This window comes from Melozone crissalis, unplaced genomic scaffold (assembly GCF_028551555.1).
Source record: "Melozone crissalis strain CALT ecotype California unplaced genomic scaffold, PUWL_Pcris_2 ptg000005l_1, whole genome shotgun sequence".
Taxonomy (NCBI): Eukaryota; Metazoa; Chordata; class Aves; order Passeriformes; family Passerellidae; genus Melozone; species Melozone crissalis.
Window position 1 is genome coordinate 35,884,080 of NW_026535783.1, and position 144,179 is coordinate 36,028,258.

General features: G+C 39.3%; 1 protein-coding gene across 1 annotated transcript; it reads right to left on the reverse strand.

Moving 5' to 3' along the window:
• Positions 1-1,849: 1,849 nt before the first annotated feature.
• Positions 1,850-85,517, reverse strand: DAPK1 (death associated protein kinase 1). The gene is made up of 25 exons (XM_054282731.1): positions 85,389-85,517; positions 46,128-46,349; positions 35,453-35,591; positions 33,485-33,614; positions 33,152-33,200; positions 32,984-33,010; positions 32,407-32,559; positions 32,208-32,253; positions 30,962-31,051; positions 30,455-30,547; positions 28,693-28,812; positions 27,497-27,595; positions 26,608-26,706; positions 25,331-25,429; positions 23,747-23,944; positions 22,562-22,759; positions 19,537-19,635; positions 16,649-16,726; positions 14,641-14,863; positions 12,131-12,319; positions 10,166-10,363; positions 7,764-7,902; positions 6,350-6,470; positions 4,800-4,988; positions 1,850-4,227 (listed from the first exon to the last, which is right to left on the reverse strand). Exons 1-25 carry the CDS (start codon positions 85,448-85,450, stop codon positions 2,995-2,997), a joined length of 4,293 nt encoding a protein of 1,430 aa, XP_054138706.1. The 5' UTR covers positions 85,451-85,517; the 3' UTR covers positions 1,850-2,994.
• Between the last annotated feature and the right edge of the window lie 58,662 nt (positions 85,518-144,179).

The following is a 144,179-nucleotide window of genomic DNA, read 5'->3' on the forward strand; positions in this document are numbered from 1 at the left end:
GCACCGAAGTGTTTGTTTCTTCCCTATCTTCTTCAGAAAATTTCTTCAAGATTTGAATCTGAGTGCCAGTAGAATACTTTTCTAAACTGCAAGATAATCTGTAATGCCTCTTGGCCTTGAGCAGCAAACTTCAGAGTTTGTATATATTATGGATTTTGAAGACAAAATGAAAATTGTCATTCATTGATTTATCCTCAAAATTATGTTTCAGCAGCTTTTCTCTGAAGCTACAAAGATGGTTACTGTCCAGCTTCAGTTATTTCACTGTCAGGAGCTAAGCTCATCATGTTCCTTGCATGTACTAGACATTCTGTACACTTATCACTAAACTCTTTTGACTTTGCAAAGGCCTGCATTTTCTCAATTTCTGGAGTGAGTCAGGGCAGGATCTTTTAACTCAGTTCTAAAAACTGCAGAATGAAGCTCTGCTCCTAGCTGCATTCATAAAATGAAACAATTAATAAAAGCGCGAAGCAACAGAAGGGATGCTCATTTGTAACATCTGGCTAGCATTTTTTTATCCCCAAATTGTCATCTAGGAAACAAATTTTTCAGTTTTTTGATCAGTAGCACAGGATTTATAAGAAAGGAATCCAAAGCTATCCTGTGACTGTGATTCACTTTCCTGAGTCTATTACCATGAAAACTGTAAATGATGCAATAGGCTGTGACTGCTAGTCAAAGGCTCATTATAGAGTCCACTAAGTAATTTATACTCCCAGGTCTACATTTTACAGTAAATGGAAGCAAGGAACTATGAGAAACATGCTGTTGGGAGGGGAAAAACAAAAATAAAGTAAAAGGAGTAGTTTAATCAGTGTTGGTAAGTTGACCACACATCTCAAGTGTGCATAAAGCATCTGGGTGGGTGGGCAGGTGAGCAAACCTTTTCTGGTAGAAACCTGGGAAGTTTTATGACATGAAAAACACCCCTCCACTTACCAGCATCTGACAGAAGTAGTGAACATGTCCGCAGCTGGAAGCTGAAATATGGTAGTGGCCATTAATTGACAGAGGTAAATACAGGCTGTGTAGGGCTGGGCTCTGCAGTGGGCCACTTAGAGCAGCAGTGGGAGATGCTGAATGCAGTTTGTCAGAAGCAGAACATCAAAACACAGACAGCTCAGGGTAAGACTGCTCATAAACCATACTTCTTATTGAGGACTAGACTTAAAAGGAATGGTTAACTGTGGAGTCCAGCAATAGCTGGGACCTCGGGAAAGATTTAATTAAGCAAGGGTAAAATAGGCAAAGAAAGGCAGGGGGAAACAAGCATTAGCATTTTAAGAAGATCTCGCTTAAATCCTTTGCAGCATACATAGGGCAGAGGTATTGTGCAAAGCTGCCTGCAGAGTGTGCCACACCAAGACTCTGCAGCTATCAGGGAATAATGCTGAGATTTAAATAAGCAGCACCAGCAGAGTCCCTTGTGTGATGAGGGGATATTTAATGTAAAGGACAATTATTGCAGCCCAAATTCTAATGCAGTGCCCTCTCTCTCTGCATCACAGCATTATCTGGAGAATTCCTGATGACAGACTCACATTTGCTGTTTTGGTTTCCATTATGAAAAACCACAAAGGAAAAGCTATGTAACAAACTGCTTTGGCTTGCCATTTGTTAAAACGAATGCAGATTATTCTGCTGTACAAGGACCACCTCTGCAATTAAAAAAACCCCATAAATATTCCTGCAGCATACTAAGAAATTCCCCTGAAGTCAAACAGGAGGTTCCAAAAACTTCAGAAGGCAGGCATTGCCTCTCCTCAATTCTGACTGTAAAGAAAAGAAGTTTTGATACCCTTCAGCAAAAGAATATGATCAACAAGGATGCAACAAGCAACAGTTTATTTGTAGAAAAATCCTTTAAAATTTACTACAATGTAAGATTAAGGAAAAAATAGTCTTAATATATATACATACAATATATATAAACAAACACATATCGCACCATGAAAATTACATGCTTTTTAGAACAGAGAATGGGTCATATTCCCTCATATCAATTTAAAAGTTATCACTGCAAGAAACCTTGCTTCCTTTTTTTTTTTATCCCCATCAAAGTTTTCAAGTACAGGAAGTAAGTAATGCAGGATCTAATAGTAGAAAACCTTTGTTATACACAAATTACAACTGACAGCTAGACAATATTATTCTGCAGTATCCAACACTTGTATTTTTTGAACTCTATTATAATGATATGAACTTTTACCTGAGGTGCATGGAAATAACAAAGCATGATAATTGGCAAGTTTAAGAGATTTTCACATTATGATTTGACTGTAATTGAAGTTGATTAGGTATCACACCTATACCTATAGTACTGGCACAAGAATGCTCTGCGTGAGTCATCACCAATGACTTAGAAGTGCAGGAAAAATTAATAGGCAAGCACCACTTGCAATGATAAGCATGCAGACAATTTAAGTGAAACAGAGGTAGCATGTTCTCGTAACTCCAGCAGGGTCATTCAAATCAACTGCACCCTCCCTCCTGCAAAAGGCACTCACTTTTTCAGCTAAAAACGATGCACTTAAGTTTGGTCAGATTGACCACAAATGGTGGATTTCTCTCCTTACAAATATAAAAAGAAGTTAAGCAGAGGACACAGTGAAAAGGAAAAAAAAAAGAATGTAAGAAACAGACACATAAGGTACTATGTGCTATTCCTCTCCCCCTACCTTTTATGGGGAGAATTATATAAAACAGTTGCAGTACGTAATCTAAAAGTTAAGACTTTTCCAGTTGAAATGGCAGTATTAAGCAGCACATTCTCAATCAGAAATAGTTCTAAACCACCAAAAGTACACCAGTCTTTTTAATAAAGAGCAACAACTCACAGTTAGGAGTAGAAAGTTTACGCACAAAAAAAGGTGGTGCCAGAGAAGGATCCTCTGATGCAAAAGCTCATAAATTAGTATGCACTGTAACTTTTATACTGTATTTTTTATCCTTTCTGCACTTTGAAAGGATATCCATGCAAAACACCTCCTCTTACCGTGACACTACGGAACTAATTGAGTTGTAAGATGTGCCACTGTTGCAACTGGAGGCATAAGCCTCTTGACCATTAGCATCTAAATTAATTTTGAATACTGAAGATGCCTTCAGTAAGAAATCTGCTGCATCTCTGCGACCTAATTCCCTCAGCTTAGACATTAGTATCCCTACAGTGCTGTCAGGTGCATTACTCCATTCCTGCAGAAGGGCATGAACTGGGCTTGAAAGAAAGTAATTTTGTGTTCCATTATTTGTATTGTACTTTGCAACAAGATCAGGGAGGCCCAGGTTCATGGCAAGAAGGCACCAGTCTTTGCCCATTGGATCAGGTGGATCCAAAAGTCGACTTAGTTTTCTCCTGGTAAGTAGATTCAGATCAGAAACATGAATATCCATTCCTAGGCTTCCCTGGGAGTAAACATCAAGACACCCAAAACACAGTATACTGCTAAAGCTCTCTTTATATCCCCCCATAGTGTTAGTTAGTGATGTCTCCTTTTGACTCTGTGCACGGAAAAAGTCTCTGGGCTGGTAGACCATTACTGGTTCATGATGTTCCCTCAGCTGCTGAGGACTAAGGTAATATTTCCCAGTCAGAAGACCTGGTAAGGTTGTTGCTATTAAGTTATCAATGGTGCTGCACACAGAATCCAGAAGTAAACAGCACTTGATCTTCTCTGTTTCCAGTCCTCTAACTTGAACCTCTATACCCTGCCCATGGTTGACCAGCAGCACTAAAAGCTCAGCTCCACGATTCATAATTTTTGATCCATTTACCCACAGACGTATATCAGCATCTCCCTCTGCGCTCTGCTGATGAATCCACCTGCAGAGATTCACCTGAACTTTATGAAAAATTCCACAAGGAAATGGGGTAAGATGTTCCACAGGAACGATTCTAACACCACCATAAATCAGCACTTCATCCTCCTCATCTGTCCAAGACCTGTGAAGATTGTCAGTCTTTATGAGAGCAGGAATATCCACCATTGCTCCACTGCTAAGGTCCCTTGCACAAATATCCATGGCATCCAGGATCTGTATCAGCTCTTCCACGTCACTATCTGCCACCAGACGCTGGATGTCCTCCATGGTGTACCGACCTCTGTAGTGATGGAGGGCTTTTGGGTTCTCCACTGACAAGATTTTTCCAAGGACATTAGAACAGAGCCAGCGAGGATCCAGAAGGACAACATCTTGGACAGTTTCGCTCTGCATAATGTTAATCTGTTTATAAATATGAAAGTTACTGTTTACATCTTGTGAAGTACAAGATGATAGCCCACATTCTCACCTTTCTAACAGACTGACCGGACAATTTGATTAAAACTGCTCACAAGAAAAAAAAACAACAGTGCATTTAAATATATGGCAAGTACTCAGAACAAAAAACAGATCTTGTTATTTTCCACTGCTAATGAGATGGTTAGAGCCCAACAGCTGGAAAGCCTAGTCATGCCCTGCAAGCTGTTTATGCAAAGGAGTTATCCTACTACTCAGTTTCTAGTGGACACAAATAGCAGTGAACATTGCATTGAAGGTGATAACATAGTGATCCTTTCTGAGTATTTTATATTACAACTATAGCAATAAACTGTAATTCTTCCTGTCTCAAAGAGATTATGGTAACAAAATAGAAGCTACAAGACATAATGATAACAGAAAGCATTCTCTACTTCTTATGATGTCTTGAGAGGAAGAGAAAAAAACAAACAACTTTAGACATTTGCTTAAACTCATGAAGAAATATTCTACCACAACAGTAAATAAAGAACTGGAATTTAGATAAAAATACTTACTTCTCCTATGCTATGCAACTGCTGTGCAATATGCCGTAGGTCGTTTTCGCTGGCTAAGGGATTGAGATGTTCCTGTACATCATACACAAATTGCTGCAAGGACATCAGCTGGTTGGGCCCATTTATTTTTCTCCAGGAAGGCAGTGTGGAGATTATTTTTTCACATAGGTGAGTCATAGGTGGGCAAGTCTTAGAAAAGCACAGAAAATATCCACTTGAGAATAGGGGTACTATTTTTTTTTATATGGAGGTTTAATGCATTTATAATGAATATTCAGACTTAAAGAGCTCCCTTTGTGCTGGACCCTTACTCTTTCACCTGGCATTCGCTTGCCATAAGATCTATCTACCTTTTCTTAAAAAGAAACTTGCAGAAACTAGTTTTTCACTGAAATAAGCAAATTTTCCAAATACCACCATGAGTTGACATCATGCATCTGTAAGTTAATGCTTATTTCTGAAATGATGAGAATTTATTTAGAATCTGTACTCATCAATATCTTTACAGGACCAATTTACTTCAAAAGGTGAGACAGCAGGGTGCTAAATAAGAAGCAAAAATGGTACTTTGATGTATTGATTGCCTTAGTCTTCACTGATGCCTTCTTGCTATCCTCAAGCCACAGCCTCCACTTCTTATGCAGTAAACCCCTTCAGATTTCAAGCTAGTGACTATAGCTATAATAAAGCTTTCTTAAAGAAGAAAAGCTTATTAAAAAAAAAATCAAGAGACAAAATCAGAAATGTAAAATAGGCTGAATTTTGCATGAATCTAAATATTTTCCTCAGCCCACAGAATTAACTCTGTATTACATCTACTTTTAATCAATTACAAAAAATACGTTTCAAAAGTAGCTACAGAAAATCTTGTTGGTGTGTAATCCATTTAGCACAGGCTACAAAAAATTTGACTTAGTCACCCTTATTATGAAAGTCTCCATGGATTCATGGTGATAACATCAAACCATGGCTACACTTTACCTTTAGTCTCATATGCATATACCTACACATACAGATACAACTGCAAGCAATATTTTTCAATTAAAAATGCAGTCAAAAGTTAATACATATTCAGTTTACATATCCATATTTTGAATTATCTTTCTAAGAATTGAGAAAACTGTTCTACTCTGGTGATTTTAAGTGAAAAAACCTGTTTTCCTGAAATATATTTATAATATATTTCCGTTTTTTTATAATACTTTGCTGAGTAAAAAAAAACCAACAAAAAGGGGGGACCAATCCTGGAATCCAGTCACTGCCAATCAAAAAACAAAATTATGACTTTGAACTGATATCTCAAATTGTTTCCTTTCAACAGAGAGTATTTTGGTTATCTGCTTGGAACAACTGCTATTTTCAAAATGCTGACTACATCTTTGATGTCAAGGCTTTGTTTATGACAAGACCTGTCAAGCGTGCTGTTAGAACATTGGAACAACAGTGGTTTCTGAATGCTTCATTATTCTACGTTTGAAATTTACAGTAGGTCATTACACAAGACGTTCACATTTTGGCTCATCCAACCCAGACTATTAGACACTACTTACAGAAATTATCTGGCTTCTTATTTCCTGCAAGTGATTTCGGAGAAGCTTCATATCTTTAGACCCAGATGCTCCAGCATCCAGGACAAACAACTTTTCTGAAATTTGCAAATCATTTCCAAATCTAGAAAAAATAATTATTGTTAACTTAGCCCCAAATCCAGTTTATTTTCTTAATACAATTGTACTTCAGTCTTAAATTACTGTAGAGTTGGAATGATGAAGTTTAAGTAATGATTATACTGAGATATTTTATAAGCACAGACACTATAGTTGCTGTGTAATTTTCTTGAAAATAGGCAGAGGTATTGAGAGAAAAACTGTTTTCTCTCAGGATGAAGAGTGAAAATGTGTAAGAAAATTGTAGCTGCATCACATGACCTGTAATTACAAGCCAAAACATTTTACTAGAGAAAAGACTACAGGAATTTATTTATTTTAAGGTCTTAATGTCTGTTGCTTGCTTTCTTCTCACTTTAAATAGCTCAGTAGTCATTGCTGTTGACTGCTCTCTTTCCACCTCCTTTTGAGTTTCCAACCACACAAACCTGTTTGCCTAGCTCTGGGGAGATTTGCATTTAAAACGACTCCAGCACCAAAGATGACACAAGGGTTTTTTCTGTTGGTTTATTTCAATTTATTAAAATACTGCCACCCCCCCCACTATTGTGCTGGAATTCCTATATCTGTTTCTTGTACAGCCCAGACAAGCGTCCATACTTGCAGGTACGGATGATTTCTCATACCCAGTGTTTCCTGCTTACGTGCTCACTCTGAATAGAAGGTGTTGTTGCTTTAAACAATAGTATGTTTATGGAAAATTCCCCATTTCCATCTGCCATTAGCATGTGCTCCAGACATTTGCTGAAGAATTCTAGAAGTTTCACTAACTTCTGTGTACCTCTTGGATGACCTTGTCACTTGTGTGACTCCACAATGTCCAGCTTTTTAGAAAGTGTGGGGAGTAAGGCCTCATTTAAGTTTTTTTTCATAGGTGTCCTAAATCAGTAAACAGCTAAGGGTAGTTGTCAGGTAAATTTTCCTCTTTTGCATCCAAGGTTTTTAGCTGCAAATGGCCTACTTTTCTGAGATTGGTGCAAAACCTGAGAACCAAGATGTTAGACAGAAATTTGGAATGGGTCTTTGGATGTAGCCCAGTGTTTACAGGGTGACACTGCCAACAACACAATTAATTTTGACACTACTTGGCTCATTTTAGCTCACTCAGGGCAGCTTACTCACTGTAATATTGGTAAATGTTTCAATTTTAGCACAACATATGCTTCCTAAACATATTCAAAATATCATAATATCATATAAGCCACGTAAAACCCTGTTACCTATTCCAATGCATTTTAGTATTTTTGTTTCCAATTAGCATGTTTAAACACTGTGTATAAGTATACTTTCCACTTACCTGTTCCTGATTTCTTTCAACAAAGAGATGTCTTTGTCATACCAGAACTCTCCCCCGACTGGTCGAGGCAGATTCACTATGTCAGCATGCGTGGCAACCAGAACAACACGCAGGGGACTTTTCAGCTTTCCACCAAATGCTAGAAGAGAAACAAGAGGACTCCCTCACTACAAGGCATGCCTATGGAGATGGCTGATACTGACCCAGAAAAGCAGAAATACATTTTACATTCTTCATACCAACCACTTTTGTAGTTGTTTACCAACTCTAGGCACAGCCATTAACAGTGTAACTGTTGATGCTCTGGCAATTATCTCCTTATAGGACTGTGTGCTATATATTATCTGCTTATAGGACTGTAAAGGCCCAATTTTAATAGTTAGACAATTTGAATAACATCAGATACATTTATATTGTGTTACTTTATTGGTTTAACAAAAACAGTAATCAGAAGCACTAAGATATAGCTACTAACTACAAACTATGACAGCATGAGGGGAAAAAAAATTAGAAATAGCAGCTTCATAAAAGGATTTTTGCATAATGTTCGCATAGTCCTTAATATTGCTGGTGCAGAATAGAAGATTGTAAGAACACAAAATGTTTACAACATTCATATGTTGATATGAATGCTATTTTGCAGTACTTACACAAACAATGACCTCTCACTTAGGTGAGAGTTAAGTAGGAAAGCCTGGCAGAAGCCATGAAAAAGAATGAGAAAGAAAGAAAGATACAAATGGCATGAATGAGGCGACAGTACAGAACACAGAGTTTTCACTCTTTTCTCATATTCATATTCCAGAAAATAGAAGACATCATTAAACTATTTTTAAATGAGACAGTACACCGTATCATGCTCTTTTAGCCTTAAAAAAGGTCACATGCTTACATCATTGCTCAGTTCTCATCAACTAAGAGCTACATAATCTTCATTAAATCATAAAAAGTCCCATTTCCCCAAATCTCTGCATAACACTTCCAGGCAAGTATTTTGCAATTATCTTCTTTTTGTTTTTCTTTTTAATTGGCAGCTAAGGACTTAGACAAAAATAACTGGAAAGTAATTCCAAGAGTTTTAACTTTTCTGCACACATCAGTTACTAGATATTACTTGAGAGATTTGTAACAGTACAGAGATGGATGGGTAGCCAGACTGAGCTGGTCGGTATAAACACAGATTTAAGTGAAGTACCTAAATAATGCTGATAATCAGATAAGCAAGAAGAAAAAATCAGCTGAGACTGAGGAGCAGTGAAAAGCTTTCAGCAGTTGCAAATTAGCTGTATTTGCAGCTTTGTCACCTTTTTGCAAATTTCTGAGCTTTAACTTTCACAGGTCATTTATTGTTGGTTAGATCCAAATGATGATATTATTAGCACTGTGATTTTATCTAAAACAGAAAATAAAAAAATGCAGATGCCTGAACTGAAAACCAAGGGTTGGCCTTGGCTTGTTGTCTGGCTGAGATAATGCATACAGAAAGAGAGAGAAAATAACTCGTTGCACATTGTTAAGTACTTAGCACATTTGTCTGGTGAATCCCTAGCGTTGCTAAAAATGTCCTTTAGTGCTGAGTTAGATCCACTGGCTGGAATAATCTTTCAGATCACAGAACCAAGACACATGACAGAGCTTGCTTAGTCCAAGAGACTGTAACAGTCTGCAGACCAGTAATCAACTACAAACATAAACATGTTTAAATAAGTTACTGTATATACACCTGGACTACCAGACCTTTTGAGAAAAATGTTATTTAAGTTAATTTAAGTTTGCCCACCAAGTAACTTTCAGTAAGCCTGAATATAAAAACAAATAAAATTACTTAAAACCTGTGCAAAATTGGAGCATATGTGAAATTTACAAGAAATACTGATATCTGTGCATCAGCACCAAAACGTTACCATATTTGAAGTCCAAACAGAACTTTAAACACATGAAAGTTGCACATATTGAGGGATAACACTGTTCCATAATACTTGTTCATAATAATGTTCTGTCCTGTTGTCACTGACAAGACTAATTTATGCTGAAAATATTGTTTATTTGGGCTAGATATAAGAGGAATTCAAGAAAAGTGTCTAAGCTTGGTTCTGAATGGTTCCAACCCTCTGAAACACTATTGATTGCGTATCTGACATAAAACTTCATCTGCCATGTACAGATGTAAATCCCAGTGCTACAAGATACTACACTGTACTTCATGACATTTTAAATTGAGCTAAGTGGTGTGTGAAATGCTTCTGGCTTCTTCCACAGATAAAATTCCCTTTTGCCAAGAAACCTAATGTCAATTTTGTTTGCATACATGGGAATGAAGACACCAAACACGGATGACGTACAGAATTGCAGAGAAATACAAGAAGCTTTATATCTCTAATACTTCATTTACAAGAACATACCTATTGGCTCCTCAACTGGGACCAATGATTTCAGGAAATTGAGCCAAAAGGTCACTTGGTTTAACTGGATTTCATAAGGCTCCTCAAGGCTAAAAAGCACTATGTGAATTGCAGTGTGATCATTAGCAGCAAAATAATCATAACAGCAGAAGTACACAGGATTCCCAGAGAATTCCCAAATGCTGAAATCCCCAACTCCTGAAAAACAGACAAACATATGAACAGATCATCAGTAAGCATGAAATATCTTCTGGCCACGGAAATACAAGCAAAACATTTAATCTAATTTAAACTGTCATAAACTGTATGCATGTGAGAAAGCAAGGCTGAAAATGCAATCATGGACAAAGGGAACAAGTTTCAGTCAGTTTTAGAGGCTTAGCAGCTGGGCCCTCAAAGTCCGTTCCTCTCTCAAGCTCCTTCTCTAAGACATTTAGCCTGATTTCATATGTAAGCACCTGTGTTAAATGCATACAGTCTTATGCAATTAAATTGAGTTTTGCCTTGAACAACAGCAGCAGATCTTGTAATTGTCTTGAAAACCAAGAATAATGGCTCCCATTCTTTTCCCTGTTCACCTCAAAAAAACCTAATATTTTTATTAATTATTCTTCTTAACAAGCCACCACTGATTTCAAAAACCACTGAATCACATTCTAAAAAGAAGCCACTTTGCTTTACAGAACTGGACTATTCACATTGTGCTGGTAAATTAGGGATGAAGAATCACCATGTAAAGGGTTCCAAGAGCTCCCTGCTTCTTTTTGCCATCTCTAGCTTCGAGTAAGAAAAGTGTTAGTATGTTGCACTTCCCAGATGCAGCATCTGATTAGGGTGATATCTGCCTCACCTGTTCTGCTTCTAATTAAATACATGGTGATTAAGACGCACCTCAGACTTCTAGAAGGAGAGAAGTCAGAACACTCCAGCCTGTTGTTATGAGTAAAGCTACTCAGAGTTCACCTGTGTGTACACTTTGTTCTGTATAGTACAGAACACAGAAAGAAAAAAAGTCCTTCGGACAGTCCATGGCACAACTCTGTTTCCTTCCCAGAATTTGACTGGACTTCAAATTATCCTGAAGGAAGAAATTACCCTACAGAAAGAACAAGTTTTAGCTACTTGGCAAAGTCTTCAGCATCTAGGATAAAAGCTTTGTCACTGCATTCATTATTATGCACTGATAAGCAGGTTTCTGTTTCCAAGGTAAACTCTTAATTAATACTAATTCAGCTTCAAAATTGCAGCTGCTAAGGCTTGCAATTTCCTTATGAAGAAGAGATCTGACCACCGATATAAATCACAATTAATATGGCTGGTGGAGACAATTTGTGTGGTCTCAGAGCCAAAAGCCATGTGTACTTACGACACCTTCTGTGATTGACCCCTCTTACTGCTAACTGGCTTCAAGTGCAGAGGAGTTAGTTTCCTTGCAAAAAAAGAAATTAAATCAGAAGCTCCACTCACAATGACTGATGAGCTCCAGGACTTAGCGAAAATGCTCCAGTCCTGACACAAAGTGAGAACAGTATGTCCTTTGCATAGCTGGGAATGGGACTAAATGGGACTAAATGGGACCAGGCTAAATCTAATAAAATCCCTGGATGACCTCTAGTATAGGTGAAGAAGCCTTCATACTAGTAGCTACATTGCTGACCTGCTCCTGTCAGACCAAATCCCTCTTTTCTACTCTCCCACTTACTCACCTCAGAAATGAATTTCAGTGTTTCTACGTAATACTGTAAAGATCTGATATGAGTGATTGAACTGTATATTACAACAGCTACAGCACTTCAGGCAGATTTACTTTCTCAAACAAATTAAATCCCACCAGTGCTGGATTGTCAAACACAGTCACTACTATGCCAAGTCACTACTTTCCCCCCATTTTTCTTTTAAAAAACAAGTTAAATGGCATTAACTGCTTTACAGCATTGAGGCATCCCAGCCCAGGGCTCTTCTTACCATGTAAGCAGGCATTCTGGATGTCAATGGCCTTGGTGGACTGGTCATCAGAAGAGAAGTGAGAGTGATGGGCAGGTGATACGAAAGTTTCTAATACCCCTTTGGTCAGGCCTGGCTCAAACATCATACTGCGGCTTCTCACACTGACATTTTCACAGCCAGGATAAAGATTCGTAATACTTACTGAAACTGGGTCAGGGAAAGGAAAATGAGATTACAAACCATGTGAGAATCACAACAAGATCACTTCAAAACAAGTATGCAAGCCATAAAAGCAGATTAAAAAGCCCAAAGTGCTCTTCAAAGAAAGGAGATGTCTAGGAAGCTGTGGGTGTACACAACTACATTCTTATTCTGAATTATTAAAAGGAGAATATTAGAATGATCCTATAAAGCACTTATGTCCTATGTTCTATTTTGCAAACTATGTCCTAAGTTCTATGTTGCAAAATATGCTGCCTTTTAAATTTTTTAATTTTATTTTATTTTAGCTAAAGTCTACAGTTTCATTGCATGACTTTTTATTGGCATGGAAATGTCACATATTCATACTATTGCTTCCTGTAAGTAATGATAAAAAATATATCACTCTGTAACAAGTGTCACTGGGGTGGTGGATGAGAAAAGCAGGCCCTTAACCAAAATGATTTTACTAATAAGCAAATTTTAAATTCCTTGTTTATTCAGCTTCCCAGAGTGCAAATGAGGAACAAAAGGGCTTTTTAACTGACGTGCACCATCTAGTGGATAAAGATTTCTTTCCTCCACTAGTTGGCAATTTCTAATATCTGGGTTTTACAATTGAAAGAGGTTACCAGTTAGCTGTCAAACTACACTATCATGTTTGATCTCCTAGGATAATACTTTAGATCTTTAAATTTATCTCTAGGATAATACTTTAGATCTTTGTAAATAAATACTTAGTGAATTCACACACTTATTTTTACAGAATTTAAACAAACACATAAACAAACCAATCTTATATCACCAATATAGATCAAGTTGTGCTGATTTAAATATTTACCTGATTATGTCACTCAGCCTAGAATATAATTTGCATGCTATATAATGATTTACGTCCCAAAAGAATGTATACCGAAAGAAGCAAAACCCAAACTTCCAAATGCAAAACAACCCCATAGTAGCTTTGTATGTATACAACAGCATGTCTTTCTGGCATTTGTATAGGTAAGCTCTTTTGAAGGGCTTCAAATTCACCTTTATTTTTACATTGATTTGCCACTGTGACTGGCAGTCTTTCTGATTTTATGATGGTGTGAGCAACATAAAACCTCTTCTTTGGTTCTGTTACCAACCAACACAAAAAAATCTAACTTCAATGAAAACCTTCCTGTACTGCCTCCAGGAACTGATATTCCTTGAGTAATTTATCACCCTTTGTATGACACAGTAAATTAAGATAAATAAATCAAGAACTTTTGATTGATTAATTTAATCAAGTTCTTTTTTCTGTTGTCACAGGTGTGAGGCCCTTGTGTTAAGTAATCATCAAATGCAGTAACAGTCTCTGTGGTATGGGTCTTGCCTTTTTAAGCCACTTTGTGATTGCCCTATAGCTTCCTCAGGTGAAGAAAACTACTACTAGCACTGTTCTAATATTACTTAAAAATCATGAACAAAATCCAAACCTGCAAGTATTATCCAAAGGGTTTTTTTTTTTAAAGGCAACCCTGGCCTCATCTAAAACTTACACAGTAAGACCACTTCTAAACCTCAATTTAAACTTCAGCTCCTCAACATGCTTAACTTGCTAGTGTAAGCTCCCAGCGTTAGAAAAGGGATCTGGACATGGTCTACCCACTGTCCCCCTGTGGGTTCTTCAAAAACTGGGCACAGGCTTAAGTGTAAACCTAACCAGTTCCTCTACACCTTCTAGCTCTTCCCACTTTGCACAGGCCAGCTGGTGCTACATGAGCAATCTATTCCCTAATATTGGTAAACATTTACTTCAGTTTGGAAAACTTCAATTTCCAGCTTGTTTGAAGATGATTTTAGACAGCACTAACTGGTCTAATTCAAACCTGTATCTTAGGGAAAAGCACTCCAAGGCATCAGAGGCAGTTCTGAAACCTTTTACTACTTAAAAATCACATAGAGATGTTCCAATTTTGCAGTGTTTATTCAAGTTCCTCCAGCAGAAAGGAAGCTATTAGTGATGCTTGCAGCCTAGGACTTTTTGTGACAAATAAATAGCAGTGTTTGCAAGCTCTGTCCTCTGCTGTACAAGTTCACTTAATGCAGCATGTAAGAAAAAAACCCAAACCTTTAACTAGTCATGCATCCTTCACACTTGCTGGTCCTCTTCCTCTTACTTTAGGTACAAACCTGTGCACAGAGAAGTCAGTCCCTTCTCTTCTCCCTTCTCCTTTTGTTTCTTACATGATTAGGCTGTCCTGTCTTCTGCAGTGCAGCCAACAGCTTCTTCTTAGGAGTTTAGAGAATAAGAGGAAACTGTTTTCTCATACAGGCATTATAGCTCAAAACCATACCTGAAGGTTTGGAAGACAAAGGTGATGGGGGGAATCTGCTTGAGTTTGTGGAGGAGAGCCTAGGCCTACGTCTTCGGAAAAAGCTTCGTATCAGGCCGCATTTGAGGGACTCCACCAGAGTGGTTTTCCCAGTGCCAGAGTATCCAAACAACTTCAGTTTGATCCGGGGTTGTGGGTTCTGTGTGTGCCTCAGCTGCTGGATAAAAATCCCCCGGTGGGCATCCTAAAATTCAACACAAAGAAGAAATCAGAACGTGTGGCAGGGAACTTCTGCCTCCCAACAAACTCAGCGTGGGGTTTAGATACACTTTCTTGCCAGACTGCTGTTCACCTGGTTCATCATGCAAGCTGCGAGCTACTGGACAGGCAGACAGGAGAGCTTCATGCTCACTCTCAAGAGCCACCTTGACGTTTCATGAAAATCCCCTGTCTTCAGGCTCAAATCAGTGAATGGAATTATTTTGATCTCCAACGGAGAGGGCAAAGGTGTCAAAACTAGCTCTTTCAGTGCCCATTCTCCTAACCCACTAGTCTCAGAAAGTTAACCAATATGCATATTCTTATGGAATACACATGCAGCACCCAAGAACTTTGCTGTGACAGCTATCACCTGAACCATCCAACAACTCAATGTGCATTTCTTCTTTTCTTCACATCAACTTTTTCAGTGCTTCTCATGTTTGGGTGAATTTCAAGGAAACAGGGAGGAAGCAGGAAAGTGTGAGGGCAAAGGAACTAGCTTAATCTTTCCTTTCTTCATTCCCCCATTTGGAGCTGAGAGAGGGGCTCTGTTGTTCTGCATTTGCACCTAATTTACATGTAGGATGAGGTCCCCTTAATTATAAGCATGCAGCAACTGAGCTGAGAAATTTGACAGAAACAGTAGTCATGCAAGTTTGTTCCTTCCTCACCAGCATTTCTTTACAAGTTAGTAATTTTCCCCATATATAGAGACAGGCCTTCAGTGATGTTATGTTCCACAATCAAGAAGAGAGTTACAGCTGACTAATATTTCTTTCAAAAGAGATCCATCTGACCTTCTTCCTTTGTTCTAGATCAATTTGTATTATTTGCATATTTACATTATGAATAAATCATTAATTTATCTGCCATTTATCTGCCTGCATGCAGACACTAATAAGAGTTTGGTGTGGGGATGTAACAATGCAAAATGGAGCCTATTATGACAACTTTACCAATGCTGTCGTTGCAAAGGAAGTCTGAACTTTGCACCTTCTCACATCTTCACACACATACAGTTTACATTCCTAGGAAGTATAGATTTGCTGGCAGGCCTAAAGGACATGATTCTACTTCTACCTTGGCAATACATTTTGGATACCATCTTCTATTAGCAATAGAAATGGTCATTTATTTCAGTTTCTTCAATCACAGACTCATCTTTGTACTTAGAACAGGATTATTTTAATTGGCCTGGCTCTTGCCTGCAATCTCCAGGCAAATAGGCTCTGGAACCTTCCCAGCATGAGTGATGCTGCCTATCTGACTAATCAATGTGTATCAGATGTGTCAGACATGCTGCCTTACAACAAGCCCAGATCATCTTTTTGTTCTAGTTAGCAAGACATTTGGATATTCAGAAACTGCAGAATTAAAAGATGACATTGAGAACTTATGCAACTATTTCACATGGTATTGGTATTTTCGTAAGGGACACAAACCTCCCATTCTTCATAACCTTTATCTAAGTGAAATGGTGATGGTGAGGAGATAAGTCATCCAGGGGATGTGATAATCTTAATAGCTTATTTTCTACTAAATACCTTAGATGCTTTGCCAGGCACTGTCAGACCCTGACAGATATAAATCAGTGGTGCATACTTGCTTCTTGAATATGTACATGTTTGCTTTAATTGAGGGCATAATTTCTAATTAAAAATATAAAAAGGAAAAAGAAAAAAAAATACAGCATTGCAGCAAGAAATTTTGCAACAGTTTTTAGAGTGGCTTTGATGAAAACCTCACTTAAAATTCATGTATTCCCAACCTTTTTAAGTCTTGCAAGCAGACTGGCTACATGTTCATGCTGCTCTGCTCTGGCGAGATCTTCTGCTGTTTTCCCATCCTGTTAAAACACAAATTATTAGCAGTAGTTCCTTCATTTTCTTTTACAAATGGGCATCTGGATGCCACTGTAACAAGATACTTTGAGTTCAGAATCTGAGAGCAAAGTCAACACTCCTCCCCCTGAATTCCATCTCTCTTCTTAGCAATTAGAGACTGATAGTGATTTCTAGATATTGCCCACTGAATAGATTTAAAAGGTGACAAAGAAGGGACACATCAGCATATTGACTCACATGAATAGCAGGTGAATGTTTGTTTAACAATGGATAAAGACTGACAGTGGCATATCAGCCACTGGAGGATTCCAGAAAGCAAGAAACTTGTAAGGGATGTAGTTTAAATTGCATCAGCAAGTCTAAAAGGAGAAGCAAAGTTGCCTTCAGTATTCTGGTCTTGCCATTTAGTTACCTATGTTTCACGGATCAGCAGTTTAATATTAAAAAGACTAAAAGAAAAATTGCCCACTACTTTGATTCTTTCAGCTATTTTATGCTATTCTATTGTTTTAAATTTTGGTAAGAGGTAATTTAGGAGTACTTTGCTTATTTCACTATCTCAGATAAGAGAATTAGAAAATACATCCACAAGCAAAATAGCAAGTTATTTTCCTATTCAAGCTTTCCTGAAAAGTACAGAGCTTCTACACAATGGTGTAGCAATAGGTAAAATATAAAAAAAAATATAAAAAGGGCTCGGTTACAGGATCCATGAAAGTGTATTTTGCACCTACTGGTAAATTTCATTACAATTGCTGACTGGCTTCCTATATTGCAAATCAGAAAGCCTGAAAGAGCTGATCCTGAGTTCAAATCACATTTGCAAGCATCTGTACGTACCAAAACTTTTAATCACTGACAATTTCAAAGTTGGTTTAGCAACTTCCATGAGGAGAATCCAACAACATAGTGCCAGTTAACATGTGATCACAACAGATGTTTTGGGGCACTTTTCAAGCATTTGAAATTGTTGTATACTCCAGGAGGGGGAGATTTTCTAAGATCACTTAACACCATCCAAGAAATCAAATTAAAAATAGACTAGTTCCAAAATGGGCTTCAACCCAGGAAGAAGGCAAGGAATTCATAATACAGCCCAGTTACTTAATGGTGTTGGAAAAGTTAGCTCCTTTTCCTACAGGAATGGCATACTGAGAGGAAAAAAAGGCCATTAATTCTACTGTACTGGCTCAGAAAGAACTGTTAATAAACTTTTCAGAACAGTTTAACAGCCTTCTAGCAAACCAATGGAAAACTGAAATATTAATATTACAACATGCAAGCTCCTTTAGTCGTCTCTTCCTTTTTCCTTTTCTCTGCCACCACACTGCTGGAATAATGGATGGTTACGTATATTCAGTGTACTGCTCCTGACAGATTTAGTATCAGCACTATTTATTTTGTTATGTCCTTCAAACTAACCTAAACTGAAGAGACAAAATGTACTTTTACCAGGGAAGGACAGTGTCCACACAGGCAATTATACCAACACAGCTCTCATGACATAAATGAAGTGCGACAGTTCAAGAATTCCCCCATCACCCTTTTATTTTTATCTCATCTCTACACTACATAGTAGTGTAAATACATATACACAATGGGATGTAACACACAAACAAACAAAAAAGACAAAAACAGATGACAAAGGAAATCTGCAGAGCATCCTACCAAGTCCACTGCATGCACATTTCACTATTTATTAATAGGGGACATGGCAATATAAAATCCAATAGTTATCAGAAAGTAATTATTATGTTGTAAACTTGGTTAAGCCACAATTCCAGGTTTATTGGCATTCTCCTCCTACATAAGATCTGTGCTTAAAAGAAAAAACTGCAGTGCTAAATCTAGAGGAAAAAAACACAAAAATTAGTATTTTCTACCAAATGGTATAGCAAATGATATAAGAAGTTTTCTTTTTTTCCCCTCTCCATTTCAGCCATCTCAGAAAAAATTGTTAGGAAAAGAACTCTGAAAAATGTGGACTCAACTAAAATCTAATGACATGTCTTTCTCATATGTACCGGTAGTTATTTCTAAGCAGACTACACTGGTTACAGTGAGTAGCAATGTAAAATGATCTGCTGCATCTTAGTACAAAACATGATTAGTTTGTTCAAAACACACGTAGTGGTGTGCGTGATGTCTATAGTTTATCATGCATATGACAAAGGACACTTCACTCCTGCTGTGGATATCATTAGGAGGATGTTTCTCACCCTACTGAGAATGAAAAATGAAAAATGCCCTCTGTGTTACTAATGGGAAGCAGGGGTGCTGGCTGATCTGACATGGATGATTTCCTTTACAAGGATACTCTCACGCCAGTTCCCTCGTCCATGCAACCACACATCTCCCACCATAAAACTAGAACTTTGCAACTCCCTTAAGGCAAGAAAAATATTTAAGATACATACAATGCATTTGTACGTTTCTCAAATGTGAAATGGCGTCCATCTTAAGTGTACTCAGAACTTATAGAAAGAGACTCAAAACTTATAGAAAATGCAATGATACAAGTAATTCTTAGATGAAGAAATTATTAGGGGTAGACAAAGTGGTAGCTGTACTGTACCATAATCCAGTTCAACTAATACAGTTTGGAACTGTACTGTTCCAAATTCAGTTGCAAGAAGCGAACAAGTAGACAAGAGATAGAACAATTCCCAAAGATAGAAGAAAACTCATGTTGTATAAAATATAACAGGCCTTTTTAAAAAAATTTCAATGTCCTTTTCCTACACCTGTCTCTTCCATGAGTTCTCTTTCAACTATCATGCACAAAAGAAGAACAGCATCTCTCAATACTTACAGAGGTTAATGCTTCTACATTGGCACCGGTCAGGCAAAGGAACCGGACAATATCAAGGATGCCATTGTTTGCTGCCAGGTGTAAAGGTGTTCTTCCATACTAACATGAGGAAAGAAGTGTCACTACATTAGTCAAAGAACTTCACTTCAAATTTTATGCGTAATAATCAGGCACATTATACAATTATACATACTGATACACAGGACTGGTTTTGCAAAAACTGAAAGAAAAAGTACTTGTGATTGCAGCCTAAGCACAACTGCCAAAAGTGCAATTAAAAACAAAGGCTGGAAGACTATTTAAAAAATGGGGAAGCAATTTTCTAGCTAAATCCCCCACAACTGTGGAGTAATCCTTTAGAGGTTTTTTGGCTATATTTGATAATGTTTTTTAATTCCAGAAAATTTAATTGCCTTTTCACTTAATTAAATATGAACCACTTAAACAACACTAATTTCATAACCTTTAGAACTCTGGGTTCTACTTCATCCCAAGAGCTACTGAAGATTAAATATCTCCCCCTTTCACCCAAAGAAGTAAAAAGAATGAATGAAAGAAGTCAGCATGAAATAATATATTTTTTTCAGTGAAGAGGGAAAGTGCTGTAAAGTATTGCTTATCCAATTTTTTCTTTTTTCCATGAATCCCTTCACTGACAACAGGTCCTCATGACACCCCACTTCTGGTTTTGCATGTTCAGAGCTACTGTTACAAAAACTACCATATATTCTCTGCTGGTAGCCTACTATTACTTCGCATTTTTATGCTTTCAATACTGTTCTTCCTGTCTACAATCAGCAACAAACCCATAACATTTACTGAAAGAAGTATTGGAGAGCAAAGCCAGCTTTCTGACAACTGGAATCTGAAAAGATGCTCAGGTTCCTCCAGACCCTACCCCTCAACTCAAGTAGCATCCTTTTACAAACAGTGTGTCCTGCGAGACCAGGGCAGTGATTGTCCCCCTGTGCTCGGCACTGGGCAGGCCACATCCCAAATCCTGTACTAAGTTTTTGGCTCCTCATAACAAGAAGGACATTGAGGCGCTGGGCCGTGGCTGGAAAAGGGGAATGAAGCTGGTGAAAGGTCTGGAGCACAAGTCCTGTGAGGAGCTGCTGATGTAGATGGCATTGTTTAGCCTTGAGAAAAGGATGTGCGAGGGAGGCCTTGTCACTCTCTACAACAGCCTAAAAGCAGGGTGTAGTGAGCTGGGTGTTGGTTTTCTTGTGCCGTGAAACGAATGACAGGAGTACAGGAAATAGCCTCAAGTTGTGCCAGAGGATATTTAGATTGGCTGTCAGGAAAAATTTCTTCACTATAAGGATCGTCAAGCACCAGAATAGGCTGGTCAGGGAAGTGGTGGAGTCACCATTCCTGGAGGTATTTAAGTAATATTGATGTGGGGACTTGGGAGAGTTTAGTGGTTGGGTTGGCAGTGCTGGGTTAATGGTTAGACTCTGATATTACAGTTATTTTTCAGCCTAAATGCTTCTGTGATTCTATGATTCTAAAGGCATGTGATGGTCTGCTGTACTGAATTTCTGAAAGAAAAAACAATGCCTTCAATCAGTATTACATACATGTAGGACAAAGCCAAATGTTTGGACCAAGGACAGGAGTTCATTTTGTTAATGCCCTGTTAATACAGGGTTTGCTCCTGAAGAGGGGAAGTAGAAATTAATATTCTATATTTAATAACATTCAAACTCCCCATTTCAAATAAAGGGCACTTTAAAAAAAATCTGTCCAGAATACATTACTCTTAAAAGAATAACAGCAGAATAACTATAACCACAGCTTCTGTAGCCAGGATCTCACTGAACATTTTAGGGCTAATTATTTTTTCCACAGCATGTCAGGGGTGATCCTAGCTCAGCACTCTCCATTAGCAAACAGGACAAGAGCCTCGTGATCCATTAACACAACTTCTCTAAAATGCGCTCTTATCTGTGAATCTGGATTTAATTGCCTAGTCAATCAGATTTGAGCTGCGAGACTGGGGAGTTCATTATTTTAACTTTTTTCATTAGACAGCTGATGAGTTTAATTGTTGAAACCAGAAGTGATTGCATGGACAATCCTCAAAAAACCTGCTAATTTTCTTTGGCTTTTATCTGTTCAATGCAATGTAAATGCTTTTGTAATCAATGGAAGGGTTAATTAGGAAAAAACACAAAGAAGCTAAACTACCTGAATCAAAGAAATTGCAGATAGCAACATAAAGATTCCTATAAGTAACTTTTAAACTTTGTAGCACATATAAAATTTAAATAGGGCAGAGAAAGACATTCAGAGCTACATATCAAGCCATAAGCATCACAGCCTGTCAGCAGAGTTCAGTGGCTGACCTTGACCTATTCAAACATACAAACTATGTAAAGAAAGTATCCTGAAACAGCCCACTTTTGCCTTAAAGACCCCCAGGATAAAAGATATAATATAAACCTGCAAAGCATTATGTTTAGTCATCCCATACACTGCAGCATGAGCACAACAGAAGCAACATAAAAGGCACTAGGGACTTGAAATTAAGGGGCATGTAATGAAATATTCTTTTTGGAACCAACTACAGATTGTTTGCATTTTTAGCTGGCATTAATCTACCAATAACCACTGCAATCACCATTTTTAGAGTTACAATATTGTAGCAGAAAACATACCAGTCTTCAATTCAGTGTATAACTCAATGTTACATACGAAATCAAAGCCAGCTGCAATGTATTTTGTCTGTTCTTTTGCACTAGATGTAATCTGCATAATGCAAAGCTAAATGGCTAGAGAAGAAGGTTGGCAAAATAATAATAATTCACCTGGGTTTTTTCTTTAGTGATGTTTAATGATCTCTTCCACTGAAATGGATTTTGGTAAATTTGTGAGGTGAGTCATTTAATATTTTGCATTTGGCCACTTTCAGAGACAGAAAAATCTAGGAAAAGACTTTTTCATATCAGAGAACTTGAAAAGGTCATCTAATGCAACAGGTGAGCTAATAAACAATGTAATTCAGCATCCATATTCCATTTACCTTGTTAGTGACATCCAAACTACAATTTGCTTCACAGAGTGCCGTCACAATAGGCACATTCCCATCTTTGCAGGCCACATGTAAGGGAGTGTTGCCATGTCTGTCTTGGAAATCTACAAAACATCCTTGACTAATGAGAGTTTTAACTACTTCTATTTGGCATCTTCTTACAGCAAGATGCAGGGCTATATGACCATCCTGAAATAAAGAGACAGCTAGTAAGTGAGATCTAATAATACTAAAAATCAAAACATTTAGTAAAGTTCACAACCATCTCAAGTAACAGGGTGCATTTCCTTGCCTCAAGAATCACAGTGGTTTTTAATTTGAAGGTGGAGGCAGGGAGATGCACCATATCTGTCTGAATAAATAAGCCATGAGATGAAAGCAAATTTCTGTTAGGCCACTGGTCTTTGCAGTGGAATGGATGAAATACAAATGCACATTTTCTTCTAACAGCTTTCCTTGGAGGGAGGAGAGTGATCAATAGTAACAACCAGCTGACTGTTATAAACTCTAGTGTTTACTAGAGAGAAATTAGTGATGCAAAAGTCATGCAATCTGCCTTCTGATCAGTCACTTTAAAGACAGAGCTTTCTCTATGTGGAACAACTTAAAGAGACCAGAAGAAACAATTTAATTATTTTAGAAGCTTTAGAAACTTTCTGCTGAACCTGCTTTAATAACTCTTTAATTAACATTACTAATAAAGGTACCTAAAAGGCCCGCCATACCAAAAATACAAGCAAATAAATTCCAAATTTATTCATTTGGATTACATCATGAAAGACAAAAATTTATTCTGAAACAAATACAGTCAAATTTTTAAATAGTTCTTATTGGAAATGGATTTGATTTATCCAACCCAGAGTAATCAAAGGCCAACAGCAAATCCATCTTTTTCTCTGAAGTTGACAGTTTGTTGGCAATTACAGAACCTAATGTTCCTGTAATTTTTCAAAAAGTGTTACTCATGCGGTGATAAATGATAAGGAGATGATAGATCAGCAAAAACCCAACCTTGGAATAATAATGATCAATGGACAACCCTAAAGACTGCTTCAGCCATCAATAGGCCCTGTGTGAACTGCTATGAAAATTCACATAGTGGAAACAATGCTGACTTGCAGCACTCAAACGAAGCAATTGAGAGACACAGCCCTGCGATCTCCAGACATAACTGACCTTGTCTGTTGCGTGAAGGTCAGCCCTGTGCTCTGCCAAGCACTCCACAATATCATGGTAACCCCTAGCAGATGCTGTCAGGAGTGGGGTCTCCCCTTCTTTGTTTTTGATGTTGACATTGCACCCTGCTTCACAGAGTGCTTTGGCCACAGAGTAGTAGCCGTGCCAAGCAGCGCAGTGCAGGGGGGTTTCTTCTTCCTATCAACAGTGAAAATCAAAACACAGTACTGAACCAAACTTCAGGAAGAACAACTCCCCAGCTTAAAAATACAAAAAGACAGTATGAAAAAGAAAAGACAGTCTACTAAGTTAGTCCTATGAAAAGATATTGTAATTTCTAATACTTACATTCTAAAACCAAGAATAACTTCAGCTGACATACAAGTGATCATGGTGCCTTGTCAGCAATACTAGTTTAAATCTATCCTTGCTCCTGAGGCTAACTGTCTTGGTTCTCTCACTTGTAAACAGACCCTTGTTCACAAACAACTTCTATATCTTGTGTGCTGTGACTAATCCAGTGTCTACAACAGATTGATCAGAACGAAGATGCAAATCCCACTAGACCTGCAGTCTGAGGCAGGTCACTCTGCTTACCATGTTGAGAAAGCACATCCCAATGTTCTAGGAGTGAAGATACTTAAAAACCCAAGTCCTTTAGAGAACACATCACAACATGCCTTTGAAACTGTCTGCATTTGGAGTTCACTTCTGACTGAAGTACTGATTTGCTTTTTGCTTGAACCCATGAAACTTCAAAGCATTAAACTTCAATTCACTGTACTTCAGAGCAGGTACATGGAACACCATTAAAAACCTCAAATGTTTGACAAAAATATACTGAAAGCAGCCTACTGAAAAAGCAGGGAGAATTAAAATCCACTAAAAGCTCTATCAAATTCTAAGAAATGGGTTAGCCTTTCTGTACCTGGCAAATATCAAAAAAGAGACAATTGAGACTGATAATAGCAGAGGACTTGGACTGTATTCAAGGTTTCTGTAAAAATCTGAGTGTGAAGAAACAGACAAAGACCATGTTCTGTCCTCCCTCAGCCTAGGGCTCCTTAAACAATGAAAAGGAAGTCCTAGAAAATGCAGCACTTGGAGAGGCTTGCGGAACTCACACACACAGAGTCAAATCTGGGTCAAATGGATTTTCTTTTTCTGTTATGTCTTTTCTTCCTTGTTTTCTTGCAAGAGTTCAGACCTCTAAAGAAACTCTCCTCTCACTTTCAAAAATGAGTCCTTGACACTGTAGAAAAATCCTAGAACTGCTAAAACCAAGCAGAATTCAAGGCAAAAATGAATAAAAATCTTTAGCTGAACTCAAAGAGTACACACCACCCACACCTTCACAGAGTTGTTTCTCTGTGAAGCTTTCAGTTTTGAGAGAACCTGTGTTTTATAGCACTTGTTGGTTCTCTCATTTTTCACATAATCTTTATCTATTTATTAAGAGCTACCAAAACCTCCATAATTCTGGTTTGCAAACATGCCAGAGGCTAAACGTGAGACTTGAAGTTTTGACCACTTTACATAAAGCCTTATTTGTTGAAAAAAATGCAGACAGTGTTCATGACTCACCTTGTCTTGAAAGTTAGGATTGGATCCAATGCTACAGAGAAACTGAACCACATCCACATGCCCATACCGAGCTGCCACATGGAGCGCGGTCTCCCCGGACTGCAATTACAGGAGAACATGTAATTCCAGTGTAATTCCGGTGTAATTCCTTGTGTCACACCGTGATGCACACTGCCTGCACACCCTGTGCAGCCCGAATGCCCTGAATCCTGCACGGGATACTCCTCCCTCTCCCTTGCCCAGCCACACAGCTCCATCAGCAGAGCTTACGAGCTGTTGTACGTGACAGACACAGCACCACCTGGCAGGAAGGTTACTTCTTCAAGGCTTTCTTTTCCCAGAACTTATTTTTCCACTTTATTTGTTCCAGATCATAGACATGATGGGATTTCTGAGCAATATGAGGAGGAAGCTGTGTGTGCAATTGTGTTGACACAGATATCCCATTTCTATTCATAATATTTCCATATGCTCCCCCCTCCCCTGTTTATTCAAGGTAAGGAGCTGGCCTAACACATTTGTATACCCTGGTGCATTTTGGTCACTATGTCTAACTATTTGCAACACTTGCTTTTTTGAAATTATATAATACAGAAACTGTATTTTCATTAAGAGAGTAACCTCTTTCATAGTAGCCTTATTAGGAGTCATACATACAGCATACATTTTCCTAATGTACCTTGCCTTACATTAGTTCCCTCAACAAACTAAACTGTGTTTCACGAGTATAATTTCTTCTGTATGGGAGCTCTGGCTAGTAGAAAATCATTGCTATGGTATAAAAACTTAACAGCAACTAGTTTCTAGGGCATATGTTGCTCAAATAACACTGCCAAAGACAAGATAAGTGTTCATCAGCTATATTCCTCATACTCAACTTAATAACAGTCAAATTTACTTGTCAGACAAAAGTGATTTTCAATCAAGAGGAATGAAAAACCAAATCACGATTTCACTCTGAGTTCCAATGAGAAATCAACTCTTCAAGTGAAAATTAATTTAGGTTTGTACTTCCCCACCTACCCACCATGTAGTCACCACATTTAACATGCACACTTGGCTAACATTTGTCATAAAAATAATCAGTACATCCAGCTACTTTAAAGCTCGGTTATCACGGCCCTGTAAGTCAACTTAGAAAACCACACTAAAAGAGCCAGTAAAATTCTTGGAATTGTCGCAGAGCTGAAAACCATTTCAATTGAAAAACTTCTCTCTTTCCTAAGATAAAGTTATAGGAAAAGGCCCTCTGTGTAAAAAAGGAGTTATTTTCTTACCTTATCCTTAATGTCCAGAGGACATTCATTATCATTGAGAAATTTCAGTGTTTCTACATGTCCATGTCGAGAAGCCCAATAGATTGCATTAGATCCAGCCTATCAAAAAAGGTTCATTTCAGATGTTATCGATCAAGTTAAAATCCTAATTCTAGGTTTTCAGCTGAAGTACATGTGCACTTAGGTGTACACAGACACACTGAAAAGCTATTCAAGCTTATATGAACACATTCACTTTTAAAAAAATTTCAAATAGATTCAACAACACTACATACCAACAGTGACAACAAAAACCTCTCTATGCAAGGATGATTAACAGGATTACTAACTGTTTGCAAGGATAATCCTCTTCTCCCTTGTTAGGGAGTACTTTCTAAAGAACAGTCATGAGATAAAAACCTTTCTTCTGCTTGCTTTACCATCTATCAGATGGAGAGGCAGCTTCATTCAAGCTTGCTTTAAATGAATTGTTACAGCACACTGGGGAAAAAAGCTTATTGTATCCTCCATCAAATATGAATTTTAATTGCTATATCCCCCACGGCTAAAATATTAAATTATCTATCTATATTAAATAAAGTTCACCATTGTGTTTTAGGGAAATCACTAATTTGAACTAATTGAGGTGGTTTCGTAAGCATGAACTACATTGTAATATTAGTATCATTCAAATTATTTCAGCTAATAAAGTGATGAAAATCAGAGGACATGTATTAGTAACAAATGACATTGCTAAAAACTTGGTCTTATGTTTTTTGCTGTGGAAGGCAGAAAACAGGATTTACAGCTCAGAGTTTTTAATTTCCAGTACCACTTGGTCTGAACTGCTTGTCTCCCGCTAACTGTACTAAAAAACTTATAAAGAGCAGTTGAAAAGCAGAACCCCAACCTTATCTTGAACATCAATACGAGATCCACGCTTTAAAAGCAGCTGGAGCATCTGAATGTTTCCACAGCCAGCAGCAATCAGTAGTGGAGGTGTTCCATGCTAACAATGAAATACAACCAAGAATTATATAGTTAATTGTTGAAGGATTAAGGAAACAGTGGACTAGAAAGCATGCATTGAATAGCATTTCAGATTTCCACCTTCAAATTAAGTCTGTAGGAAATAGTGCATGGAAATAATTTATTCCTTTTTTCAAAAAAACTATTGCACAGCAATGCTCCATATTTTTGAGATGAATTAACGATATATCACACAGTACATTTATGCTTTTAAAATTAGGAATATCAATGTTAAGCTCTTACTATCACCCTTGTTTGGCAAGAACATTCCCCCTTGCAATTTCTTTGCAGCCACCACACCACCTCAGACACAAGCCATAGGCAACATCTAGGAAAGTGAAATGGGACCACACATAAAAACATAAAAACCCAGTGATTTCTTAAATGGTTCAATATCTATCACAGTAAAAGAATATTTTACTTCTATACTGTTCTTCACATTTCTGAAATTACTTTGTAATGAAGGTCATTATAACCATGCAAAAAAGCATGACCTTGTCTTGAGCCATTTAAGAAATCACTGTATTTTTTGTTTTAATGGACAGTCCCATTTCACTTTCCTAGATGTTGCTGATGCATTGAAATACTGTATTGGACAAGCAATTTCATTACTGAAAGTGAACACCACCATCTAACATGTTCACATATCCCACTTCTGCAGTTTGCAACTTCTGTTTCTAACAATGCTTTGCAAAGTCAGTTTTAGCAGTCTGGTTATTCTTACGTATTCTGCCATCTTCACTGACCACAAGAAACAGCAACTGCCACCAAGAGTGAAGGCAGATATTTGATGCACCACAAATCTATGGTCAGTTCCTGACCATAGATTTGAGTAACACTTTTGAAATGCCTAGGCAAAAAAACTTGGGCTCATTTGGGCTCCATTTTAATGAATCTCGAGAAGACTGAACATAAAACATGTGAAAATTTCTCCTAGAAAAAAGGCAGAACTTTTTCCCATTCCCTTGCCTTTTAATTTCAGGTGTTACATTTCTATTTTACAGCCACACTGCTCTATTCAACAGGGTGTTAGCTAGTCCCCCACACACCTCACACCTCAAAGCAGACCCACACTACCTTGTTGGGTTGATTGACATCGTAATTTGTCAGAGATCCCAGAAGGTGCTGTAATCCAGGAACATTGTCATCATTGATGGCATGAATAATAGCTTTCATCACAAAAGAATCTTCCTCATCCTTGCAATTAAATGTGAAAGAAGAAAAATTGTTAGCTTTAGGAAAAAAAATCTGTATCTAACAGATGCCAAGACATCAAAAAAAAAAAAAAAACCCTAAATTTTTTGAAATTTTTTTGTAAAAGAATGCTTCAGCTACAAGGTGTAATCTTTCATGAAGCCTATGGCTAGCATGTATGCATGTTATCTGAAAACCCACACCAAACCCCCTGACATGTTTTCTGGTAAAGTATACTTCCCTCTTCATCACACGCAAGCCTGTTAATCACTGAGACTCCACACAGGTTTCTTTAATTAGGTGTATTTTTTTTTCCTCATAGGAAAAAAAAGATTTTTTTTTTGATCTATTGATAGATTTCAATAGAAGCAATACTTGCGCAAAATGAAATTATTCCATGCATACATGTGGTGATTAAAAAGCCCAAGTGGTGCATAAATACCAGCTGAAGTATCAGGTTTTGTGCCATCAGCAAGAGAGGTGCTTTGGTCCAAGCTGTCATCTATTCAAATGGATCAGTTAAAAATCTAGAACCTAAGTAATAAGCCTAGATACCTCCGCAGGTGTAACTTTGTTTTTCTCCTCTGCACTAGAATTTCAAAGAGCTGAAATTCACAGAGCCCATTATTTGGATTGCTCTTACCTCCCTCTCTCCCGAGGTTTCAGATTTTTTAGGACACTGACATTGGGCTATAATCCTTTCTGCTGGAACACAGGTGTGAAAAGCTGATCCAGTGTTAAAAGGCATACAGATAGCTGAACTGGGGGGGTGTTGGGTAGGGAAAGGAGAGCAAGAGGAGAACAAAGAGCACAGAAGCCAAAAGATAAGAGGAGAAAAAGTGAAAACATGAGCATGGAGTCGCACAGGAGGGACACAGGGAAGACAGTATGCAAAAAAGGGCTTTGCAGAATTTTTGAAGTTTGATCCTATTAATGCACAGAAAAGATTATATTCCCCAGGTCTAAACATATTAGCACACATTCCTTGCTGATCACAGGGAATTTGTGAATTGTGTATTAAAACTTGTAAGCTAAGAAGAATGCTTTTGGATATACAAGTATTTGTAACTACAAAACATATAGCAATTGCTCCTAACTGCAACTGCAGTCATATCTAATAACACAAAGTGAATACTGGCCAACTCTAAAGTTTCCTCCTTAAATAACTGCTCATTGTGACACTGCTGTCTAGTATTCATTGGATTTAAAACAGCCTCAATGGTTTTGAATATTTGGTAAAAAAAAAAAGGAATATTATTTTAGTCCACAAAATGATGATATAAATAATGAGTAAAATTCAGATAACACTTTTTCACCATATAATTGTTATGGATGACACTTTTTCACCATATAATTTTGCGGGTGCAAAAAAATATCATGAATCAAGTTTCAAGACCAAGAAATGAATTTTTGACACCAGGTAAGTTAAATGTCAAGGTTTCAACGCCGTAAGTTAAATGTCAAGGTTTCAAGATGCAGAAGATCAAACTATGGATAACTGACCTTTGTAACGTAAAATCTATTTCTTCTTACTTATGATATTAGTTAATTATGCAAATTTTCAAGAGACTAATATTTCTGTTAGTGAGAAACTGGCAAAGTTCACATGTGATAAAGCTTTCTAAATATATAAGAACACACTTACCAGAGTATCATCACTTCTAGCGACACTCATGCTACTTCTGGACAAGAAAGATCTTGATAATCTTTGGCACAAGGATATTAAGCGCACTGATTGCTTTATAAAAATAACAAGAAAAAAGCTATATGTAAAAAAATTAGGAAATTCTGATAGGATGCTATCGCAGAGATTTTAAAGGACTTAGCAAAACAAACTGAAGTTTGACTTCAATACCCCATCTGCTTTTTATATTGAATTTGAAACCTTAACTTTTGTTATTACAATCCAGCAGAAGCACAAAGCAAACAATTCACACTCAAGCATTGGACCTCACTGACAAAGAGGTCTTCTCCCATACTAGCATACTCAAGCACTTAGTTTATTGTCAGTGCTTGAGTATGCTAGTATGTCAGAAGAACATGTTTCTTCTTCCTTCCTTTCCACTCTAAAATGTGCTGACCTTTCCCTGGAACAGTCAATTCTACTGCATTTGTATGTCACCAGCATTTGATGTGTTATTGAAAGACTTACTTTCCATTTTCGTCGTGCTGCAAACTTCTTGAATTTCTCCATATTCACTGCAGAAGCTTTTCTACTGAGTGCTTGCTGAGTGTCTTTTGGCTGTGAGCAAAGGGAAAATAAAGATGTTCCAAAAAATTCCATAATTTCTGCATGTAAGTCTCTGTCCCTTAGTGATGACTTCCATTTACATTATAATAGTACTCCAATCATACTGTAATAATGAAGTAATTATAAGCACATATTTTTAATATTCAGAGTCTAGTCTGGCATACAGATGGAATTTCTTAAGAAATGCTGTAAGGGAAATCTAGACCTAAGAATGCAATACTAACATGTGCTTTTTCATTTTGAACAAAAATCCCTTCAAACATCAGAACATTCAGCCTTGTCCTTCACCTCCCTCTCTGACAATGGCATTTGATTTCCAAGATAAATCCTGTCTTCTGGGAAGATCTCCTGACTGATTTTAAATGCAGTCAATCTTTGTTATAGTCTCAGTGTAATCACCTGGACACTGCTGAAAAATTACTCCCTCCTCAAACAAAATCACATCCCATCTACCAGTGCAGCAAGCTCGAAGCCCTCATCCTTTCAAATTTTCATGGGCTGATACTAAGCACCAATGACCAGTGGAGTACACGAAATTTTGCATTTTATGATCCCATCCTTGAAGTCATTTTTATGGAGATATATATCATATCAAATCAGAATGTGATAGGAATTAAAACAATAAACTGCCAGGTAGCACTACACACATTAAGAAGAATGATGGGTACCATTTCCTCCCTCTCAATCTAGCAGCTTCACAACAGCTCAATCCAAACCAAACACTGAAACACTGAAGAAGCAAGTGGACCACCACATCAACTGCTCTCTTCTGTGTAAGGGGAAGGACAGAAGAGAAATTACTAGTTTTTTACCAGTCTAAATAAGGGCATTAGAAGAAGAAAAATTAGCGTGAATTGGACTGGATTCAGAGACTGTATGTTTGTCAGTGCAATGCTCTGTGAAGATTAGCTTCTCTGTCTGACCATGACTTTAATTCCCACAAGGGGCTACTTCCCTACTGCTAATTCACATAGAGCATATATTAATGAAGCCCATATTCTGTATGTGTTAGCTTTCATACAGGCAGCTTTCCAATAAAGTAAGTTACATTAAACAATTATGAAAATATTCCATGTTAAGGAACTCAAAAAGCATGAAATGAAAAATTATTAAAAACAGGACAACAGAGAATGAATGGCATGCTAACCTTGATCCAAGGATGCAGCAAACTGTCTTGAATAGTCATTCTCTTCCTTTAAGAGAATAAAAGATTAAACCATTTCAGATATTAATAAAATTAATAAAATACATACTGGTTTATGTTTATTAAACTATCATCTCCTAATATCATGTAATTTTAAATACTAGAGATGTAAGTGCCACATAGAAGAAGAATAACAACTCACTTTGGATCTTTGACTAGAAGTCTTCGTATAAAGTCTTTAGCTAGGGCACTGGTATTACTGAAGAATTCTTCTTCAAATTCATAATTCACGGCAGACACATTTGCCAGTGTTTCCTGTTTGGTTTCTCCAAGAAATGGAGATGCACCACTTAGACTGCAGGAGAGACAGAACATTCCTCTCAGTACATATTGTAACACTGCTGCTTCAACCCTCTGAGATCAAATAACAGTAGAAAGAGAACATTTTTCTTTTCCATTTTAAGGCTGCAGATCTACTTTGAGGAAGATGTGATGTAGCAGGGCAAAAAGCTTTGCTGTAATTTCAAAGACTACTATTAAGATATAGCTGCAGGAAAGTCACCTACAGATGTGAAGACAGTTTCCCATCCTAGCTCAATGCTGATTAACAGCAATTCTTTCCATAATTATTCTACTACTTTCAAGATCATACAACTTGAATCATGATGTGCAATCAGAATGGTTTGATTTGTACAGACACCACCAACACCCCAGAGGATAGAATAAGAATTAAAAAACAACGGCATTTGCAAGAAACACCCATAGATTTTGGTACTTACAGAATATAAGTTATTACACCAATGCTCCTGGATTGAAGGAAAAACAAACAAAAAAAGGATGAGGGAGAGGAGAGAAAAATAGATGGAAAGAGAGAGAGGAGAAAAAAAAAGGTTAGAACATAAGCATAATCATGAGAGATTTATTTCAAGTAAGATCCAATAACTTACCACATATCTGCTTCAAGGCCAAGAGGCTCATAATTTACTATTTCAGGAGCTAAAGGAAAAAGCAGCAAGGTAAGTACCTAGTCAAAAAACAGGTACAAGTCTCACTCTGAGTCCATGTATGTCAGAGATAATAAGCTAAGATGCTGATAGATTAAAACACCTTAATGCAAGTCTAATTTGAAATCAAATGCTACAAACTGCTAATTTAAATTTCAAAATGTCACAAATTACACACAAATTTCATACTCTGTAAATCAGCCAAGCCAAGATAAGCCACAAATACTGTTTCACAGACTGAAAAAGAATAGTTTGAAGAAACAACAGTTTTCTCACCAACAAACTCTGGCGTTCCGAAGATATTTTTGAATTCATTTCCAAAGTCAATTTTGTGTGCTAAACCAAAGTCAATAATCTTGATTCGAGGCTTTGGTACATTCCTGTCCAACAGCATTATGTTTTCAGGCTTTGAGAAGGAGGAAGGGGGGAGAGAAAGAGAGATTACATATAGGTACAAACTGTGGACAAGTGTTCCTCACCACTGAACATTCTTTTTTACCTCCGTTAGACACTTGAATTGTGTTTTAGGCAGAAAAATCCTGACTTTTCCTATTATGATGAAACATATGCTTAAAGTAACTACAGTAAATTAGGACTCCATGTTGATGCGCTATGATTTCCACAAGGCCAAGATTTTACTTCTTGTAGATACCACAGTTGCAGTTTTCATGTGGACTGACCCTGAGTGAAACACACTGTCCCCCAGTAAAGATCACAGACCCTGTGCTACAGCCATTCCAGCACGGCTGGGAGCTTGCAGGAAACAAAACCCTATAAACTAGCTACTGGGTCTGGCTTACATTAGTCCCTGAGAGAGGTTTCTTTCACACCACATAAGCAATCAGGGACGTGTATCTTGTTGCCTTTGGATCTTCCAGGGAAACTTCTGGAGTGGTCCAGCTCCCAGATTTTAAGGTTCAACATACTTAAAAGAAAGGAAAAAGAGCACGTTCTCCTGTCTTTTCTAGCTGATTTTGAAATATGGACTTCACATTACTTTACACCAAAGATCTGCAAATCCAGAACAAAGAAGATGAAACGCCAGGATTATCAGCAAAGGGGGCTGTCTCTACACTGCAGCACTCCAATGAGCATACAGAACCAGCTACTCAGTCACCATGTCCTGTTATGCCCATAAGCTGGTGTACTCTGAAGAGGTTCTGTAGCTACATCCATCCTGTTCAGAGTGTTAGGGGCTTCTGGAGTCATAAAGTACAGCTCTTCATCGTCACCCTTCTTTTACCTTCTTTTCCCAATCACGGGACCTGATACGTGCAAAAGTAATTTCTGCATTTCTGTTCCATACTTTTTTTGGTCTACACAATGCTGCCTACTTTAATGCACAAATTTTTGGTATCCAAGGGTGACTTGTTCAATTACAAACAGATTGGCAAAAATTCACATTTCATACTCTAAGAAATACCATTCTTTCTAGCTTTACAATTTTTTTCTCTTGCTGACTGTCATATAAAGACCAAATATATTACTAAGGTGATGAGGATGAAACTGGAAAAGGTATTCTTACATTGAAATCCATTCCCTTCCCTACCTCATCCCCCTCTCAGAACTACATTTCAATTGTAATGAAATAATCATGCCTCCTTTTGCTCTTACAGACATAGCTGCACACTTCAGGAGACTTCTGGAATGTTTAGCTGTCTACCTTTGAAAAATAACATCTTCTGGGGGAAAATGTGCTGAAATTGAAACATTTAAAAGCAGTTGCTGAATTTAGATACAAAAAGCTCTGCTTTTATTATCAAAAGGATGCAATTAATAACTTTTCTGAAAATGAACAAAAAAGCCCCAAAAAAGGAAAAAGACGTCAGTGGAAATCTGCTGCCTGCTCCACAAAAATCCTTGTACTTAACTCAGTGCAGTTTCAATTAAGCACTTAAAAAAAACCACAGTTGAAAAAGGCATCTAGGTCAGAATATTTCACCCAGATCCCATTCACATTGAAAAAGAAATAAAAATCATAGTCCTCATTTTTATTTCAGGTTTGTTTTCTCAGAATGGATTAATTTCGTCAGAAGGTGCCATTTCCCCTGAAGAAACATTTCCCAGACGGGAACTATTTACAGTTCAGTAACTTCTTTCCAATGGCTGAGCTTCCCCCTGTCTACATAAGCCAGCAAAACAAAACTGTGGCCAAGATCTTCATGATGACTGATTTGTGGCTAGAATAACAAAGGACTTCAATGGATGTTGATTACAGTTTAAGTTTTTATCTGTTCCACACACCTTAAGATCAAAGTGGGCAATTTGCAGAGAGTGGAGATACTGAACACCATTAAGTATCTGTTTGAGAAATTCTGTGGCTTCCTCCTCCGTGAGAGATTCTTTCTCAGCTAAGAAGTCGAAGAGCTCCCCACCTGCAACACTTGGAGAGTAGAACCAGAGTTAGTGACAAGCTTGCTTTAACCAGTGGGTTCCTTTTAGTATAGCTGTCCTCAAACCCTGAAGAGCCTTAAAAAGGATCCAGATGCTTTAAATGTTTCAAATATCAGAAGCAATGATGAAAAGTACTTAATTCAATACCCAAAAGAGTTAGTAGCTCCCTCCCTTCCCCTGAAAAGAATACAGTAAAAAGAGTGTTACTTTCAGAAAAAAAAAAAAAAGTTTAGAAAACCCGAACAAACATAGTTAACAGTATTTAAATTTAAATGAAGTAAAAGCCTCCTACTCTCATGCGCATTTAAAAGAATACGATTAAATATGAAGTGACAAGACTCAAAACATACCAACACAATGGGACATGACATTATCTAGAAAATAAAACATGAATTGGCTCATATCAGTAAAACACCAGATTTCTACACCCTCATTGAAAAATAAACATTTTAAATCTTATTTTGAAATATTTTTGGCAGCTGTCCTACTTTTAGTTTCTAAACTCCCTAGAGCATCCAACTTTTGAAAATAGATTCTGGTTTTGAAATACTGTATTAAATGCAGCACCTATACTGTATTTGTACTCTAACACGGTGAAACCTTTTCTACAATGAAATGTCCTTAAGACTGTTTCCAGCAAGTGTTATAGCCCCCCCAGCAGAAAGAAAAGAGGTAAGACAGAGTACATAAGCACATCTGGATTTCTGCATTTGAGAGAGAGAGAGAGAGAGAGAGAGGAATAAAGAGAAGATGATCCTCTTCTCAGCTCAGTCAAGCAGCTCTTAACCCAGTCAACAGCATGAACAGATACTGAAGTGATAGAACTACAGCTATTCCCAAATAACAGACACATTTCAGCTGAAGGACATAGTAGTTTGCCCACTGTGGCAAACTACTTTTCCCATCTGTGAAAGCAAGGCTACTACTTAGAAAAGTCTTAGAGATTGCAAAAATGGTCATAATATCTCCTGTGTTTTTCATTGTAATGATACTAACACAAATTCAGAAAGTGCACTCTAATTTTTATTGCTTTTCTGCAGGAAAAGAAAATAATCTGTTCAGGATTTAAAGCTCTGGTTATGAAACATGAAGTGGTGATTAACATATAACAATGGGTAAACAGTTTGGGCAAATTTCTTGAAATATATTTGACTTCTTTATCATGTCTACTTTTTCAGGGACTTAATCTGCATTATTGTAATGCAAATTGCATGAAAAGTGTATTTTAATGAGTTCTTGAAGCTTTCATTGAGCTGCCTAGACAATAATGAGAGTATTGTTTAGGGTATTATTTGTGTTGTAATATTTTCTGCATGAAAGCAATTATTGAAACAAAGTGCCATTAAAATATAAGAATTATAGACTGTAAGGATGAGAGGTCATTTTAATGATTTTTTTGTTGTTGTAGAGACATTAAAATGAAATTCCTAATGATTAAATCCAACTTGTTATTTTACAGAGACTGGTCAGAATTGTCTTCCAAATGGACACACATGCATATTCTCTCATTGTTTGCTTCTGACTATAAAAAAAAAAAAAAAAAAGAAAAAAAAAGAAAATATTTTCAGGATAACGTCTGTATCTGCAGCACTGCACTGAACGGTGACATTCATTTCCAATTACTGGGCTAAAGGCCTTAGCATCACGTGAAGCTTGCTCCCCCATGTTTACAAGAGGATGTTGGCTGCAGTTGTTGTGAACTGCAGCACGGCCTTGCCACATGGAGCAGGCAGACTCACTGTGGCTACTGCCCCATCAAAACCCATCAAATGTAGGCACTCAGCGTGGTTTGGCACTGGGCTAGCTATCAGTTTGGGGAACCAGAGAAGATGGATCCTCAGCTGAGTAAGAGCTTGTAAGACTGCACCAAAAGACTGCATCTGGTCCCACTTTTCAAGCAGCTGGAAACCCTGAAAAACAGCAAAATCTCCTGCTGGTGCTTAAACCTTTCATCAGCCATCACAAATACAAGAGAAGTACTCAGGCAGGCATTTGCAGCCATGGCCTCTCCAAGCACTGTGCTGTCCACCCTGCAGTCTAAAACGGACTGTGACAGTGACACAGAGGTGGTGTTATGCTTCTTGGCTGGCAAAACCTGCTCTTAACTCCACTTGGCACTTTAAAGACATGCAGTCTGTAAAACTTAATAGTCATCTATGATTGTCACTTATTATACATGTTCTTTATAGATCCCCCAAAAAAGATTTAATTCCTAAAGTTTGCAACTTTTCAAGATACCCGCATTTGTGTAAAACAGAAAGAGCCTCCTCAGTTTCTTCTTATCTGCAATTATTCTGATTCTATACTGCTGAGTACTATTATTCTGTCTTTACCACAGATTAATTGTAGTGACCTTTCTTTAATGACACACCATAAGCCTTATAATTGTGTGCGATAAAACATTATCTGTGTTTCACAGGTGATATACCTAGTGCTTGCAAATCTCAAAACTGAGGGCCAGGGAAGGTAAAAGGCTTGAAATGGTTTTTTTTTTTCTTTTTTTCTTTTATAAAACTGAAAGTTCATTAGCAAAAGTGGTAGATTTTTGCAATCTGTTGTGTGCTTCTTTGATGCTTAAGCACTGTTACCCTAAGTGACTTGGCAGCCCTTGCTGAACGAGTAGGCGAGTGAGGAGGGACGAGCTGTAATGCACTCAAAGTGTTGTTCCAGGAGCAGCTGTACTCCTGCTCTGTGGGACTCTGGTGTGCCCCCTCATGTTACACATCTCACTCTTGATGTCTAGGAGGAGATCCTGCGTGGGTTCACCTCAGAGAGGGGGCCGTGGTGAATTCTCCTGCTGGTAGCTCCTCAGCTGTGGGGGCGAGCTCTGGAAGCCGTGTTCTCCCCTGGGGTGCTGCCATAGCTGGAAAGCACAGTGCCCATCTAGCTGCTCCTGCTGCTACTTATGGAAGAGACATAAAGCATGAGGGAAAAGGGTTTTTATAGCAATGATGAGTAAAAGGTTATACCAGCATGCATAAGGAACTTCACCTGGAAGCTCAGAAATGCGTGGCTCCTTTGCAACAGGCAACCTCCAAGGGAGGCCCTTCTCACAGTGTAAGGCAGTGACCCCATGGGAGGTTGCATTTTTCAGCTTCCTCTTCATGCTTGTCAGGAGACTGCTCATTCCTTACCCTTTTGCTGACTCAGGAATATCTGATGTTAAGCTGCGCTACCATGGGCATACAAAAACCCATGCTATCGCTGCAGGGCAAGCTTCAAGTGAGTCGTGGAGGGTAAATACAGGTCTACACTCAACATACTTTACAAGTTTGATTTCCACAGTTAATTGGCTGAAATACAATGTCCTCAGATTTATCAGCAGAGCCAGGTTTCACAGATTTTGTAATTGGATTATATGTGTAGAATAACTAGACGATCTTTACTAGACTTCCAGATATCACAGATGAAGAAATTGGTTAGAAGAAGCCAGTAAAGACACTGGCTGAGTAAGCTATTGCAGCCTTCACAAGCCTCCTAAAATGCTGTTGGGGCATCAAGTCCAGTCCTGTGCCTCAGACAGCGTAACAGAGTCCCACAATACATAAACACTGCATGTGTTTGTAAATCAGAGTCATCTTCAAAGTGGAGCCAGAAGCAAGGAGAGAGCCCTATTCCACTAATGTGGATATCCCATCTCACACACAGGACCAGTGTTAATCTAAAGAAGAAGGCACAGGTAATTCCATATGTCAGCCCCTTTGACTGGTCTTTATGAACATCATCTTCTACCAAGAAGAACACTGCTTCCACCTCAATCACAATGGGCCTTTGTTTCTAAATTGGCTTTGGGGATGCTGATGCATAAACACTCTGCTGAAATCTGACTGAAACCAGACCACTGTGTGCGTTTCCCAAGCCACACAAACTGGCTCCCAGCCTGCCTTTGGGCCTCTACAGAGGGGCCCACACAACCAACATCTAAAAGACTGCTGCCCCCAACCACCACCTGGATAAAGGCGCTTCCTGAAGGGAGCACCGGCAAGAGGTTCACCAAGCACTACTCCATCTTCCTATAGAGGACTTTGGAGTATCTCTACCTGGTATCCCTAAGAAGCATAGAGCTTTTCTCTGTTCAATTTCTCAGTTTGCTGGCAGGAATTACCAGACAGCTTCCTGATCAGTTCTTCTGTACCCTAAGACAACTCTAAATGCCAAAATGCCAGTAGGTGAAGGATGGACAGCAACCTATTAACAGAGAAACTTAATTACAAGTCAAATCACAGCTAAATTCCTTTATGGCTGCAAAGCCTCCATGTTCTCTTTCACATGGTGTTTTCCTCTAAAACTTTAATTCTTCAATGTTCCTGTATAAAACCTTTCTGTTTGCATTTAAATTTAGTAATAATTCTGCAGTCATAATATGGTGTTCAAATATCATGCTCAATAAAATAAGAGTTTGTGCTTGTTGCAGTCACATCTTAATACCACCTAATTCTAATGCATTATTGACCATAACACAGAAAGTCAAAAGGGCTGAGAAAATCTCTTCCATCATTATAACACAACTCTTTATATTGTTTTAAAGTAGCAGAGCACATGTTTTTAGAAGTATTTTGTATAAACATTTTCACTAAGAGTAAAGCTGGTATGTGTTATTTCACTGATACTTCTAGGCAGAAGTGCTATCTTTCCTGAAATGAGAGAAGTAAATTAAAGCTTTCAGCTGACTGTGTTCTTTCTTACAAAAAGCAATAGTGGTAAAAGCATTTCCCAGCCTCCCCAAAGGAAGGTTGACAGATGTGATTGCAACCCACACACCTCCCTCTGGGAAATAAAATACATCACGCCCATGGAAAAAGGATTTCTGTATAGTGCTTTTGCAAGTTGCCAGGCTTTCTTAACTATGAAACAGAACTATCGCCAGATCTCAGAGGAAGTCATTATGGGAACCTACTCAGGGAACTTGGAATCAATTAACCTTCAAAGTCAGCATGGTCACCTCGTAATCACTCAGTCATATGCTATGATCACACTGCTTATTATGCAACAGCACCTAAATGATAATTAATTATTATCAAAGGATTTCTAATGAATTTTAAAATCTACAAATGAACCCTAAAATCTGGACCCAAACCCCTTGAAGGAACATTTATCTTGCTTAGATTTCAAAACAACATAAACAAAGTTAAAGAAGCATGCCATCAATTTATTCCAGTATTAAAACAGATGCAATTTGATAAATTACCTGAATTCTTCTCTAGTCCAAACATTTATTCTGTCAACTTGTAAAATAAATGTTTTCCCCAGGGATTCTGTGGTCAAATCTGCCTTATATGACATCCAGTCATACAGTTGTCAGCCCAAGACTAGACTCATATATTATTACTTCTGTTTTACGTAAGAATAAGGGGGTTTGCATCCACTTCATTTTGCTGCCTTTATGAATTGTGCAGTTACCAACCCACTCCTCAGAAGTACAAAGTGTACCAAACATTTTGAACAGCAGAACAGGCCTGCTAGCTCATTAAATTACCTACTGGCTGAACAACATTGCCCTTACATTTTTCTTTATCTAGCTACCAGAAAAATGATGACATGTTCCAGCATCACCACGCCTTTTCGTTTTCATTTGTCCAGCTTCCATTAGAGACATCAACTGTCATGAAATCCTCTCTTTAGTGTGCCTAAATTCTTCAATTATACTGAACAAGAAGCACTGGCCTCAATGGTCAGCCAGAACACATACACCAAAACATGGACTATATTTTAAGCAGTTAAGTCCCACTAAGGGGGGCTGGGTGAGTGGGAGAGGGCATGAGCGCTCCTGTGAATCTTTTCTGCACTCCAACACCACTGGTATTTAGGTTTTCATCACTGAAATTCCTGAAGTGCCCAAAGTCTGCATACAGCAGGTGGTTACCTTGGCCCAGCAGAGTGTCTTAGTATTTTGATCTCATCTACAACATTCAGATTAATAAATGAGGAGCATTTGGGTTTACCAAACAGGAGGGGTGATGATTTTGCTCAGGGAACGCAGCACATAAAAACCAATTCTCCCTCTGAGACCTGCTCACTGTGTGGCAGAGTCACACCAGCTCTCGAGCGTGTCCTGTCAGCCTGTCAAGCCTTTGTTCCAACCTGCCTACATATTCTCTGTGCATCTATCTGTGGGCCTGGAATTTAGGATTTTGAAATCCAAAGGTGGCACAAGATCTACAAATTGGGTGTCACAGGGTTTGCTAACGGCCTGCTACATGCCAGAAGCACCAAATATTTAATCCTCCTCTCAAATTGCAGCACAAAGCCACCTGATAATAACTTTCTTATTTATTTATGGGTAAAATTAAAAAAAATCTCAGAGGTATTTCTACCGGAAGACAACTAAAAATTAAGGAAGCCCTGTGAAGACTTCAATCTTCTCTGGAAGACAGGCTTTAAGTCTCTTCCTGAACATAATTGTAAAAATAAAGCCCCAATAAGATAGCAAAGGAATTTCAAGAGTTCAGTTACTTGCTCTTATTTGCTCTTCAATGATCAGTTAATGAAATTGTCATAATTTTTACACAAGGACGTATCATTCTCTTGAACTGTTCTGTTTTGATTAACCATATGAAGTTACCACCAAAGCAGAAAGTCAGAGACAGTGTGAGATACAGGACTAAGTCTAAAATAAAGTTTATGCTTTCAAATGAAGTATAAATCCTAATATTTAATGCACAAGTGCTTCTAATACTTTCAAAACTTTCTATTTAAAAAAATTTATAAAACAGATAATTGTCACTCAGAACCATGCTGGAAGAGATAACCGTCTTAAATCAAGATTTCAAATTCAGAAATGAAGTTATGCTTTTTGCAGAGAAAAGTACGAATACCTAACTCCACACTACCGAGTAAAAAAGAGTCAGGTATTGCTATCAAGCATTTTTAAAAAACAGACCACCTGCATTCCTTTTGTTAATTTTAAGGAACTACTGTACAATATAGGATGAAAATATTTCTTTTTTGTGTTGCAGCAAGAAACCATAACCAAGGCTCCACAAAGAATACTTATTTTACGTCTGCACTCTAAATAAAGACCTAATAAAGTGGAAGAGAAAATAAAATGGAAGAGAGAAATTATGCATCTAGGGCCAGGAAAAGAGGAACCAAGTAGGTGCAAAACATGTTTGAGGAAAGAAAATAATTATCACTGCAGAGACATCTGTGTTTTCTAGTCTGTGAAGTCTGAAAAAATGATGGCTTCAGCAGAGCTCACTAGAAATAGCTTAGTACAGCTAACATATAACAGACTCTTATAGCTGCAGCTGGATAGAAAAATTTAAACTAGTCCGAAAAATTCAGACTAATTCAATTATTTGTGTGATAAAAGCAAAAAGAAAGAAAACTATTCAGGTTTTAAGTTAGATGAGGAAAAGACAGTGGCTTCCAGTTTGTATGTAATATGCATAACATTCCTTTCAAGATGATGTAACAGTTCACAGAGTGCAAATTTAAAAGGTTATTTCGAAGTCAAGAAAGGAGACATTTTTCACTAAGACCTAGAGTTATGAAAATATGTCTGAATGCTCTAAATATACCAAAATACTGCAATAAAGCAAGATTCTTCAAGGATATTTCATGCTTGTCCCTGGCTGCTGAATCTTCTAAGGAAAGATTTGGTTTTAAAAGTTTCATAAATTAAATGTTTCGTAGAACTTGGGTTTTTTGTAAATCAGTTTCCTGATATAAAGCAGTTCAAAGAAAAACTTCCAAACACCTGCGTGGATAAAGTAGCTCTGTTTTGTATTCGGTGCTGTGAGGACCTACTTGGCCACTGCAATAATTAACCAACTGCCCCCATATTCCTGCATATAAATCATGACCTTGAACAGAATCAGAGAATGGTTTGTGCTGGAAGGGACCTTAAAGATCATCAAGCTCCAACTCCCCTGCCATGAGCAGGGTCACCTCTCACTAGACCAGCTGCTCAGAGCCCCATCCATCCTGGCCATGAGCACTTCCAGGAGTGGAGATCCAGAAGTTCTCCAGGCAACCTGTTCCAGTGCCTCACCACTCTTGCAGTTAAGAATTTCTTTCTAATAACCAGTCTGAGTGTGCCATTTTCAATGTGATGCCATTCCCCCTTGTTCAGTCAATTGCTCACCTCTGAGAAACTGCCAATTAGTAAGGCAGAAAAATGTTTAGGAGGCTGTATGCAATACAGCAAACCTCTTGCTGAAGCAGAAAATAAAAATCAATAGTGAACAGGCCATAGACCCTGTCACCCTGGGACTGTGCATGTTGACATATGGCAACAAAAGGGCAGCTGTGGTTGCTCAATTATACAAAATTGTGTCTCTGTGTGGTACACTGCCTCATAATTGTAGTCAGAACAAAACACAAGAGCCAGGAAATACACTATGTTCTAATCAAAATGGAAAATGGACACTTAGGGTAGATTCTGAAGATAAACAGGTTATTTAATGAGATTTCAGCTTTATTTCTGTTCATACGAAATTGCTCTGTAAGAACAAAGACTGTCAAGAGGGTAGGTCCCTAGGCAAAATGTGAATACTAGAACATTAGAGAAAAAGGATTACATATTTAATGTCTAAGCATGCGATTAAAATGACAATCCTGTCTATTCAATAGCTTTATGTAACATCACAGTGATTTTGAGAACTACAAAACTTTGTAGCAGTTAGCATATTCAAGTTTACAAAGGGATTGCTAACATCATCTTTTCCTCTTTGACTGTCTAAATAAATAAATGCATTACCTTTATGATATCCAAAACAGCACTTCTTCAACTGAAAGACTCACAAAGCAGTTTGGAAAACAAAAAATAAAAAAATCTCAGATTGAAACTATATACGGATTGCTCACCTTGCAAAACAATTACCTAAATTGCAATACAAATAATTTGCTGAGCTTCGTGACATCGAGCTTATGAAATATGCAGATAGTCATTCCTCTGCTCAATGGACAGGGGTGGTTGCACACTGACACACACGCACAGCAGCCTTGCTGCCAAAAGAGCTCCCATTCCATGCCTCAGGTGGGGGTGGCTGGGGCAGTCCCACTCCTCCTACCACTGCCGTGACTGCCAAGTCTCCCTCACAGCTTTCAAGTACAGATACTGGCCTGATCTCACCTGCACAGATTCCAGAGCAGAAGGAGCTGCAGAAGCAGCAACACTCTAACAGCAAAGTTGTAGAGCAAGAGAACATGAGAGTTAGTATCAAATAGGGAGAGGAAGAAGCGTCACACTAATTTTGCTGTGTATTCACATCACACTTCAAAGAATTCTGAACAAAACCCAAGTAAGAAATAGTAAGAATATAAGGAACTTTTACTTTATAGCAGATGGTAATTTAGTTTGGGAAAAAATACTTGTTTAAATTATCCACATTTGACAAACTAATTCAAGTGTATACAACTGGAACTAAAAAAACCAAGCCAGACTACAACTATTACAATAAAATATCATGTGCTGGACTAGAAGTGTAAAAATATGTTTGCAAAACATATTTATGTTATACTGATACTATGATATTATGATACTACTGAGAACAGAACAAAGTAGTATCATGCATATATAGACCAAAGAAAAAAATGGAACTCTAAAAGCTACATCCCAGTTTCCTTTTTAAATCCATACTGTAAATGTACATGTTACTGAAACCATGCAACACTGAAGTATCTTTATAAGTGGAAATACAATTTATCAAAGCTAGTAAACAGGAAGACAAAACCTGCACAAGAAAAACCACATGAACAGCCCACAAAAAGACACAAGTGCTGCCCAAGATTCTGGTACCAAGTCTTCTGCATGCATGAATTTTTTACTGTACAGTATGGTTAACTGATACTGAGCAGGTATGGCAATAAAAAAGTGCCAGGCATGCCAAGTGTGTAAAGATATGCACATTCCAGCAGCACCACTGACAAACTCTTAACAGGTGACTAAGGCTTAACTCCTGCAATTGCAGTCTTTGAGGAACTGGAAGCCAGACTAAAAAATGGAGAAGTAGCTTCTGCTGATGCTCAATCTATTAGCAATTACATTGGATGAAAAATTGGTAACTAAACCAGTATGAAACAATGTGGAAGTTCAGTTCTCATTTTAACAAGAGACAACTGTGGGGAAAATTCATGTGGATTACAAAATGAGAAAAAGCATTCACTGAGGCCACTTTACACCAATACAAAACAGTGAAATTTCCTAAAATAATCTCCACTAAGAATCTCTATTTTCCTGTGCTCTGATCTTCAAATCAGTATATTTAGTTCCAGGCTATTCTTTTGGATCCATAACATCAACAGTGATTAAAGTAAAAAGCAGGAAAAAAGAAATGCTAAATATGCTGATTTTTTTTAAAAAAAATACTTTGTAGTGCATTCAGAGAGAAAAATACGTGTGGAAATCAGGAAACTATAACACTGACTGAAAACCAAAGATTTCTAAGGCTACTACCTGTTTTCTTTTGGGGCGATAAGGAACTTCCATTGAATCACTGCAATTCTCAAATTCTGGTTTGTTTTTAAAAACCAAAGAAACAAATATTCTCCTACTAGTCCATGGGTCTCTAGAGTTACTTACAGCTCCAGAATGAGAATGACATCTGTTTTATTCTCATAGACGTCATGAAGCGTTATCACATTGGGATGCCGAATCTCTTTCAGTATTCCAACTTCTCGCTCGATATCCTCCCGGCTCACTCCACGACGGCTGGACTTCGTTCTCCTTTTCTTGATGAATTTTGCTGCAAACTGCAGGCCGGTGCTTTTCTCGCGGCATTTTTTCACTACGGCAAACTGCCCACTGAAAAACAAAGAGATGATGAGGGTTCAGTTCAGGACAACTCAGAGTTAAGGGTAGCCTGTTTGCTATGGTGGGGGAAATCAGCTTTTAACTCTGGCTAAGTATATAACTGCTTCTTATGCCATCCAGAATAACACTTGAAGAGAACCTAGAAGAGGTAGGAAACGTAATTTAAGATTAATTAAATCTTAAATTGTCACACAAATGTACACATTTCAGCGCATCAGTAAGTAACAGGTAGCACCTTACCAGCGAGGACCACTGGATTTTTGACAAATCTGTGCACTGGGGATTACTGGGCAAAAGTATGTTTGTTGAATATTTTTTCTTTGTTCTTCATTTGGGACAATTAGTAGTTTTTACAATCTACATTATTTGTCAATATTCACTTTATTCTATATATATTCTATCCTTAAGTTTGTTTTTTAAAAAAATTTTAAAACAAAACTTGGTTTCATGACACTGCTTTGGATTTTGAAAGCACTGACTAAATACAGTAGTATCAAGAATTACTCATCTTGTTAAGGACAAGTTTGAAGATGAGAAAAGTACCGAGACACTGAGAAACAAAATCTGTGTTTGTATTACAAAACAGAAGAAACTCCAGGAAGCTGCTGACTCCAGCACACCATCATTTATGTACAAGCCTGCTGTTGCTAGATGTACACACAGATCCAGGTCAGAAATCTCCAGGAGCCTAATGTTGATTTAAAGAAAGAACAAGATTTCTAGAAGTGTTTTTCTTTTAAGTTTCCCTAATCTCTTGTTGAGGATTCTCAGGAAATTCTGTTCTGTTTTTTTTACCATATGAAGGAATAATAGAATTACAGGATGATACTAAGGAGAACATTTTTTTAAGTTACCCTACCCTGGTAACTGAAGAAGATCTGTTCTCTAAAGCAGATTTAGAACAGCAATTAAATCAGAGCTAGCCTTAATAGGTTTGACTACTTGAACAGCCATAAAGCACTCAGAGCTACACATTTCATGCCACCATTACTACGCTGATCCCACACAGTACTCTGAGTGACGACACATTGTCTTGAACTGGGACATGCAGTTGGGCAAGGCTAAATGACTGTCACTCGAGGAAGGGCAGGGCAAAGACACGACCTCTCATGTGAACTCTTAGAAAGATGCTCTACAGTAGCCACCACCATCTGGGACATCTTTGAATGCAGCCATGGGTAGTGAGTGAAGTAAACTTTGAGAGAAATCTTAAACCTCAACAGTCTAAAGGTGAGGTTTAGATTTGTTTCAGTATTATGATCACTATTCATGTTTAATTCTTCTTTCATTGTTTAATGAAATCAATTCATAAACTTGTGAGAAGATGTTATATTGCATGAAAAGTGACTTTGCCTTAAATTCTGCCTGCCCGCAATTCCACACAAAGTTTTTAAGGATCAGATTTCCATATGGGGACCCCCACATTACTATTACAAACTGCAGGGGACAGAGCAGTGCTTCAGACCACACCATATGCTCTTCTCCATCACACACAGGCTGGAAGACCTGCATCACTTGCCCAGACTTGGCCTGCTAGTGTTATCAGAGACACTCTCTGACATGTAACACTTTCATATGTGACTGAAAGAGAAAGCACAGACTTCTGGAATACCCGTGTCATCCTAAACTGACAGCAGAGAGCTAGACATGGTATCCTAAGGTCATCAGCCTTCTCTGCCTGGTTCAGTCCAATTTCACAAAACCTGAGTTTGATCTCCAAGGTCTGAGCAATTTTGCACTGCCAGAGTAGAGGTATTTGCACTGCTGAATTGAAAACACAGCCTTTCTGGCTCTTGCTTCCAGTGAGAAAAGCAAGTGATTGTCTCACACTCTCCCCCACAGCACGCACATCTCCACAGAGATACAAAGCTTTATTTAAAAAGCAGTCAGTTTTGCAGAAAATTCAGTTTCAAAGAAACAACAAAGTGGAGTAGTAGACAGATGCAGACATCATCACAACTCCAAGCAGCTACTTAAGCTCATAGATCACAAGGAAGTCAAAAGCTGCTATTTGTCTTTTGACCACCTGGCTGGCTTTCAGGCTAGAAATCTAAAACGTCTGATAGAGGAAGAAAAATATTTCTGCTTATGATTCATCCACAGGCTTGAATGCTGCATGGCTAACCACTCTCTTATCGATGCACAGCCTCTAAGTTTAGCAAAAGCTACTGCTTCACTGTGGAAAATCAACAAAACAAATAAAAAAAAGAAACAACCCTCCCCTCTACCTACCCTCACCCCCCTCACAATCCCTACAATGCAAATCAAACAAACACAGAAACAACAACCCCCAATATAAAATATTAGAACCAAAATTACATCTAACATCAGTTCTGGAATGAAAAAGGAAAAACATAAATCAGAACTACACAGACATACAATATATTCTGATATCCAAGATTTAATTATAAACGTTGGCGGGGATTAGGAGTTGTCTGTGTTTTACTGACATGATGATTTTTACATAGTATTATGCATATTCGAATTACATCATTCCCCAAAGCCACTTCATGCTTCCAATGCCTTTAAGGCTAAGACTGTTTAATCTTATTTTGGCAATGGGTCAACTATGACGTTACAGCATGAGGTTGACATCCTGGAACAAAGGGGGCTACATACAACAAGTAGATCTCCTCTCTCCTGAGATATGCCATTTATTTTTTCAGTCGTTCACTATTCTCTGTCCACAACCACCTGTTGGAAGGATACCCTGACTATCACTATTCAATATAAAAGTGTTATCAGAAGTCCAGTACATTATTTAAAACATATTACTTTAAAGATTGGTCTCATCCATGGTTTGACAGGAGGTGAAGCTCCAAAAATCTTTGACACTGCTCAAGACTGTAAGAAGTTCATCAACTAACAGGTATCATGAGTAAGTGCCAGTTATACACCAAATAACCTTCTTGTTGTTGCTGTTGTGGTACTTATTCAGCACACAACCGCACAATTAGCTGCTTGTTATTAAACGCTGTACACGCAGATCACACTTAAGCTGCAAGCAAAGGGGCTGTTTCATGCCTGTGATCCCTAAGCCACACCATTTTACAACTCTCTCTAAACTCTCGTTTTAAAAGCAGAGGAGATGTGTAAATCAAAATGTATTTACTGGGCTTTCCCTTGCAGAACTGCAGTGACAAGCTGGTATAAATCAGCTTTGCACACATAACACTCATAGAATATCCAGTAATATCTTCCCAAAGATCCTACGTTTTCAGATTCAGCATTCATTCATACAGCATCTTCAAAGTCAGAAAAGTCCTTTAGTTTTTAAAATTTCCTTGTTTTTGTAGGTTTGATTTAAAGCGCATGGAGTCAAAAAATGACAGCCATTTTAGAAGAAAATGACACTAACCACCCTGCACCCTCTCCCCAAAGTAAATCACAAATTCACACTTAATAAAGTGTCCGACATCATTCTTTTTCCACATAGCAGAATCAGGTTAAACAGCAAGGCAGGATGACAGCTTGATGTAAGAACAAATACTTCTGCTAATAATAGTAATTTGTTTTGTGATCTTGTAATCCTTAACTCAACCAGCCCTTAATTACTACCTTAAACCTACTCTTTGTGGGACACTTGGCATACATCCACATCCAGTGATTTTTCAGACTCACTTCAGAACAAGTAGTTACCCATTACCTAATCATGACATTTCTGTATCCTTTTTACATCATGAGACATACTGCCCTTAACAATAAATACATGTATAAGCAAAAGTCATGCAGATAGGGGATGGAAGCACCAATAAAGCCCCCTATATGCCAACCTTTATTGGTCCTTGCTTAGTGGGATCACAACTGCTCATCAGCATGAATTAAGGAAAGTTTTAAATACAGAAATATAAAAATTCCCTTAGAATCAAAGGGAAACCACAAAAGGGTACTTCCATTTTTTCCACAAGGATGATGACAGTAGTTAGGGGTGGCAGATACCCTGTATTCTTTCCCACTCCCAATTGTCTGCACCAGCTCTATCCAGGTAGTTTGTTCTTTGAAGAGTAAAACTCTTGCTCCAAGAACCTGGTGAAAGAGTTCTAAGCTGGACACAGAGTTGATCCAGAAGACTGCCTTACAAAGTTTAATGGGAGCAGGAAATAGGAGTAAGGAAAAGGCATGAAGTTGCCATCAGAGTAATAAGGTGCTTCAGTATGTTTCTGACATGCAGGCATTTTCTTCCTATTTAAAAATTTGATATTCAGTACACAACTCTGAAAACATAATGTACTGAAATTCAACTACTTTTACTATTTGTTTGACTACTTCCCTTTTTAAATTTACACTAATCCAACAGAAAGAGATTTACATAATACTATTAGATTAGCCTGTGGAAGAAACTGCAACTTGACGATGGGGCTACTTGTTTCCTCCGACATAACACCTATCAGCACACTGCACGTCTGTCTTTCCTCAGAGATCTCCTGCAGGGAAGGGCAATGGAGCCGGGGATGTGCAGCCCCAGGAGCACCCCCATCAGTCAGTCCCATCAGCAGCCACTGCTATCCATTACTGTCTGTCACCCAAGGCAGCCGACCCGCTTCTGCTAATAAGGTTAGCTCCCACAAAACTCACAGCGCCCAAGTCTTTTCCAAAGGACAAGAACACTTGTCCACAAACTTGGCAACATGAAGGAACAGCATCTATATATCTGATAGGAGAAGGAGCTGGAAGCACCTGAAGCCTGTTAATGACCACGAACTTGTTTCAGGCTGCACGTAAACAGTTGTTATAGGAAAGGGCAAAGTGGCCATAGAAAAACAGAAGTAATAATTTTGGGAGTCGCATAAAAAAAGCAGTACTAAAGAAAAGAAAAGAGAAGTTAAACATGATACAGTATTTAAGCTATAGAGAAAATACTCCTCAAATGATATATGAGTGACTAAGCAGAAGAATAATCAGCTGGAAACTGATGGTGGGCCACAGACATCACTGTTAAGAGCTGGCTATTTCAAGTACTACTAATACAGAAAAGCAAACATAAGGGTTTAACTAGATCTGACTGTAGAACAATAAAAAGTGGAGTGCTGCAAGTACACAGGCAGGAAAAGAACGTGCGTTCGGCAATTGTGCAGTACATTTCCAACACGTGCAGAGTTAAAATGAAATTGCAATTTACACCCATCAATATAATGCATGCCAATACACTTTCCTTAGAAATATTTTGGAAAAGCAGCAAAGACAAAAAGAACAACAGCAAGGAAGGAGAAGCAAAGGGGAAAACCAGACATTTATAAAAAACCCAAGTGTACTAACACCTGGTATTTCTGAGTTCTGATAACTCCCAACTTCCAAATTCCTTGTTATGCACAGATGAATTTGTACACTTATAATACTGACATCTTTTAAATTATTTTTCTTTATTTCTGTCTTAAAATAATTTTTGGTGTCTAATTACCAAGTCCCAAAAGCTCCAAGATTCCACCATAGAGACTCAATGTATGTATGTGATGCTGTTTGATTATCCTTCACTATTAATATATCAAATATTTAATTTAAAGCTATTTTCCCAAAATATGCAATGTATAAAAAATAATTATTCCTTTATGTAATACTTTAAATGAATAAAACCCCAACTTTCAAAAGGAACTCTATTATTACTATATAATTTATTTAGATACCTTTTTGTCTCTATACATCAACTGATACTTCTGTTGTACTATCTATACAAATACAGTTGGAACAGTGTAACTGTTAACTTAAAAATTAAATTAAGAGAAGCATTTTTAGAGTATCTAAGACATGACAACATGAAGCAGTCAGAATCTGAGGTTTCAAGCCATGTAAGAAGCAGGTGGGCTAAGTCAAATTTTAGAACATATTTATAGACTAAAGTGCCTACCATAACTTTGTGTAATTGAATGGCAGTCAGGTACCTCTCGCCAACCCCTTCATGCTGTGATGGGGAGGAGAATCAGGAAAAAAATTAAAAACTTAAGGGTTAAAATGAGAACAGTCTATAACAGATAATAGCTGCAATCACAATAAAAATTCTAATAAAACCAATTACAGCAACAGTAACAATGGAAAGAAGAGGGTGTGTGAGAGAGAGAATAATAAAACCCAAGAGAGAGAAGAATAAAAGAATAAAAACCCAAGAGAGAAAAGTAATGCACAATACAATTGCTCAGCACAGACCGATGTCCAAATCCATCCCCCAGCAATGACTGCCCCTCTCTTATGATAAACTCCCCCTGGATTATATTTTGGGTATGATTTTCATGGTATGGTATATAACATGGCCCAAAATTTGCCAGTTGGGGTCAGCTGTCCTGGCTGAGCAGACTCTGGCTGGCAGAGCATGGGAAGATGAAAAGTCCTTGCCTTAAGGTAAGCGCTGCTGAGGAGCAACAGAAACCTCAGTGTGTTACCAACATTATTCTCATGCTAAATCCTAACCCACAGCACTGTAAGAGCTATTAAGAAGAAAACTAACCCTATTACAGCTGAAACCAGACACAAAGAAGTAGAGAATTTGTCCAATCTATTCATTTCCCCAACGTTTTAAAGCTTGTGCCTCACATTTTTGTGGTTTGGTTATTTTAAAAACAAATCATGCCTTTTAGCTATGTATTTATATCCTGCAGAAATTGTCTTGTGCTGTCAACCTCAGCACATAAAACTGATGAAATTGGAAGTTTTTGTTGCTCTGCTGATTTCTGTAATTTCATTAGGTTGCTAACAGACTTCTCTAGATGTTTGCTAAGCTTACAGAAAAGTGATTTTCTTCACTGTTTTCTCAGATACCCAGAAGAGCCACTAGTCCTACGGGATGACATAAGAGCATGATAAAAAAATTTATGACAGATCTAAATAAGGTATCTCAGAAAAATATACATTGTTTACTGGTTTTTATTATTATTTCTTAAATGCTTCATATTATCCAAGAAGTGTAGGAAAATTTTTAGTGAAATAGTTATATTGGAGACGGGGAAGAAGAGAAAAAGTGATGAAAGGACAAGAGACTTTTACTTTGTCCGTGTACAGATATGCATGTGTATGCAGTACTGAGTGCAACAAGGTATTTTAATTCCTTACGGTGAGGGTGGTTTATCATAGAATTAAACCGCTTTCTGTGCCACACATTAAAAAAGGCAAGTGCCTGCCATTGCCAAGGCTTCCTATGGAGCCCGTTTATCCATTTCTGGATTTGGGCAAGATCACATCTCACTGAACCCTCAGTACAGTGATTAGTTAAGCTTGAGCAGAATAATCAGATGACTCTGGCAGGCCTAGAGAGAAGGGGATGCAGAAAGACAGCTACATACTGTGCTTCGATGTCAAAAGTAAGACCAAGCATGCCTCTACCACTTTCCATGTCCTTTCCCTAGCACCCTCCCCTGAAGATCAGCTTCTGCTCAGGATTTTCTTTTTCCACTGAGAGAACCATGATCAAGTTTTTCCAACATACTTAATGTCACACAAGTTACACAGTTGGAGCAAGAATACATGCACGCACCTGTGCACACATTTGCTGAGCTGAAGAGCACTTATTAACTAGCACAGGCCATCAGGCAGAAATGAGGCTCCTGCATCAGCAATTTGGCAGTAAACATCAATTGCAGGTGATTGAAAAACTTCGCATTTACAAATAAGAAGCTTAGAAATAATGCAATCTCACCATTAGGCTGAACTTCATAAAACAGAATAAAGCACAAGTTTCAGCCACTGTCTGTGTACATATAAATATGCACAGTATCTCTATATACATTACTATGAGGATTCTAAAAAATACGAATGGATGATATTTTGGGATTATATTTTGTTTACTGTTTATTTTGTGCACATTATAGTATGAAGCAAATAGATATTGGGTACATTTCATCATAAGAAGTAACTGAGTTTCTGTCCTGGAAAAGGGTTTTAATTAGATATATAGCACCTTGAAAAAGAAATTTGAAGTCAAAATGCCTGCAATATTTTCATCCTGCTGCTATAGTTTGTCTGAAGGCTAATGCATAGCCCTTGCCAGGTACGGCTGCTATGTTACCAGAGGAGAATGCAGTCCTCTCTTTTATCCAAGAAGAATGCCTTCACAATTTTTTCCTTTTAAAAATGGCTTCACTTCAATCCACAGCTCAAAACTGAACAGGATTTCAGTGAAATCCTGTGTTCTAATGGGGTTATACCAATTGTCCCATTGAGCTACAAGTAGATGTGCTCAGTGTGATTCCCAAGTGTGGGCAGGTGACCTTGAAGGGGGGAGAAGAGTGGAAGGAATTATGAAGAGTAGAGTCAGAGATGCTTTATTATGTGATTCAATGTGAAAACAGCTATGAAACACTTGGACAAAGTGATGTAATTCTGTTTGTGTTCAGAAAAAATGGTTAAAGGGGGAAGAATGGCAAGGAAGATGGTGGATTCGCTCCAGCTGGGAATACCAAGGCCTGGAGAATATCAGTGTGGGAAACCATATATTAAATCTACTGCTGTTTACCCCCTATCTGTTTGGAGAAGTAGAATTTCTGTGTAGAGATAACATAGATGTTTACAGAGACTTGTAGGCCCTATCCCAGACATGCTTCAGCTCCCTGTTGGGAGCAAGATCAAAGCAGAGACCATAAAAAGCACAGGGAGGTCACTGCACGGTGCTAAACTCCGCGTGCTCAGGCCCTGGAGAAATGGGCACAGCAGCAGCCCTGCTGCCACTGCCAGGACTGGACTGAGCCTGATGGTGCCTGTGCCCTCACTCGTGTCACTGCTGCCCGCCTTGTTTCAGGACCCTCCAGTTAGAGAGGTCATGGAATAAACTTGTTCTCTGCATTTCCACTGTGGTTGTTTTTGGTTGCTCTCAGTCACGGGCATGCACTGATTAACAGTTAACAGAAATTATTTGTATTTTAGCTCAACCCCTTTATATTTATTAGATGTGGCTGAACTGTGGTTTGCTTCACCTCTTTAAAGGAATGTTTAGGTGAGTTGTGTCACACATTAACAGAACCATAGAATAGTTTGGGTTGGAAAGGACATTAAACATCAGGTTCCAACTCCCTTGCAATAGGCAGGGACACCTCCCATTAAACCAGATTGCTCAAAGCTCCATCCAACTTGGCACTGAACATCTCCAAGGATGGGGCATCCACAACTTCTCTGGGCAACCAGTTCCTTCGGTCCCTCACCACTCTTACAGTTAGGAATTTCTTCCTAATATCCACTCTATTTAAAGATACCATTGCTCAAAAGAATGAGGAAGAGGAATATGGGGGTTACAGCAAAGAATGGAAAGCTCTGTTTTCCAATATGTACAGTATTTCAACAAATATTTATTATTTAAACTGCCATATAAAGCATGTAATTGTGAGACAGTCAAGGCTTATGAAGTCATTTCATAATTGTTTAAAATTATTAGACAATGAAGTTTGCCTAGGACTTTAAATAAGAATTAACACACATAAACTCAAATTGACAGGTAACAACTCAATAATGTAATAGAAATTTCACTAAGCCCTTCAGAAACCAACTGCTCAGAAGAAAATGCTGTGTGAGAAAGATGCATCTTTAAGCTCTGATCAGTCCTTAAGCTTAAGCTTTGATTCTGCCTAAATTTTGTATTTCTATGTGCCTCATTATTCTTAAATTCAGTTAACATTTTTATTGACTTTTCATTTTTTTAAGGGCAAGAAGAACTTCCAATGACTCAATTTCTCTCAGTTTAGATAATTGTAAAATTAATTTGATTTCTGTTTTCCCAAGTTGTCTTCAAACTTCTTATGGCATTAAAAATAACATTTAAATTTTCTTTTTCATATTCAATGAAAGAGCAATCCGTAAAATTCATGTGCAAAGTAAATGAAAAAAACCCACACATGAAATCATTACCTTATGATCAAGACATGACAGAACTTCTTACAAAATGCTATCTAAAAGTGTAAAACTTACAGCCAGTGAATACATAATAAGATTTAAGAAATCACACAGAATTCTTCAAACTATTTCTCTGGGTAGATTTCTCTTTTCAACACTGATACAATGGAATCATTCTGGGAAGCACTTGAAGAGTCACAGAAATAGCTCCCATCTGTTAAATGCAATGCTGTGTCTGCTTTCAAATGAAGACCTTTGAACAAAGTGTTTTGTTACTTTCAACACGCAGCTGCAACCGTTCCATGAGTTTATTCCACCTCCTGATTAGAAATAATGGTAGGGGCAACAAACCTGACAAGCCCAAGATTTAAGGGAGTTTGGAGCATAGCACCTCCTAGTATCCACTCTCCTGTCCTTTCTGCCCTAACTGGGTTCCCTGGTTACAGTACACGGGATACCCCAGCCTTGTTCTTGGACACCCCAGCCTTGTTCTCCCTCGCCACGGTGGCAATGGGTGCCGCGCTGTGCAATGGCCTCCCCTTTCTTCTGCTCTATGGTTTGTGGTCTTTCTTGGTCAAAATTCTGCAATCCAAATGAATTACTACTTGCTTGCCTTTCCCTTTTTATTAAAACTTGTTCCCTCTTATTGAACAAGCTGTATGCTTTCATGGACTGTTTACCTCTGGTGTTTACCAGCTTCAGTCCTCTTCATCCCATTCACTGTGCTCTTTTAATACAAGAGGAAGGTTTCCTTCTAATGATTTTCACCACTGTCAGTCCCCTGTATTTATATTCCTCACTCAGCTGTCTAAATTCCAGATTTTTAAGACCTCCTCCTTCATCTGCAGCTTCAGCACTTGCAAGTCCACCTTCTCTAGTATCTCAATAAATCTCAGTCTTCAAGTCATTGTTGTCCAAAACTAGGGAAAATTACAAATTTCTCCTCATTCCTTTCAGCTCTGCTCTCATTGTTACTGCTCTTTCCTGTCATTACACATTCACCTGACTCCAGCACAGTGGCCAGCTATTCAGACCTCTTCCAGAAGCTCAATTAAAGAAATGAATCAGTAGTCCCCACAAAGTCTCTCCTAATGAGAGATGAATGAGAGAGATTTGGAGAGACGCCCTTCTCCAAATCACCCTCTGGCTGCCCATACTGTGTTCTCTGCTTGACACTTGCTTTCCTCCCAACTTACCTAGCTTACCTTCACAATGAAATGGCAAAGCACACAAAAAACTTAACTGAAAAGAAAAACCAACAAACCCCAAACCATCCTGATAATTATGCTTCTGTTCTGGGTTAAACACTGGGCTGAATCCCAAACATGATGTTCACACTCACCCAGTACTTTTAACACTCAGTAGGGTTTATTCAGTATGTAGATAGAAACAGTTCTTCAGCACCTATTATTTTCTCAACTATGGATGTATGAAATGGATGTTCATTGAATGTTCCAGTTAACACACACAGTTTTAAACAAATACTTTACCAAAAAATGGGATCAAACAGTAATCCAAGTCATTAATATGAAGCTTCCACACACCTCATTAAAAATACAATTCTGCTGCTTTCAAGGTTATTTACTCCCTTTTATTTAGATAGCTTAATTACTTGTTAGAGGTCTTTTAATGAATAAATAAAAAGTAAGAGCATATATGCACAAAGACTAAGTTTAACTTAACAGTTAAACAGATGTTAAACACTTAAGCAGATGGCACATCACACAGTTACCCATCAATCTGCAACATGGGTAAAAGGATTGCTCTACAAATCTTGCTGGATAACCAGCATCAATATAGAAACTATCCATCTCGCCTTCCCCAACATCCTCCCCTTCTCACATGTATTAAAAAAAAATTCTGTTCCTTAAGCAATAGTATTTCAATGAAAAATTCTTGGACATTTACCTACCCACTTGCTTTTGGGTCCAACTCAGTTCATTTTAAGTACTGCCACACTGAAAGTACAAACCTTCTGAAGTTCCTGCATTTGCCAAGATATTTCACTCACAGAAATTCTGTTATGTAGGAAGTTTCACATTTCTTTTCTAATTTCAATCCACTATTCTTTCAAAGATGTAAATATAACTCCTTCCAGTTAGCTTTAGGTTTTTTTACTTCCTCCCTTTATAAACAGTCTCACTATAACTGAACTAAATGGCACAATTACCCAAAAACACACTAAAATAAATTTTCTTTGGCTCACTGCATGCATATAGCTCTAACTCTGAAGACAGAGAAAACTGCAGCACCTGAATGCTGTCCAATCTGAGAGCACAGCACAGATTCAATCGCTGGAGCCGGGAGAAAAGACAGTGACAAGGATCTTATTTTTCTTTTTATATAGCTAACTGCTAGCCAAATCCCTCTAAGTGTCTCCAACCCCCTTCCTTAAAGGAAAAATAAAGCCTATGACCTAGCAGTTCAATCTACGCAGCTTTTATGTTAAAATATGCTGAACTGAAGATGGCTGCTTGTTATTACTTTGGTAATAACATGGTTTTGTTTAACGTGGAAATACATTCTATTAGAACTTTGTGCTACAGCAACAGTCACAGCATTCTTTTGAAAGTAATGGATGAAAATCACCGGTGCCAAAACAGCTCACTTCATTAAAAACACAGTGTTCTCTTCCTTTGGTAGGATTTGGAAGTGCTGTTGTACAGCACTAGAGAGACAGCAAATTTGGAGCATGACTGCTGAATAATTACATGGGCCCAGGTTAAGCACGCATTTTATTTGCATAAGTGCTCCTTGTGGAACAAGAATGAGGTTTCCAGCTAGACTCCTAGAGGAAATTTGAGAATACAGGAAAACATCCAGTTTTTGGAGGTCTGATTATTTAACTTTTTCAGAACTTAAATGAAAAATAAGAACAGATCACTGAAAATTAAAAAGCTTGTATGAAATTCATATGAGAAATAGATGCATCATCACTTTATTAATCTATTGGACCTCTTTCATTGCATGAAAAAAATAGCAACACATACACTTTCTCTCAAAAAACATAAAATATTCCTTGCATGCTTTTTAATATGATTTCTCCCTATAAGAACTTACTTTGACTTATCATAAAAAAGCTAGCAGTATGCATTTAGTCAAGAAAAGAGTACTGAATGTTTCATTTTTCAGTGTTATGCAGAGAGTACCATTAACCTTCCTTTATATTTGCATGTAGCTGAGTTGATCTTTTTTTAAAGCAGAGAAATGGATTAAGTGATTTCTAGAGATAGTTTTTTAAAGTATGAAGCTAGATCATGAAAGCATCCAACTTCTGCAACTGGATGTTGTGCACAGAAGCTCTCTCCTGCAAGTTAGGTTTGACCTAACACCACCTCCATTTCTGACCTCAGCAGTCAGGGCTTTGAAACAGTCAGAAGTCCACATGCCTATTTCAGTAATCTTTACAAACACTAGAAAAACTATTACACTGAAGGAAAGACTGGAGGCTGTTGTAAACAATGCTGACACTTTTATTAATGCAAGGAGTATGCTCAACAAATATTAGCAGTTATAATTAATACAACTGAAAAAAAAGGAAAAAGAAAATGTTGCAAGTCCATATCAGAATTACTAAAAATAAGTGGTTTTCTACATTTAGCTTCTTTCTCAAAATATAATTTTTTTCTACATTTAGTTTTGACTAAGGAAATTTGTCATCCAAACAGCTGCATATTTGGAATTGCTAACATTACTTATAAGTTTCACTTTCTGCAGTAATAGTCAGTCTCTAAGAGATTCTAATGCACCAATTCCAGCTCTCAGTGCTTCAGCTCTTCCTACTCAGATGAAGAGGTAGTCATCAGAATAAAAACACTTTCACATGGATTTCCGCTTAGCAGTCACTGCAGCTGAAAGGTTTTCTTCCTGTTGCAAGGGCTGAGAGAAAAGGACGCTACAAACTACAAGGAAGCACTTTAGAAATTATAGTCTTAATCTAGATGCTCTTCTGTAGAATTTTGCAGTGTAGAATTGTGACCTACACAACCTGGCTTTGCCACCCTCCATCCTTGTGCTTCATCAGCTACAGATAAGCAATACTGCACCAGAAATAAAGCAAGCACAGTGACTTGGAAATATTTGGAGGAGAGATAAATATAAAATAAAAGTGTTTAAATGCAGCTCCAAAACAAAGCAATGATTTTTGAATTAATAAATTACATTGTAAATGGAGCTTCAACGAGTGTGTTTTTCCAGAAAACTGGTCTTTTCTTTACAGCTTTCAAACAAACGCGTGGCATGCTTGTAGAAAGCAGTATCCAAATTCATCCTGCCTAAGAGTTAGGTATGAGCAAGGAGTTGTGAGCTTCTTTCTTATTGCTATCAGCAGCAGTGAGGCCCTAGATTCAGTTCCTCATCTTGCTTCTACTCAGGAGCCCCCTACATGCAAACTGAAAATAACCAAGGCCCTGGAAAAAAAAGCAGAACCAGTGACCCAGAGGCCTTTCAGTACTCCCAATGAACTTTCTCTGCACGTCAGTTCCCTCTCCATCTTTCTAGAGGTATTTTACTGCATTCTCTTTGCTGTTATAACTTCCTCAAAAATTAACTACAAATTCACTTCCTGAAAGTGTTAACTCTTTACTTTAAAGAGGTTTAGGGAACAGTACTGTACACGTGCTGGAAGGATATAAAGGGTTTTCAGTTGATTTTAACCCTACAACAAAGCTGTAAATTTCAGAAAGTTTGGAAAGTTTTGGGTTCCTTCAGTATATGGTATTGTAAATAAATAAAAAAAAATTGTCCACAATTGACTGTTTGCTTTGTGGAAGATATATTTGTTGTAGTTACTACACAGTTTTGCAGATGGAAATAGGAGGCAAACAAGCCTGAAATATTTCACTTTCCAAACCACAGGCTACTTCAATCTTTGATTTTATAGACAGAGTTTTCGAGTTAAGATTTCAAATATTAAACAGCACAAATTCCTGAAATTTTCTTGTATCTGGTGCCTCCTTGACAAAGGAAACAGAAATGACACAAGCTCAACTAGTACAAAGGCGTAACTAGTGTTTATTAATTTTTTGTTACTTCACAAGGGCATTTTATTTTGGCTTCAAGAATACAAATTCCATTTATGTATTTCCTTCCTTTTTCTGTCATCAAGCAGCATTTATCTGTGTAAATTTCATCTACTCGAAACATTACCTGGAGGAAGGTTTCCCTTAGCAAGGACTGCTTCCCTCACAGAAGCCCAACTCTAATAAAAACACTGTGTCAGAGGACAATGTGCCTCGTGACTGCTTCCTGCACAGACCTCCTGTGCCAGCACTGTAAGCAGCCTGCCTTTCCCTCTGTCAGCCACCAGCTTTCCAGTCCAATACAAATTGTCTCAGGGAGGCCAGCACAATGTGCTCTCCCCTGGTGACAAGCTTAGTTTTGTTCTTTTTCACATTAAAATGTCAACGAGGAGCTTTCAGAAAGAGACCAGTGTGGTAGTATATTTGTCACAAATGGCCTTGCAAAACAGTGTGATGAAGGACAACGCATTTTAATAGTCCTTTTTTATTCTAGGGAAACATATCTTTTAAGAAGGATTTATTATACTGGGTATGAAAACCTGTGCTGCCAGAGACAGAGTTTGCCAAGGAGCATTTTCATGTTTCTCCTCCCGTAAGATCTCATGCCCAGCTAGAGGAGGCAGCAGTAGCTACTTGTCAGGAAGTCAGCACTCAAACTCAGCTCCATGAAGCCAGGAGACAGCCCAGTGTTTTGCAGGATGGCTCCCTCCTAATAATGATGTCTCAGTAACCTGCCTCAAGGCCACTTTGTACTTCTTCTCACTTGTTCACCCTGCAAAACTCAGACCAGAATCCTGCTACCCCTCTACACTACCATGTTTCTGAAACTATTCTGGCTCCTCAATTTCACCAAGTTCCAAGATGCTGGATGCCAAAAATGGTTGTTTCTTCCTTGCACTGATCAGGGGCTGCTGAAGCAGCTGGCAGAGCTGGAGGTCCTGAGGCAGGCCCAGCTACTGGTAAAGGGGAGATGAGCTGCAGATGGGGCCAGTATCACCTCTGGATCATTCCCTTCTGCTGGGACTGCTGTGCCCAGCGTTGTCCATGGAACACAACAAAGAGTTTGGCTGGCAAGAGCCAAGGGTGCAATAGCCAGCCCTCCACAGGTACTGCTGCCCCACTGAGACACTGCCCTCAGTGCCAGATGACACGCACCTGCCACAACAGGGGATCATCTTCATTGTTCTGCAGTTTGGGAGTTTCGAGCCCAAAGAAAGTAACCCCCATTTGCCCAAAGAAAGTAGAACTGGGCTCCCAGGATATTTTGGTTTAACTGCCCTTGACTGTCTTGCGCTTGGAAGTGCCTCCTAACATGTCAGGAAGGCAAGCGTGCTGGCATGCAATTTAGGATTCAGGATGGATTGTCTCTCTCTGCAGAAAATGCTGTTTTGTTATGGCAACCTGTGCGGTACGTTTACTCTGACCAGCTGTGACAACCATGTGGCTACTCCTTGGCAGCCACAAAAAAACTAATGGAAGACACTCATGATCTTGGTAGCACGTCCGGAAAACGTAGGGGCACCCAAGTTTGCATCTGCAGAGCAACAATTCTTCAAGTCTTCCTTCCCCTCACAGGTCAGGTCTGGCAGCAAGAGCTGCTTTGGCCTCACAGCTTCCTCATGGCTGAATGCCAACAATGGAAGGAAAATCAGTTTTCAGAGGCAAAACTGAAAAAGATTGCCAGAAAATACAGACTGCTCTCTTCCTGTTTCCTAGAGCGACATCAGTGAAATTTTTCTAGCAATTAATGAGTTTGCACAGGTGTTACTCCAAGTGTAACCATAAGACTGTCTAGCTGGCAGAAGTGATAGTGTGTTGGTGGTGACAGGCAGAGAGCTGATCTCAGCTGCTGCAAGTACACTACTGCAGGGTTGGCAGTCAAAAATCAGCTTGTAGGCTTGACATGAGAATTTGTCAAATGGAATAGGGAATCCTCCAACACCTTTCTTTCTGAAACTGCACAATCACATAAAAAGTCAGAAAAGCTTCTGAATTAATTTTTATTGTCTTGGCAACACCACCATAGAGTCTCAGCTGTCTTATAAACAGCTTTTAGGCTTAAATTCACTATCATTTTCAATGTATTCACTATGTACAGCTGAAGACACTTATTGCTCTTTTTGAAAGCTTTCTCAAAGCATGAAAACAAAAAAACCCAAACCCCCAAAAACCAAGACAAACCAAACAAAACTTCAGCATCAGAGAACACTTATCTCAAACTGTGAATCAAAGACCATTTGAGTAAACAAATTGAAATCCTAATACGTGTGTGAGTCTAGCCTTCCCCTTGAAAGTGAAAAGGGTAAGCACAGGCATTGCTGCAAGCAGCCAGACACGACCTTTGTGAGGGATACAGATGTAAACTGACTCCACAGTGAGTATCAACACCTCCCAACAAAGGTTCCTCAGAAATCCAGGTCCCTTTGGAAGATGCAATCCAGCAGCAGCTGCATGGCGCAAGTTTCCATGCAGCTGTAAGACATCCCTGCACACAGCCATTTCAGCATGCGCTAAAAGAATACAATTTATCACGGATGGGAACATAGTAAGATTAAACAAGATGACAGAAGGGCTTGAAGTGGCACCCACATGAAAGGCGGTGGCACACAGTGAGCATACTGCAGACCTGAACCACTGGCATTGCCTGTGCACAAACACAGTGTTCTCACAAGTACAAGTCACCAGAATCACAGCGAGCACAAGCAACATCTTCTGCAGATGCAACAGGAAACTGACAATCACGTGGAAACTAGATAGCCACCAAAACCAGCCACTTTTTCTGGCCTCACATGATTTTGCGTGCCATAATGCTGGCACTCTTTTCCCCATCTGCCACGTGACTAGCAGAAGGAATAAACATCGGGCAATATCACCAGGGTAGTACAAAAAAGATACTACCAGAACTCCAAGAAATGAAAGAAGGGATGATCATAACTCTATTGAATTTTAAGCTCTGCTTCAAAGTTAAAGCCTTTGTGGGCCACATATTAAACAAATACCTACAGTAAATCAGGAGAGTCCATAAAATTAGGGTAAAAAACAGTACTATCAAGACCTATGAGACTTCTCTATGCAATTTATCATCAATTTATAATTTTTTCCACTCACAGTCCTCCCAAAATAGTATTTTTTCACAATTCAGTTTAACTAATTTTCCTCCTAGCATCATACAGTGTATAAACATTTGTTCAGCTGGATTGCTAGCACAGTGACAATCCTGCAGCAAGCGCATGGCTTTTTGGAAAGGGCCTCTAACATGTTTCTTGTCTGCCTAGAAGTGAAGCCGGTACAAAAATATCTGTGCACATCCTACTTAGCCTCTGCATGCCCAGCTACTTCTTCCTGTTATCATATCTCTTCTTAAACTGATCTCACAAAACCAAGATTTACTTCTAACCATTAATGCTCAATGATCCAGCTTAAAAGATAAGTTAAAAACCCCAAATCCTGTTCATACAGGGCATGGCAAAAAGTGCTACCACATGTCCTGCGATGTCCCCCCGCTGCCACCCAGGGCATGTATAACTCCCACTAGACCAGCTTGCTCAGAGCCTCATCCAACCTGGCCTCTAAGACTTCCAGGGAAGGAGCACCCACAACATCTCTGGGCAACCTGTGCCAGTGCCTCAACACCCTCACAGCAAAGAGTTTTTGTCTAGTGTCTAATCTAAACCGACCCTTTTTCAGTCTGAAGTCATTCTCCCTTGTCCTGCGACTATCTGCTCTTGTAAAATCTTTATCTTTATTGTAGGATTCTCCTCATCCTTTGTACCATTTGCCAGTGTTGTTTATCAGAGAGGGTACAACTTGGCCTTTCTCATCCCATCACTGCTCAACTGAACTTCATCTCTATGCCTTTCCCAGCTCATCTGTCCTTATCTCCACTGCCTCTGCATTTGATTCATTCAAATCTTAGTTTGACCAGCAGTACCTTACTCAGACGTTCTGGTCTTTTGCCTTCCTTGCCCAGTTTTTTGTTCCTGGGGATTGTCAGCTCTTCTGCTCTATGGAAGACTTCCTCAGAGATCTCTGTGCCACTCCCTCGATCCTCTGGGCAGTTTCCCTGGAGGGCCCAGTGACCATCTCTCTGAAGAGCTCAAAGTCTGCTTTCCTAAAGTCCAGGAGCCTAACTTTACTGCTTACCTGACCCATATCCCTCAGGGCTGCAAACTCCACCAGTGCATGGTCACTGCAACTAGGCAGCTCAGTTTCTTCCAGCCACAGAAAATTAATTACTCTCAGGTTAAGAAACAAAACTGAAATTAATTATAGCTAGTTCACTACATTCGGGATAATATTATGGAAACATCAAATTTGATTTTTTTATACAGGACAGAGATGGATCACCTAAAATCAAATATAAGCTCGTGGTTTTAAATTAAGACTGAAAGAATATGCAAAATAGGTCAGAAAATTTTCCCTGTAGATGATTTGCTCCCTGAGCTATGAAGCTGAGAGGACAGAATTGAAAACATTACACTTTGTTACATTAACTTTACAGCAGTAGCACCAAACCATCTATGTCAAAAAGTATAAAGTCAACTCCAAATATTTTCGTCAGCTTTCCTTGTTGACAAGTTATACCCAAATTCCACAGAAAAGCTAAGGGGCCATCATGCAATGGTTGTGAAGCACTTGCCAAGTGAGCAGAATAGTCAAACTGCATAACTGCCCCTGTAACTTGAAATTCAACAGAAATGCATAATACAATAAAGATACTCCTTTATTACATCACCTTCTAATCCCAGAAGAGTATTGATGTGCAGCTTAAATGCTTGGGAACTTCAGCAGAAAGGCTTGTACAGACAATAGTGATGTTGTATGCAGGACCAACTTTGGTGTCTCCAAAGGAAAAAAGTGATTAATTCAACAGTTGCTTCATTATTATCAGGTCAACAGGCCACTTTATAGTTCTGTCTCTGAAATAGTTCTTCAGACAGAAGCAGAGCAACCTCCTCCAACCAGAACCACAATGGAATGCTCATTCCAAACACCTAAAACTGCATTGCTTAAAAGCAATGCAGCAACTGCAAAGGGCAAAGAAGAGACTGTAAATTGACCTTTAGAGACCTCTCAAAAGTATGCAAGAAATATGAAATGCAGATGAATCTGAAAAATGCTAAGATATTGGCACTATTTCTTTTCTCAGCAGCTTCCTACCCTGTACAAAAACAGTTACTGTCCAATTTTCAGAACAAAAACTCCAATTGTTTAAAGAGAAAATAAATTTTCCATCACTTAATTATGAATAACCAAGGGAAATAATGATTAGCAATTTAAAAATTAATATACATAGGATTTCCCTGTAATATTTCTTCTGATGACAATGATCCTAGCTCCACTATTGTTTTGTGATTGATTTTTAAGCTGAGGTGTTGGGGAAGTCGGATTTTTTAATATTCCAATAACTTTTGGTTAAAATAGCTATATCAGCTTTAAGAAAACAAAACTTTAAGCAACCACAAAACTCAGCTGACAGGAATTCACTGTGTACCAAGGTGTGCTTGTCACTAAATGAGTCAGCTTTCTGAGGAAGAAAATAATAGGCTAAAAGCACAACACAGGCTGAAGAGATTATTTCAGACTAAATCTGAAGATATTTTCAACCTTTTAACATCCTGGAAAATCTCAGCTCCTGTCTGTTTATTGCGTGATTAAGGACAGCATGGTACATTTTGACACTTGGAGATAAAGTCAAGGAAAATATCCAACAGGCATCAGGAAGCGAATATCATGTTGACATTGAATAGCTGCCAAAGTGCAGAGGGCAAAAAGCAAATGTAAGCAAAGATAACATCCAAGGCAGACCAGAAGGCAGTGATGTGTTGCTTCTGATGGTGTATAGAAAAAACTGAACCTTAATACAAGGAGGAAGAAAGAGAAGGAAGAACAATGGGTAGAGAACACAATTGATTTTTAAAAAGCTACACACAAGCTGTCAAATGTGCTTAACAACCTAGTCTGAGCTTTACAAAGATTAACCCGTTTCTTCCCTGTGCAATCTTGAAATACAGGAATCTACTGAAAAGATAAGGTGAATACCAGCACTCCAGGCAGCAGACCTGAAAGTTGCAGCTCTTTGCTTTTGTTAAAGCAAGCCCCCTGCTCCACACTACACAAGGAAAAGCCATTATAAATACCTGTAGTAAAGCCAGAGCAAACCTGCTCTCATGCCAGCACAAGGCTACGCTGTGTGTCTGAGAAATGTGCAGTAACTACCTCCACGCAGCTACAAGCAACTCAAACACTCTCATGCACATTTGGTAACTACAACAAGGTGGTAGCAACCATATCCATAAAGCTCACCCCTTTCCCTTGAGGGTGGATTCAATTATCAGTTCAATAGATATCACATTATGTTATCTTGCTTTTTCCAGAGTTTCAGGTCCAAATGAACTAGGAAACTGTTTCAAAAGATCCTTCTTTTTCTTTATGCCAGCTACTTGTCATTCTTGAGAATGAAAAACCACCAGCCATAAACAGTATTAAAGATAATACTACTTAGCAGATAGAAGAAAGTTGTGTTTAAATGTTAAAAGCAGTTTAAAAATTCATAGTCCTTCCAAACAAGCAAGAGAATTGGGTGAAGGAACAGAACTTCATTATCAAGTAATTTTGTGCAGCTGACTAAACACTAGACCTCCCAAAATATACCAATAACAGTACATGTATGGTAAAAATTGATGAAAAACCAAGCACAGAAACACAACTACCATACATTCTGCATGTCTCTACAAAAAGGCATACAGTCTTCATCCCCTCCTCCTCTATTTTTAAGAAAAAAAGGCAGTCATCTGCCTTACAAATATATTCCCACTTGCTTTTACCCTCTCATTGCTTCTAAAAGACCAGCTACAAGAGTATTTAATGTTGTATGCTCAAGGGACATGGACTGTAAACCTTACGGCATAAATTACAGACCAACAGCATTGTATAAAATGAATAATATTAATTTGAAAAAACATCCTTGGCAACACACAGCATACAGTACACACATGACACTTAAAGTGCATCACCCTATTTTCCCTAACTTTTTAAAAAAGAAGTTACAAAAAAGACAGAAAAACTGTCTAATACTGGAACACATAAACAAACAAAAAAAAAATTATAGTTTGCTTGCTACTTTTCAAATGAAAGAGACAGTCAGAAGAGCTCTCCTGCCTCAGCTTTCTTTTTGCCTGCAAGAAGCAGTCATGGTGACAGCATAAAGGATACTACTAAGTGCTACAAGTCAAGTACAATTCAAAGCTCCTACTTTGAACTCTGCACAATTCAAGCAATAAAATCTCCTACAGAGGCACAATTGTTTCTGCAAGAAAAGATAAAAATTAGTATCTCAAAATTATTTAATTTAACAAATGAATCCAACAGTAGCTCAGAAACGATGATGTTCTTCCTTGCACCCTACATCGCAGATCATCAACTTTAATAATCCTAAACCACTTCCTACTTGATAGTAAAAGTCTTATTTTAGCAAGTGAATTTTCCTGTCACTAGGCTACTCCATAAGCTTGCAAAACTCCTGTGCCTCCACTTAATCTGTGGCTTGTTTTAGTACAGATAGACATACACAAGGAAATTGAAAGCAATTTCCATCTGCCTTGCAAAGGAGAGAGAGAAAATATTCCTTCACTTGGCTCTCTCATTTACGTTACCATTACACAAAGCTTAAAACAGAAGTGCATTAAGGGACTCTTCACAGGGTAGCCCTGTTACAGTGCAGCCCCACATTCATCAACACAGTGAGCAAGGGTAGGTAACACAGGCTTCAGTAGATGAAAGCTTCACTCTGCAGCACAATACACCTTCAAGTTTTTTATAGAGATGGCCGTGATGAGCTAGACATAAAGTACCACCAGTACTGAAAAGGCACCAGAAGGTTTGCAGCAAGGTGCAGCTAAGGAAGGCACTGCTGACACGAGGCAATCATGCTCCCTCTCTTCCTCCTGTGCTTAAAACCTTTTCAGAACATGGGGGTTAATAGCTATCATTGCATGTCTTGTTCTACTTTGACTTATGACCTCTTATTAGTTACATGCTTCCAAATCATGACAGCATTGCAAATTTGCATTACGCCTGCACATAAGCCTTATAAAAAACAATGTGCAGAAACACAGTCACAGATTCAAGAGTTTGTCTTTCTGAAGTGGTGCGCTGCATGAAGGACAGGGTTTTTCCAGAAGAAAAGGTGGCATGGCAATAGTATTTTAGACTAAAAAGAAAGAGAAAGGAAAGATCTTGCAGCTACTAAATCCTCCACAGACAGTACCAGCACACAGCCCTCCCTGCAATCAATGTGGTCTTCTTCTTTCAAAGGAGCACATGACTTTAAACAAGTTATGACCACAGGGTTATCAGACAATATATGGGTTTCTCTATGATCATACTCTGCTAAGCAATTAGGTCAAACCGTGCTCTTGAAAATTAGTTTAGTGCAATTGAAGGTCAAGGAATGAAAGCATGCGCGGGAGATGAAGCAGAAAAGAAGTAGAAGGATTTAACTCTAAAGCACATACAAAGCCCTTGCCAGAAAGAGGAGTTGCACAGTTGCTAGAACTTTGTAGTGTATGAAAGGAACATTCTTGGCACTGAAAACCTGGCATCTGTGTACAAATAGAAAAAGTGTTCCAAGTCATAAGCCGTACACAGAAATAAAAAGGAACTTCTTCACATCAATGTGCTCACCAGCACTGTCTTGTTCATTCTAAATTACACTTTTGTCAATGGCTTAGTTGTCAGGCAAATAAGTAGATTTTTGTTACTTTTAACCAGAACAAAGAGATATTCCATGCTTTTACAGAGTTCTGTAATTCTTAGGAAAAAAAAAAAACCAACCAGATTCTTTTGCATAAGCAGGAATTCTGATGTCAGATTCTTTTTCTTATATTCACATTTGGGTTTTGGAATGCAAATTTGAATGAGTAAAGTGCTCTGGCTCTATGTTGGCAGCAGATGTTCAGAAGAAAAGGCACACTGAAAAAGCTGGAAGCATTACTGAAGGTTTGATGATTCTGTTCTCCTGGAAACCCATGGATTACTGCAAATACAAAACAGAGACACACTAACAGCTTTACCCATGGCTGCAAAAAATTGACAGAATTATTCTTCTCAAAGTAGCCAAAAATTAAATTCTCTTTCATGCTTCTTCTAGCGCTTTGAACAAACAACATGTTGAATAGGTGGGTGAGAGGCAAACACTAGACAGGCAGAGACAAAACCTTCCCTCCTTCCTGTATGTATATAAACAATTCAGCTCTGTCTCCAGTTTCATATTGTCTATCCAGCACTCACTTGTACAGTCTGGGTAACACCAAACATGCATACTTGTCACTGTGCCAGTAGACAAGACAAGAAATGCAAGTTATCAACATTGCCGAAACCCCCTACAAAAGACTGAGTAGTGGTCAGACACTATTTTTATGCTGTCCAATCCAGTTACTGCCTAGTAGGAACAGCAATTACATTATTGAGGGAAAGGAGGGTTAAAAAAAAATAAAAAAAACAGCTGTTGGCTATTACTTTGTAAGCAAAAGCATAATACCTAACGGCTGTAACTTCCACACTTCAGGTGCAGTAAAACATTTCACTGCTCAGGAGATAGATTTTTTTCTTAGTTCCTTCCTGAGAATTCATTTTACCATAGGATTACATTTCACTTTAGAGTTTCATGTAATATAGCTCAATGTGACATAAATGCAGAGGCATGATACAGACAGAGAAGTTGAGTTAGTATATACAGTCTTCTCTGTGATATGTTCAATTTTTTTTTAATTTTTCTTTTAATATGAGACTAAGCAATACTGCAAAGCTCAAGAGCTCTTTGCTTTCTCATATATGGACAAAAGCAGGGCTGCACTGCACTTTCACAGCAGCATTGTCTCTCCCACTTCCACAAAAAGAAATGTCATGTTAGATTGAGTGAATCTTGGTATTCTGTGGTTCTCTCCCAAGCGACACTTCTGAGTCACTAACCTTTGACACGTGCATTGCTAAAAGAACTGACCTGTTCTAGAGGAATTTGGAACTGCTTATTTGCTGTTACAGTGGGAACAATAATAATTCACTGAATGTGGTAACGTGACAAATGTAAAATGAACACAACCAGTATGGGAGTGAACTCAGTTTAAACACAGGTAGGATTCTGGGTAAAACTTGAAGATAGTAAGAAGAACACAAAAGTGAAAATGTGAGATGCCCCTATGCCTCAAATGCCTTAACAAAATATTTAAATAATTATCAAGCTACAGAATGTGAAGAGCTAGAAAGTACTAGAGAAAACACTTTTAACAAAAGTCTACTCATAGACAAAGGAGTTTAAAACACAGCTGTAAAGTCCATGTCAAAATGTAATGGTATTTAGTGCACAAGCTGGAAGAATGTGTATGGCTATAAAACTACCAAGGCAGCTGTATATCACCCATTTCCTATTAATGATGCCTGGGCTGGAGTCTGTAGAAACTTGTTTGGTCTGAATACATGCACATCTGCTAAAGTATTTTCAGAAATTATCTTGCACTACAAAAAGTGGAGTACTCACACTTGTAAGCAGTTGAAGTAATAGCTACAGCTATAACATACAGGAAAATCCAAAAAAAAAAAAAAAAAAGGAAAAAGAAAAAAGAAAAAAAAAAAGAAATAATGCAAAGAAAGCTAGAGATTTTCAAGCAACTGCCATTCATAGTATTAAAAAGTACACGTACACATACAGCTACTTTAAGAATCAATGCCTACGTACTGCCATATAAATACAGAACTTTATATGCCTTGAGAGTACTTCAGTTTAAATGCTTTTACTATTATTTAATACTTCATTTTCCCCTTCTTTTGGGCTTTTCATGACATTTGTAAACTAACTCAGCAATTAACATTAAATCGTAAGTTAATCTAGCGAAACGTTTAAAGACGTGACATAAGTCTGACTCGGAACTTATCATAAAAGCTCAGTTATCACTAGCTCAGAAAATCTTAAACCAGGAGACTGGTGTGAATATTAGAACATATGAGCAGAACAAACATTTGATTTTGGTGGTGCTAAAGGCTGTTCTTGCTGCTATTTCATAACGAGTTTTTTTAGTTACGCGCTTCTCTTTTCAGCAATGGGTTTTGAAGCGTGCCTGAATCGGTGTTTGTCCTTCAGCTTAAGAAAGAAAAGTCTAGTGATAATTCTTATCAGACCTCACTTGTGTGATCCACTCTTTCATCACAATGAACAGCCTTTCTTCCTTTCACATTTTCAGAAATTCCCTATTTAGTGGCGTATGACCTACCATCCTTATGAGCAATAACACTGTGCCTATAAGCATCATTCCTATGGAGATTTTTACTCCAGGAGGTTTTTATGTTCAATGGCCACAAACAAAAACACAGAAATTCATCACCTTTACAGCACAGCTGTACCTGCTAAATACATTAAACAGTGCTAATATAAGAAAATGGTATTTTTCAGTATAATTGAAAAAAACCCATTTAATGCAGTCATAGAGTATGGATCATTCAAACGCTTGCTAGACAAATGATGAAACCTAATCACTAGGAGCAGAAGTGAGGATGGACTGCAAAGCCCCAAGCAGGTTATGAAATTATACAGGTCTAGAAGTTATACAAATTGAAGGTGGGAAATTATGTAAAGTTTGGTTACTTTCTACTTCTACCAGGTATGAAGAATCACTAAAATACACAGGTGCATTACTAACCTTTCAGTATTAGGGCATAAGGAGAAACAACCTACTTATGTTCCACAGAAGATGATGGAGTAATTTTTTGTGTAGAAAAATTCTGGATTTTCTCCTCCAGTTATTAACCTGATGTTAGTTGAATATGTAAGAAACTCACTGAGCTATAAACACATCACTTAAACCAGTGATGCTTTTCCGTGACTTAAAGGCGGCTTTCTAAGATGACATGGCATTACAAACAAAGCAGTTTGTGTCACAAAAACAATGCTCTCATGCTAAGTGCCTTAGTAACTCCCATATACATTATGGTTTTATGAGCCACTAATTAAAACAAAGTAATTGCCCGCTTCCCCAGATCTTCAGCTTTTATTCACAGATTCACAGCTATTCAAGTCTGTAGATGAGCTTGGGCACTTCAGAATTTAGAACATTAAAAAAACCCAAAAAACTTTTAAAAAAACAAATTCCAAGTTGTCTTCTCTGATCTCTGTGCAAAGGAGGGATTGTCTGGCTACCCTATGGCTGCTGCCACAGGAAAACATACTCAGACTGTGCTGTCACCAGTCTCATTGTCCAGGGTTAATCACAGTCAGGTTTTGCTCCCCAGTTCAGAGCAGCTCTTCCACAGGGCCTTGGCTGGCCGGACCTGCACAGCCCTGAGGCAGAGCACATCGGTGCAGGATTTTCAGCGTGCTATAGTGGGCTGAGCCAGTACCTGTCACAAACAGAGGCTTCCCCATCCCGCAGGCCCTGCATTCCTATGTTGTGCTGCTGGCTGGCACTGATCCTCGTCTGACATGCCCGTGCTGACCCAGTTCAGAGAGCTCAATCTGTAATCCCCTCCCGCTTCCAGGCTGTGCTCAGGATGGTGCCAGCGCTAGGGCGGGAGAATGCTGCTCAGTGAGGAGCAGGAGGGTGAGGAACAGCACCATCCCATCCTCTGACCCTGGCGCTAGGCTGGCTTAGCCACGCCGGGGAGGCTCGCAGGCAGGCAGAGCAGCACCGACCAGGAGCTAACACACCCTTATGAGGAACAGTAACGCAAAGGTTTCTTTCTAGAGGAACAAAAGAGGCAGCAGAAGTAGACCAGCTTTGCAAGATAGAATCTGGAATCGTTTGTTCTTCAGCTAATGTTAGAACTGGCAGCAAAGCCAGGAAAAGCGATATCCTCCTTTCAGACAAGAATGTGAAGTAAATAGTATCAGAAGGCCCTTTCAAGTAAAAAACCATGAGAAAAGATGAGATATAAGGAACTGAGCCATTCCCTGACGTGCTTTCCTTCACCGGGGAATAAACAGCAATTCTACGCAGATGGTCCCGCTCATGGAGATAAGAAAATATTGCCAGACAGATAATATACCAACAAAATCAACACTCCCATACCAAAATGTTTGAAGTCTGCGTTTGCAAGGAATAAAAACCACAACAAAACAAAAACACATACTCAAACCCAAAGCAAACAAAACTAAATCCCTAAAAGAAAGAGAAAGCTGAAGGAGAGAATTTGAAGTATCTATCTTTAGGATTACATCTGCATCACCTTACTTAAAGGTAACAGGAGCCAAGTGTCCTAACAAAAGAGTCCAAGTCAGCAAGAAGAGAGGTATTGAAAAATAAAATCTATTACCATTCAAGACTTTCATATATTTTTTTTTGCCTTATACAATAATAAACTCCCAGTCTTGTTGACAGAGTTATTCAATGTTGAGTTCTTGGCCTCAAAGTTGTAGGACCCAAGTAAGATCCGCAGTAGTATTATTTTCCTTGGTGGACAAAAGCCATGTTATGGTTTGACACTGGCCAAACACCAGGCACCCACAAAAGTCACCCTCTCCAGCCACAGCTGGGCAGAGGAGAGAAAAAAATTAACCAAGGCTTCATGAGTTGACAAGAACCATGAGAAAACCCTTCAAGGGAAAAACAGGCTCAACTTAGAGGTACAAAGTGAATTTATTACCAAAAAAATCAGAGGAGGATAATGAGAAGTAAAAAAAGCCCTTAAAACACTTCTTCTTCCCCCAGCCAACCCCTCCTTCCCATCAACAGAGCAGGGAGACCGGGTGTGGGGGCTTTGGTCAGTTCACCACCCAAAGTTTTCTTCCGCTGCTCTGGGAGAAGGGTCCCTCCCCTGTGAGACGCGGGCTTCCTCCCACAGGAGACAGTTCTCCATAAACTACTCCAGCACGGGTCCACTGCCATGAGCAGCAGTCCTCCCAAAACTGCAGGAACTGAGTCCCTCCCATGGGCACACAGTGCTCCAAAACTGCTGTGACACAGGCCTCTCTTCCCATGGGGTGCAGCTCTCCAAGGACAGGCTGCTCCAGCCTGGAAGCAGGGCTCTCTCCCTCCACCAGGTCTCCCACTGGATCACAGCCTCCTCCAGGCATCCACCCACTTCAGCCTGAACACCTCCCCCATGGGCTGTGGGTGGATCTCTGCATTCCCCATGGATCCCTGTGTGCCATGGGTGGATCTCTGCATCCCCCATGGATCCCCACGGGCTGTGGGTGGATCTCTGCATCCCCCATGGATCTCCATGGGCTGTGGGTGGATCTCTGCATCCCCCATGGATCCCCATGGGCTGCGGGTGGATCTCTGCATCCCCCATGGATCCCTGTGTGCCATGGGTGGATCTCTGCATCCCCCATGGATCCCCATGGGCTGTGGGTGGATCTCTGCATCCCCCATGGATCCCTGTGTGCCATGGGTGGATCTCTGCATCCCCCATGGATCCCCACGGGCTGTGGGTGGATCTCTGCATCCCCCATGGATCTCCATGGGCTGTGGGTGGGTGGATCTCTGCATCCCCCATGGATCTCCATGGGCTGTGGGTGGATCTCTGCATCCCCCGTGGGCTGTGGGTGGGTCTCTGCATCCCCCACGGATCCCCATGGGCTGTGGGTGGATCTCTGCATCCCCCGTGGGCTGCGGGTGGATCTCTGCATCCCCCGTGGGCTGCGGGGGCACAGCTGCTTCACCGTGGTCTGCACCAGGGGCTGCAGAGGAATCTCAGCTCCAGTGCATGGAGCACCTCCTGCTGTCCTTTTCCACTGACCTTGGTGCCTCCATGTTGTTTCTCTCATGTGCTCTCACCTCCTCCTCTGGCTAGAGGAAAAAACCCCAAACCTGTGCCCCACTTTGATCTCATTTTCTTCTTAAATATGTCATCACAGATCTTCAATTTGCTCAGTTTTAGCCAGCAGCATGTTCATCTTCAGAGCCATCAGGGATGGGCTCTGCTGGTGGGAAACTTCTAGCAGCTTCTCACAGCAGCCACACACCTTGTCACCCACTAAACCTGACAGAATGATTTAACATGGCAGAATAACTTAATTGTAAACGATGTCAGAATAAAACATTATCAGTTAGCACAGAATTTAGCTGCACTTAGTTATGCCTTTTTGACTAGCTATTACATAGCTAGGCAAAGTAAGCACAGTGCCAAATAACAGCCACCACAAAGGACAGACATGATTTGAAAATTTATGCATTAGTTTTCTTAGTCTCCTTTAGAAATACAGGATTACAAAATACCATATCAGCAGTGAAGTTCAATTCTCTTCTCTAAAAACTTCAGCAAACAGAAAGAATAGGAGGGAAGAGATGAGTGTCCACACCACTTCTCCATAAGCACAAGACAGTTAAAAGCACCAGTTTCCAAAAAATGAACAGCCTTTCTCTGTCCCATAAGTGTTTACAACTTCAGAGCACTAGTCCAACAGACTGTGGTCAGGGGAAAATGTCCCTCTGCTATCAGTTCCCATGGCATAGGAGCAGGCACTCTAAGTGCATACTTCTACAGCCACACCTAGCCAGTATCTCAAAGCTAAAACAACCACTGACACTTGAGAGAAGACTGAGGAAAGGTACAAGAGTCCAGAAGCCAATTTACATACCAGGCAGAAAGCAGGACTCCAAGTAACTCGTGTAAACTTAGAAGCATACCATTGATAGCTCACAAATAAATACATGGTGGAAATAAAATATTTCCAGTACATTGGTTCAGTTACAGGCTCTTAGCCTCCTGTTTAGGCAAGAAATGCACAGACAAATGCTATTACCCCAAGTAATTTTCATCCTTTCCAAAACCTCACTACTTGGTATAATTCAGAAAAAAAAAAAAAAAAAAATCTCAAACTGTAATTTCAATCAGTATGTAAACAGTTATAATTCACACAATGAAATCTCCAGCTTTGGATAAAGCTTACAGATCCCCATAAGCTCATGACCACCCAGTTGTTCTTTCTGTTAAACACATAGAAGACCACCTGAGCTTCATAACAAACAGAGACTTGCACCTGCAGGCAGATGGCACTGGGGGAGGTTTGGTCTAGAAGAGTGGCACACCACTCCAGTAGAGTGGCACACCAGGGTCCCTGCATGGTCAGCCCCGCAGCCATGCTTCCTCCTCAGCACCCCTGCCTCTGGAAGCAGAAATGGATTGGCACACCAGCTTGCACAAACGGGAAGGAAGAAGGGGAAGGAAATTAAACTTCTGATACCAAGAGAGTAAGGCTGCAGGCCACCATGTGTATTACTCACTGTAGTGTCTTACAGCACTGCTGTAAACCATGTAAGTTGTTCTGGGACTGAGGGAAAAGTACTCATTATAAGATATTCCCTCCAACATCAACCTGTGCCAGAAGCAAAAAAATCCACAAAACCCCAGCATGCTAACAACACCACACTTTTAATAAAACAGGACAACATCCTCAAGGACTATAATATGCCTGGAAACTTTGAAAGACAGTGTTTAAACTGATCCAAAATATCATGAATGACTGTATCCTGATCAGCCTTCTCCTTTTCCAGTATCATGTAATTCTTTCTTTTAATTTCACAAGCTCTATCTTTATACAATTTAGATTCCTTGTTCATACTGGTTCATTTCAACAGGTCCCATAAGGTCACTTTCCTTGAGGCAGGAAGCCTTTCAATTCCAGCCTGCAGAGCCATCTGTGAAAATTGCAAATGTAAATATAGTTTCAAAAGTTTGTTTCACCAACCATTTTAATTTTTGCAGCATATTAATAATATCATACCACTCCAAGCATAGTGGTACAAGGTTAAATGTACTGAAGTCTTCAATATTCTCTCTCAAGCAGCTTCATCTCACAGCTTCACCACCTTAGCTTAGCATCTCTTATTCACTTTAGAAAAGGACAGCAGTCATCTCTTTCAAATGGAGGGACAAGACCTGCAAGTAACATGTGAAGAAGGACATACCAAGGTTCACAAGGATATGGAAAGATTCCTGCCCCGACAATTCATCTCTGTCATGAATCTGTTCCATAACTGTACCAAAACCAACAGAAATGTCACCCAACAACTAACCAAAACGTGCAGGCTCCACTCCTCCTGTGTCACCTCCTAGACAAGATCTCAGAGTTTAGTAACATCACCTGTATTAGACTCCTTGGCACTGGGCTTTGTACCCAGTTCTGCAAAATTTCACATTATGCCAAAACTGACTGCTTAAGGTAGACATGCAACTAAACAGTAAAGGCTTCAAGATCTTTAGGCTTTGTCGGCACTTTTCTCAGCTTCACCCATCTCAGCCACTTACTCATCATAGTTAAGTATGACCTATTATACTGCGTGGCAAGTCAATGAATGCTGTTCAGGTTTAGTGCATATCCCTCCTTTGTGTCACCTATCTTCATGCAAGGGGGACAAAACAGAGTTTGAGAAACACTTTTATTTGAGGCAGAGCTCCTTCAAATCCACTACCATCCAGGACACAAGGTGCTGAGCCACTGCTTTAACTGGCATCATTTCTTCAGAATATAAAATTGTATCAACAAGTTGCACAGGTATTCTAACCAAGCCAGTTAAAAACAGAAAAACAACTGGACATTAAGCCAGGGTCTCATGAGAAACACACAATCTCCTCCAAAAACTGGTCCAGTTTTGAATACCTCTGACTAACTGCAACAACCATTTGTGAAGATTACTTCAACTGCTATTGCATCTCCCAGAGTTCTCCTATTTTCCAGCTTATACTTCCTTGTTGTCAGTTTATGCTCTTCTGTCTTTGTGGCAAAGTGACTCTTTATCTTGGTCCCTCCTTCATATTTAACTCAAAGTAGATTTATGGAGGCAATCACAACTCCATGCAGGCTGAGATTTCACAGTGCTTTCAGCTGATCTGAGAGTGTACACCTGCCATAAATTATATATAAGGTAGGTATTTTTCCCCTTTGACAGCAGCACTAAAAAAAAAAAATAGAAAAACCCCAACCCTGAAACAAAACAGCCTACAGAGAAACACAGCAGAGGAAAGAGATACTGATCCTTTCAACCACCAACACTGCATGCAGCCTCAGCTTTGAACAAAGGTCTCATGAAACAGCGGTGTCAGCCTCCCCTTTCTAGGCTAAAGGGGCCAACTTCTGTTCAGTATACATAATTCCAGCAAAGCAAATGACATCCTCAACATCTGTAAAGAGAGAAAATGGGGAGCAAAAAAACAAACACCTAAAAATCCCCACAACACAGAAGGACTAATCTGGAAAGCTAGAAGGACAGATTGGAGTTTCAGCACACCCCTAACACACCTGCTCTGGTACTGGTCATGCCTCACTGAGCCTGGCTAGAAGAAAAATCAGACAAGCATTTTTATCTTCTTCCTGATGAGTTTAGATTTACAAAGATTTGTGCATTTAAATTGAGAGCACCGAATAATCAGCAAGCTCCAGTTTTTATTACACTGTATTTTAAAGGAAATACAAAGCAGCCATTATTCTTCCCAAGAGAAAGAAATAAAGTAAGCAGGACCAAGTTATACCCAAAAAAGCATCAGCACTTCTTGTGCTTTTCATGAAGCAAACCTCTCAGCACATTTTATACGGCAGCAATTGTCACCAGTGGCATTGTATGGTGACAGCTCTTGCAGCCTGCGCAATCAGCAGCTTGCAGGTTATTGTGCATTTCCAAAAAGAAAACATTTTAAAGCATGTCTGGGAGGCAAAGTGAGTTGAGATGTATAATTTTTGCAACTATGCTTTCCAGTTAAGAAACTTTCCTTTTCAGTATCCATGCAACCATCAAAGCCAGGACTTAAAGACAAGCATGGAACAACCAACTTCTCCTCCAAGAGTTGACTGATAAAACATGGCCATGGCTTACAAACAGCATAAAAAGAGTTATTTGATGTAATTTGAATTACATCATTGAAATTACATTTTCAATTCTTCGAAAAAAGTCAAAAGGGCACACAAAGACACCAATCAATCAAGTTTCCTGGTCAGGGACTTTGCCATCAACATTTTGAGTTCCTTCTTAGGTCCTTTTCCCTGAAAAGCTCCGATAGTCCACTCAATTTAATTAATTATCATGTACTACTAAAATGTGAATAAAGTAGTTGTAAAACCAGTGAATGATACACTTGCAGTATTTATCACCATGCCTCTACAAAAAACAGGAAATGGGACCGCAGGGGTTTGCACCTTCTGCTTTTGCAGTTTAACCATTTTACTGCCGCATGAAAAGGAAGGTTAACACATGCCTTGTAATGGAGCAATGTTATTTTCTTTCTTATATCAAGAAAACACGAGGAAACAGAAACTGGAAATTTCAATGTACCACAGTTAAAAAGTTTGTAGCTCACATGCACTAGTTTTAGCCTTATGAAACCATCTTTCACACTTCTCCTTCCCATCCCCCATATGACTTTCTGATACATAGGAAAAAATGTTACACTATAAGATTATTAAAGATGGCTGTCATGGGTTTTAAACGTGACAGTTTTAAAAGGAAGTATCCCCTTTGTGATATTCATGATGTCTTTCACATCCTATAAATCTCACAACAGAGCCTGGCAATTTTAATACATGGGCTAGTTAGCAAGATTAACTTAGATTGTCAAGCCTGAAAAGTACCATGAGGGTTAAAATCTAGTTGCCATTCAGGTTCGTTTGTTTGGTGGTTTTTTCAGTGCTTTTACTTTCCTCCCCATACAGAAGAGCAGTGTAGTTGCAGTGTTTGGATAGATGACAGGCAGCCTCTGCAGCTGTAAAAAGCAGTGCTACCAAAATCCAATATCTGAATGATCAAAACACATACATTCATGCCTATATATATATATATATTTGTACATTCAGCCTACATACTCCCTGTTTACAATGGAAATAATTTTCCTGGAAAAATAAAAAAACAATCCTTTTTCACTCAACTCTGAAAGGTAGAGGAACATCTAACAGAATGTAAATACATATTTGCACAGCTCTCTGTTCTCTCTTATCAACATCTTCAGCATGTTAGCCTTTAGCATGTTAGGCAGTTTTCTCTCACGACTGATAAAGCCATTAGGTACATTAGGTAGCAGGGTTAGGTTGCTACTTTTTACTCTTAGCATCTCTGACTAGTGAGTTACCAAGCAGAGTCAGAGCAGTCTCCAAAACTGGCAAGATTCAGTATAGCCTTCCTCTGACAAGTTACAAGTGTTTCCCTAGTGACTCCAACAGGTCCATACAAGCCTGACATTCAGAACTGTTAGATATCTCTTCCTGCTTTCTGAATCAACAAGAGTCTAAAAATTGTGAACCACAGTGCAATGCAAATACCATTCTTCAATTCCAAAACTTTACCCTAACACTCTGCATCTCTTTTAGAAAGCACATGAAAGCTTGAAGGAAAATAAAACAACCAAAAATACCAAACGTGGGTGTTGGGGGTGAAGGAAGAAGAAGCTGTCTATATGATCAAGAACTCACACAGACAAACACAGTATGTATTTATAACACAGCTTTGGATAGCTCTCCCTAAAATTATTTAAACAACACCACATTTCTCACAATACTGTATGAATTCCCAAGCAAGGCCAGTCATGGTGAAAAACATACCTTGAAAGGTTCAGTGTACTTTGAAGGTCTTTACTTGCTTGCTCACCATAGTGAGGTTTTTAATACTGCTGAACTTGAATTCCTGACTTTTGGGAGGACTGAATTAAAAGCACTGCAGCAAGGTATTTAAAATGCACAGTCACACCACCTGCAACTGCAGGCAGAATTAAAATGACAAAACTGTGTTTAGCGAATTCGTTGCTCTTGCATGATAATGTTTACCACCCCTTGAAACTTCATGGTTAGATGATTACTTAACACGTCTGCAGGTAGCCTGCATGTGAACAAGTAACACGTGTAATTTCAAATTTGCAAGAAAGATGGAAAACAAAAAAAAAAGTGTATGCAACACACCATAGGCTAATCAAGAGCAATCTTCTTATATGTTCCAAAGATAGCATTAGATCCATAAGTCTCCCAAGACTGCATTGGTACAAAAGCCTAAGATAAACCAACCTTAACAGCCATGAACTTCTCAGGAGAAATCAGGTATGGGCAAGAAAAATAAATAAGGTTGATTCTACCAGTATTCACAATTACAAATTTCTTTTTTCTTATTCTCTCCAGGCATAAGTGAAAACTAACTTAAGACTAGAAGAAAACTCAGACTTTTTTGGTAATAGGACTATGACTGTTTATTGCCTTTTCTGCAAAAGCACAGTAGAATACCAGAAAACTAGAGAACACAATTTTTTTTAAGCCAAGGCACACCATCATCCCTTCTTATTTCCAATAATGCTAGGTCTTATGCTAAGCAACACTTAAACCTCTTTTATTACTTTCTATCAAAAATTTAATTTACACAGCCCATTTGCTTTCTTCAAGATGCCTTTCATATTTAAATGATTTTTTATTCTAGTTACTGTCAGAAGTATTATAATGTAACAAAGACTAAAATCATTTACAAGGGAAAACAATGTAGATTACTAAAATTAAAATTCACAGAGCTCTCTGAAAAGACAGGTTGGCCTAGGAACTTAGGGATCTTTTCATTGAAACACAAGTTTGTCAATAAAAACTCACCTGTTAATTTATTCACCTTTTTTGCTTCATGCCTGCAGCTAAGTAAGAGGAAATACAAGCATTCTTCCAAGAGAAAGGGGAAAATCAGTTGATTTTGCAAAATGGGACCTTTCATCATTGCTTAGCTGAAGTATTAATTCACAATTTGGATTCCCAAAGGAATACAATAAATTTTAAAGTCAAAGGTGTTTTTAATATTCACTGTTTCTTGAGTTTTGAGCCTCAGGACAACTACATTTGTATGCAAACCTAACAGTCAGAAACCTGCTAAGGGGTAAATGAGGAATGGAAAGTGACAGATTTACAAAAAAGTAGTTTGTGCAACCCTAGACATTTAAGTTCAAAAAGAAGTTTAAAACACCACTGAAATAAACCATACAACCATATCCTGAGGTTTGTTTACTCTCATGGTTTTATGACAATTCACACTGGAATAATCCCAATTTCTTAAAATGATACTGAAGTGAAAGCTTTGGCCCTTTTAAATAGCTATATTCCATTTTTAAAGTAAAACCCTGCCAAACATATCACAATATTTTACCATCCACTGGTATTTTCTCACATATGTAGATAAAACTGATGAGATTCTTAGATTTCTTTACTCTTTTTCAAGTGAAAACTAGAGTAGATTTTAACATTCTTTAAAATTCATAAAATATTATAGGTTGAGAATGCATGCCAAGCTTCTATAGCTTTAGGATGTATAAAACCCCCAGTGTTGTAATAACCTGTTGGTAAATGATAAAATGAATATACCATTTTTAAACTGAATGCCATTACCTAACACTCTGCCAGTTTGAAACCCTCCATTTGTTCTGGTTTTTGTGGTTGTTCTTTCACTACCTAACGTTTTCAGTGTTTGCACTTCTCATACTGTAAAAACGAAATGCCTGCTCTCCACTGCTGTGCTCAGGAGCCTGTGACTTGTGACTTCCAAAGAACATTTATTTGAAAAAAAACCTGCATGTATTTAAACACTTCTTATGTAACTGGCCTAAGGGCAATTGTTCTATTTCATAAATATGCATCAGAGACCAAACACTGCACTGATACTTCCTCTTCAAAAAAAATACGGGAGAAATTACATAAACCTTAGCACCTTCTAATATTGACAATATTAGATATTGTCTTCTCCCTGAAGAATCTTAAAAACCCCACAATATACGTGCGTCTTTATTGTCTTCCATGAAGCCAATAATTTATCAGTATCTGTAAGCACAACAATTGTTTTATTTTTAAAAATCCAGAAACCCAAACCTGAATTTTGGAATACTGTGTATCCTTGACAAGAAAAAAAACAAAACAAAAACCTGGAAATCAAATAGAGCAATCTTAGGAGCCAAAATAATTGTTTAGAACACAAAATCCAAACTTATGCCTTAGCATGAAAATACATCTTCCTATGAGGTTATCCAGCAAGTTAATATTACTTCACAGTCTAACACAGTCCTAGAATGTTACTCTAGATGTATGAAAATGTCAACCCAAAATACTATGTGGAAATAAAAGTACGTGTTTATTGTCAAAGTCACATCAACAAACGTGCATAAAAATGGGATGAAGTTTACTAGAAATACAGTGCAATTAACTTGCTTATAATGTGGGGGGCTTCTTGGTTGGTTAGTTGTTGTTTGGGTGGGGTTTCAGGGGTTTTTTTTGGTTCGTTGGTTGGTTTTTTGTTGTTGTTGTTTGGGGTTTCTGTTTTAGTTTATTTGTATTTTTATTTATTTTTAAGAAACCATGAAATATTTCTAAGTTCCTGCCTATTCAAGTAACTTGTTCACAACATTTGCTATGACTGGACGCTTCACTGGGAAGGTACACAGAGGCCGCATGGGCACATCTGCTCCATGTGTACTGAATGCCCTGTGCTAACTGCACACTGACCCTCTGCTCTGAAATCACCAGGATGAACACTAGAAAAGGATTCTGCCATACTGGTTTGCAAGAATGCCATTGGATTCCTCCTTAAAGAAGGTGGAAAGAACATGAAAAAGGCTCTCATGTAACACAATGCAGTGTTTTAAACTGTCTTACAACATGGAAAGCACTGAAAAAACAGGACATGACTAATATTGTGGGCTCGGAGGGGCTCATTATTACACAGCATTCAAGAATCAAGGTTCAAGTAGGCAGCTCAGCATCTGCATCGCTCTGCTCATCCCTTAATCTGACTTCCAGCTCCAGCAGCGATGCCCAGACAGTCATCTTCACCACAGATACAGAAGGAATACAGAGCTTCTCTCACTGCTTTAATCGCGTTCTCAAAGCAAAATTCAACACGCCATACAGACGTAGTCCTTCACACTATGAACAATGCAAACTTCCCTCCTTCAAGCCCAGCCCGTTTCCAGTTCCCCGCCCGGCGAACAGCAGCCAGGCTCGCACAGCCACAGCTGCGCCGCCGACAGCGGGCTCGCCCCTGCCAGCCCCCCACAGCACCGGGAGGGCGTCGGGCTGAGCAGGTCCCACCTCGGAACTGTCCCTGTCCAAAAATCTCATCAGACCCGTGCTAAAAAGGCAAAGGCGCGGTAACTTCAAATCCAAATCCCTTTCTCTCTTTGGGCACCTCAGACACGGTGGAAAGGCAACGCGGGTGTGAGCCTGCCCTCGCCCCTTGCCCGGCCGCGCTCAGAGGCCACGGCTCCGTCCGCCCGCACCCACCTGCCAAGGTCCTCGCCCGTCTCGTAGTGCTCCTCCAGGTTCTCCTGCCGGAACACCGTCATGGTCGCCGCCCGCCGCCGGCTTCAGCCCCTGCTCGGCGCCCTCATCACCAGCGCCCCGGAGCCGCCCCGCGCTGGCTGCGCGCCCTGCGGAGGAGCGCGGAGGTGAACGCCCCTGCCCGCGGTCCCTCCCGGCGCCGGGGGCTCTCCTCACCCGCGAGGGAAGCGGCACCCGCGGGCCGAAGAGCGCCTCCCCTGTCCCTGCCCGAGCGCCGGGAGAAGAAAGCGGCGCTCCGCGCCCCCGCCCCTTCCCCGGCAGCCGCCCAGCTGCCGCGGCGGCCACCGGAGCCCGGCCGCCCGCCCGCCGCATTCCTCAGTGGCTCCGTTGCCCGGTCAACCGGGACGTGCCGCCGGGCCTGCGGCAGGAGCCCCCCCCCGCCCCGGACACCTCCGCAGCCTGACCCCGGGCGAGCCGCCGGGCCGGGCGAACGGCACCGTTCTCCCGCGGCGCGCCCCGCTTACCCGCTCGCCCTCCCGCCGCTCCGCGCCCTGGGAAGCGGCGACAGCGCCGCGGCCGCTCCCGGCGGGCGCGCAGGCACTCGCGGTGTGGCCGCGCGGCCAATAGGGAGCGGCCCGCCCGCCGCGCCGCCCTCCGCCCCTCGCCGCGGCCTCCCGCCCCTGCTCCGCCGCCGCCTCCCGCCGCCTCGGCCAGGTGCGCCCGCCCCGCCCCGCCCCGCCCCGCCCCTCTCGGCACGGCACGGCACGGCACGGCACGGCACGGCACGGCCCGGCACGGCCCGGCACGGCCAGACCGCGGCGGCCGGACCCGCCCAGCGCGGTCTGCGGGCGGCTCCCGGCACGGCCATTGTGTGCGCGCCGCCGGCCGCGCCCTCCCGCAGCCCGCGCCCCGGGCAGGCTGAGCCCCGAGAGACCGGCGGCCGCTGCCCTCCGCCCGGCCGCTGCTGGCTCCCTGCTCTACCAAAAAAAAGGTCCCCACGCCAGCGCCCGCCCCGTCCGAAGCCCCCGGGCCGCGCCAGCAGCGGCGAGCTCAGGAGGGTGGCTGTAGTCTGTCTGGCACACGTGCCCACGCCGAATGGTCCCGGCCCGCCCGGAGAAGGGAGCATCAGCCACTGGCAGCGCTCTCGGGCACCTCACAAAGCAAATGCTTACGTGTTGTTTGCAGGTATTCTCTCACCAGGACAAAATAATCACCGTTTTCCAAAAGACAAGATACAGTCTATTCCCTCTATAGGGTGTTGAACCTTATATTTGGCGTTTTCTTGTCATCTTATGTGCTTCTGTCACTTCTCTGGCTCAGATTTTCTGTAGTATATTGGTCCCATGCCAAGTTGAGTACTGATTACATTCTGGACACAAGTATTTTTCCTAGTAGCTCTATTTTCCTCCCATCCGTTTTGTTCAGCCTTTGAAAAGTACATGACGTCACATAACTGAGCAACTTTAAATTTGCATCTGAACTTCGGAGGTGTTCAGAGAGAGAATTGCTCATCAAAGGTAACAGGAAGTTCAATGCACTCATATGATTTCACTCCTACTTGATTTAGCTCTTCAAAAGAGCCTAACCTTCAGATACAGGTCAACAAGTACAGAATCCCCGATATTTTCTGAGTGAGTTACAGCATGACCTTGTGGAAGTGTCAGAAATGTTTTTCACCTCCACTGAAGTTACCTGTAAATTGAAGGGAGGGTATTTGGTTGATTGCTGGATGTGGAGTTACACAACACCACATGCAAAGAGTTTAGATCAAGAACTATGCACCCCTCTTTCATTTGCAGCCAAAGATGCAGGAGTATGGATGCTCTGCCTTTTCAGCCCATCTTCTACATGTTTAACAGGTTTTCAAAGTCATGACTCGCACAGTTTACACTGTCAGATTTTCAACACAGCTCCAGGCTTTTAACAAACACAGGGTACAGGTTCAAAAGTTCACTTTGGTTTTGGAGATTGTTCCTTTGCTGAAAATAAGGACAACCAGTGTAGCCAGTCCATGGAATTTCCAACACTCCAACCTTGCTTGATTCTTCAGGGCTTTTTAACTTCATTACCTCAGGATGTTTTATGGGAGCCCTGAGCTCACAGAAGAATAGCATTTCTTGTACCTTGTATGTATTATGCATTGCAAGCAGTGCTCAAACATGCAATTGAGTACTACTCGTTATGTACCAACTCTGCTTCAACTGAAGGAAATGGAATTTTGCCATTGATACAAGTAAAGCATGTGCACATTGGAATCAATACACAATAACTGAGATAATTACCAAGATGCAAAGGAACAACAGAAAAATTAATTGCTTAAATGTTTCTCTTTCCCCTTTCATTAAGTAACTCTATCAGAAGGTGGAAATCTTGCAACTGACACCTGTCCATCTAGTTCTGGGATGCCTGAATTCTGTTGTCCAGCCCCTCAGTGTCCGCAGGGTTGTGTTTGAATCTCTTGTGGCAGCAGCAACAGCACAGGTGACCACGTTGTATGCATGAGGAGGAGTCATGCTCCACGTGACTGAAGTCAGCCACAACGCCGTATCCCTGCCATGGTGTACACAGGTACAAAAGAAGAGGTTTGCCAACAGAGGCACTGTTCCTGTTTTTTTCAGAGAAGCATTCACCTGGTTTTGTTTGATGCAGTCAACTTTTAAAGGGCTTGCCAGTTCCTGGTGGGACTCATCTGGCAGTCTGGGAATAGTACAGGTGAGAACCCAGTCCCATTGCTGTGCCTTCAAAATGCTCATCGACGTTTATGAGAATTATTGGATTGTACATGTAGTAAATGGAATAAATAATTCTAAATTGCTGTCAAATATAATTCAGCAACTGTGATTTTGGTTTATGCTTACAGGTTTAATAGCATATTGGATGAAGTCCAGCCCTAATAAACTTGGTGGCAGAATCTCCATGATTTCATAGTTCCATGATTTCAAGTCACTTTGTGTCAAGTGAGTGATTTTTTCACTCACTGTAATATAACAAAAATAATAAAGTAAGATTAACTCCTTACTAACACCATTGTAAATCAGGAGCGATAGTGATTATTTCAGTGTTAAAGAGGCTCAGGGACAAGATTAGTAACAACAAATGTGTTTTCAAAGGAATGATTTGTGCCTGCCAGATTACTACGTAAAGTGTCTCATACGTTTTGTTGTGTTGAAAAGCAAGTGTTCTGTTTCTCAGTAAATATTACAAAGAATCAAAATTGCAAATATGTGTATCTCCCAGCAGTGTTAAGTGAAAAGAAAGCTACATTGTTTCTGCAAGTCAAGTGACGTGCGGCACTCTTCAGCCACTTGGCTCCTGAACCTACCCAGCCTTTTTTACACAAAGTCAACAGACGAGGAGGCATATTAAGTGTATTGTTTCAGGATAAGTCTTTTCAATATCACTGTCAAATTATTTTCTGGCATCCAGGTAACATATCTCTCCTAACAATGTAAGATCCCAATTATGGCAAAGAACATAAATTACTTAGGCTGGATATTACTTCTCCTGCGTATAGTTTTCCTTTTGAGATCCGCATTTGTTTTCAGCATGACTACAGAAGCAATTTCCTGGGTTATGTGTGATAACCTCTTCTGATTTATAGGTTTTCCACCCCTATTTTAATTTCTCATAAAGCAGTCTAATTACTGGTCTCAAAAACTGCGTTTCTCTATCCATCATAAACATCAGGGATGATAGCACAATTGAAGGGTGACAATCAGTGTCATAGAGCCACTCAGTTTTAGTAAACACAAAGCACTTCTCCTAGAAAAGTTGCTCCAGGTGTGCCAGTGCATTTTGTGATTAGGTCTTGCATCACTCAGAAAGTAGACAGAAAACACTGATTCACAAAGGCCTGAAGCTGCTGACAAGGTAGGACCTCTAGCCTCACAAGGCAGTACTTTTAGGGCAGTAACTAGACTCAACTAAGTGGTGCAGAGTAAGTTTTTCTAGGTGGGAAAATAATTCCTCAGCCTTTCAATCAGTAAAAAAAACCCACTATGTTGTTTAAAATTGCAAAAATTCATTTAATTGCTGTATTTTGAAAGACACATAGAAATAAAGTTCATAAAAATTATCAGCATCACTGTTCTGGAAGGATCTCAGAATGATTAGTGCCTTTTTTATTCTCTAGGTCAGTTCCTCAGAAAAAAAAAAAAGAAAAAAAATGTTTTTTCATCTCCCAAGAGACTTACAGCTAACCTAGCACCTGTCAACTCATGTGTTTATTCATGAGGGACCCGTACCATGTACATACCCCAACACATGCTCTTCTCTACTGAAAAATACAAGCTGTTGATGAAAATAGGAAGAATTACATCTGTGGTGGAGAGATCATTTTCCCCGAAGCTGAACTGTGATCATGAAAGCCTTTGACAAATGACCCAAGAATAATCATTAATCAAAATCAGGGCTACATAGCAATTACATTCCTTTGAATTATAATAATTCTCACTTGTAGGTTTGGTCTCCCTGTTATTGTATGTTTCTTTAATAAAAAATAATCTGCAAAATAATCTGCAAATGCTTGATTTTAATTTTTTTGTCAGAACTGTCTCTTTCTGAAAAGAATGTTTACTCCAAATCAAAACATTTTGACAAAGATTGTGTTAATCTATCATTTCAGTAAGGTAGATGTATATTTTCTTATGTTTAGTCAAAATATCACTTTTAATAGTATACCTTTTTGTTGCATATTGGATAACATATTCTGTGGGGCAAAAATATATATGTTGTAAAGTAGCACAACTAAATCCTTTGGTTTTTTGACTTTTTAATTCTGAGCTCAAACAGTTGGTTTCCTACAAAAACAAAATAAATCAAATATGTAACTATGTTTTTCATAAATTTTCTTCAGTCAGGCCAAAGGATATTCTAAATCTACACTTGAAAGAAGAAGTCAACAAAACACGGGTAATTCCCATGCTACCTCAAGAAATTTACAGGGACCATGAGGGACTTGTTTGTACTGTATATTGCACTATAAACCTTGAACTTGACTGGCATCTCAGTATTGTGATATGCATGTTTAATAATAAATTTTATAACATTTGCTGTGATAAAACCATGAGCTTTGCATCAGCTTTTATGCAATATGCATTAGATTTCCTGCCACTCAGTTTTGAAATATAAAAGTTCATCAGGCCTATCAGTAATGTATGATACAACAAAAACTTATTTGCACTGATCAGTAAGTTTCATGAAGTAATGGATGACAGGATGAGGGAGCATTTGCTGTTCTGTATTTATGTCTATTTATTCTCTTTTCTTTTTTAAGGGAATCTCTACAGTTCCAATCAGTATAGAAACAAAGAAATCAAGGTATACATATGTACAAAAGAAAAGAAAACATTTAACAAGAGAACTTAAATTTATACAATTACTTTCATTCAGTGCTTCTCAAATACTTTGCAAGCATTGGTTCCTTTAATTATCCTCTCCTACACCTCTGTAACAGTTAGGTGTAAAGTAATTTTACTTGTAAATTCTGAACAGGTACTCCATGTATTCACCACACATGAGAACCAGCTTCAGAGAAACCCATGTGAAGGGTAGAAGAGATTGGTGGGATAGTGCCTGTGGTGGCTTATTTTGCTGCTCTAACTCACCAAACTTCCCACACCACTTTCCTGCTGATGTCAGGTGTTAGAAAGTAAATGTACTTCCTGACACATGGCCTTGGCTTGTTACCTGCCAAAGCCACCTGTGGGTTCAAATTCCTTAGGCACGGTAATGTGGCGGTGTCATAACCTTATCCTTAGAAATAAATGCTGAGTAGTGTTTAATGTATAATTTTACAGATAAGGCATGGGAAATGCAGGCTGGATATAGAGTTTAATCCCCAAACCATGGATGTATATTTGGCTGCTGAAAATGTTTTTTCTTTTTTAGCTAAACATGACTAAAATGTACATGAAGAATGTCTGTAGGATCTGCATGATGTGCACAGTATAAGACTTGAAATAAGTGATGATTGAAAAAAGATGCTATCCTAACACTTAACTCCTTATTCCAATTAGACTCTAAGACTGTCTCTGTCAGATAACATGAGACAAGACACCTACACAGTAGTGTTTCCTTCAAGGATGCACTGTGAAAATCTGGATTTAAAGCCATTAATGCTTTTAAATGCTGCCCTGGATTTTTCCTGTCTCAGCAGATCTGGCTTGACAGATAGACTACTGTGGAGTCCATAAAAAATACCTTGTTACTACAGCAAGTGTTACTATCTCTTTGGTTTTGAAAGCACATTTACCACAGGAATCTCAAATCTGTACACTCATCAAAACCTCAGTCTTCACACTGGTGCTTGAATTTGCCTGTCACAATTTTTGTTGGAGAAAAGCTGATAATGCAAGACTAGTGCTAAACCAGAACAGATTTAGCAGGTGATATTTAAAGGTAGAAATGTGGGAGACTTCTTTTGTGGGATTAGTACATGATCCAGGTTGCTCAAAATACTGGGGAATCAAGGGCAGCAGTTTGAAAATCATGAACTGGATGAACGCATCAGCTGCCCAGCACCCTGACAAGCTATAGGTGTTGTGTTAAAGGACTAGCACTCTCCAGCTATTTGTGAAATGCCTATGTGTGAAATCATTGACATATGGAAAAAAAAAAAAAAAAAAGCTGTTTTGCAGCCTTTGCTCTGTGTATTTGGGCATTTCTGAAAACAAATCAACCCTAAGCATGAATCTCCAACAAACAGAACTTGTATAGAATTGTCATCTAGATGTTAGGGAGCTAAAGTAATCATCTTGGGCATGTTTCATGCCCATACATTCCATCTGCCTATCTTGCTTACATGTACACCAGACAATGAAACAATTGTGCTTAATTTCTGAAGAGAGAAATTGGAATTTTGTGTTCAGTTTCCTTTGTGTGAGGTTCCTTTGCCAGATATTGCCCACAACACAATCTGATTGTGCTGAGTGCTTCTCTGTGTGTGTGTATGTCATACAGAGAGCTAGACAGAAGCACAACTAAACTTCTGCAAACTGGGGATTCATCAAGCAAGAGGAAAAAAAAAACCACAAAGGGCTTCTGTTATGTAAATTACACAGAATCTTGGAGAGCTGATTAAGAGATGCTGTATATTGTTCAAATACTCTAATCAAGTCACTTTTAAGTTTCCTGTGGTATAGAAAAAAGTCTGTCCTATTGAAATTCCGGTTTCAGAGCTTGATCTTTAAGTTTGCCTGGTATAAGGGGTACTGGTTGTGATGCTCAGCCATTGCCTGCTGAAGTTTGTTTCCCCAGACCCTCCCCCTCCACTTTATTTTACCTAGTTGCATTGTTAGTTCAAGGTAACAGAACCTTGATATGTCCAAGCTTGCTTGGATGGTTACAAAAGCCTGATGAGGATCAAGAGAGTCAGACAGTTTACCTCATAGCACCTCTTTTCTGGTGTAGCCGGGAGTAAAAATGGTTGAGGAAGGACTCTGGGATAAAATAACAATTTCAAAATTAAGACAGGGTGTATGTGTAATGTTGAGGACCAGTATTGAGCACTTCCCATGATGTGTGGTTCAGAGCGTGTTAAAAGGAGTGTTAAAACCATTTTTCTCAGCTGAATGAATCCTTTCCAGCATGTCTTCAAATAATTTTGTACTTCATCCCTTAAACTGATTTATTATTGTATCACAAATAAAGCTGAACAAATGACTTAATGAGTTCAGGGACTACAATGGATGGGTTACTATTGTATATTTTAGTGATTATCTTCTTTCTGTATAATTTTCAAAGGAAAAGCAGCGGCCATATACATACATACTCAACTGTCCCAGTAGGATTTAACATCTTGAGTCCCTGAAGGATTTTCCTTCTCCATATACCCTAGAGGCTTCTCAGCTACAAACAGAATAAGTGTGAAAAGTGAGGGTACTGCTGTATTGCAAAAACCAATATATATTTTTTTATTTATTAATAATCGTCACAACTCCCTATTAGTATGCTATGGAAACTTCTAACAGGAATCTGAACCTGAGATTCAGCAAAGCAGATCTGGAGGTCTAGATGTTAGACATAACAGTATTAGCTGTTAACCTGGTGGAGTAAACCACTGCTTACATTAGTACAGGCTGGAGAGTTTGTAATCACTCTGCTGGGCGGGCATCTCAGTGTGCAGTATCCTGTAGAATGAAGGGTGAAAGTCAAACTTATGTGCTTAAATAAAGGGACTGCTTTTCAAATCCAGAATCTCACCCTGACTTCAAGACATAGGAAGCAGCATGGGTCCACCATTTAAATACAGAATGTCATTATAGCATTCTCATAAGAACAGTAGCATCATGATTCATTCTTATTCACACTACAAAAATCATACATTATTTATATGCGTATTGCTCAAATAGATACCATTGTATCCATAAAGAATTACTAAATGGGAAGTAAGCATTCAGAACATCTTATTCTTGAATTAACAAAGACATGCATTAACAATGATGGGTCTTGTACCTGAAACCATATTTAGAAACTAATTTAACTGACAGGCAAAGAGAAAGAGTTCTGTCATACAGACATGACCTTCAGCTATCAGGCTGTTGCAAAAACCTAATGCATAATATTATGTGAAGCACTTTCAAAGCTCCATTTTCTCTGTCTCTCTATTTTATTTTTTTTTAACATTAGATACCAGTATTTAAACAAGCAAAGATATTTTACAATCTGGCCAATGAGAAAAAAAAAATCTAGTTATGATACATGAAAGAATAACAAAGACATATTAGTAAATTCAGATTAAATACTAGAAATTACTATTTAAAACCTGGTGAGTACTGCTCAAGGGGAGAGACTGCCTTGAACACAAGCGAGGGAGATAGGTGGGTTGGTGACTCAGCTGCACAAACAGGACCTCTGGCTCTGGAGCAAAAGCAGTGGTAATGGAAAAGGACTGGGACCAGAGGAGGAAGAATGAGGAAGCTCATGTCTCTGCCATGGCCTTGGAAAATCTGCAGGTGCATTGTGTTTCATGAGTAGTGAAAACATGAAGAAACACCAGAGAACACTAATGTCTATTCCAAATGAAGTGAAAACTATTCTGTAATATTAAACATCAGAAAGTTGTCCAGGGCTAGTTCTTCAGCTGCTGTTAATCAGTATGATAAACTGGTTCAGTTCTGTAAAGTAATGGAACCAGGATAATTTAAACAAGGTCAGTATTTAACAGGAATTAACTGTTTAACTTAACTACTTGACTTAGGAGGATTTAGTGCTAAAAAAAAGGCATGTATGAATCCAGCCTTGGAGAAATATCCAGACAGTTCAAATGCCTGGCTAGATACTGAGCGTGAGAGTGGAAATGGTACATTGTTTCAGAATAATTACATGGAAGCCAGGATTTTTCCTTTCCTGGTACAAGCCTGTTAAAATTAGACTACATTGTGTTCCAGTGTTCAGACTTTGGAGTGTGTTCTGCAAGCTCTTCTTGGCCTGTTTGTCTGCTATGTAGGTGTTAATTTTGAAGTTGCTGTGGTGCAAAGGAAAGGTGACACGCTGAATTAATGCAACAGCACTTTACCTAAGAAAATCAGGGTTGTACTTCAAATCTGATGTTGTTTTGGCAATGCAGGGCTAGTGCAGGTGCTTGCTTCCATCTCTCCCAGGAGACAGAGAGCAGTGCTGTAGAGCTGACACCAGCAGTTAGTGCATGTGCAGAAGAGAAATGAGACTGCGGATGGACGGCTGCTCACAGGCATTGTCAAAGGGGACCGGACTGGAAACATTTCAGGCAGCACATCCTGTGCTTCCTCAGCACACTGAGAATTCACTTGTCTTCTCTACACCTGTCAAAACAACAACTATTGCATCCTCCACCCCAAAACATGCAGATGAATAAAGGCTGGGGGTGGGGAGGTTTTGCTGATTATTGACTCTAATGAAGGAGAGTGGGTGGTGATAGCACATAGCAGAAACCTAGAAGAAAGGCAGTATGATATAATTTCACCCTGGGAATCTATTGCCATGGCAACAAAGAACAGATTTTTTTTTTTCTTTTTTTTTTTATAGGGTTCAATAAAAAGTATCACAAAAGAAGAAATCACATTTTTGACAAACCCTTCCTCTTCCTTGCTTGTATTTTCTTCATTTGTATTTGTATTAATTTGTACAGAATATTTGTAAATATGAAAAATAAATGTTTGTGGCCACTAATATTTCTCTTAAATAAAGTATGGTTGTGTTAGCTTCATTGACTTGGTGTGAAGTGACAGCAAATTTCCTGTTTATGTTCTCAGTGTCCAGGCTATAGACCACTTAGAATTTACATTTCTTTAACAGCTATTGAAGTGTTTCTTGAGATTTAACAAGATGTGACGGAGGTCAGAATTTGGCCTGCACCATTTTCTATTCTATACAGATAAAAAATTAATGAAAATTATTACTTCTGGTTAAAGCTACTGAAGTAGGTTTTGATGGCCATTACAAGACACCCTGGCAGCAACAATTCTCTTTAGGAACTGCAGCAGCTTGGGATGTGAATAGGTGCTTAGGGAGCCGATTTTCTACATTTTCTCTGTGAGAAAGGTTAAAGCTCTGCAACAACATTACATGAAGGAGCAGTTCTAATCGTGCCTCTTCAGGAAGAATTAAAGCCTTTTATCAGAATGCCAGATTAATATTGCATGGCTCTGTGCCAGCAATGCCTGCCAAAGCCCTGGGATCACCACTCTGTCTGTTGGAGACAAGCTGCTGATACAAGGAAGAGTGACCAGTTCTGGGTTTACTTCCCTCTTCAGGGTTTAAACGAGGATTGTGATCTACTAGCTAGATGAGTGAAGCCTTACTGGAGATGTGCTCCCCTGTTTCCCCTTTGAGGCATCTTCATTTCACGACTTTAGGCTTTATCTCACCCTGTTCTCCTAATGCCTGCACTATGGAAAAAAAATTTGCTATCTTTGCTCAGAAACAATGTTAATTTCAATTGTGTATTCATGTTTATACTATTTTAGCCCTACACCAGGTGTAATTCTATTTTTTTTATTATATTGTGTATTTTGAAATATCTGCAAGTTCTTGTATGATATTAAAATTATATTTTTCCACACTTTTTTCTGACACAGATCTCACAAAAGAGGTATCTGCTGCTGTGAGATACCCTAAGCTCCATGAAAAAAAAAAACCTGGGAGTACCAATAATATTGATAGTTAAAATACAAATTTAGTGAAGAAAGGCAGCATACCTATGGCAAGAGACATTGACTCAAACAGAGCAATTTCTTTGTAGGACTAATTTATATAAAATACAAACAAACCAGACCCAAACTGAAACAAGAACAGAGAAGAACAAATAAGAGCCAGGGACTCAATCTGACAGAAGACAGAGCTAATATATATTAGCTTTGATATAGGCCCCTAAGGGGTTTTTCCCTCCAATATGATAATGAAACAAGAATGCTGTTCTGTTAAAAAAATAGGTTTAGAAGTACCTACCAAGCTGGGAGGTGCAGAAATTTAATTTACCACATTTTCATTATATTTAGCATGCATTTATAGCAGATTAGGTTGGCAGGCATTACTCACCTTTTGACCATTTCAAAAAGATGTTGGGACCTGAGTAGCATAGAGGGATCTGTGGTTGTTGAGTATAGGAACCTGTGGTTGACATTGACCTTACTCATACAGCTCTGGAGCACACACTTCCTCATCTTTGTTGGCAAACAAGGCTGCAAACAAACCTTAGCATGTGTTAGGTGTCCTGAAATGAAAATCTCTGGCAAAGAGGGAAGTCCTCTTAGGGCATATTATGCAGTGTCAGCCTTTGTCCAGAAAAAAACATCTGCAAGGACCAGTGCTGCTGAGATATTTTCTAAGCTCAATTTTCACTCTCTCTTCAAGTGTCTTGCCTATAAATTATGAATTGTCAATCAAAGCACTCTGTCTGGCAGACAAAGATTCTGCCACAGAATTACTGCTCACAGAAACTGCAATACTTGTATCTGGATGGAAAGGCACTGAATTACACGTCAATGACACTGAAGAAGTAAAACTTGGTCTCAGAGTTCTTGCTGCATAAAGAACAGGGACAACCTTATGTGCCTTTTGGCCTAGTATCTGCTTTTAATGTTTATGTGCTCTTGTTCTCACAACATCACTACCAGTTTTCCTGCTGGCAGGCCCTCTGGCAGGAAGCCCAGGCTCTCAGATGTGAGTGAGCCTTGGCACTGCTGCTAGTGTCAAGTGAAATATCAGCTTCTTCTATCCCTTTGTGCTGCTAATGGAGCTTTAAATGAACATGGCTTTCCTATGTGTTTATACAGAACTTCACATTGTTTTTTTCAGAGCTCTACTTGACTTTTTTTTTTAAGCACTAACCACGAGCACCTAAATTCACCTGTGCTATTACTACACCCTAGCAATAATATATGGCAGGCACAAATCCACTCTTTTTCCTCTTCTAAGGCTGATAATAAAGAGACCTCAGTGAATACTGTGGAGTACTTTGAGGTTGCTGTTAGTTAAGCCTAAGTTATAACATTTTTTTGAAACAAAGTGTGTTTAGTATGAACTGATTTTTGTTGAATATCAAATGCTTAGAATTTATGCAGCAGAAACCTCCCACCTTGTATGTAACAGAACAGTAGCAATTTTACCTTCTATTAAACAATACAGATATATTCTGCCTTGTATCTGTGTAGGCTGCAGTAAGTGCGCATATTTTTTCTATGTAAAATTCTTATTGAATTTAACAAGAAAGAAATCAGTAATATTCCATAGAAATTTAGTGCAGCTAATAGCTATGAATGGAGAATTACATCCCTGTTACAGCGTTCTCTGGGTAGTTTTGACCATTCAATAGAAAGCTTGTCATTCCTTATTAAACTCCATAGAAAATTCCCCTAAATGCTGGTTTTTGAGCTATTGGGACTGGAAGTAGATGCTAAGCATTGCAAGCACCATAATTTTACTGGACAATTAAAAGTTATTTTTTAGTCTGCCTTACATAGGTATCATTCTTCTGGGACCAAAAGACAATCCAAAATCTATATTCCTTTATAGTGGGGCACCATAGCAGTGCCAGTGTAACAGGGGGAGAAAAGGTGGAATGTGTGGGATGTCATCACAGCTTTAGCCTCGTAGAAAGAAGATAAATAGGATGCTCATTCTTTAACTCCAAAACAACAATACAACCCACACTATACTGTACAGTTACACTACTTCAGCATTGATTATTGTTTAGGGTTCAGCAAATGAACATATTGTTAGGTAGGTTTTAATAAATATTGTGGTGTGAGAGCTGGGATTGTGTCTGCCTGTGGGCTGCAGGAAATCCTAGTGTACATTCAGGGATTACACTCCTCTGAATGACACTAAGCCTATGTGATTCCAGTATCATAGCAATATCCATGAGTGACGATCTTTTTTTCTGAGATTTGTTTATGCAAAAACACTGTCAGTATGAGTCCTGCCCTTCTACTCTTCACCACAGTGAAAAGAAGGACTGCAAAGTGGTCCTACCAGCTTCAGTGTGAGTCATGGGGGAGTTCTCTGTGGTGGGAACCACTTTGTGCTTGGTGCCTGTACAGATATTAGCGCACACTGAGCTTTAATCAGAAAGGCTTGGTTGTGCAATGGCACAGAAAATAAAGAAATAACACTTATAACAATACTTTTCAAATGTACTTTCCTAAGAATAAGAAGGAATGTAGGGAGTTATTGTGCCTGAACAATGTAAAGCCCTATGGCCTAAGCCTTTTTCTTTGCGCTCACCAGGTAACGCTGTGCGCACTGCTCAGGAGAACTCCAGAGAAGGAGTAGTGCTACTCCTGCAGCAGCTGAGAGTAAGCGATTTGCTTTGCCTATGCTCTTCTCAGGTTAGAGAACGGAACCTCAGGTCTACACACTCCTCACTTCTTCCCTGACAAATGCAATAGAATTAGTGTACAGAGACTTTGCTTTCAATCAGGCCTACCAAGAAAGCAAATGGGTGAAATTGGTGTAGTGAGGCTTTTGTTATCCTCTGCTTTGGCAGGTAAACACATAGAAGATGATGCTGGGATTTGCTCGTACATAGCAACACAGAAAGACAATGCTGACAGTGTAGAAGAATAACTTTAGCATGAGTCCTTGGTCTTACAACTTTTGGTTGACCTACTGCTTCCATTTGGCTCTGAAACTTCTGTGCAAGAGGAAATGCTTTCATTAACAATTTCTCTATGAAATTATCTACCACAGTGTCAACTATTGCACAGAGAGGAGACAAAGCAGGAAAATACAAGGTAACCATAAATATCTATTTATTTCATTTTGTCTGCTGTCATTGGTATTAGTTCATGCATTTGCTTAAAGTGTAAAATAACCAGTTGCCATGACTTAGGAATAGCACTCCTCAATTCAGTGTCCCCCACCAAGACTCTCCTGAATGAGACACCACTTATTTGCTCACCCTACTTCCCCTTCCCCTTTTCTCTCTGGGGATGGAATTGAGAATTGGAGGCACAAAAATATGAAAATTGCAGGTTGAGATAGGAACAATTTATGGGAAACAGCAATGAGATAAGAAAATGAACAGCTACAGCAACAATATTAATAACAAAAGTGTACAAAGAGAGGCTGATATACATGGAAATTGCTCACCAAAGCCAGGAACATGGACAACAATGGTGAAAGGACCCTTACCACAGCCATGGACATGCTTGCTGTCCTGACTGGAAAGGGTCACCATTTTCAGAAGAGTGAGAGTGCCTTTCCCTCTGCCCTGGCAATGATGTAAGATGGTATTTAATAACATGGTCTTGGTCATGCCTGCTGTCACTGATCTGGACAGGAACTAGGACACCACTTCTTAAAGCCACTGCACTTAGATGAAATTGGCTGAAAAGGAAAAATGCACATTAAAATCTTCATGCTATGTAGAGGGCAACAAAAACATACTGACTTTGTGCAATAAAGCAGAGGGAATATTACATCAAATACATTATAAATTTTCATAAAATAGAAGAGACTTTTAAATTTAAATTACTGATTCTGGCATATGGCAACATAGATACTACTGTAAAGAGAAAGCTAGTGCTAACTTAAGAGTTCAACTTTGCCAGACAAAGAGTGCTGTAGACACAAAAAAGCCTCAGGGTTCTTCATCCTCCAAATGAAAATTGGTTTGCTGGGAACATGAACATTTTTGATCCTAATTCAAAATGTGGCCTTTGACAATAAACTAATTTTGATACTGCAGACAGTTGAGCTAAACTACAAGGGTTCAGAAATTACAGTAAAGATGAAGATGAGGCATATAATATCATTGTAGGTGAAAAAAATAGTACATCAGATCATAACTAAAGAACATGGAAAGAAATGTAAGCTCTTGTCAGTGTTACAAGAAAGAATCTCTATGCACTCTTGTGCAGAGATAGGTGGTGGTTCCACATGTGCATGCAGTAACCTCCAGAATTTCAGGAAGTTTGGGCTATGGGTAGTTAAAAATTAGTCCTGGCATTCTACAGTAGTCAAGTCACATCCATACTTCACACTTTCATTTGTGTTGTTAACAGAGAGGTAAAAGATGTGAGTGATGTTGTGCTTGTGCCTGAACCAAGTGTTTTGCTTTCAGGGAAATACTAACATACTTTACTGCTGAGCAGTCCAGGTCAAAGCTCTAAATTTTTAGCAGTTCTTTCTCCCTTACCCCAATGTGAAACTGGTAAGAGAAACATTTTTTTTTTCACATGATTTATCTACATGGTATTATGTAATATATATGCTGCATCAGTTATCTTTATTAAATATTGTAGACAGCTCTGGCAAGTAAGCCACAGTTCCTTACAGTCTGAACTATCTATATTATTTCTCAACAAGGTAGGGCATCCTGAGGAAATGGTAGAGATCATGGAAGTCTTCCAGGGAGGAATGTGTGCCCTTGCTGATTCCCCTGGGATTTCTTCTTCCTGGAATTACAGGTGGACTATCTAGAAGAGCCTAACATTGTGTAACCCTCCTTTATTTTGAAATTTATTCATTTATTTCTATAGTAAGCTTGTTTTTATATCCATTTCATCCAGTTTACTCTCCTTTTATCTCTTCATCTGGCTTGTCTTCCTATCCTGAACTTTGGTTGCTGTTTTTGGTTGCTAGAGGCTCTTTCTGCCTTGAACACTTCCCAGCACCTGGGCTCTGTCTCAGTGCACGGCCTGATCCCACAGACCAGGGCCAGAGCTGCACCCTGGTACAGCCCTGTGCTTCCTTCCTATGGCCTTGGACCATCAGTCATGAATTGCTCTTGTTCTATCAGTCTGGGACCAGAGAACTTTGAGCCTTGGCCTGCGATCCTCTTCCTCTTTTCAATGATTCTAGAAATTAGAAAGAACACTGTCAGCATCTGCCTGAATTTTCTGTGAAAATCCTAGTAAAAAGGATGTTGACACCTTTCCTATTTTAATTCTACTTTGCAGTCATTATTTCTCAAAGACAATAATGAATTCCTGGCCTCTGATTTCCTCTGTTAACAGGGCTCATTAGTGGGACCTTGCAGGACTTGGCAGCACCAGACACCAGACCTTGTTTCTTCCTGACATGAATCAATCACTGAGGTGGAAATCTGTTTACATCTCATGAAAACCTATTTGCCTTATATGATGCTGCTGTCCTTGATCACAAAATGAGGGACCACTGTAGCACCTGGCTCTTTATGACTCTAAAGGGAAACATAGGAGCAATGCCACTGACAGATAAATGGAAAAGAGACAAACAGGTGCTTGAAATGATGATGGGATGATGGAAAAAAGTGCTGCCTCTTGAATAAAGTAGATAGTATCCAGGAAGTTGGTAACAAAAGCAAATCCATCAAATGAAGCAGATTTCCACAGCAGTTATATATGTTTTGAGAGCAAAAGATCTTTTGGGGAATCTCTTGCCTCAGATATAGTTGTAAAGGACACAAAGAGCAACCTCAGTTAAACATTTGCAGATTAGTCAAAACATTGGACCATTGGGGTTTTCATGCAATTGTTCATATAACAATGAAGTTGGCACCTCCAACAGAAAAGATCAATGGCTAACACCAGGATCTTGACATAAGAGATTACTTCTACTGTTTCTACAAAATGTTCCCAGTTTGCAGACCATAAGAGAGAGAAGGCCTTCCCACACAGTTTCTGGATAAAAGAAGAAGATAACAGAAGTCATACCCATGGTTGTTAGGATTTACCTCTCAACTACTTTAGCCATTGAGATTCCCAGCAAAGACCCCTATACTAGTCTTAAAAGGCCCCAGTGGACCTTCCTTATGGAAAGGAGGACAGTAACGTCTGTTTCCAATTTTTCCTATTCTCAACTGTTGTGAGTGGTTGCTAGTGGATAGAGTAGCTATTGCCTGCAAAAACAGAAATACTCTTATTTCAACACTTAGGAAAAGAGCTGAAAAGTTATGTCTCATCAAAACAGGTGTCTTACTTTCATGCATTAGGTAGGGAGAAGGAGTAGAAAGGATGAGAGGGAAAGGTCTTCCTTGTCCAGAATGACACTATGTTTGTGAACTGCTCCAGATCTAAGAGCTCATGAGGTCTGTCTGTTTGAGAAAGTTTGCTGATAATAGACCCCTGACACCTGTTCGCAGCTGTATGAATGAACAGAATCATCACACAGATGACTTAGGGTAACCACAAAAAACCTGCAGCTGAAATGCAGAGAACAAGTTTATTCCATGACCTCTCTAACTGGAGGGTCCTGAAACAAGGCGGGCAGCAGTGACACGAGTGAGGGCACAGGCACCATCAGGCTCAGTCCAGTCCTGGCAGTGGCAGCAGGGCTGCTGCTGTGCCCATTTCTCCAGGGCCTGAGCACGCGGAGTTTAGCACCGTGCAGTGACCTCCCTGTGCTTTTTATGGTCTCTGCTTTGATCTTGCTCCCAACAGGGAGCTGAAGCATGTCTGGGATGGGGCCTACAAGTCTCTGTAAACATCTATGTTATCTCTACACAGAAATTCTACTTCTCCAAACAGATAGGGGGTAAACAGCAGTAGGTTTAACATGTGGTTTAACACTGATATTCTCCAGGCCTTGGCATTCCCAGCTGTAAGGTCACTCAAGTGAATCCACCATCTTCCTTGCCATTCTTCCCCTTTTAACCCTTTACTTCCAAGAGCAGGGCTTTAGGAAGACAGCGCCTCTCCTTGTAGTAAGGCTTGAATCTTTTCATAATTTGATTCTGGGTACTTAGAAGTTACAGGGAGTGACCACTACAGGTAGCTCAGTTATACAGTTTAGATCCTTCAGCCCAACACACAACTTCATCTCCCTTCAGTCTGCTTCATTCTCCCTTCAGCTAGACTACATTTTCTACATCGCATTTTCATCTACTTTCTGTGCAGTTCAGATTGTGAGATGGAGTCCACTTCCAAATGAGGTAGGTTATGCCAGGTTCTATAATTCTCTCCCAACAGGAGAAAAGATTGCTCACTGAGGAAGCTGCTAAAGTTGCCTTTGATTAGTACCTTTGCCTTTTAGTGGTGAGTCACCCCGCTCTTTCCTCCTGTGAAAGCTAATCTTAGTTGTTGTTTTGGGATAAATACTTTACAACTGCAAAGTTATTCACTAGCAATGAACTCAATGCCTTTCTATTTACAGCAAATTTCTACACTCTGCTGTCTTGTGATAGATCTGAACTTAACAGAATCTCAGAGGATGGTACGCCCTTCTGCACTGAAAAAAGCTCAAGAAAAAACTGTGTGATACAGGAAGCAGAAAAGTGGTAAAGGACAATGGAATACTCTTCCATGGAGATGCTTTGAAACATACATTTGTTTCTGAGGAGGTGAAAAGGAAGCTGAAGTAATAAAAAACAATGGGCCATTCATTAGCCCCTCACTATCCAAACTCAAGAAATCCTATGTCCCAGATTAGTAGAACATCTCTTAATACACAGCAAAACATCATCATGATGGAGAAGGTGAATCCATCTAAGAAAGGTAAGGCCTTGAAAGAAATGCTGTCATGGTCAATAATTAAGTTGTATGACTGTGTAAACACAGATAACTCTGTATGCCAAAAAAGTTTTGCTTCCTGCTGGGGAAATTATCAGTGATCAGAAAGTGCCTCCGCCTCTGTTACAGGGAAGTGTAAGACCTGTTTAAATGTGTGTAATGGAAAAGACTGAGAACTAAAAAACAATCAGCTGTCCAGGCTGTAGTGACAGTGGAATCTATCAACTTAATATAGAGGTTTGTTAACCTTCTGTGTGTCCCAGAATGGGCAAGGTTGGGGGGGACCATAATGGGCCATCTGGTCCAACCTCCCTGCTCAAGCAGGTTCATTCCAGAGCACATGGCACAGAATTGTGTCTGGCCAGTTCTTGAATATCTCCCGTGAGATTTCACAACCTCACTGGACAATCTGTTCCAGTGCTCGTTCACCTGCACAGTAAAGAATTTCTTCCTCACGTCCAGCTGGAACTTCCTGTTCATCAGTTTGTGCTCACTGCCTCTTGTGCTATTGCTCGGCACAACCAAGCAGAGCCTGGATCCATGCCCTTGAACCACCCACTTCAGATACTCACAGACATTGATGAGGTCCCCTCTCAGTCATCACTTCTTGAGCTGGAACAGCTCCCTCAGCCTTTCCCTAGAATAGAGATGCTCCAGTCCCATGATTATCTTTGTGTTCTTCCGCTGGACTCTCTCCAGCACCTTCATGTCTCTTCATATAGTAGAATCATGAATGGATTTGGTTGAAAGGGACCTTAAAGATCATATATTTTCAACTCCTGACACTGGCAGGGACATCTCCCACTAGACTAGGTTGCTCAAAGCTGCATCCAATCTGGCCTTCAGCATTTCCAGGGATTCATTGTTAGATGCTACTGTGTTTCAAGCATGAGTTATTTATATGTTTTTCCAGGTTAAGTGCACTAAAGTGGGAATGCAGTCTGAAGATCTAATAGCAGGGAAAGGAGACATCTGCAACTAATGTATTTGTGCACGGAACTGGCATCCAGTTTATCAAAGGTTTGTCAGTGCTGGCTTGGGGCACTTCACCCCTATCCTGCCATGGGATTATCATGACTTGGTTTGACTTCCAAGAAACTATACCCCTGATATGGCTTGATGAGATTGTGCAATATCTTTATATTGATGGTTGCTTCTCCAGAAAGTCTCATACTGCTCTCATTTGTTGCTTTTGAGGCAATCCTAGCATTACAGTATCAGAGTTGTTTACATGGTCCAGGACAACAGCTTGTAAAAGAAAATATTTATCATGTTCTGTCTTCACCATTACCTATTGACACAAGATGGAATCCTGCAGTTGTTTTGCCTTTTAAAAAAAAAGAGACACAATTGTAGCAATGGGAAAGGCACAACCTGGCCTTGAAACTTGCTCACGCTGCCTTATTAAGACATTTTGCTTTCTGAATCTAAGGATCTCTTACTCTTCTTCATCACTGTACACTATCCTTGTGGAGATTACTTGCAAGGAAACCATTTTATAAAAGAATAAAACCCATGTCTGCCACCACTTCTAGGTGGACCCATGTAGTCCACCTAAGTGGGTGAGAAATAAGGAGAGGAGCCATGTCAATGAGCTCATTCAGTTCTCCACTGACAATGTGAGATTTTGAGAGAGAAAGTTTTGGTGGTAGGCAAATGTCTAAAAATTGCTTATTCTTACTTCCCTCTAAACGTCCCATCAAATATCATTTACCCCTTACCAAATAATGTTTACTTCTCTTTAGAACTATTCTGCACTTTTGGGTTCCAGATTTCTGTTCCAATGCATTTCAGGTGCCTAACTCTAACAATTGGAAATGGGAGTCTGAAGACATCCGAGTATTGGGCCACAAAGTTAAGTGTATATTCCTAAGTTTAGATTTTTCCAAAACATGAAACCAAAAAAGCAGACAAATTGTAGAATGGAGGATCTAGCAGCTCTTTCCCTTTTTTCTTTTTCTTTTCTTTAGGTTTTTTTTTTTTTTTCAGTATGCTACAGTCAGTTCTGGAAGCAGTGCACATGCACTTTCACGCATATGTAGCTTTTGGATGGACAAGTCCTGATTCTGCAGTTTGCCCAGGATATAAGGAATTAAGGAATCAAGGTAAAACATTGGTGCTCTCAGGCAAATTGTTCACAAGTTTGTTTCAGTGTCTAGATGCAGAAAAATCACGACTTCATGTCTGCAAGTGTTAAATACTATCAGGCAGAAATTCAAAGGAAATTCTCTATAATTCAAAGCAGTTTGCAGTATTTGCTGCCAGCACAGAATGTTCAGGTTTGGATGTTAACTAAAGGATTAAAAAATACAAGCTCTGCAAAACTGGTCATTAACTGGTGAAGACAACTAAATGTTTACAGTGGAAGGCAAAAAACATGCACTTACTTTCTACATCACTCCCTCTGTACCTTCACTCTCCTTGACCACTTATTTCCTATCCCCAGGGCATTTCACTACAACTGCACACTGGCCTTTATAAACTGCCCTTCTTAACTAGCATTTGGTGCCTTTAATAGACGTTCCAAGTCATGCTGGTTTGCAACAGCTCTGTAATGTATGCAAAAGAGGAAAAACAGGATCAGAGCCACATGTTTGTGTTTGCTTGTAGCCTAGGGAGAAATTCGAACTTACATTTGCAGAAGGAACAGGCATTATCTTCTTTATTTTTACAATTCACAGTATATTTCAAAAATTGTTATGGCTTAAAGCCCACAGCTTAAGGCCTGTTGTTGAATTTGTGCTTCTTTTGATAAGAAAAAACCCACCCCACTGTGCTTATGCAGGTTTGAAAGAACATGAAACATAGTGCCAAATGCAGTTCTTTTATGCAGGCAGGCAAAAATGCACTGCTCACTTACTGTTTTCTAAGATCTTTCGACAAATTGAGGCATGCCTTTTATGAAAAACTGTTCCCTGTTTCTGAAAGAACTCTGCATGAGTTCTTGCTTAGTAGCTCAGGACACAAAGTAGGGTGGAACAAGGCTTGCATTTTGCAAATTATTATGCATTTGATCATCTACAGTTAATGTTGGTCTTAAGAGCAGCAGTGCTAGGCCAGTGAATTCTCCAGTGAAAAGTCTGGCCTGTGTATATCCTCACAAAAAAGCACTCCTGAGTGTCTCAGGAAGGAAGGGATGGGAGTCTCTACCTCAACAGCAAGGCTGCTGCTCTGCCCTCCAGTCAGCTGTGTGGTAAGGAGGCATTTGCTATTCCAAAAATGCCCAAGAAGGAAAGCACAGCAGTGTAGCTAATGCTCCTCTTCCTCATAGGTCCTGCCAGTGTCAAGAGAGAAAAGCTTTCCCAAGTCCAAATCTGACAGTGGTTTACAGGCTATCTGAGCGGGTGTCAGAAAGCTACAAGTCTTTCAGCAAGTGATCTCTGCTGTGCAAGGTAATTATGGATTCCACTGTAAATGTAACATGCAGATCAAAGTATACCTGGATAGCACAGTGCACAGACAAACTGTGTGGGACAAGTCCCAGACATTACTGAATGAAGATTTATCTTGGAGATTGAGAGTTATTATTTTCTTCTCTGACTTGCTGTGCAGAATTATGAGAAGATAATAGTAACACTGTTCAGCTGCTCTTAAAAAAATACTTGAATGTAAGTCCAAAATACTTCCTACAGTACTATTGATGCAAAGGTCAGAAAACAGTCATTTGACTATTATGAATAGACAACTATTGTGTGACTATTTAATCTATAGTTTCATTCTAAATATTTATTTCCAAAAATCTAAGTCAAGGGTCTACAAATGTGACAGAATTAATTCAAAATGAAACAGGATTCGATTCAGGTGATTTTAGTCATACTTTTACACATTGAAAATAAATTGATACAATATTCTGCATACTGTCAGGATAAAATGTAGAATGATGTAACCATCTAGACAGTTATTATCAGTTGCTATTATGTGCTTACTTGGACTCTTCCTAAGTGTCATTTACAAGGAGGTAAATTTTCAAATACTGTATTTCTATGAATTTCATTATATAAATATTTAATTAGAAGAAAATGCATACGTAATATAAGCCTTAACACTTTTCCTAACTGGAAGCCAGAGCAAGCAAATCGAAAGGAAACACAAGGACAAAGACAGATTGATCCCTACTAAGTAGTGGATTATTGCCTTATAACTGCTACATTTGGTAAATATAGCATTTCATTAATAAGTCTAATGTAAAGCTGGAAGACTCATATATGCTGATTTATTTTATATTCTTTGAATTCAGAAAGTTCTTTCATTAGTAAGATTCTAAGATTTGATTCAGAGCTCACTGGACACTGAGGTTCTGCTTTTATAAAAACAGTGCTCTGACCTGTATGCATTAAAAAATGAGGATTCAAAAAACTGTGGGGTGTGCAATACTCCTAATCCTGTTCTTTTAAGTACTCTGTCAATTCAGGAAGAGTTATTTCTATCCAGACCTACTGTATTTTTGACTTACTCTGCCTCCTTCTCTCCGCTCACAATATACAGTTCTTGCTGCTTGAATGGAAGGAGCCCTTTGATCCCTATTTGTCATGTCAGCATTGTCTGTTTGTTGAATGAAAGAAAACTATGTGAAGCATCAACCCTCAGCTCATTCTCTTTTGGGGTCCAAAGAGGTCTGTGCAACCATCAGCCTTAAGGCATCTCTTTGAGAAAGACTCCAGGCAGCTTTATACTCTTCTTCATTTTCATGCCTCTCTCCTGCAGATGGAAGTTAGCCATCTCCCCACCAATCAGTTTGGATCTGATAAATCCTAAGGTACCAACTGTGCAACTCTGTCTCTGTATGTAACTCTGCTCTTAAAAACAGCAGGATTATCAATTCATGTCAGAGAAAATGCTTTGAATCCTATTATTGTTAATTGACATGCATTACTCCAACTCTCTTCAAAAGTGCTTGCTCTGGAGCATGAATATTCACTCATTGTGCCAAGCTTGTTTCTAAAACTAAAAGACACTGAGGCTGTGTAAATTTACAATTAAACAATTTATATTCTGACTTATTGTTTAATCCTTTTTTCTATATAAATATTTCAGAAGGAATAAGCTACTCAGACAAATGCTGTTTCTATGTTGTGCATTCCATGTTGATAGTCAACACTCCTATGAAATTAAGTAAATGCTTTAATTCTGGTCCTTTAATTGTCACACTTGAAACAGAATAGTACTGTGTGAGAGCTAGTATTTAGCATACCTATTTATTTCTGGTTTTTTGGAAAAGATGAGTAGCACATAAATACAGAAGTACAGAAAAACACAAGATACAGTTTTTTAAAATTTGTTAGCAGGGGCATTTTACATAGGTTCAAGTATTGTTTGCTGAGACTTTTCAGCACAATTTGATAGCAAAAAATAAAATATTTGAGAGGAAACATACTTTTTTTCTGTTTGGGTAAGCTCTCTTTTCATCAAGAGTGAAGCTAGTAGCATTTTTAACTATAGAATATGGGTATTTGTTGATCTCTAAGTCCATACAGTGCAGCTGCTCTGAGGAAAGACTGTCTCCTTCAATCAAAATGATGGCGAATTTCCTATACTATTGTTTTTTTCAGTAAAGTGATAGTACATTTAGATTAATTTAGAGTTGTTTCTATTTCCTTATTGTCACCTTCAGCTTTAAAGTAGACAAGATATTGTATTTTCTGCCTCCCGGAAACAACAGTACCATCATCAAAAGGATGATCAGCTTCTTTTAAGATACATCATTAATGCACACAGAGACGTTTTTCTTACTCTGGCAGTAGGTCAAGAGGCAAGTTTTCTCTCTATGCAAGCTCAAGATGAAAAGTACGTCAGCAACTATGCACACAGCATCAGTTCAGCATGAATGCTGACAAATGTAACATGTTATTGCACAGGACAGAACCAGCACTCCTGCCTTTGCAATCCTTCTCTTCCAAGAATTCTTGCTGTATTGGTCACTGTCCCATGTCTTGCTTCCTCAGTCATTACCCTGCAGCCTGCAGAGTAATCAGGCAGAGGATATTGAGTAATGTAGTCTTTTACTAGCCTTCCTTGCCTTTAAGAGAGAAGACAGTGACCATAGTAACCACCATAATGGGAACAAGTGTTTGTGGCAATAAGAATGTAGAGAAACACTTCCTTTCCATATCTCATCTTATAATGGAGTATCTGTTTTGTCATGCAAGATGCTGGAAAATTTTATTTTCACCCAAAATACTGAGTTAAAAAAAAAAAAAGACTGGAAAATTGTAAGTAAATGTGATGTGATTACAAAAACAAAGTTGCTTTGCAATGATGCCTACTCAATCTCACATGCTAATATCAAAAGAGAAGAATATCCCTTGCTTCCTCACATGCTTTATAATTAGTCATGAAAGAGATACTGAAGTTCTATCTATTCCTAGAGATACATCAGGATTAGTAACTGTTCCACTATTTCAAGCATTGGCTACAAAGAAAATGGAGACTTCTGTTTTACAAGGAGTCACACAGAACAGGCAAGGCATAATATGTACAAGTTACTCCTGGGGAGGTTTTAACATATGACACGGGTTTAACACATGAGAAGAGTCAGCCATTGGCATAATCGCCCCAGGGAAGTGTTGGATTTCCCAACACTGAACAGTTTTCAGTGAGGCAAGTTGCTGTGCTATCTTGTCTAGACTGTGCATTGGCCAAAATTTGGACCTTGAGGTCCCCTCCAAATCTGATATTCTATGATTTCATGATCTAAATAGGAAAATTCCATCATCCTGTGCATCTGAATTCTCCTATAAAATTCTTGGCTTTTCACTTGCATCCAAAGAAGCACTTAGTTATGGCTTGCTGATGAACATTTTCATTGAAGTATATCATTAAATAAAAGGTACTGTGCTACAAATTAATTCTGTTATGCAGTGCCCAGCCTCTAGAGTAGCCAGGAAGCAGTCCCACATGAATCAAAGTCCGGAACACTGGCTCTAAAAACTGGCCTGATTGCTTTCCATCTGCAAGGTTGTATTCTGAAGCCAGACCTTGGTAACACATGGGAGGAGAAGTTTACTAACACTTTACTAATATTGACAGAAAGAAATTTTAGAGAAACACTTTACTAATATTCCAGAAAGAAACCCCCAACAAAATAACTAGCAGGTAACAATACTCTTTTAAAAACATAAAAGGATTAAACAAGTTTGTAACACCTTAGACCCTCCAGCCTTTTTTTCTTGAAGGCCAGAAAGCCAAAATTACAAAGACTCAATGCTAGACTACAAGCCAGGAAAAAAAAAAGTTTGTGCATGTATCAGGGAGTGGGGAAGTATCACAGAGAAGCCACAACCTGCTTCCACCTCCCATGGGAAGCCACGGGAAAGGCAATGCAGAGATCCAAGCAGACTGTATATGGATGTCCAGCTTCCAATGAGACATGCTGGAAACACTGGCAGACAAAACAGCTTTTGCAATATACTTCTCAAGCTGGTTAAAAGTTCTTGGCTAGGTGGGTGCCCTTGCATGGATCGCTGATAGCACACTAGGTTCTGTCCCCATCCACCCAGCTCACAAAGCAGGGGTTAAGTAAAGAAATTTAAGTAAAATTAACCTTAGTAATTAAAGCCTGATCTGTGTTTTTTTATCCTGGAAGACTAGATGAGGATAGCTCTTGTTTTTTAATCCTGTCTTGTTTTTTAATTTAGAGACTGTTGTACACTGGCATGGGTAACTGCAAACTGCTGTTGGAGACATTTAGTTTTGCAAAGCACAGAAGATGCACAAAAAACAATGACAGAAGGTGAATCACATTGTCAACCATCACGTGGAACTTCTGAGGATGGTAGGATTTTTGCCCTAATGATATCACGAGCAGCAGACCTTATGGAAATGTGCCATTTCAAAAGGTGTGTGATACAGACCAAAGTGACCATACAGACCAAAGAGGCTTTTGGTTGGCACCATTCCAAGAGTTGTAGCAGTTCTCTGACCACCCTAGCACAGCATGCCTTGAGGTGAGAAAACCTTGTAAACCTTTGCCATGAGACTTAAGTAGAAACCATGGCAACAGTTACTGTGGCTGTGCCTTATCAACATTTAACTTTGTATTCCGGCAGAGTTTTAACTTTTCCAAGTCTAGAGTGACCAGCTGGCATAGGCACACATTTCCTCATCTCTTGGCTAGGTATGTTGGCTGAATTGCTTAAAAAATTACTTATGGAGTTACAGGTTCCTCTTTTACCTGGATTTTTCTCCCTAATACTCCAGAAGGAATTTTTTTCTACATATAATGCAACCACAACCTACCATTCATATTGTAATTCATTATTTACTAGACCTATGCAAGGACTAGGATGGTCACTGGGTGAGTGATTTCTTCCTTAAAGATATACCAATCTCATACATACCCTAGCATTTTATTAATTGCTAAAAACCACAGGCAAATGGGGGAAAAAAAGCCCCAGCACTGTGTGTGCTTTGCCTTCAAGAGATATTATCATAAAAACCAAATTCTTTGTGCATATCAATAAAAAATGTTATCAGGGCAGATCTGCTATGGAAAAAACCCTGCTAGACAGAAAGCAATTCAGAAGACTAAGGTTATATAAGTTCAAAAAAGGTCTAAAGCTAAAGAGAGATGAAAGCCATACAAATAATTTGCTTTCATTACAAGTGCATCTGCTGTACATGGTACAAATTACCCTCATTGCTGAAAATGCAGCTTGAGCATGAAGGCATATCCATAGAGATTAAAGGATACAGCATTGCTTTCTGCTTGTACTGTCCCTGTTCTATTTTTGCACTTCATAAACAACTTTCTCATAAAATAGCTGTGATTTTACAAGGCTTCATTCTGCAGGGCTCACCATCTCTCCTCCAGATTTGCGCTACAACAATGAAAACCAGGTTAGACAAAATCTTGTGGAAAAAAATCCTTCCAAGAGTTACCTCCTTGCTGACAAGCAAACCTTGATACCAAGCCATGAAATTTGCACAGGTACTTATGTAAAATAGCAAACACTGCCTATCAGACCTAGCTACATATGCAGCATCTTCCCAAACTAAGGTTTTACTCTCAGACCCTAGAGCCTTAACTCAGTCTTTTGCCTTGCTCTAAACAAGTGCTCCAATATAGTGTATGTTCCTCTTTCTCCATTTTCTGTATTTCCAGTTCAATGTCCTGTACTTCTGAAGGTAGAGCCGTCACACATTCTGACCTCCCTTCAGAGCCTTGCCTTTTTTGATTGATAAGGCTCCTTTTACCTCACACAAATACAATCTAATTTCTTGAAAGCTGCAGATAGATAAAAATATTAGTGGCCTTGACCACAATCACCCTGGTACTTGCAGGGTCACATCGCCTTTCCTGTACTATGGATAATGCAAATGCAGTAGATCAATAGGGCAGCTTGGCTACTTGGGGCAACAGAGAACTGCAACACGCTGTCATGCAGCCATGCATGAAAAGTCTACCAGGAGCTGTGCCACATGTCTCCACTAGAAACTGCTGGGCCAGAGCTGCTTATGCAGCTGTTCCTCTCCAGCCATGTGTTGTATCTAGTAAGACAGGATCCATGTATGAGAAGAGCCCAAGTTAAAAAGAGAAAGCTGTAGAGAACCTAGTAAAAGAGCAATATTGCAAACATTCACCACTGCAAACATTCAACTATGCATGCAGTTAAAACAAGGCATTCCTTAACATTATTCTGTTGCTATGTTTTCCACCTTTGCTAGGGCTTTGGTTAGACAAGCCCTAGCAAAGGTGGAAAACACAGCAACAGAATAATGTTAAGGAATGCCTTGTTTTAACTGCATGCATAGTTTCTTTAAGCATCAACACTGTTCTAAATCTTGGATTCTCTTTCTCAGAGTTTCTCAGAGTTTTATTTGGCTTATTTAGTATAATCCTTGCAATGGGACTCTGGAATAGATCCCAAAACCATTGAAAAATGCTTTGAATTTATTTTCTGAAACAAATCTTCATATGACTGCTTCATGTGGAGAATGATGCCTATTTTAAATATAATGGAATATACCAGATGCTATGGTATGTTATTGAAATTTACATTGCCAGAACTTTCTAGTGTGCTGGTCAAGAGTAACATACAAAAGCTTCTATTTATACTTTAAAGCCATTCTTTCATCAGTATCTTAATCACCTCCTACTTTTACTCAGGGAATGTATTTTGAGGAGTATGTAGGAGAACAGCAATATTATTTGAAGGGAAAATATGAAAGAAACCTACAGGTTTCTGACAGCTTGGTCAGAAATGAAAGGGAAGCATGGAGAAAAATGCCAACGAAGGAAGGCCACTGCTAAAAAAGCCATTTCTATTATGCCATGGATGAAGACTTATTTCCCACAGAAATGTGTTGTTTCTTGGCATTTATCACAGTCTCTTAGTTAATATTTGAGATGAAATCAACTCCTGTTCATTCTTGAATGACACAGGTATAGACAATCTCCCCTCTCAGCACCAACACTGACAAAAAAAATCTTGCTCTGATGTGGTGGTCTATCCTGGAGAGGACAGGCTGTGAAACAGCCACACCACAGGTAACAGTATTGGACCATGGACACTGGGATGCCAGGATAGATAACATCCAATCAGGTTATGGTGAGAGGTGAGTGAGAAGAAAAGAATGATGGGAACAGTTTTCTAAATTAAGTTATTCCTTATGAGGTTATGTTCTGAACCCCCTCCTCTGATTGGTTCCATATGTAATATTTCTTTTTCTCTTTGTTCATTGGTTCCCTGCCCTGACTTAATGGCTATATAAGGTTATGTTTGCTTTATTTTGTTATCTTCTGGAGTAGCTCTACATAGTGTACAGCTTATGTTTTGTTCACACCCTTTTATTTTCCTTTATTAAACTTTGATTTTCAGGTGCTTCAGTCATTCCCATCCCTATTTATTTATTGCCAATCTCCTGGCTGATCTGGTCCCAAGGTTTCACGCCATGAACTCTCTGAGTGTTGTCACTCTGTTGCTCTGAGAGCATCTGTTTGGTCAGTAATACAAATGAAAATTAAGAAAGAACAGTCAGATAGTAATAGCTCCTGGAGAAAAAACCACATGAAAGCTAGGCACCTGGGTAAAAATACTGCCAGATACTGTTCTTGCAGCACAACACCAGAAATAAACGCTAACAAAACATGATAAGTAATAAATTCATGAGGGTTTCTTTGTTTTGCTAATTCAGAAAGCTTTGAAAGGTCAGTACAATGTGTTGGAATCTATAAAATTAGAGGGTTTTGAGAAAGCTTCTAGGTGACTGGGTTTCATCATAATTTGTGAGTGTGGTTTTTCCAGATCTTTGTAAAGCCTTAGATACTGTCACTTATAGCATGTTCTGGACAAGTTATCTAGCTGTGAAATGATCAGGTTCACTGGGTGCTGGATAAAAAACCAGCTGAATGTCAGAACTTCAGGGGTTTTAGTTTGTGGGGATACATCTGCCTGGTGAGCAATCACCAGTGGTATTCCTCAGGAATTCACTGTAGGACCAGTTCTGGTCAACAACTTTATCAATGATCTGGATGCAGGACTTGAATGCACCATTAGCAAGTGTGCCAATGATACCAAACTGAGAGGCGCTGATGACTCTCTCAAGGCACAAGAGCTTTGCAGAGGGTCTGAAATAGATTGGAGCATTGGGTAATTATCAGTGGCATGAAATTAAACAAGAACAAATCCAGATTCTGCCCCTGGGATGCAGTAAGGCTGGGCACGAGTATAAGCTGGGAGAGGAGCGTGTGTGGAGCAGCCTGCCAAAGGGCTCTGGGGGTGCTGGCGGGCAGCAGCTCAGGGTGAGCCAGCAGTGTGTGCCCGGGCAGCCAGGAGGGCAAACCCCATCCCGGGGGGCAGCAGACACAGCATCACCAGCTGGGATTGGGATCATCCTGCTGGATTCGGCCCTGGTGCCCTCACCCTGAGTCCTGTGTGCAGGGCTGGGCCCCACGCTCTGAGAAGGGTGGGAAGGAGGTCCTGGAATGGTCCGGAGGAGGACAACAGAGCTGGTGGAAGGGCTGGAAGGCACATCCTGTGAGGAGGGGCTGAGGGCTCTGGGTCTGTCTGGGCTGGAGAGAAGGAGGCTCAGGGGTGACCTCATTGCTCTGTACAGCTCCCTGGGCAGGGGACCTGGAGAGGGAATGGTGCTGTGTTCCTGGCATCCAGCAACATGGAACAGCAATGGCTCAAAGCTGCATCAGGGGAGGTTCAGACTGGATATCAGGAAACATTTCTTTAGTAAGAGGGTGGTCAAACACTTGAACACACTTTCTTAGGAGGTAACTGATATGCCAAAGCTGTCAGAGTTTATGAGGCATTTGCACAATGCTCTTCATAACTTGCTTTTATACAGCCCTGAATTGGTGAGCAGTGGGACTAGATGATTGTATTATGTCCATTCCAACTGAAATATTCTATTCTATTCTATTCTATTCTATTCTATTCTATTCTATTCTATTCTATTCTATTCTATTCTATTCTATTCTATTCCATTCCATTCCATTCCATTCCATTCCATTCCATTCCATTCTCAGTATTTTAGTCTTGCAGATTTAGGGACTATTTCTAAGGATGTGAAAAGGTGAGGGAAATATGTCCACTGCCAAAGGGCTGGAATTTAGTACACAGGACCCCATATACCCATCTGAAATCTTCTACATGTTCACAAGATTATAATTTAATATATCAATATTGTACAAAATTGCCTTGAGTTTTTTTTTAATAGGAAAAAATATCCATTATTGCTCTTTAAAGCCAAGCAGCTCCTACCATGGGGAAATGTTTAGAAAAGTTCTCATTGCCATTTTTGTGACATCCAGTCTGACTATAAAGGTTAGAAATGGAAAGATTAGTAGGTGTTGCTCCTTTTTTTCACTTAGTCTTTTAGCTTACATTTCAAAAAAAGTAAAAGAAAATAAAATGAACACTATATTAGATCCAACATCTTATGCTGCAACCACTCTATATAGTATATCCACATATAGAGTGGGACCTGAATGAAAAAGCTGCCCCAACAAGGCTGGGGCAGAAGTGTTTGAGTATTGGCATGAGTTGTCTGCCACCAGCTAGTCCTTTCCAAAGCAATATTTTCACATACCTTGGAATAGCCACAGGATATGAACTTCTCTAAAGGGGCCCCACAGATGAAAATAAACTACTCCAGAGTGCAAAAAAGCTCAGTTATAAGAATTTAAGGCAAATTGTTATCAATGCCAGACAATGGTCTCTGGCCAAGTAGGCTTGGTTTGACAAAGTAAACTCAGCTGTTGAAACAGCTACCAAAATGGTGGACTGCTCTTTCCAGAGTTGTCCCATTTAATCTTGATGCCCAGATCCAAGCAACAACTTTCCACAAGTCCTTCAACAGAATCTCAGCAATAGACTTTAGTTGCAGAATGCTAGCCGACAAAAGCTAACAGCTGAATCTGTTCTCTAGTGTCACACAGAAGTTTGCTTTTTATATTCCAGACTGGCTAGCCAACAGCCTTGGGGAAAGTCACTGCAAATTTCCTGAAATATAATATAAAGGCAGTTCTGTTTATCCTCTGCATTTCACAGAGTACAGGAAAGGCTAAATGAAGAGCTCTATGCGCTGATTATTAAGGATTACAATCAAAGGTGAAGAGCATTTTAGACTTATAGCTGCTATTGTTCCACTTTTTAAAAGAGAGCTCTTTTTTTTCAATTTGCAAAATACAGGTTAAAATGCTTGTCAGCTCAGAATACACGCAAGAATGATATAGGAATTGTGGGGTGGTCATATCTTAGCTTTTAAAGCTAGAATTAAAGCAAATCACGGACAGTTTTCCACAGTCATATGGTGCATTAAGTACAAAACTTCTTAGGTTTCCAATATATAATCTGTAGAATTCTTGCATGAGCATCTCCAGTCTTGATAAACTTGATACATCAACAACTGGACATACTAGAAACTGGAGACCAAAGAACTCAGCCAGTAATTAAAATGTTCTGCTCAGATTCTACACATTCTGGAATAACAAATGATACAAGTAATTATTTGTCTCTGAAAATTGCAACATTTATGAAGTGCAGTGTGCTATTATGGTCCAGAGCTTGGTTTTGTTTATTTTTATTGCAGGTTTTCTAAACGGCCAAAAGGCAGTAAGATAATGAAAATTGAAATGTCATGACAACAAATCTTTGCCATTGGCAATAGCAGCTGGTGATACACAAATAATTTTCAGTCACAGAATACTAGAGGGGCACATCTCTATTATGTCAGTCTTTCAATGTGATTGCACTCCTAAATAAACATGTATTTTGAGATAGATTTTTCATTTTCTGGCTTCAGGTTGCACTCCTTATTTATGTGCTTCATTGTAAGATATGCTAATTGTGTTAAGAGTCTGAAAGCCGGTGGCATAAAATGCATTAGCTGAACTGCAGATCAGGCCATGCAGGTTTTTAATCAATAAATTGTGCCTCCCTTCTCACAGAAGTTTGAGGAACTTTATACGAAGTGAAACATCAAAGGTAAAAGCCTTGCTTCATTAATCGTACTTCTTTAAAGTGAAAAACATGGGAATTTTGGTTAAGTAGGATCCAGGTAATTGGATTAGTTAGCTGTCTGCAGCTGTAGCTGCACAAACTGGGAATTTTTGATTTCAAAATGGAAAATTCACTGCTTATTCTACGACTGCATCCTTCCCCTTGATATGAATCAGCCAGTGATAAGGAGACTTCTGCCCAGGCAAAAAGATCAATATATGTTCCTTAAACTGCTCCTTTTCTCATCATCAGTATGCATTGTTCAGTTCAGGATCTTCCACAGCAATTCTGCTCTCAAAGCTCTCATTGCATTCTAACTGTGGGCAACTGAGAAGATCATATAATCCAGTCTTCCTTAAGAAAATGAATGTAATAAATACTATACAATATGCTATGTGATGTTCTATCTGCAGATTTTTTATTATCCTTAGGGTTTTAATAATCTTTATTACTTTTGCTGGGTCCTATCTGATATAGGATTATTGTTTATCTCAAGCCAGAAAAATCTGTTTCCATATTTCATAATGATTCCTAAGAAGAACTTTAGAGAAATTAGAAATTCCTATTACAGTTCGACCTAAATAGCACAGACACTTGCATGGCACAGCTGTGTTCCAAGAACACTTGTGTATTTTACTCACAATGATCTCTATAAGTGGATTTCTCAATGCATGGATTACTGGAAATGGACATGTTCTTATACTGGAAATTAAAAAACCAGTATCTTCTTTGTTCAGAAACACCCTTGAGAAACAAATCTTGGGTAAAGATCATTTAGCATTACTGAAATTGTTTCACTAAGACATGTTTTCATTGATGATCTATGTTGACAAATGGAATTTTTGTAGCATTTCCCACTTGCACGTGGACAGTCTTGCCTTGAGCACTGCACCCTGTGTACTGCAACTGTCTAGAGGTACAGGTTAAGGTAAAGATACTGTTCTTCACTTTTTGCAATAAAGTGCAGGATGACATCAGTGCTCCACTATGCAGAAAGGCAGCTCTGTTACTTTCCCAAGTACAGATTTTCCTCCAAACCAGAACAGACTTATCTGTTAAATGATCTTAATTGTGGAAGTAAAGGTGCTTTTTCTCACTCCCTCAAGAAGCATTTCAGACTGCTGAATGCATCCAGTTCAGTCTTTCTACCAAACTTCCTTTCTGCTACTAAACACACTGCCAGGTATCCTGTATTTCAGGGTAGGGAAGAGTAGTAAGAACCACCAAAAGTCTTTAAGGAAGAGAAAGAGAGAAAAAGACAAATGATGACTCGAGGTAATATTTTCCATGGAACTAGGCAGGTGAAGGAAGTCTGTTTTCTGTCACAAATATGTGAAAGAAGTGCTTATATTTTAATGTTTGCAGGTAGAGGGTTGTTTTATTTTTTTGTTAACCAGTGAAAAATACAGATTTCCACTAAAAATCTTCCCTTGTGCAGATATATAGATGAGAGTGTCTAAAAACTAGTATTTTCAGAGTTTAACACAAAAATTGAATTTATTTCATAGACGTCAGTACTTAATTTAACATCTAATGCTCCAGTGACAATATTTGTGAAATCCACTCTACTCAGCACAAAAAAGCCAAAGAGTATCTGCACAGCCTCCTGGAGAAAGGTCTTCACACTGTGCTGAATACAACAACTTGTCAGAAGCCTTAAGAGTATCTCACAATATTTTTCTCCCTTAGATTGTCAGGAAACCTGCTATTATACCTGTCTCTTTGTCACATTAAGCAGGTAAATCATGGAAAGAAGAAACTTCTCTTAAAACCATGAGTTCTATTTAAAAAAAAAATCTAATTTATGTAAATATTAGGCAGCCATCTTAGAATAATGAAGAAACAACCTGGATGCTTAGTGCAAAGTACCATTTTCTCTGAATCCCAGGCACACAGATGCATTTAAGCATCATGTTTCATGTGAGACTTTCTGCCTCAGCCTGAGCTCCTTCATTCTTCACCAGTGCTACTTGATTCCTGCCCTTTGATGTACTGCTCTGCCACCCACTGGCCTCTCTATTCCTGACAGTGTAGTGCAAGAAAAAACCCGATTTTCCTACATACCTCAAACTGATTATTTGAAGCAGATCCACTGGAATCATCTTGACAGCAAATGAAACATTATTTCAATGTGGCACAAGTACTTTTCCAAAAATGAAGAAGTCTGTCTAAATGAAATGTTGCTAAGGAGTGGGACATAGGCCATCCAGCACTTCAGACTACCTGGGTCACACCTATCCTGGGTACCACTGGGATACTGAACTTTCCATGCACTTGACTCTTACATAACAGTGATGAGTAATTTCCACTGGCATTAAAAGGGAAATATGAATGACCCATGACTTGGAAGGCTAAGACCAGTAGGTATTTAATTGTGGACTGAACACTTGGCTATCTAAAGTGAGGCTACATATTCTAAAATCAAAACTTAAGGGTTGGGAAGCCTTGAGTTCTACTTACCTGCATATATGAGTTAATACCAAATGTGGGAAGAGGAATTCCCACAGACTGGAAAGGTCTCTCTTGCCATTGCAGAAGTTGCAAGTGTCTTATGGCTGTGCTTTGCATGTTAAAGATCATGTTGTTTGTCCATGGGAGCACTAACATTAGATAATAAAGCTTATTGCACTTCTAACTCCTTACAAGCCATTTTTATGTTTTGAAAATTAAAATGATACTACTGAAACAGAATTATTAGGCACTTAAAATGTTTTGGAAAGCTTTTAGAGTTTTAAAGAAAAATGTAAAATATCTCCCCAGTATTAGAAACAATTAGGTTTCTATTTTGACCCGTGAAAGAACTTGATACTCACGGATTTTTTTATTTAATATAAGGCATAACTATGGTACCTATATTTCCATATTCATGTGAAAGCACAGCTTTTTGTAAATGACATCCAATATTCTGCTATGATTAATGAAACCCCTTTCTGTAGCACACATCCAAATAACTCATAGATGCTCATACTGCCCTACCACTTAAGCAAGAGTGCTCATTCCTGAATTCATGTCCTGATCATTAGAAGAACAGTACTCTTAAACAGCATCAAAAGTGCTGCTGCTCTTGTCTTGTTAGATAGTGTATCCTTTGAAGCTACTTTGCCAAAGTACATGCCCCCACATCTGGCTTACACTTCTGCTTTCATTAATGAAGCATGGTAAGCATTAGGATGCAGTTACCCAGCCAACTTGATAGCATGGTACATGCATTTTATTAGAGCGCAGAATAGTTACAGTTTCCATAGCCACCAAATTGACCCTTATTTTAAGTGGTTTAAATTCTTCAGGGCTAAAAGAGAGCTCTGTGTTTTTATCTTGTAATAATGAAGAACATGTTCCTTTTAATGATGGTCATATTAGACATTCTCTCAATCATTGTTACTTGGAAGCAATTACTTTAAATCAGTTTCCATGAAATAGAGGGAAAGAGAAGACAAAGATCAAGATGTAACTATGATACTATGAACAAACTACTGATGAACACAGAACAAAGGAGTTTAATAAAAAAAGTAATTCTCAATTAAAATGTATGAACTGTGATGAGACCCCAGAAGCAGCATCAACTACCACTGAAGCAGCATCAACTACCACCAACTGAGGGATCTGGGGGAACGGAGAACCCTTGCCCATTCTAATGTAGAGGCCCATCCAAATGTCAGGACCTGAAGCTGTGAACTGCTGCATCAGGAGAGGGAAGAGACCTGTACACCATCCAATGTCATTGATCAGACCACACAGCAATTCAAAAACAGGATCACCTTAGTTTCTGAAGTATTATTCAGCATGAAGGCCCTGTAGCTAAATTCTACCAAAACATGACACATATAATAGGGCACAGTTGCTTTTCAACAGGCCAAAAGCAGATTTCTGCTAACACATCTGAGGCAAAGGTAAGACACTGAAATACTGAAAAGTCCAGGAATTTTACTTCAACAAACCAAAACCAGGGAGAAATAGATCAGACATTAAGAGAAACAGATTGGCAAAATTTGTGAAATTATCTTCACTGACTCCTGATCCAAGCAGCACTCCTGTTAGCTCATTTCTATTCAGTGTTTATCTTATTGTTACCTAGCTAGGCTTAAAAGTTATGTAATCACCATAGAAATAAAACAAAATTTCATTGTGTGTTAATTAAGTTTACTCCATGGGAATTTTGCCTTCAGGACAGAAGCAAGAGAATCAGACTCATAGGATTTGGTGGTGATTACCTGTGCTGAAGTGCTTGCTCCACAGACTCACACTAAGGAACCATATGTAGTATTCTGCTGACCCCTTTGAATCAGATATTCAGCAGAATAAAATATTGTGTTATGTTTCATTATTCTGTTTTAATATAATTTAATATACTTTTAATATAATTTTAGTACACTCTACTAGCTAATACTTTCATGTAAGACAATGTTCTAGTTGTCACAAAACTGGGAGAAGAAGTTCAGCCACAACTGGGGATGCTGATCCCCATTTTGCCCTGCCTGGCAAAATGTCCTCTTGGACAGGCCAAGAAGTGGTGACTGGGCTTACTATCAGTTACCCACAAACAATTGCTCTTCAGGTCTCAATCATGTGGGTGAAGTGAACCACCTACTCATGTTTCTTCTGGGTTGGAGGGAAGCAGGACTTTTGTTTGATCTTGACAATGGATTTACAGTTGTTCTCCTATCTTTACCTATGACAGATCACAGTTGTGTAGACATTGAGCTCCAGAGCATATACAAAAGAGAAAAAACCCTAAATTTCAGTACTTCTGTTAACTCCAGACATACTTTCTCTTAGCTATCTTCAGGTCTGCAATCAATTTGTCTTTTTAGCTCAGATTATTCCCAACATGGGGAAAAAGCTGTCAGAGATATTTTTTTAACAAGTACCATGCCTGCCCATATCATCCTGCCAATAATTGTAAATCTGGATTGCTTTCTGTGGATTGTGTGTGTCAGGCAAAAGTGAAAAGAAATAAATTAGACGTATTATAGTAGCCGAGATCACAGATTTTGAATGAAGCTGTTTGATGCAGCATTTTAGATTCACATTTGTTAAAAATAGCTGTCAAGGTTTTATGTCAATCTGTTAGCACAATGTTCAATTTCTCTTTCTCAGCGAGGTTGCCTGGAAACAGGGAAATAGTCTGAGAAATCTTTTTCTGAAAGTGTTGTAACATGGGAGAAATCAATATGGCCACTTCGGTTTTATTCAGAGATTTAGAACCTCTGAGATTAAAAACAAAACCCAAAATAAACAACCAACTTGTAGTGATCTTAAATACACCTGGTGCAACTAGCAATTTGGAGGCAAGTCTTTGTTCATCACCCAGCGATCTGTCACTTTCACAATTGTAGTACACTGGTATTGCTCCTGGTGCAAGTAATTATCACATGCAAGGCAGAGTTCATCTTGTAACATGCAAACTTCGGTCTGATTGGCATCACAGGAAGAAATAAAAGCAAATTATTTGTAGCCACAAACCATGAAATTGCAGCACGAGGTGCAGCAAGACCACAGAAGTATCTGTACTCAGACGATTAACAGAAGTCTTATGTCCAGAGTAGCTCATTCACGTGATGCTGCTGAAGAAACACACACCCAGATGTGTTGTCAGTTCATATACTGTTTCATATCATGCATGACTGATAAGGGCAAGTAGGCAATAACAGGCAGCAACAGAGTGATGGCTGGGGTCAGTCATATTAACTGGTCAAGGGGAGACATGATCATGCAAGGCTTTTTAGAAAGAGTTCAAACTGTGAGTCTCTCACTTGATTGTGCTGAAGTCTGTGCTGATGAATAATGGCCTTCAGGGAACACTTACAAAACATAAGCATCAGTCACAGCAAAGAGCTTTTTGAGGAAAACAGCTAGGTTTCAGGACTTTTTCTAAAGCCAAAAGTTTACCAAAACTTTTATTTTTTTCTTTATTGGATTATAAAGAGGTTAAATAATCGAATACACCCTTAATTATAGGAAAAAACACAATCACACAGGTTATTACCTGAAGTTCTTGGGACACATGTATGGGTTTAAATGAGCCTTGATCAGGTTCCACAAGTTTTTGACAGCTGCATCTTGATACTGGTGACCCTGTTCCACACCCCACCCTACTCCCTGCAGTTGTGCTCTTCTATTTTCCACATTTCTCAGTATCTTGCATTTGTAGATACTAGACAAGCACAAAAAACGCTGAACTATGAATATACTGAATGTTAAACCATGAATGCAACAAGCATAGGTGGATGGAAAATGTTTCAGTGGGGTCAGTTGTACCATTGTCCAGTCAGGACTCCAGACAGAAGTAGGTAAGCAGGTAGAGCAAAAAAGAACAGTAGGAGGAGAAGACAGTGTCAGCTGGAAGAGCAGGGTTAACAGTTTATATTGAATAATTATTATGCTGTGTCTCACCATTCTCACTCTTCACAGGTTATCTGTCAGCAGGCTCATTACTTTCCTTCTAATTTTCTGAGCTGAAAAAAGATCCAGCTTGATTTCTGTCATTGATGATTTTTGCCATGAGTGGGGACAAGAGGGAGCACTCAGGATGCAGACTCATCAGTTACACTATGGTCCTTTAGACCATACAAACACGCCTGTTTTCTGTCTTCTTGCATGGAGAGTGACATTCTCCTGGTCCTGCTAGAACTAAATTTACTCCAGAACTACCATTGACTTGATATGAAACATCCTGCAGTCATATGCTCAAATCAAATCAGTGCAGCATGGGTACTTACACTGAAAATAAAAACAAAGCCTCAAAGAAGAGTTTATACTCCACATATATGAATTTTCCTGTCCAAAAGGTTAATTGTACAGGGAGGACATGACAATAACATGAGTAGGTCAATTCCTGTTCTTATTCATAACTGAGAAGGAGAAGTGTATATTCAAAAGTTGTTGCACTTTATATATTTAAGGAGGAGAAATGTAATTAATATTCAAAAGCTGTTGCAGTTTAGATATTTAACAGCAAAATTTGACACATGGCAGGATGGCCAAGAGTCAATACCAAGCAACCCTTTTGAGTTTTGTGGCCTTCAGCTAGAGCTATGATGACTCAAATAATATAACATGCAATTTCAATAACCCTACAGGGATGCTGTTCATGAGTAAATGCAAATTATGGTGAACTTATGCATCCCTGGAGATTTACTCAAAGAGAATACAGAGATGATTGCCTTTGGGATGAATGAAAACTGCAGTACTCACTGTGCTATACCCACATTAGCTGCTGTGAGCAAGACATGAAGAATGATGGCAACAGAAAGAAGAGAATTGTTCTCAGGAGGGTTCCAAAAGAGCTGCTCCACGGGTGAACGCTCGTTAGAGAAGCTTGGGTATCTCCAGGGCAACTTGTTTCTATGACACTCATGCCACAAGCATAAGGTATTGACCTGTACAACCCTATACATGGAGGCCTTGGATTTCAGCAGTCTTTCAATATAGTCTCTGCATGCACTTTGCTGTAGCACTGTTTTCAAGTGCAGTTAATTCATGGAGCTCGGTAAAACTCGGTAGCTCTAATATGGACCTCAGCATATGCACTCAGACAGATGTAGCCTCTTCTCCACTGACACAGATGTTCGTTTGCTAAGGTGCTCAAGGATACAGGGGAAATTTTAAGCATAGGCAGAGCAGGAAACAATCATCAGGAAACAATTATCAAGTAAAAAACCCCATAGATTAGAATGTGTGGGTTTTTCAGGGAAATTAAATGGTATTTAATTTATAATTTACCAATGTAAGGATCACTCTGAACCTTCTTCTTAACAATGAATAATATAAATGCTAGTACTTCAGGAGGCTGTGTGTGTGAAATGCAGTCCCATTCACCTGAGTTCCACTTCACCCCTGCTCACCTACTACCTCTAATGACCACTTTCTGTAGTCTGCTTTGTTGCTCAAGGCTGGTGGGAGGGTGTGCTATAGTTTTACTCCCCAAAAGCTCCATTCACCTCACTGAAGTGTTATTACACTTGAAAACAGAGTAGTGCTAATTAATTTGAGACAGAGACAAGTGAAGTGGCTACAAAGTAAAACAGCGTCTTTTCTGCAGTGCCTTGTCTTTGTTGTGTTCCACAAGATGGTCACCCACAAAAGAGGCCTTTCAGAGGGGCACTCCTAACTCTTCAAGCAGAAGGCTTTATTCAGGGGGATCTTTAATTAGAGGCTGTAGGAAATGGTGGTGTGGAAAGTGGCATAGAATACACTTGGGGTTATAAGACTGAAAGCAAAGGAGGAACTTGAACATTGTGGCAAGATAACAGAAGAGGGATATGGGTTAGAAATTACAGATGAGTTTTTGAGATGACTTGGTTGAGCCACTCACTGAAACTGATCTTTACACAGCCTACTTGAGATTTCTCGCCCAAGCATTGCGAGAAATGCTTGGGCAAGAAATCTCAAGTAGGCTGTATAAAGATCAGTAGCATGCTAACTGATATTTATACAAGTTAGCATGTATGTTTAATTGGGAGTGAAATGATCTGGTTTGTCTTGCCACTTGCAGGTACTTATACACAACAGGTGCTTTGTGAATGGCTAAGAGCAGCTGAACTTTATTAGCAATGATAAGTTCAGTAAGTCTGTAACTCAGATGATGTCTAAGACCTTACCATAGATTTTCATACTTTGTTGGTCACATGGCTTCTGCATACACATGATATACAGACTAAATAGTCTGAAATTCTCTGTGGAAAAAAAATCTTATACAAAGACAAGGTGGGTTTTACTGACATATTAGCCCTCCTTCCTTAGATATAACCAGCCATTGCATTTAGAGTAATTTCACTTTGCCTGGTCCATGAAATTTCTTGTCTACATGAGGAAGCCCAATTTGAAATCCATTTATTTCAGGAGTGCAGAGGAGGCCTTCTCCCTCATTGTGTTTCATATTCCTCTCAATTGAACATATTGTTGTATTACAACAATTCAACAAAACCAAAATTGTTTCCTTTTTGGGTTGTCCATTTCATGGAAGGAGGAGGACGGAAACAACCTGTTACTACATTTGCAGAATTTCCTTGTGTCTTCATCCTGAACAGTATTATTTAGTTCTGATATTGAACACGAATAGTGCAGAGGAGATCTAAAAAAGAACCTGAAGACTGATTGACACGGAGAAATTCAGAAAGCTGCTGCGTCCCCGTGCTCTCCTCCCCCCGCTTCCCGTTTTATTAAGGAACTGCGAAAACTGGAAGGAACGCCAAATACGACATCAGCACAATGGAAAACGTGCTGCCCTCCTCAGGCAACCTGCCGTGTGGAGCTCACTGCTGCCTTCAGGCCAGACACTAACGCCGGGCAGGCGCCACTACAAGAAATAACACTGTTTAATTTTAACAACCAAGCCAGAACTCGGGAACAAAAAGCCAGCCACCGCAGCCCCCAGGCCGGAGACGCGTCCGCTGCCCCTGTGAGGGCAGGGCGAGGGCCGCAGCGGCTTCCTCAGCTCTCCTCTGGGGCCTTAAAATGGCGGCGGGCGAGCTGCGAAGAGGGAGGGAGCTGTGCCGGCATGGGCGCTCGCAGACCCTCCTGACAGGGGCTTAGACTGCGCTGCCGTGAGGAGGGACTTGAGGGACTGCTGTGTAGCTGACAAGCACCTGGCAAAAGGCGCTCCGGGTGGCGGGGGGCGAAGGGGTAAGAGGGGGACACGCAGCACTTGCAGCCCTCCCTCCTCTCCTTTCTTCGCTCTGCGCCGCCCGGAGCAGCGCACGCCGGAGGCAGCTGGGGAGAGCCGTTTGTGTCGGGGAAGAGCTCAGCCGAGAGAACAGTAATTAACAATTTAAACAAAGTACCGCTGGTGGCTTTTTCCGGTGAGGTTTGTTGCTTTTGTTTTTTGTTGTTATTTTGGTATTGATTTTTGGTTTTGAGGTTTTTTGCCTGTTTCCTTCAAACTTACAGACAGAAACGAATAGGCCGTGTATGATCTAATGGTAGAGTGGCTTTTCCTTCCTGTCATTTTTGTCTATGATCTTGGGAGCCCAGGAGATAATCACTGCTTAAATAATACATGAGTATACACTGCACTTGATAGACAACCAGAATTTAGGCATGTTCAGGAACAATTATTTTTGCACTCGTTTCTCAAGGTGCTCAGGCCTGACTGATGACTAGTTATGTGACCTGAGGGAACGGCCTGAAGCTGTGTCAGAGGAGGGTTACGTTGGATATTAGGAAAGGATTTTTCACCCAGAGGGTGTTTGGGCATTGGAATGGCTCCCAGTGAAATGGTCACAGCACCAGCCTCACAGAGTTCAAGATGCATTTGGACAATGCTGCCAGTGCATGGTGTGACTCTTGGGGATGGTGCTCTGTGTAGGGCCAGGGATAATTAGATGGTTCCTGGGGCTCCTTTCCAACTCAGTGTATTCTATCATTCTATAAAGTCAGGCTGAGCATGGCACAGGTGGTAAGATTTGTTTGCAAAAGCACAACTTTGTAACAACGGTAACCGTCCCCTTTTTTTGGCGTGAAATAAACCGCAGGATGCACGGAGACAGTGTCAAGACAGCACAGAGCCCTGCACTCATTTTGGATGGACTCCCTACTTAAAGCTGCTGTAGCTAGAGATGGGAAAGTAGGAAATACTTCTTATGTATCATTGAGCTCCGTCAGGTGGGATTACTGGCTGACATCTGTTCAACTCTATCTTGAGTCCAGACAGCTGGCTGTCAGGATGGAGTGTCCAATTTAGGGAGGCAGTCAGTCTCAAGAGAAAATTTTGTAGTTCTTTATGTTCACAGAAACACAGAATAAACTGAAGGGACCCACAAGGATCATTGAATACAACTGGCCCTGCACAGGACCAGCCCAGGAGTCACACCGTTTGTCTGAGAACACTGAGTGCTGTGACCACTTCCCTGGGGATCCTGCGCCAGTGCTTGACCACCCTCTGGGTGAAGAACCTTTCTCTGATATCCAACCTAAGCATCCCCTGATACAACTTCAGGCCATTCCCTCAAGTCCTGTCACTGATTGCCACAGAGAAGAAATCAGTGCCTGCATCTCTTCTTCCTCTTACAGGGAAGTTGTAACTGCAGTGAGGTCTGTCCTCAGTCTCCTCTGGGCTGAGCAGACCAAGTGATCATACCTGCTCCTTGTACAGCTTCCCCTTAAGGCCCTTTTACCTTAAATTAATAATTACATTTAATGTCTTTCTCATGTTGTAGCACTCAAAACTACCCCCAGCACTGGAGGTGATGCTACCTCAGTGCAGAACAGAGCGGTAATATCCCCTCCCTTGCCCAGCTGGAGATGCTGTGCCTGGTGCCCCCCAGGACAGGGTTGGCCCTCCTGGCTGCCAGGGCACTGCTGGCTCATGACCAGGACCCCCAGGTCCCTTTCCATGACACTGCATTCCAGCATCTCATTCCCAGTCTGTCCATACATCCAGGGCTGCCTCATCCCAGATGCTGAATCCAGCACTTTCTCCCCTGTTGAGCTTTGTATGGTTGGTAATTTCCCAGGTTCTCTAATTGTTGAGGTCTCTCTGCAGGGCCTCCCTGCCCTCAAGGGAGTCAACAGCTCCTCTCAGTTTTATATAATCTGTGAACTTAGTACCCCTTCCAGTCCTTTGTCCAGGATGTTGAAGAGCATGGGCCCTAAGATGGAGCTATATGGTCGACCACAGTCTCATCCGCCAGTCTCAGCCCTCATTTCTTCCCAGACTTGGAAAAAAAGCTGCTTTTAGCCCCTATTTTGCAGATCCAGGGAATTCATTTGAAGATTGGCTTAAGTATTTAAATTTGCTGATTTCCTCCTGTACTTTGCCTTTCATGGATTCTGCTGCAGCTACCACTAATGAGAAGCTTCAGCTGCAAATCTAGGATGGGATTCAGAGTAAAGTTCTCATTTTGGTACAGTGTAAGGCATCTGTTACAAATTCAGGACATGCAGCCTCTCTCACTGATACTGAAAGAAATTATGGGAAATGAGTAGAAGGCATGCCACATACATGACGTGGGCAAGCCATTTTATACTCTCAATTACACTTCTGTAAAAAAAAGGTAGTTCATTAAATTCTAGTGAGGCCAGGTTTATACCACAGCAACAGTCATATATATGTATATATAAAAATGTATTTGCATTTTTCTTTAGCATGATTGATCTAAGGCTTGGAAAGGCAACTTGTGAGTTTACAGAACGTCTACCGTTCATCCACAGAGTGGTGCTGTTGGCATATTCTGGAGGTGCTGCAGCAGAGTACAGATGTTTCCTTAGACTGTTTAATTTAGCTATACTTTTGTCCAGGTGGCATTGTAACTAAGGACAGAATTTAAACAAAATACATTTATTTTCCAGGCATTCAGGCTTTCTGAACAATAAGGGTTCTATTCTAATTGCAATTCCATGTATCCAGATTAGTTTTTTGTGTTTTCAGGCAGGTTCATATAATGTTATTTGTTGTTTGTAAGTGAAAGCTAGTGTTCTTTGGCCCAGTGCAGGACTGGAGAGGACTGTCTGTTGTTTTCACATCTTTTGTCTTCAGTGTATGAAGAAGTGTGACCTGAGGGTTTTAGCTGTGGACTCTGCTGTCTGGAAAGGCTTCTGCAGAGTGAGACTCCGCATACAGGGGAGCCAAGTGGAGGAGCCAGGGTAACACCTCTTCCTCACCAACTGACCTGTGATAGTTACTGGTATTCTCTACTTCATGACTGTGAAGAAACACTGTCGTGGGTCAAATTTCTCTACATTATGCCACCACATGCTTTTGTCTAAATTCTGCTATGACAGTTTAGCTCTCTGAGAAGAAAAGAATATTTTAGTTCTGATGCCCATAAACTCTTGGCCTTTCTGAGGCAATTAGCAGTAAATCCTGTTTATACCATTCTGTACCACACTAATAAATTATTCTTGCTCCTTTAAAATTTACAGCTGCATTGGTTATTGTGGAGAATTAGGCTACCTTTACCTGAATGACTTAACAGCTGCAAATTCACAGGAATCAAGTTCTTTATATCTTGTCAGTTAATCAGCCCTCGCAGGCCTTTCTGCCCTTTCCTGCATTCTCTTTTCCATCTACTTTGACTCCTTGACTGTTAATTTCAGAAGGAGGAAAGTAACTGCTGCTTCACAAAACAGTATATCCTGATTTTTCTTGGATGTCACTGCATAGTTTGGCTTGGATCTCCCCTGATTGTACAGTCATAGTGTAAGTGCAGATTTTTTTTGTCATAATTATAAAGTAGAATTTCAGACAGTTTGGGTTTGAGATCTCAATTGATGTGGCCAGTTCTATGAGAATCACTCTGACCTAGTTTTTAATCAGTGTTCTCCCAGCTGGCTTAGAATATTCACAAGATATTTGTGTGAATGTATTCTGAGGGACACTTGATAAATTTTATCAAAAATTTAATTGCTATTCTAGAATGGATAAAAGATTTCTAAAAATCTATGCAAGTTGAAACAAGAAGACTTGATCTCCTGATGACAGAGTTAACCTTTTTATGAGAAATTTGGAGCAAATGCTGCTCAAAGTCTGTATTTCTTTACAGGGAAGATGCTTTTTTTATGTCTGTAAGAGGAACTATGTGTATTAAGGCTGCACAGAGAATATTGCAAAACATTGATGAAAATGGAACACATTGTCAGTGGAACACTTGATTAATGTGGACCGTGAATCTGGAGATTTCTTATCTCTGCATCAGCATATACAAGGTCTAATTTCATGAAAGCTGGCCGTCATTTTTTCTTTGCTTAAACTTACTTCGAGATATACTTCAGTATCTAACTCTTCACTGTTTTGCTTATATACTGTAAATTGTGTATTACAAATTTCATTAAAATACACAAACTTTGCCACTGGCAAGTTGTGAAAAACCTTTATTTGAAAGAGTAGTTTCTTTAGTTATGTCATACTTCCAATATGACTGCCACTGTTCTCTGAGATGCTGTTTTAAGTTGTCAGAAAGTTCACATCTTGAGGAGGAGAACTATTTTGTGTTATGTGGCTGGTTGGGGCTGATATGAATCTAAAGTTTAAGCTCAAGAAGGTCTGCCTTTTCTGAGAATATGTACAGAAAAAAACATTCTTTGTTGTTATGAGGAGACGTGCATGCTTTCTAGAAAAGTTCTTGATGTGGCAGGTAGATTGCTCTTTTGCCAGATAGTGCTTTCTCTAGACTTGATCTGGTCAGATTGTACCTTTGAAGAAACTTGATTTCTGCTTGTTCAATAAAATCTTTTTTGGGGCTCTGAGCTAAATTTTGCCTAGAGATCTCAGCTTGCACTGGGGGTTCTGTATCCTCTGTCACATCTTTCCAGCTGCCCATAATGTATACCAGTATGAGGCCAACAGAACAGCAAGAGCATACTTACTTCCAAGATGAGCATTTTTCAGTACTTGCCCCACTGGGTATGTTAAGGGCCTTTTCCAGATCGGATGCTAGAATAGATAGGATAGCTCTCATCACTATCAGGGCAAAGCAGCATAAGCATCTTGTTGAAGTACCATTCCCTCAGGTAGAAGATGCTTTCTGCCAGAATTTGAGAGTTGAATGTGGAATTTCCAATCCGCACTCTCCTCCATGGCCAGACAATTATGTTGAAATAGACTGGCAAAATATGTTTCATATTTTCCTTTATTGGCTTATCTAGTTAAGCATGCATAAGCAAGGGCTCTTTTAGCCCCAAATAAGAATCCATATGGTCTGGAATTTCTACTTTTGCAGCAAAAGAGCAAAGTTAATAACATTGCAAGAAATTTAATGCTCCAAAGTTAAGAGCTCCACTCACTCAGATTTGTGATCTGCAGTCATTCCTCTTCTTGCCTTATTTTCTATGACTCTTCCAGATCCTACAACAAATAATTCAGGGATTCTGGAGACAGCAGCCTTATTTACTGGATAGCTTTCCTGCATTCCCAAACCGTCTGTTCTCTACCCTGAATTTTGCCGAGGCTATTTGGAAAAACAGACTATACTCACGTGCTTAAAAACAGCAGAGTAGAATCTGCACAAAGGGCCCAAATATTAACAGCCTTAGTATTCTTAGCTTCTACCTGAAGATTTTACACTGAAGCCTGTTGGATTTTCCTGAGTTTAATTTAACTTCATAGATGAAAAAGAGGTTGTAAGAGTAACTGAAGAAAGCCAAAATACTGGTGCAGGAATAATCTTACATTGTTTGAAGTGAAAATAAACCAGATATCAGAACTGCAGGGATGGTGTGATGTAAACAGATTTCTCCCTTTAAATATTTCTTAAATTTCCTTTAAGTTCCATTTTGTTTCCTTTCCCCACTGGTTATAATTAATGAAGAACTGGTGAGCTGCAATTTTATAGAAAGGCACGGGCTTAATTTCTTAAAGCACTTAGTTTAGAAAATGACCTGTGTAAGAAAGTATGCATCTGTTTAGTTCAAGTAACAAGAAGGCATTGGGCGCTGGCCAGTGCCTGGAAGTCTGGGGCTGTGATCTTTGCAGGCACAGCTCCAGTGACTCCCCCAAATAAGCCCAAACACTCTCCTACTGTTTTTACTTTCTTTTCTCTCAAAATGGAATTTGGCATGGCTGCATTTCTGATCCTGTGGTGCTCTGACACATTCTGGTGCAAAGCCCAAGGACTGCAGGTGGGGAGTGTTGTACATAGCCATGCAGAGTTAAACAGTGACAGCAATTCTGTGCTAGCAGTTGTTACACATCCTAATTTTGTGGTCAACTCTTGAATTGTGTATCTATGACTGTGCTTCATGTACTGTTCTAACAGAGAAGTAAAGAAAGGGAGTTCTTTTCTGGCCTTTAAAATATTCTCCTTCCCTACTGTAAACACTAGCTGGAATCAATGAGAGTATCTTTGGAAACATTTAATCTATTCAGCAGTTAGACTTCATTATTAGTGAATGACTAAATTCACATGCCCACCTGGGTTCTTTGTAATACTAATAGCCTGAATTAGAGAGAGTCTGAAGTTTTGCAGTTTGAAATTCATGATTTAGGGTCAGCCTCCTCAAGAAAAGGGCTCCATGGCCTACTCTTCCTTGTATGTATTTTCTGTCTCTCATGTTCTTCTGAGGCATCATTAACACTACATATTAGCCAGGTGACATTTGTCTGAAAACTTGTTGAAAACAAGAGTCCTTTTGGGAAAATGTGTGGTTTTGCATAGGATGAGACAGAGAGTAGGAAAATAGCTGGAGATTAGTCTGTTTTCCTTTATACTTTATCCCTAATTATTTTTTGTTTGTGTTTGTTTTTGTATTAAATGACTTTGTGTTAAGTATTAACATTTGCTTTGGAAATCTAGTAACCTTCTGTGAAGATAAAGGGCAATACTCCACATATTCTGCTTTGATGTTTCAAAAAAATGTGGCTAGTTATGTGTCAGGATAGATCCCCCTCGCAGTACCTATTGCATTTCCATGTGGTAATCTGGACCTTCTCTATTCTGGAGTTGTGTGACACTGTTGTAAAAGCAGCCAGTGTCACTGTCATGCACCCCTTCTCAGATCTCTTCTGGGACAGGGCAAGCAGCCTTGGTGATGCACTGGGGAAACAGTGATGTAGAGTGATACGGATCACACCTTGGAGAAGCCAGAGGCCTTTTATTTTAGTGAATGTGGAAATGTCTCTGAAAATGTCTAGCGAGGAACTGAGACAGTATTTCTTTTCTGAAGAATGTATGAAAGCATGGAGTTGTCTTTAGAGGCTGATAGGCTTTCTGAAAAAGATGAGCAATTCAGGACTGTGTTTGTCTTGGTTGACTGGGGTAAGGACACAGCTTGTTGCCAAAAAGGGAAAAGGAAGGAGTATTGAAGAGGAGATCAGCTGAAGGATGTGGTGTGGCGAGAGGGAAAAGAACATGTAGAGGAGATGCAATCAAGAACAGATTTTTTTGTGTGTGACAAATTAATAAACTCTTACACTCCCTGGAATCCCACCTTCTCCAGTTGCCAGGACTTGTGTGTGGGCTCTTTCAATGCCATACTTCATTAATGACCCTTAAGGGGCTAACATTAACACCTGTTTGTGGTTATTTCCTGTCACTGTTTACTCTCCCAGATGGTACAAAAACAATATGCCCAGTGTGTTAGGCATTTGGCAGTAATACACCCTTTGCCAGCTAAATGCCATTCAGGATAAATTTGGCAGCTATTTCATAGTCTGAATAATCTGTCCTCAGTCAAAACCAAAAACTTAAATTCTCAAAATAAATAGGAAATAAATAGCCCAATTGTTTATCTTTCATCTTATCGTTAGTTTTCTTGTACCAAAAGGGTCGAACTGAGAAGAATCTTTAAATCTAATGGAGAGCTAAGACTGAGATGGGTGCTCCAGTGCAGAGGGTAGGGTGTACTCATGTGATCCTGAAACTATGATTTCATGACCAGAGGATGTGTGACTTTGTGCTGGTGACGGAAAGCTACTGGTAATGGAAGAAAACTGCTGCAGAGAAGAATGTAGTTTCCAGGTCTTGAATTAAGCCTTGCTGTTGCCTGAGAAATGTTTGAAGTGACTGGAGGAGTGATAAACAGTGTTTTCTGGAGTGCTCTGAGAAGTCATCCAGTACTGGCCAAAATGTTTTGTGTGTGATGCATGACTTCCGTTTCCACCTCTCTCTGAGCAGGGGACATGTCTTTCTAGGACTATGATGTTTCACGTCCATTTGGAGTTCTGAGGAAATGTTTTATATTGACAAAAATAAGAAAAACATTGTAATTACTTTGCTTTGTCAGAGATAAAAATGCTAAGGACATAGGCATTTGCTGATTTCTAGTCCAGTGGGCAGAAGTCTAAAAGGTGTGTAAATGAATACCTATGCTAAGCCATTGATCGTCTGTTTGCTAAAATAATTGGTATATAAAATGCTACATTCTGCATAGGAAAGGTCAAATAGGGGGTTTATGCCAACAGTGGGCATATAGATGCATTTTTCCAGATGACATTATTTTGAGGCTGAATCCCTGACAGCTGTGCGTTGGTGACAGACATGATGGTAAAGCATTTATCTCTGGATTCTGCACAGGCAAATATCCAAACCTGATTATTTTACTAGATCAAGCAGAAAAAAGACCTTGTAGAGTTCTAAATGTAGTCATTTAGTGTTGAGGTCCTTACCATGGTGCATGTCTGTCTTGTGTGTGTGTACAAATGCTAAACTCAATTAAGAATGCAAGCCACTTTCAGGACAATTTAAGATACAGATTTTGAATACTGGTTCTTCACTCATAAGATCTTATACATCTGAGTGAATATGAGATTATTTCTTCATCAGCTCTTCCCTCTATGATGAATAATTTGTCAATGATCTAGTCAAACCCAGAGACTTGGTTCTTGTAAGTAGAAAAGCTCTGAGAGAGAAGATAAAGAAAAGGCAAAAACTGCAGCTGGAGAAAAGCCACTGAATAGTCAGCAACCAGTTCTACATTCAGTGCAGATTAGTGAGAAGTCGTCTTCCACGAGACTGTCAGAGAAGAGAATGGTTTTTGATATAAGGAGTACATATCACAAACAGGTGTTTTTATGTTTCAGTATGGCCCCTGCATCATCTCCATCATGCAGGGGGGGGCAGCTTGTGGGCAAAGGGTACTAAGTTAAATAACCATTGCAGTTGTCCTCCTCATCATGTTTTATTCTCATCTCTTTGAAGTAGTCTTTAGGCATCTGTAGATCTAGAATATGGCTGCAGTATGCCAAATGTACTTATGGTAGAAGATTTTTCTGTAGGTTTTGCCAATCTTGATGGCCACAACATTTATTTATTTGCTAGAAAAGCAACTTTCTTTTTCATTATGTGTGGGGCCAGACTCATGCATGTCACACTCTAGTGGCCATATGCAAACTGGTCTTTTAGGTAGATAGTTAAGTAACTGCTTAAGCAGATGAAAGGTGTTAGAAAGACAGGCAGAAAGACTCAGGATGTCTGGCATCTATAGTAATGGTTATGATGAACCTGAAGCTTCTTTTGCTCCTTTCTATTTGATGACCCTTCATTGAAGTGGGTATGATAAAAGAGATAATTTCTAAATTGAGATAAACTTTGCCCATTTTACAGTGTGGCTTCTACGATCACCACTGGATACCATTGCCCAACTGAATGGGCTCGCAGGATATGCTTCAGATTCTGGAAATGTCAAGCACCTAACCCAGGAGTTGACTTTTTCTATCCAGACAGCCAACAACCACTGGCTTTTTTTGGAAGTGACCTCCTGCTTACCTCTAACTCCATGCTGATTACTGAGGTTTGTGTATCTACTTGTACAGTAGAAAGTGAGATAGTGATGTCTGTGTTTTGAGGCCCAGGCTTGGAATCACAGGAGTTTGTGTGGCTCCCTCTGTGTGTGAAGAAGAAGCTAAGGTTTTAATTTTTTTTTTTAATGGAGGAGTCTGTGTAGTACAAAGCAAGCCTCTTTCACTACAAATGTTTGACAACAACTCTTAGAACATATTTAAAACTTTGAAAGCTTTTGGCATTGGACTAAAAAAATTGAATCTCCAGCAGTGGTTGAGTCACAGATTTTTTCAACAGTGAAACTATTTTTCTCAACTATTCTTGAGTTTTTGAGATTTTCTCAACAACTCAAGGATAGTTTCCCCTGTACTGGCATCAAGCAGACTGCCAGAGAGCCTATTGTGTTTTTTCTGCCTGCTTTATCAATGTCACTCACAAAAAACTAAATAATTTGAAATTACATGACAATTTAAATGCTCATAAATATTGAGATAGAATGGGTTTTACCTGGCTCCTCTCACAACTGTGATGACATGACTGTGCTGACAGTATTAAGAATGTTTGTGCTTGTGTATGTATATTCACAGAACAACAGGGCCAAGATGTTATTTCCAAGTTCAGGCAGAAAAAGTGTATTTCTGAGAGTTATTTCTCTCTTTTAACTTGCATTAGTGTTTAAAAGTGTCCACATGAATAATTTTTACAGGTCTGCTTGATCCATCTATTCTCTATCTCAAAAAAAATCCTTTATCTGACTCTGAAAAAAGTAAATCACATGTCATAGATGTAAAGAACCTAAGCAGGAAAAAGTGGTGCCATGTCTACTGTTCATTCTCCTGAAAAATATCCATAGAGAGCTATGGAAACTCTGTGGGATTCCTTTCCCTACAAGTTGGCTAACAAATAATAAATGAGATGTCCTTGTATCTATCATCTGAGACCTCTCTCTGTCTCTCAGGCGTTGTGTGCCGGGCAGCCTGCATAACAGTCTCAAGTTTACATTATTACAAAGAGAGCTGAGAGCACTGTTTTTAGTTTTAGGCAGATGAAACATCCTAAAAGATGGTTTACTTCAGTCCAGACACTATTTAGCCTGGACTTTAGCTTGTCATCTCAGTGCAGGGGACATTTTTCAATGTGAAACGAGGATTTTCCAGTCAGAGCCCATTTGCACATGTTTGAATCCTTTTTATTTTTAATCACTGCTGCTCTCTGTTTTCTTGCTCCCATGTAACATACATTTTTTATCAGTAGAAAATGCTGATAAAGTTGGACAGGGGTTGCCATTCTGACTGATTCCAAATGAACTTTTATTACTGTTCCTGAGACACAGACTGCCTTTACAGCATATATGTACTTTTGTGTAAAAATACAACTTCTGTTACCTAGTTGCCCTGCCCAAAGAGGAGCCTAGAATAACTCCTAGTTGTAGTTACGCCAATGAAATTTAGCTTGGGCATCAGCTACTGGGGTGTTGTTTGTGGTCAGGTTTTATAGCCTTTATTGACATGGATTTGGCCCACTCCAACGAGGGTTCTCCTCAAGCTGTTCCTGACACAACCTGGCAGAACAAAAGGCCCAGGGGTAATTCTGAACAGACTGTTCATATGTGCCTCTCTGTCACAGAAGTGGGCTGTTCCATTTCCATACCATGCCTGGGAATGCCACTGTGTGTATGTGTAATTTAATCAAGAGTTATACCTCCCCAGTCAGGCTCAATGCAGCCAACTTCCCCAATATCCTTGCAGTGCTGCTGGCCATGGTGTTTGAAATTTGAGGATCTTTTCTCTGCTTCATGTCCCTCCTGTATATGAAGAGGTAACATCCTTTTGGCTGCTGTTATTTGCAATCATCATAACTTTATGTGCCATGATATGTCCCTTTTTTCCTTGTTCAAATGCACAAACTATAAGACTTCAAATGAAGCCAAAACTTGTTTTTGCCATTGTCCTGCTGCTTGGCTTTCACAGAGCACTTCCAAGCATAAATGGCATGTGCTGTGCAAGCTCAAAACTGTACTTGTTTTTTTGGACTTAACCCAACCTATTTTGGCATTGTGATACAGAAACAAGAAAGAACAATTATTATTATTAAACAGAACACCAGCTATAGTCAGCATATAGGGTCAGTTGAATATTCAACACTGATCAAATTTCTGGAGGGCTGAACAGCCAATATGTCTACTTATATGTAAATTCCTACCAGAGGACTCTCAACCTGGTCAAAAAAACCCAGGCTATATATTTTGCTCCTCAGATATGGCCTTTATGCATCTGTTTCTAAACATCTGGCTTTAATGAACATGGCTTGTTTAAAATAATATCCTCTGGTTCCCTGAAATGCTTCCTAGAGCTTTGGGGGTAACACTTCTTTTTCTGCTTTCTCCTTGGAAATTTTTTTCTGGGATTGCAGCCTAGAGAAGAAGGTCTATAAAAAGGCTGCTTGTGCCAGTGAATTGATTAATAAAAGACTGTCAGATTCCTTACAAAGACCCGTTCCCCATAGTAGCATGACTACATTCATGGGCATGATGTTATACTCAGAGTCTTTATGGTAGAAGCAACTGCCTTTTATTATCTATCCTTTTCTTCCCTGAAGTCTTCAAGTCTTCAGGCTTCTCTACTTCACTTCTTGTTAGTAAGAGTGATGACTTTCAAGTTCTTGTCCTTCTTGCTGAAATCTTCGCAGGCATTACATATTGTCTGCATCTCCTTCTCATCCATGAGGATTTCAAGTAAAAGAGAAACAGCCTTTTTTTCCACAGAAGTATGTGTTCCAAAAAAACAACTTAGACAATGAAAATCTTCCAAATCAGTTCGTAGTCATTGAAATTAATTTCTTGCCCAGTGGAAAAGACCAATCAGCTAAAAGTAATTTTTTTCTATATGTAGGAATCAAGATAATACAGTCTAATTTGTGGGGGTTGTTATTGCCATATAACTATGATGTGTCCTTATACCCTGTGGGTGTTTTTTTGTTATTTTGTGAATAAATTTGTTTAGCTGGAATTTTGTTTTTCTGCTTCCTGCCTTGAAAATAATCTAAGAGATATGGAAACTGTGCTATGAATTATTCTTCAGTTTTACACAACAGAATTGAAAAATTTTGCTACGGCTTTCGTCTTTGTTCTACCTTCTTTTTTATTAAAACTCAGTGTTAAACAGCTGTTTGACTTGCATGAGTGGTGCTTCTATTTTAGTAGACACTGCAGCTGTGTTATTTACAGGGAAGGAAGGCATTTTTTCATGAAATCTGTAGAAAGAGAGCTATAGCATTTTTTGATGTAAGACTCCTGATACAAATTGTAAATTTGCTGAAGTGGAGAGGATTTTATTATTATGTTTAGTTCCATGACTTGTTTCGGGCTTGTTTTGCATTCTGAGCTCATTACTTTTTTTTTTTTTTTTTTTTTTTTTTTTAATATATTAGGGCTCATACATTTTTGAGGCACTTCTTCACATAGGGCTGTGGATATTTTGTCTTTTCTGAAATTTCTTATTCCAGAGCAGTGTTCTTATTTCCTTCTTCACTGATTAGCTGGCTCAGTTGGGACAAGTGTTTTTCCTCTCTCTTATTAGGTTTCTCTGCCTTTCTTCAAAGTTCCAGCATCCCATTTGGTGCACTTAAATATTTCTCTGCTTTATTCTCTCTGTGTGCTGCTTTACATTTTTTATTGATATTATTTAGTTGTGAAAGCTAGAAATATTAGAGCTGTCAGCCATCTTCTGTGCATTTTGCAGTTATTCTGTAGTGGCTCTGAAAGTTCTTGTGGAGTTAATAGATGCCCTGCAAAACCAGCCATTTCAAGCATGCTCATTTTCTCTTTCACTGACTGTTTATATTCATCTGTTACTTTATAATTGCATTATCAAACTCATATTTTTTTGTTTGAAGTTCAGTAGTTCATCCTGCAAGATATGCTAGAATTACTCAATATCACAAAATTATGTGTAATTGCTTCATATTTTTAACTAAAAATTTAAGTTATTACTTTTTTATGTGTTTTGCATAGGGACTAAACTAAATAACATAAATGACACATAGTTTATGGGACAAAGTCTGCTTTTGTATTCCTTCTGGACTGATCATCCATCATGGGTAATATTCATTTATTTCTCTGCAGAGATATAAGTGGCTCCACTGTTTGAAATGCAGACTTGGGAGTGCTGGGTTTCTAATGAAAGTGATTTTGGACCAAATTTGACCTGTTTGGACCATTTAATGCTGATGGGGAAATGTTAATTGCAAGAATACATACAGTATGTTCTGTGCATACAGTATGTTCTTTTCTTTCCAGATAATCTGTAAATAAGAGGACTAGATATATTATTGGGAAGTGAATCTGAGATTTGTGGGATTAGAAGATTGACTATTGACTTCAAAGAGAGCTAAATACTTTTAAACATCTTGCCTTTGACTTTTTTTTGGGAATGCTTGCACAGTTGGACAATGGTCAATACAAATCTTTGACAGCAGAATGGCCCAAGTTTTCTGACTTTTTTTAGGGAGGTTTGCAATTTTCAATTTGCTTTATCAGCACAGCAGCAAGGTTCTGTTCTCTGAACTGAGGGTATGAAGATTTGGAAAAACTTGTGAAATATACGTAGTTTTGCGGAAGATGTAGAAAAGCTACATCAGAAACCATTAAGAAAAATGATTATTCAGAGATGTCTGTTGTGGCCTAACCCAGAACTGTTTGACACAGCACAGCCCCAGTAGGTTTTATGCAAACTTTTCCACTCTTTAGTGGCTGATGACTCCACGTGCCTTGTATTTCACTTCATTTTTAGCCTGTAGACAACATTGGTAAGGGGAATGGTTATTCTACAATCATAATTCCCTGACAGTAAAAAGTCAATCAGGGTGTTTGGAAATAACACAGTAATCTCTTGACCCCCGCAGCAAATCTCCCAGGGACTTTAGAGAGGCCATGGTCATGCAGACCATGACCATGCTGTAAGAACGCATAGTGACATGGACTCTGTATCTACAGTACACAAGATGACTGTCACTGTGCTGTGATTGTCAGTGTCTGCTCTTTGTGCACTTCCCAAGCTTCAGGGAGAGTACTTCCTCCTGCTTTGTCCCTTTTTACCCAGTAGAGATGGTACATCATTAGAGCTTCTCCCTGTTCTCATCCCTCAAAACTGTCCACATGGCAATGAAATACTACATTCTGGAAAACAAGGAGTATTCAGTTGAGGAGAAATTCTTCCTCTTCCTGCATGTGAGGCCTGAAAAGCACCCAGCACTGGGGGATCAGCCTTCAGTCAGTTTTGCTGCAGGCTGCTCAGTACTTTATTGCTGGACACCACGGGACACCACTCCTATGGACATGACAACGCTATTTGTGAAGAGGCTCAGCAGCCTTGAGCTTTTCAGCAAGGCCACTAGAGAGTCCTTGACAAGGGAACTTTGCTGTTCATGCAGGCAGCTTCTGGGGTGGCAGGAATGACAGGAAGCTCTACCCCAGAAGATGGAAAATTCCATCTGCTTATCTTTCTCTATTCCCTGAAGTATCATGCCTGTTGCCTCTCTCATACCTTATTTGCAGGTTACACCAATGATTTCTGGAAGTCTAGAGTCAGCAGACTTGGTTTTCATGTGATGTTTACATACTCTTCTTATCACCTCAGGTATTATTTTACTTCCTTATCTTGAATGTGCTTGGTACGTGAAGTTTTCTGACCTCTGTTCTTCCTCTCCCCTCCTGCCTTCTTTTCTTGGCAGCTATAATTTCTACATTTTCTTTCCATAATAAACTTTTATAATTTAATTTCTTCTTTTTCAGTCCTATTATAGTTTGTACAGGTTCCTACTTTCCTGGAAAATCCTTCCTAAAATTTCAGTTGTCCCTACAGGAAGCATGAATCTTGGCCTATATTTCTATCCCTAATGTATTGTATATATTTCTGATATTTACACTTGACCTAATGATTTGTAGGATCACATGACAGAGAAGTTGTGGGGGAGGGAGGGTGTCATACTCCCCTTTATTTTTTCTGATAACTTCTGGCTTTGTTGCTATATATTTCTAGTTGTCTGGTTTTAAATATTTCTTTTGTGTGCTCAATGTGTAACCCAATTTAACAACTTTCACTGCTTGAAAAAGATTTGTTTCTTTTTTCCCTTTTTTTTTAGATAAGAAGCTCAACTTTTCCTTTCACACTCTTTTTCTTTACCTATTTTTGCATTATCCAAAACCATCTTTTTACTGTCGTATACTGAAATATTAGTGTCGTAATGTGTGAAATAATATTATTTCAATGTTAGAAATTA

What these genes read in the sequence shown, in the direction of transcription:
- DAPK1 (XM_054282731.1), bottom strand. Translation starts at nt 85,450, where the DNA reads ATGACGGTGTTCCGGCAGGAGAACCTGGAGGAGCACTACGAGACGGGC. An exon ending in TTGCCCACTTTGATCTTAAG is followed by an intron (nt 33,615 to 35,452) that starts GTGTGTGGAACA and finishes TCCTTCTCAAAG; the next exon opens with CCTGAAAACATAATGCTGTT. An exon ending in ACCTTCACGCAACAGACAAG is followed by an intron (nt 22,760 to 23,746) that starts GTCAGTTATGTC and finishes TCTTTATTTCAG; the next exon opens with GATGGTCATATAGCCCTGCA.